Source organism: Lepus europaeus, chromosome 2, assembly GCF_033115175.1.
Source record: "Lepus europaeus isolate LE1 chromosome 2, mLepTim1.pri, whole genome shotgun sequence".
Classification (NCBI taxonomy): domain Eukaryota; kingdom Metazoa; phylum Chordata; class Mammalia; order Lagomorpha; family Leporidae; genus Lepus; species Lepus europaeus.
Window position 1 is genome coordinate 134,699,454 of NC_084828.1, and position 144,179 is coordinate 134,843,632.

Consider the following 144,179-nt stretch of genomic DNA (forward strand, 5'->3'; position numbering starts at 1 on the left):
CAAGCTTACACTTCACAGCAGGTGCTCCAAGGAGAGATGCAGCTGTGGAGAGGAGCAACCTCTGCTCAGGGACACTGTTCCACACTGCAAGGCTCGGCTGTGGTGAATCTGGGAGCCACACTGCATTATGGCGGTGCTGTGGTTCAGTTGTTATTCATGGGTGTCATTGTGCCCTGATTGCAAGCACTCAAGTGTTCAGAGGAAGAATCAAGGCTACCAAACGGAAAAAACAGTACACAGGAGCCCAATATCTTTAAGTGAGTAAATTATCTTTTCCTTGAGAAAGCAGAAAATGTTAATAGCTAAGTCTACCATGTCATTTCATAATAGAAGTAAATAAAGAAACAAAAGATTGTTTCTGTACCTTTGTGTGCAATGAAAGCTGTGTTTCTGTATCCTTAATGGATATGCGATATACTTGCTGTTGTAAATATATGGTTATGTCATAAGATGTGCAACTTGACTTGATGTTTGCCTTTACAAAAGAAACTTTGAATGACTGAGGATATTTCACTTGGAAAGTAATATTTGACATCTCACATTTACACTGTATTAATAGGGAGTAAGCTAATTATCTTTTCTTCCCACCTACCTTTTCTATTTTCCCGCATTGCAAATAGGCTGTTTTGCCATTGAGCCTAAATTTTGCCGACCAAAATTTCCTTAGTTCTATCAAGTGTTGGAAACCTCAGGTCAAAGGCACTAAAAGGCTTGGGAAACCATTTGGTATGGCCCTGCCAAGGCAAGGCATGCAAGACTTGAAATTCAATAAATCTGTAGAAGGCTGGTTTTTAAGTTGATAATTTTGTCTGGCCAATAGTTGATGTTATAAATATCCTTGGTTTTAAGAAAGTTTCCCTATCCCTAAAGCTAGATGATAAAATGTTGGTTTATACAATTAGATGATTTAGAAACAAGCAGGGTCTGTAAAAAAAAAAAAAAAGGCATTGTTGGAAACAACAGAACAGAGCAGGCTGGACTGAGCAGTGCTGCCTCAGTTTTACTGCACAGTTCCTCTGGCTTTTACCTAGGGAAAGTTAAAGTCTGCTTTCACTTTGGGTTACTTAAGGGCATGCTCATAAAGAGAACTGGATTTCTTATCCTGGAACAGCTCTTGTGCCAAATTACCCCATAGGTAAAGTGATAAGAAGCAATAAGCAGAAGTTACCTCTCTGCAGTCATGTTGGGTTGATGTGATTGCCAAAATAATCTCCTAAGTATCCTTTTCTCGAGCATCCCAGAATTGACAAATCGATTTAGAGAAGCAAATCTATCAGGTTCCCCAGGTGAGATGACATGGCAGAACAGAGCAATCTTATGATTTGTTGACAAAACTCTGGGCTTCATGTTCAGATGCCATCATTCACCAATTGTGAAAGACAAGTCTTTCAACATCCCTAATCCTCAAAACCCAACTACAGGAAAAAAAATTCCTCTACCATCAAATTTATAATGATTGTAAGGCAACCAATGGCATGCATATATGTGAGCATATTATAAACCCCAAAACAGCAGATTCTCAATATGAACATATTAATAAATGACTCAGTGTAAATAAGGCAAAATGACCACAATGGGCCCTGACAGAAAAATTAAGTAAAATGTGAATTGTACAACCTTTTGGAAAATCATTTTGGTACTAGCATTGTGGTGTTGCTGGTAGATACCACCCGTGGTACCGTCATCCCTTATGGGCGCCAGTTTGTGTCCCAGCTGCTCCACTTCAGATCCAGCTCCCTGTTATTGGTCTGGGAAAACAGTAGACTATGGCCCAAGTGCTTGGGTTCCTGCCACCCATGTGGAAGACTAAGCTGAAGCTGCAAACTCCTGGCTGTGGCCTGGTCCAACCATGACCTTTGTGGCCATCTAGGGAGTTAACCAGTATGGAAGGTCTCTCTGTGTCTTTGCTCCCTACCCCACTCTGATTTTCAAATAAGTAAGTAAACTTTAAAAAAGAAAGAAAATCACTTTGTGATTATCTGCTAATAATGAAGAATATTTTTCATGTTCTACTCCTATGAATATACCCAAAAGAAGTTATTGTCATTATTTATGAAAAGGCACATACAAGGTCCATAACACTATTATTTGTGATAGTATGAGACTGGAAAATATGTAGACATTCATCAACAGTAAAGTAAATAAATATCTGTTGATGTGTTTATCCACTGGGATTCAATACAGCAACAAGAATAAATGTACTACAACTACATATAAAAACATTAGTGAAATTTTTTTCCAAAAACAAAAATTTTTCATTATGGACACTTTCAGGTTTAGACTACAGTAGACAGACTAATACAAAGGATAGCCATGATCCACAAACATTAATTGGGACCAGCATTGTGGTACAGCAGATTAAGCCACCACCTATGACAATGACTTCTTGTTTCAGAGTGCCAGTTTGAGTCATGGCTTCTTAGCTTCTGATTCAGTTCTTGTTAATGTGCCTGGAAGGCAGGGGAGGATGGTCCAAATGCTTGGGCCCCTGACACCTACATGGGAGACCAGGATGGAGTTTCTAGTTCCTGGCTCCTGGTTTCATTATGGCTCAGTCCTGTATTAAGCATCAAATGGAAGATTCTCTCTCTCTCTCTCTCTCTCTCTCTCTCTCTCTGTCTGTCTCTGTTACTGTGGCTTTCAAATAAATAAATCTTTAAAAAAATAAATTAAGCAGCAATAAACATGGGAGTACATATAATTCTTTCATATGCTGATTTCATTTCCCTTGGGTTAATTCCCAGGAGTTGGATGGCCCAGTCATATGGTAGTTCTGTATTCAGATTTCAGAGGTATCTCCATACTGTCTTCCATAGTGGCTTTACCAGTTTGCATTCCCACCAACAGTACATTAGAGCACCTTTTCCCCTATGTTCTTGCCAGCATTTGTTTTTTGTTGATTTCTGTATGAAAACCATTCTAACCGGGGTGAGGTGAAATCTCATTGTGGTTTTGATTTGCATTTCCCTGATGGCTAGTGATCCTGAGCATTTTTTCATGTGTCTGTTGTCCATTTGGATTTCCTCTTTTAAAAAATGTCTGTTTAAGTCCTTTGCCATTTCTTAACTCGGTTTGTTGTTGTTCTTGTTAAGTTACTTGATCTCTTTGTATATTCTGGTTATTAATCCTTTATCAGTGGTATAGTTTGCAAATAATTTCCCATATTCTGTCAGTTGCCTCTACACTTTCCTGAATGTTTCTTTTGTAGTACAGAATCTTCTAATTTGATGTAATCCCATTTGTTAATTTTGGTTTGATTGCTTGTGTAACTGAGGTCTTTTTCAAGAACTATTTGCCTGTGCCAATATCTTGCAGGGTTTCCCCAATGTTCTCTAATAATTCGATGGTATCAGTTAATAGATTTAGGTCTTTAAACCATTTTGAGTGGATTTCTTTGTTTAAGGTGTAAGGTAATGTTCTTGCTTCATACTTCTGCATGTGGAAATCCACTTTCCCCAGCACCATTTGTTGAAGAGACTGTCCTTGCTCCACGGATTGTTTTTAGCTCCTTGGTCAAATATAAGTTGTTTATCAATGCTTGGATTGATTTCTGGCATTTTTATTCTCTTCCATTGGGCTACCCATCTGTTTTTGTACCAGTACTAGGCTGTTTTGATTATAATTGTCCTGTAGTATGTCTTGGAATCTGTTATTGTGATGCGTCTGGCTTTGTTTTTGTTATATAAGATTGCTTTAGCTATTCAAGGACTCCTGGGTTTCCATGTGAATTTTAGCATCATTTTTTCTATATCTGAAAAGAATGTCCTTAGTATTTTGATTGATATCACATTAAATCTGTAATTTGCTTTTGGAAGTATGGACATTTTCATGATACTGATTCTTACAATCCATGACCATTGAAGATTTTTCCATTTTTTGGCATCTTCTATTCCTTCCTTTAATGTTTTCTAATTCTTATTGTATAGATCTTTGACATCCTTAGTTAAATTTATTCCAAAGTATTTAATTTCTTTTTAGCTATTGTGAATGGGATTGATCTTAGAAGTTCTTTCTCAGCCATGGCATTGTCTGTGTATACAAAGGCTGTTGATTTTTGTGCATTGATTTTATAACCTGCTACTTTACCAAACTCTTCTATGAGATCCAATATCAACCCAAATGCCTGTCAACTGAAGATTGGATAAAGAAATTATGGGATCTGTATACCATGGAACACTACACAGCCATAAAAATGAAATCCAGTCATTAGCAACAAAATGAATAAATCTGGGAAACATCATACTTAGTGAAATAAGCCAATCCAAAAGGGACAAATACCATATGTTCTCCCTGACCTGTGATAACTACTAGAGCATTTAAAAGACAATCTGTAAGAGTGTGAAATTGACATTTTGAGAAGCAATGACTTGAACAGCTCTTGTCTTGACTGTTGAGGAATAGTTTTTTGTTTTGTTTTGTTTTGTTTTTTTTCATACTATTTGTTGAATTCCTAGCATGGAATTAAGCATATGTGTAAAAAGTCAATTGAAAATACATCTTAGTAAAAAATGACAGTGGGAATAAGAGATGGAGGTGGAAGAGAGGTGGGAGTATGGCTGGGAGGGTGGGAATGGTGGGAAGTATCACCATGTGCCTAGAGTTGTAATTATGAAGTGTATGATGTTTGTAACTGTAAAGCTGTGTAGTTCTGCATACATTTCTATGGACTTACTTCTAAGGGTACATTTTAAAAACTTGCTGTGGGACTCCAAATCCCCTTAAGTTGGGTGGTAAAAATACCATCTTAAGTGTTAAAGTGATCATATGGATAGGAGTAACTGGTAATAACAATAGGTAGAATTATAAAGGAGTGAATGCTCCAACATGGAAAGCAGTCCACACAACAGATGCCTAGAATGACACAGCTTTAAGTAGCATTCTGATTTCAGAATCAGCCCTTAAGGCATTCTGGTATGGCTGAAAATCCCATAAGAGCATTTCAGGCATGGAAAGCCAAGACATTGTGGCAAAAAAGTCCTACAAGAAAGACCTCAGTGGGTGAGACCCCAGTGGAAAGAAGTGGTCATCAAAGAAGGAGGTACTTTTCTCTGAAGGGAGGATAGAACTTTTACTTTCTTTTGGCCTTGTCTAAACACTGACAGAGTTTGTGTATTCAAAGGGCTTGTAGAGCCTAGGCAGCTGATGTAAAGAGCCTTGGGTTATCACTGACATCATACCTAAGACTTAATTGTTAAATTAATAACAGGAGTCACTGTACACTAACTTTCCATACAAGACATTTGCCCTCAAAGAGTTATATTATAATTATGTTTACAATCTCCCAAAAGATGTATCATTCTTTGGTGCTTCTTTAAAGTTAATTAAGTTTCTTAAAAAAAAAAATGCAGGGGGATGAAACTGACTTTGAGATGCAATGACTTTGAATAGCCCTTGTCTCGACTGTTGAGGGACAGATTGTTTATTAATTGGTAAACTGATAGATATGTTTGAGGTCTATTTGAGGCAAAAAGTAAAAGATTGCATCAGAAAACCCAATTTGAAAATTTCTGACAAAATTAGGAACATTCTAATGCAAATCTTCCAGTAAAGGAGCAGCCTTCAGCAACCTTACAGAAGAAAGCCAGAGCTTGAAGCAATCATTCAAGAAGTGCTGAATTACCAGGAATTCTTATGGTTTAAAAGATGTATTGTAGGGAACCCATTGGTACTGACCTCTCTGAGTCAAAAGGAGCTTCAGAAAGTTAGATTATGGGGCCAGTGCTGTGGCACAGCAGGTTAAAGCCCTGGCCTAAAGTACCGGCATCCCATATGGGCACAGGTTATAGCCCCAGCTGCTCCTCTTCCAATCCAGCTCTCTGCTTGGCCTGGGAAAGCAGTAGAAGATGGCCCAAGTCCTTGGGCCACTGCACCCATGTGAGAGACCCAGAAGAAGCTTCTGGCTCTTTGCTTGGATTGGCACAGCTCCAGCTGTTGTGGCCATCTGGAGAGTGAACCAGCAGATGGAAGACTTCTCTGCCTCTCTCTGTAACTTTGTCTTTCAAATAAATAAAATACATCTTAAAAAAAAAAGAAAGTTAGATTCTGAATGTGAACAGGTTAGGAATATATATATTCATTTACTTAATTGCAAATTTGCTTTCTACATATGCACAAGATTGAGAAATGGCAAAGTTCTTTGAATATCTCTGAAAGAACTTTTTTTTATAAATTATACCATTTGCCTTTTTTAAGATTTATTTTATTTATTTGAGAGTCAAAGTTACATGGAGAGAAAACGAGAGGCAAAGAGAGAGAGGTCTACCATCCGCTGGTTCACTCCCCAGTTGTCCACAATGGCTAGAGCTGCGCTGATCTGAAGCCAGGAAACTGGACCTTCTTCCAGGTATCCCACATAGGTGCAGGGGCCCAATGACTTGGGCCATCATTTACTGATTTCCCAGGCCATAGAAGAGAGCTGTATTGGAAGTGGAGCAGCTGGGACTTAAACTGGCACACGTATGGGTGTGGGAAGTTGGCACTGCAGAAAGCGGCTTTACCCACTATGCCACTGTGTCGGCCCCTGAAAGAGTTTTAAAAATTTTTCTTGTATGTGATGAGAGAGAGAGAGAGAGAGAGAGAGAGCGAGCTCCAATCTGCTGGTTCATTCCTCAAATGTCCTCAGTGGCCTGGTGGCTGCACCAGTGGCCCAATCCAGGAGCTCGGAATGCAATCCAGGTTGTCCATGTGCACAGCATGAACCCAATTACTTAACCATCATTGCTGCCACCCTGGGTCTGCATTTGCAATAAGCTGAATCAGGAGCTGGAAGTTGAACTCGGGCACTCAGATGTGAGATCCAGAAATTCTAATCAGCATTTTAATTGTTGAGCAGACACTTGTCCCTGAAGAGCTTTTTAATAAAACAAAAATTATAAAAGGTCTAAAACATTGTGCCATAGCTTAATTTGCATCACATTTTCTTTCCTAGTCTTACCACATAAAATACATGTTACCATTAACAGTGTTATGACTTCAATGAATTATGCTACCTATTTAAGATATGAATGAAATGATATGACCAGAGCATAAAGAGAGAATCAGACCTTCTTCAAGAGGTCAAAGGAAACTCCCCTGAGGAGTTTGGTTTTGTCTAAACTCTGAAAAAAGGGCAGATAGGGAAGATAGATATATAGATGTTGAGGAGATTTAAAGGATGGAGGGTGTCTCTCAGACACAAAGAAAAAGATATACAAGGACTGTGTGGCAAGGGTGTCCTTGCACCCAGCAAGGTGTGACTAAGAGGAAAGTGGTCACATCACAATCTCTTTTCAATGCATCTTCCAGATTTAGTTTCCTGTAAGTTGAAAGCAAATTTCCTTTAGACATCCTGAATATCTACCTAATCATTTAAATTCTCATCCTCTTTTGTGTCTTTCCTTTGCATGACATTTCATTTTTATTTTTCATGAATAAAGGAAAATCAGCATTCACTGGAGAGAAAGACACTTTGCACATGAAGTCTTCCCAGGCCAATTTAATCTTTGCTATTGGGTGTTTATTCAATATGATTTTGTAATGACAGCTTATATAAAATTGAACAAATACTATTTGATTATAAATATAATATAATTAACCCAACTACAAATAAGAAAACTGATTGAATCACTGTACAACATGAGTTAAATCATAATGAAATAATTTGAATTTAATTTGAATGTAATAACCCATTACATCTTCACATTTTTTTCCTCTTTTTTAATATAGTGAGCTAATTACCTTCTAAAAACCTTTATGTAATAACATTTATAAGAGCAAGAAAAATATCCTGCTCTATGAACTCCAAAACTACCCATAATGAAAATATACATCAAATAAATTCAAGAAAATGTGTATAAAGAATTATTTTAATGTGCTCCTCTGTAATATTATAGTGTTTTTTCTTTTTCTTTTCAAATTTTCCAGTCATTAACCTTCATTTTAATATTTTCTTCAAATACAAATAAATTTTTATGTATTTATATTATTTTTAAAATTTTATTTATTTTTTGTGTTTTGTTTCTTTTATCTTTTATTTATTTTCCATTTTCTGGCTATTTGAAAAGTAAATAGTCCACTTTAACTCTTGTAGCATTAACTTTTACAACATAAAAACACAGTTCATTCTCTATATTATAAAGTTCACTTACAGAAATATTTTTTTAAAGACTTACACAGAGATAGAAGGACAGGCAGAGAGAGAGAGAGAGAGAGAGAAAGGTCTTCCTCTCTCATCCTTCACTCCCAAGATGGCTGCAAAAGCAGGAGCTGAGCCAATCTGAAGTCAGGAGCCAGGAGCTTCTTCAGGGTCTCCCATGTGGGTGCAGGGACTCAAGGACTTGGGCCATCTTCCACTGTTTTCCCAGGCCATAGAAGAAAGCTGGGTCGGTATTGGAGCAGCTGGGACTAGAACTGGCACCCATATGTGATACCAGCACTACAAGTGGCGGCTTTACCCACTACACCAGAGCGCCGGCCCCTTGGCTATTTGAAAAGTGAATAGTCCGCTTTAATTCTTGTAGAGTTGACTTTCACAATATAAAAACATAGCTCATTTTCTATACTATAAAGTTTACTTGCAGAAAATTTTAGTAATACATATAGAAAAAGTAACAAAAGAAGTAAATATCCATTGATAATTTTGATGGCAACAAGAAGTTTAATCATAGGCTACTTGTTATATGCAATAAACATTTTATCATAGACAAGATGAATTTCAGGAAAGTTTTTGTCAGGCAATTGGTTGTGCTAAACAGTCTCAGTAATTAAATTCTACTTAAAATTTGTAGACATGATGATTTTTCTGCAAATTAGCAAGAACAGTTACAAATATGAATTTCAGTCATTTGATATAGTTTTAGTTTCATGAGCCCTTGTCATTTGTGTTGCTGCAATATTTCCTCTGTGCAGCAGAATTTCACATTATACCAGTGTTATTTTTAAAAAGTCCAACTACCTCCTCCTTGACTTTCTTTTTTTCCATCTTTCCAAGGTTTTCCCTCTTACTGATTAGTACTGGTGCTACCCCAAGAGTCCCTTGATTACTCCTGTTAAATTCATGTTGACGGATCTGTTTCTCTTCAAGAATGACTTTGAACGTTTGATTTGTTAAATGATAGCTTTCTGTTTTTTTTTTTTTTTTTTGGAGTCATGTCTTGTTATAATCCAAATTTTTCTATTCCTTATTTTGGTTCATCTAATGATTCAACTTTATGTTTTACGAATTTTTAATTTGGTAGCATAGTGGTATAATTTCTAAGTTGTTATATACGAAGTCTTCTTTTCATTAATTTCCCATGACAATGGAAAGCTAGCTATATGGAATTTTGAATCCTGTCTTTTTGTTTACTAATAATTCTATAGAAATGACAAATATTCTAGAAATTTGGTTTTGGAATAAAGATCTGAAGCTAATTTGTTGTGTGAGTATTAAGACAAGTTATTTTTCTACTATAGTGCATTAGCTTTATTTTTAATATATTAATTTCAAAACTTAGATGACAGGAAGGCTAAATTATGTTAACTCAAAAGCAGCCTATGCTGTATCATTTATTTATACCATTAATATTTCACAGTGAATTGAAATTTTCTGTATATTTGTCTTCTGGCCTCACAGGACTTTATCTCCTTGGCCACATTTACAGTGTCTTATTTTGTGCAGTGCTTGGTGCAACACAGCTCTCAATATTTATTGAGGGAATGAGTAAACAAGCAAGTATGATACTTTCCTTCAAATTCCAGAATTCAATTGCATTTTTCTACCTGAAGTTCAGTGCGAGTCAAGAGACAAACAAATGGAGAAATAATAATTAAGAGCTTATATATATATATATATGTAAATTTTGAGAAAAAATTAAAATATTGGCACAAACATTAAAGATACTGTTGCAGACAACACACTGAGCATCAGCTGTTATGACTGAATTCCTGTTGCCTTGTCTTTGTTGCACCTGTTGACTTTCATAGATGTTTACTTCGTTAGGGAATTATTTGCCAATTTTTATGGTATGATGATTTTCCACGGGCATTGCCTTTCCTAGGAGTACCTTGTGTTTTGGATATAAGAACATGCATGTTTTCAAGTTTGTCCCTGAGAAGAGGCAAAATTCATCCTCAGCACACTGTGGTTAAGAAATTCTAATTTAGCTGACTGCGTGTACATTTAGATTCCAAATTCTGACAGGCCATGGTTTCCCCAGTAGAGCTGTGCAAAGATAGAAACGTTGCATGCTACATCCTGGGAGACTGAACAGAGTGTCTCCATGTTACTGAGCTTCTGCTTTAAACCTTGTCTAGGCATAAAACTCATGCTTTAATCCTATGAAATTTAAATCTGTGTTGGAAAGCCTTCAAAGGCACACCTTGACCTTGGTTCTGGTCTACTACACTGACTTTGTCTTCCTGCTTCATTTCTAGCACATGGTGTGAGGATTTTTTTGTTTTTTTATTTTATTTAACTCAGCCATGCAATATTTAGTCGTTTTCATTTGCAGAGCATTCCTATGTATTTGAGAAGTTCACTTCTACACTCATACACACATGCATACATCACACACAGATACTTCATATGTATATGATTTATTTGAAAGGTGGGGGAGAGAGAGAGAGAGATTCTACCTACTGTTTCACTCCCCAAATACCTGCAAAAGCCAAGCAGGGCTGGGGCAGACTGAAGCCATGATACAGGAGGTCCATACAGGTCTTCCACATGAGTGACAGGAACCAAACTACTTGGACCATCTCTACTGCCTTCCCAGGTGCATTAGCAGGAAGCTGCTTAGAAGCAGAGTACCAAGGACTCAAGCAGGCATTTCAAAATGGGATGCAGGCTACTCAATCAGCAACTTTACCTTTTGTACCACACTACCTGCCTTTCAATGTGCCATATTAACAGGACATATATTCATTGTTGCTTTTCCAATGCCTTTTAAGTCTGTGGACCATAGTTGCTCCACAATCATTCATTGAATTAATTATTTAATGAATAAATAAAGGAGACATGCATGCCCTATGAAAGCCACAAGGCATATGTTCATTGACAGTGTGGAGAAGAGGCATGAAAGTGGCCTGTGACATGAGATCAGTGCCAGCACAATAGAAAGGAATCATGGGGAAATGACAGTATCGAAGGCAGACAATAGAACATAAAGGATTAATTTCCATGACTTGTGAAATCTGTCTGAGACTGACATATGCAGGGATGTAAAAAACAATTCACCATTGTAACTCTAGTTTTGAAATGTTGTTACTTCCCTGACTTTACATCAAAATTCTGTAACTCTTCACTAACTACACACTATATAATTTTTGCCAAAAACAAAAGAAGATGCTACTGAAAATAAATAGGGAAAATACCATCTAATGCAAATTTCTGGTGGCAGATTCCTCTCTGTGATACTCCAAGCTTGAAAAATTTGAATCATACTGCAGATGGATAATTTTTTTGGCAATAATGCCATTTTTCTCACAAACAAAAACTATGTGCTCACCGCTTTCCAGATGTACAACTCCCTCTGGTTAATTCTTACAAAAACAGCTTTCGTTGTTCAAAACAACAACAACAACAAAACAACAAAAACCAATTTGAACAAGTTTTTTTGTGTCTTTATTGTTTCATTTCATAAAAGACAGTTTATCTATCCAGAACATACATTGCATTCTCAGAGTACCTTGTGGCAACATAGCTTTTTTATTTTTTTTAATCTGCATTTGCTAAATTTAGTATGAACGGCAGGATAATCCTTGCTAGGAAAGTGGATTATAAAGATAAAAGAAAGAAGCATTAAGTTCTTTCCCCAACCAGTTCCAAATGTGCCTTTATGCCTATAATATCTCATAAACACCAGGGCAACTGCACCAGCTGCTCTTGACTCTCGGAGGGCGTGATATTTCCTCTCATTCTGGCACCAGCCATCACCCCAAAGGGAAGAAAATCTCACAAGCCAGAAGTAGACAGGCAGAGCTCTCACCGGTGCTGTGGATAAACATTAGGACCTGATAGCTCTCTGCTGACAGTGAGTTCCTATAAAAATAAAAAAGTTAAATATAAAAAGACACTAAATCCAGACATTAAAAACAGGCGTTGGATATTTTTTCATTATATTCTTCTGATATTTTATAAATGTGATATCTGTGACTCTTGGCAATGGTGTATTAATTGGGAATGAGAAAGAGAAAAGGGGGGATTTAACTCCCTAGATGGACTGATTAATACATGGCTTACTCACTTCCATTAGTAAGAGCACTTTATTTTGCGGCATTACATTTTTGTATAACTAAAAGCGCCGTTTTGGCTTGTGTTAAAACCAGAAACAGCATTCAAGTGCCATTCAAATATGAGGTGTACATCACACTTGATTTTATGATTTTATTTTATTCTGTCAAATGGTGAGATTAGAAATTTTCTTAGTTTTAAAACAAACACAGAGAAAAACTACATTCCCAGGAAAGGCTGAGAAGTGCTGCCCTGAGCATCGTTATCCCAACGCTCTTGAACACTGGCCACAAATTACTATGTTACTGTCTGACAGGGAAACACACACAAGAAAACAAAAACAACAAGGATATATTATTCCAGGATTGTTGGACTACTAGATGATGATTGCCCAAAGGGCCTCTCTATCTGTGGCAACTCCTTCTTCCTTCACACATACTCAATTCAACTCTTTGTTAAATTCTCATTATCAGCATGTACCTCTACCTCGTTTTGCAATGGGGAGATAGAACTGGCAAAGTGTTGATGAAGGGCAAGAAAATCGCAACCCATAGAGTCCTGTCCAGTATAAATCTGCTGGCTGGCACCTATTGACTTCTTTTTGTTTGTTTGAAAGACGGAGTTGGGGGAGGAAGGTGAGAGTAAGAGCAAGAGCGAGTGAGACAGAGATAGATCTTCTATGCCCTGGTTCATTCTCCAAATAGCAGCAATGGCCAGGGCTGGGCCAGATGGAAGCCAGGAGCCAAAACTCCATGTAGAGGACAGGGGCCCAACCCCCTGGTCCATCGTTTGCTCTCAGGTGCATCAGTGGGGAGCTGAATCAGAAGTGGAGCAGCCAGATTCCTGTATGGGATACCTGTGTCACAGGCAGCAGCTGAAACCTCTGTACCAGGCTCCTGGCCTCACCTATTGACCTCTTGAAAGTAGAAGAAATTTCAGAAAAATTTCAGATGAAACCCCAGATTCAAATCTTGTTACTGACACTTTGGAGACTGATGCTGGTTGTTTAATGTTTAAAAACACCTTTGTTTCTTCATCTGCCACTCCTTTGCAATAATAATCTATGTGAAAGCCTGAACTTGCTTACAGAAGTAAGATTATCTTATTTTTGGAAGGTTTCTATTTGGTATATACAGCTGTTGGCATAATTTCCTATGTGCCACACAGTGCCCTATCTGATTTAAGTATTTGATTCATTTAATCTCTAACCATCGTATGAAGTAGAAGTGATGAGCATCCTCATTTAACAGATGAGTACCTGAAACACTAAGAGTCTAACTCATCCATACTGTTATTCCCTCTGCTATACCAAAGTTCAATGGATCCCAGTGATGGAACCAGTGCCATACATATTAGATCAATAATTGGTTCACCTATAAAATTATGATGAGAGATGCCAGATACAAGTCTCCAAAATACAGTATAAGTCAATCTTCTAACATTAAAGGACAGTGTGGTCCTAATGGAAGCGATAAACTCTATCCACAGAGGGACAAAGGTTAAAGATAATGACTTGCTGCTGAGTAGCCTATAATTATGTGAGGTGGGTCCTTCAGTCATCACAACCTGTTTAGTATCATTATCATAGTCCATGTATGCAACAGCTAGGAAAAGATGACAAAGTGGAATTTGAGATATAATAAATTCTACAGTAGACAGTAACATGAAGAGAAGAAAATCCTACAAAAGTGAACTGAGCAAGAGAAGGCTGGGAATAGGAAGAAATAGATGTTAGTAAGTTTTTCTGATAACCTAGAAAGAGAAATCAAAGAATGCATTAAAATCACTTTACCCATGATATAGTGCTTTTTGACAGGCAGAGTGGACATTGAGAGAGAGAGAGACAGAGAGAAAGGTCTTCCTTTTGCCGTTGGTTCACCCTCCAATGGCCGCCGTGGCTGGCGCAATGTGGCCGGCGCACCGCACTGATCCGAAGCCAGGAGCTAGGTGCTTACTCCTGGTCTCCCATGCAGGTGCAGGGCCCAAGAACCTGGGTCATCCTCCACTGCACTCCCTGGCCACAGCAGAGAGCTGGCCTGTAAGGGGGGCAACCGGGACAGAATCTGGTGCCCTGACCAGGACTAGAACCTGGTGTGCCGGCGCCGCAAGGCGGAGGATTAGCCTATTGAGCTGCGGTGCTGGACACAATATAGTTTTTGATTAAAAGCCCAGTCCTTAACATCCTGCTATGATGCAATGACATCAAGAAGAATTTAATGAGGAAGACAGTACTTTGGGTGCATTCACAGGCTGTGTCATGGGGTCACTGTGAGGACCCTTAAGGTAATTTCTTTCTCTTTTTCTTACTACTTTTTTAGAGGATCTATAGTTGTTTCCCACTTTCCAGTTACCTTATCAGAAAACATTAGGTTCCCTCATATACCGCAGTTGGGAGAGAAACATATCATTTATTTATTTATTGTGTCCATAGATATTTGTTATGGTTTGTTGAGTAACAAATTACACTAAAACATAATGATTTAAAAATCAACATTTATTAGCTCATGGTTTATGTGGATCAGGAATCTGGGCACACTTAGCTGGGTAAGTCTGGCTTGGGGTTTCTCATGGGATTGCAATCAAAATGCCAGACAGGGCTTCAACCATTTTAAAGCTCAAATGGGGAAGGGTCCACTTCCAAACTCACTCACATAGCTGGCGGCAGGATTTAGTTCTTTGTGGGGTTTCTGGCTGACAACTTGTTTCCTCACTGGCTGTTAGCAGAAGGCGGCCCTCAGTTCATTCTTCTGTGGAGCTCTATCATGCAGCCTAAAAGTGACAGGAATGAGTTTGGACATGGCCAGGGCAGAGTGGGGTGGGGTGTTGCACGATGATGGGTGGGGGCACAGATGATGCTCTATGTTCGGACTTCCACAGGTGAGAAACAGAAGCAAGGTAGTTTAAGATATTGTTAAAGTAAAAGGAAAAACATGGAGAATGTGGTTGAACTTAAGTGTAGGTAGAAGTCTTGAGAGACTAAAAGGTCCAGGAACTGGGATTTACCTGTTTGGTGAATCTTTTAGGTGAATGTGATATGGGATAAGGAAAGTTGTGGATGATACAACCCCCCACCACACCTCACCCTATGTAATCCTATCCACCTATCTGTCATTCAAATGATCCCTTTCCCAAAGTATATCTCCTTTACCTGGGACCTGGGGGAGGTGCCATGCAACCACTCCCCTTCCAACCTCATAAAAAAGGCTGGCAACTGGGAGGAGCTCTCTCTTTCTCTGAAGATAAGGATGAGACTGGGTGCTGAGGCCTTGTCTCTCTACTTCCCTCCCATCGTTTTCACCTTCTGGCCCACTCTTCTCCTGAATTATGCCTGTGTGTGTGTGTGTGCTTTCTCACCTCTTAAATAAACTTCACCAGTTTGCGCATCATATATGTACCTCTACTCAGAATGTTTTTCTAGGTAGGAGGCAAGAACCTAAGATAGGAATCTAGAACTCCACCTCTCCCACAACAAATGTAGAAGTCGTAATTGCTGACAGGATTGAAGTAAACAGAAAGATTGTGAGAATTAAACAGAAGGTGTCATAGGTTCAATTCCACTGATACAATGGAATTAAAATAATTCTTTGAATACTGACAATAATTTCCACAAAACAAAGCTTCTACTAAAAAAAAAAGATAAGCAAACAAACTCAGAATTGTTTTTTCAGGTAAACTCAAATCTCATGATCTTAGAAAATAATAATAAAATAAATAAGTTCTTTCCTGCCACAAAAATCAAGACTCTTCCATAAACTGCAATAAAATTCGTAATATTCCCTTTCGCTTGGGTGTATCTTTAAAAAACCAAAGACATTATTGCTTTAACCCCAATTAAGCTATTTTTTTTTTCATGAAGCTTCCCAGAGTTTAATTGTAACATACTTCCTTCTCAGAAAATGTTGTACAATTAATGACTATGCATCCAGACAAATTTAGATTAGACATCTCCTGGTCATGTTTTAGATTTGCTTTGCTGTTCGCATTGCTGGGGCTGAATTCACTGTAGGGGGGCTGAGCAATTGAGGAAAACAGAGAGAAGAGGGCCAATACATCAGAGCTGTTTCCCCACTTCAAATGCCCGGATTCTGAGCTTTCCCACCGGCTCAAGGTCCTCTGAGGTGGAATGCTTAGCATCCAAACAACGTGCAAATGCATACTGTGAAACAATAAGCTTTCTCCTTACAGTAAACACCACTGGGCAGAAAAAAAGAGAGTTCTTCTATGTTGGCAAATGACTTTGGTACAAAGGATATGTGAAAGCAAAGGAATTTTTCCCCCCTGGCCTTCATCACTGCAAATATGTGCTGTCATGTAGAACAGATCTCAGGCCTACAGTGTAAGACCCTCTGAGAGACCTGCTATATGGAGGAAGTACAAAAGGGGAGAGGCATTGAAAGTCTTTTTTACATGGCCTATTTAAATACATATTAGTTTTTGGTTTTGTTTTGTTTTGTTTTAAAAAAATAGCCACCACCTTTTATTATTTTTTTTCTGTGTAGTTATTCCAAAGGAAATTTGAATGTGGAGTTGGCTTAGTTCGTTTATTCTACACACAAACAATACCAAATTTTGGATGTTTTCATATTTGACCCTCTTTTGTTCTCTTTGTAAAATATTTTCCCTGCTTCGTTAACGATTTATCTTTCTTTCGAAATTCTGACATGACTAATTTCAATGTCATGAAGCTACCCTCAGAACTTAATATGTGAATGAGTGATACAAGTCCTGTTGTGTTTTTCTTCATCATGGTCTGTGGACTCTCTTCCTTCTCCTCATCTTCATTATGGAAGCCTGTCTCCAGATCTAAGTCGATGCACAGCGGATCAAAGACAATCACTTTCTCATGGATGTCTCTAACCCCACTCTCCCATCATTAGTCTGTTTGGTAGCCAGCATTGTCACATGCTGTGTAGTTAAGTCACATTAGACTTTCTCTGCACCACATCCCAACTGAAATCCCATCTTCCAATTTCCCATTGGCTTCAAAATCTGCCATAATGGTGCCTTCACAGTCATGCCTATTGACTAAACAATTTTGTGTCTTTGCATGTTTATCTGTAAGCACACCCTTATCTGTTCCTCAATGACCCTGTCTGGAACATTTTTCCTAAATGATCTCTGAATTTAAAAATTAAAGATCCTCTAAGATGATTTCTCTGCTTCCAACTTTGCCCGAAATGTTTGGGCCTTGGTCTCATTATCTATACATTTAGTGGTTGTGCTGTATGGTAGGCAAGGAATTAGTGAGGACAAAGTAGCTTGGAGACTGCTAGCAGACTTTACCAGAGCCCTCACTGCCTAGCCGACATGGCTGCAGGCTGAGCATACCCACCTTCCCATGATGCACCTGAGTCTCACTTCCTTATCACACAAGATACTATGATGATTACAAGTATGCTGAGCTCCACATGGAGACACCATGATACAACTCACACTAAAGTCCTACCCAAACTCTGCCCCAATGAATATTCAATTAGAACACCCTTCCCTGCCAAATAAATAGGGTAACATGAACTTCTTTGATAGTAAATTCAGCAAGAGCAGCAACAGCAAGTGCCACTCTTTTCTCTTGTAGAAGGACTTCTGACATTCACTTCTGGTTGTAAAAGATCACTTTAATCTCCTTAAATAAATCCTGCTCTCCTTCAGCTTCCTTATTTATGTCTCTGCTTTGAATTCTCTTATGCCAAGACCAAAACTCAGGTAGAAACCCTGTTTTCCACAACAGCTGAAACAATTATTCTTGTTCATGAGTTTATGTCTTTTGTGGTCTTTTAAGATTTGTGCAAGTGCTATTTTCTAGGTGTCACTTTAATCTTATAAAATTCAATAAAACTTTTATTTGTTTAATTTGTTTAATCTCATAATTCATAAATTTAAATACAATTAATAAGTAAAAATATGTACTTTTCCAAAAACACATGTTTGAGGACTTCTCCTCATGCTCTGTGAGCTCAGCTTTTACTGACTTGTTGCTAAGGAAAAACTAATTTCAATTTCAAGTGAACACAAGTTAATGATTTTTGCTAGTAATAACTGATGAGTGATTGGCTGTTTTATTTTTAAAGACTCAACCGTAGGGTGCTGGCACTGTGGCACAGTAAGTTAATCCTCCACCTGCAGTGCCAGCATCCCATATAGGCACCAATTCTAGTTCCAGCTGCTTTTCTTCTGACACAGCTCTCTGTTATGGCCTGGGAAAGTAGAAGAAGATAACCCAAATGCTTGGGCCCCTGCACCATGGGGGAGATCTGGAAGAAGCTCCTGGCTCCTGGCTTCAGATCAGCCCAGCTTCGGCCATTGCTGCCATTTAAGGAATGAACCAGCAGATGGAAGAACTTTGTCTCTGTCTCTCCCTCTCACTGTCTGTAACTCGACCTGTCAAATAAATAAATGAAATCTTTAACAAAAAAAGAATTGACTGTAAAGTAAACATCTGATTAGACAGAATGTAGATAAGATTGATGGAATACAGACATGTGCAAAAGAAGAGAATCTATGCAATTACCTTTTCTTTTTCCATTCATCACTGCATGAAGGAGGGAAACCTAGTACAGAGGAGCTAAGAGAAACAGCTCATGTCTTTTGGCTGATAAGGAGATGTATAAAGCTTGAAATAGAATGAATAAATAATAATTGAAGAATATCCATTATTAGTTAAATTATTTAAATACTTTTTTTTTTTTTTTTTGACAGGCAGAGTGGACAGTGAGAGAGAGAGAGACAGGGAGAAAGGTCTTGCTTTTGCCGTTGGTTCACTCTCCAGTGGCCGTGCAGCCAGCGCAATGCGGTCGGCGCACCGCGCTGATTCGAAGCCAGGAGCCAGGTGCTTACTCCTGGTCTCCCATGTGGGTGCAGGGCCCAAGGATTTGGGCCATCCTCCACTGCCCTCCCGGGCCACAGCAGAGAGCTGGACTGGAAGAGGAGCAACTGGGACAGAATCTGGCACCCCAACTGGGACTAGAACCCAGGGTGCCGGTGCCACAGGCGGAGGATTAACCTAGTGAGCCGCGACGCCGGCCCATTATTTAAATACTTCTAATATATGTACATTATATAGAGACCTCTTTGGGAGCTGAACTGAATGTAATGTAATATTTTTACTTCACAATTATCTGAAAATAGTCAGTCTATAGGTTACTTAATGTCAATATAGAATTAAGGGCAGAAAATATTCAATACATATTGAAGTCTATGAATTAGGTCTGATTAAGCTAATGAAGATGAAAAAGTACTTAAAAATTTCAGTCTACATAGTAAAAAGAGAGAGTTTTTTTGCATAAAAATTATCTCAGGTATTTGTCTGGGCAGTTAAAATAATAGTTATGATGTCCATATCCCATAACTAAGGGCCTAGATTCAATTCCCATCTCTGGCTGCCAAGTTTAGCTTCCTGATAAAGCAGAACCTAGTAGGCAGCAGGTGATGACTCAAGTAATTGGACTTCTGCTACTCACGTGGAAGACTTAGATTGAAATTCCAATTCCTGGCTTTGGCCTGGCCCAGCCTTGCCCATTGAGGACATCTGAAGAGTGAGCCAGTAGATGGGAACTTTCTCTGTCTATATCTCTGTCTCTTGTATTATAAAATAAAGAATTATCTGCTTAACTTGTAATATTGCTTAAAATTGTTTAATTAGAATATTACTTTCTTCAGCTACATTTTTTCAACATTTTACTTTTCAGACAGTATTATGGTGACCATCCCAGAGAGCAAACATAAACTGATTTATTCAATCATGTTAATTAAATAAAAGTTAGTTGTTTGGCGAAATATAGTCTCAGAATTAAAAACTGAAGTGTGAAGAATGAAATAAAATACTATTATATCTTTATTTATCATTTATATTTACTATTAAAATTTATTTTATTAATATGTTACTAATGTGTATATCATCCTGCTAGCCATTCTGGCCATATTTGTGTGCTTGAGAGCTTACAAATCTGTAGATCCATGCTGTATGGACAAAATTATTCCCCTCACACCTCCCAGAAATTCATATGTTGAAGTCCTAACTCTCTTCACCTCTGAATGTGACTTTGTTTGGTGATAGGACCTTTAAAGATGTGATTAAGCCAAAATGAGGTCATGAAAGCGAGGCCTACTCCAAAGACTGGTGTCCTTACAAGAGGAAATTTGGGCACACAAAGGCACACCAGGGATGACAAGCACAGATAAAAGAACAAAAAGACCACATGAGGACACATGAACTATCTGCAAGCCAAGGGGAGAGGCCTCAGGATGAACACATTATCTTGAACTTGTGGTCTCCAGATATATGTGAAGATAAATTTCCATCCTGTAAGTCGCCCAGTCTGTGATATTTTGTGATGAGAGCCTTAGCAAACTAACACCCACTCATCAAGGCCAGAAACAACCTGCAGGAGTCACTTCTGAAATCTTTCTACTGATAACTTGTAGCCCAGGACTGTGCCAGCTCCAGGGATTCATTCCGTCAGAAGACAACTGCTCAGAGACCCATATGTTGGCTCATCAGTAACCAATTATGCTACGGAAAGACATGCTACCAGGGAAGGTACCACCACTTTGATTACCTCTGCTCTGCCTTTCTGGACTCCATTTTTGCTCTGCCAGGTTGATTCCTTAGGTTCTACACCGGGTCAGCAGGCAGCCAAACGTCAATAGGCTTCACAGCTGAGAATCATGTTGCTGAAGTTGAGGTCGTTGCAGTGATCTAGCTATCCACCAGCTGCCTTGTGTTCTCTGGGACCTGGATTGGGATGAGGTAATCCTGCACAGGCATGACCCTGACAGTGAGGCCACCTAAGAGTTTGGACTTAGCTACCTTACTCTCTTCAATTGAGTTCCAGGTTTGGTAGTACCACACAGTTCTCAAGCATTTCTCACCATTCCATCCAAGCATACATAGTTTGATTGCGGAAATAAGTGCTAAGTGCATGATCTATGCAAGTGCCTTAGAGTTGATGAGACAGTTCGTTCTGCTCAATGCAATACAAAGTTACATAGAGAATGAGGCGGTTACAGGACATATAGGATTTCACCACTGCCTGGAGGAGGAATCCTCAAAGCAAACAATGTAAAGGGATGGATGACAAATAGTCTAGTATCTGATTCAGAAACCTTAGAGAAAATGAGGTCTGTTAGTCTGGCTCTGTTACTTACCAGTTGTGTGGCAGGGAGCGAATTGGAGTCTCTGTGAAAACTCTATTGGGTTTAAAGACAATTAGAAATACCCTATGTAAAATGACTTGCTCTGTGCCAGGCAAAAGGCCTGGACTCACTAAATGGTTCTACACTTATTAACATTGTTTCTTGATTAATGCAAATCTAACCACCATCATCTCAGCAGGCCACATTTTAGCACTCATATGACAGACATCAGAAATCAGAATTGACCTTAGCAATGATTTAGTCCGGTCTCTTCATTTTTCAGAGAAAATTAATGCCCAGAGAAATTAAATGACTTGCCCCAGGTTACAGAGCCAGTTGGTGGCAGTGACAGCTTCAGTCACAGAACATGTGATTTCTTACTCAGATTCGGAATACTTTTCATTTCAGAGCACTTCATTAATAGCAGTACACATATCTTAATAAACATGTGTTTTTCAATGTGTACTAATTACATATGGGCAGGCAGTGAACTGAAATAGATGGAGTAATGATTAAATCCAAGTGCAGTAAATGTACACTTAGGACAACTCTGATGTACAAAGTAATTGAAGGTTTCTTATTATCTAACAAATCTAATCTTCCTCACAAGCCCTGACCCCACCAGATAGGGGTGGAGTTCACCGGTGGAGATTTCAACTGGCTAATGGATAGTATCTATGACATTGGCTTGATTTGTTTTTCTTTTCCTTTTTTTTCTAATATTTATTTTATTTATTGAAAGATAGGATTAAAATGAGAGAGGGAGAGTTACATCTTCTGTCTGCTGGTTCTCCTCAAATGGCCACGATAGCCAGGGCTGCGCCAAGCCAGAGCCAGGAGCCAGGAGTTTCAACCAAGGCTCCCACATGGGTGCAGTGGCCCAAAGACTTAGGCTATCTTCCTCTACTTTCCCAGGCACATCAGCAGGGAGCTGGATCATAGGTGGAGCAGCTGGGACTTGAGCAGGCGCCCACATGAGATGCCGGCATTGCAGGCAGCAGCTTAATGTGTTATGCTACCACACCAGCCCCTTGATTTGTTTTTTCCTAAGAAAGTGTTCAGTTTTACAGATTACCTCTCACAAATCCAAAAATGGCAAATGGAAAAATGGCCAGGTCAGGGCACATTCTTGCCCTTGCAGTACTGAGAGAGAGATATGGATTTCCTGCGTGACAATGGGCCCTCTGGATCCTCCCAGGTCTCCCTTGTAGGATGGATGGTCCATTTCTGGGATTCTTCCACTGTTGTCTGAGTTACAACATAAATTTATGAATTATTCTCTTGAATAATTGATGATTTGGTTGTCCTTTCCTTTTATTTTCAAAACCACCTTCCAGGGACCGGTGTTGTGGTACAGCAGGTTAAGCTTCCACCTGTGGAACCAGCATCCCATTTGAGCCCCAGCTGGAATCCTGGATGTCCAAGTTCTGATCCAGCCCCACGAATGCACGTGGGAAAGCAGCGGGTGATGGACCAAGTTCTGGTACCCCTACCACCCACTTGGGAGACCAGGATGGCATTCTTGGCTTCTGGCTTTGGCCTGGCCCTGGCCATTTGGGAGAGTGAACTGGTAAATAGATTTCTTTATCTCTGTCTCTCCCTATCTCTCTCTCACTCTTAGGAACTGCACCATGGCCCTCAAGTCAGTTGTCAGAGGAGCCCCAAGCAGTTCTCCCAGCTCTTGAGATCAGCTGCCTTCCACCTCTTCCACACGAGGCCTGCAAGTACTTCTGAGTGCCCCCAGCCTCCTCTACATGAGGACAACCCTGAACATTCTCTCAGGCCCTGTCTGCGCTTCACACTGCCGTATCGTCTCATATTGTTCTGTGCCATGACTGGCCCATGTAGCCACAGACACCACACTATGGAATTGTTTTCTGCAGAGCTCAAACTAGAACTGAGCCAAAATCTTGCACTTCCATTAACCCCACACCTGACTCTGGGATTTCAAAGAGCAGGTGAAAGTTATTTCCCTTGCCCTACTCTTTGCATTTTTCTTGACTTTGGAGTCTTTCTTCCTAGCCTTCACTGGCCCACCAGGATTTCTCTCCAGCTGAGCCAAATTCCTCTTCTGACATTGTTTCTCTCATCTTCTCTATACTTTTGGTGATATTAAATAGCTATAATTTGAACCAGGTAGGCTACGTTCTTGGTATTAATTATTAGGAATTTGGAAACCATGATTTATTTACACAAATAGCATATCAGTTTACTGTTCCACTAACATTTTCCTCACTGCAATGTTTACTTTTATGTAGACCAAAATCAGGCTATGGTAATTAAAAATTTGTTTAAAAATCTCTCAAGATATTCTTTTTTACTTAAATAAAATTCAAACTTCCTAGCACAGCTTACAGGGTCTGGTATCCCCTTCTCCTTCTTGCAACCTCATGCCAACCCCTGTCCTACATGTCCTTTGTGCCTCAATGCACACATCACATCAGGGAATCTGATTCTCCATCTAGGGTATTCTCAATTTCTCTTTCTGGATTTTTGCACACCTAGCTTCTTCTCCCTTCCTAGATCTCAGTTTAAAAGTTAGCTTCCCTTGGGGGCCAGCGCTGTGGTGTAGGGGGCAAAGCCACTGCCTGCAGTGCTGGCATCCATTGGGTGCCAGTTCAAGTCTTGTCTGCTCCATTTCCAATCCAGCTCTCTGCTATGGCCTGGGAAAGTAATAGACGATAACTCAAGTCCTTAAGCCCCTACACCTCTTGCTCCTGGCTTCAGATTGGCACAGTTCCAGCTGTTGAGGCCAACTGGGGAGTGAACCAGTAGATGGAAGACCTCTCTGTCTCTCTGCCTCTCTTTCTCTTTCTGTGTAACTCTGACTTTCAAAGAAATAAATAAATATTTTTTTTAAATGTTAGCTTCCCCAAGAAGAGTTTCCTAAGATTGTTATGAAAGAATTTTGAAAATAACCACAAATCCCTCCAGTCATTGTTTTCTCTAGCATAGCACTTTGGTAATTTTCTTCATAATACTGAAGAAATCTTAAGCTTTTGTTCATTAATAGGCTTGTTCATTCTGTTTCCCAGGAATATAGAAAACACATGGGACCACAGACTGTGCTTAGTGCATTCACAATTTTATGTCTAGAACTAAATTATGCTTGGAGCACTGTAGGTGCTCAATAAATAAGGAATGAGCGTGGCAGGGTTTGGAGTACTGGTTAAGTCCCTACTTGGGTCACTCACATCTGTCTATCAGTTGCTTTGTCATCCTAAATAGGAAGCTTCCATTGTATGGTCCAACCAGGCTTTTTCAATGTCTGCTGTCATGATCATGTTCTAGTCAGGCAGATAAATGATATGAGAAATGGAATTCTGCTCCTTCCTTTTAAAGGCACAGACAGGAAGTTACAAACACTTCTCTTCATCTATTCTATTCACCAAATTTTTATCACATGATAATGCTTGATTTCTATCCAAACTAAAATTTGAAGTGAGTATTTCTCTGTGTGGCTATGTGATTTGCTAAAAATTCTATTGTTTAAAAAAATAAGAATAGGTATGGGTTACAACTTAGCATCTCTGTCACATGTTAACAATATAATGAACAGTTTTTAAAGGACTCTGAAATGCTTCATCTTACTATGTAAAAGGATACTGTGGTATAGACAAAAAGACACCTTTTAATATTTATGAAATCTGATTTTTCAAAGAACAATATCCTATCTAATAGAGTTTAGGTTTAAAAGTTAGCTTACCATCTTTAAGCTTCATATTTTATCTCAATTTTTATTGCAATTAGGCTATTTTCATCTTTTGTGTATGCCACCACCATCACCCTCCAATTAGAGTGAATGTAACATAGTAGAATTGTAACTCTGCTTTCCTACTCCTCCTAATTAAATCAAATAATTTTTTTCTGAGTTTTTCCACCTGTTAAATACTGGTCACAGTGTAAGGAAAAGGGTAGCAGAACAGAGAGGAGGCAGGATATGAACTCACAGCCAGAATGAATTTATTCAAGAAAAATAAATTCTCAGGGGTGGGTGACAACTGCCAGCATGCACACAGACCAAACACATGGCAGAGGCCCAGTCCTCAGCATACTGGGCCTTTTATATTTTATGGTGGGCTAAGAGCCCTGAGGGAAATGTGGGGGACAGTAGTCAGGGGTGAATTTCTCCATACAGGTTTCTCAGGTTTCTCCTGGGCTTTCAAACCTGGAAAAAGAATGCAAGGAGTTAGCTGGTGAGAAATACAGAGCATGGGGCTATAGTTTCTTCTTGGAAGAAGGCAGGGTTAAGGGGTAAAATCTACTTTCAGGCAAGGAGCTAAAATGGCTGAGCTTATGTTCTTGTTTCATCACAGAAACCTATTACAAAGAACAAAATAAAGGTAATCAGAAATATAAAAGACTTTTATGAAAGTCTTGCTTAAATAATTACAGCCACCAATTATTAACTGCCCTATTATTGGAGAGGTATTCTTTTAGAGCCTTAAATATACTTGGTTTATTTTAGTGTTCACAACAACCATGTAGATTATTGAATAGTCTGTCGTTTTGAGTTGAAAAAATCAAGAGGCTCAAGAGGAGTTAAATGCTTTTTCACAATGCCATTTCCATTCTGTCCAGGCTTGGCTAGTTCATGTTCTTGAGTTTTTTTAGCTTTTACACTTTTGAATGAAATACTAGCGTGTCCTTCTAACTTGTTTTACTGCAGTGAGTAACTGTATGAAATTACATCAGATTCACATGAAAGGAAAATTAAATCAGGACTTTTTCTAGGAATGATGATATTAAAATCAAATACTTTGGTTCCTTCCACTGAAAGTCATCCTTGTCACACTACTTTTATCTTCATTTTGTAACTGACAACTGATATTGCTTAAAGTCCACTGCACTCATCTTTAACTTGAATTGTTATCCGTCTCAGTCCAACCCTTTGCAAAGTCAGCATTGAAACCCAAGGATAGCTTGGCATGCTCTTGGTTTGGATGAGTGAATGTTGGGGCCGATAAAGACATGAGGTTGAATTCTCATTTCTGTGGAGCACTATCTTGTAAGGCAGCCGATGTGCACTGACATGGAAATCCAGAGACATTTTCATCATGGCTAATGACAGTGTACCTAGCTGGTAGGTCATTACAGACCTTCAGCCTTCAGTACTTCACTCTTCATGAGATTAATGTGTATGCAGAACAATAAATATAAGGTCGATGACACCTTTAAAGTTATGCTTAAATATTACTCTGTGACCACTGATGAATGACGATTGCTGTTTCATGCCTGGCTAAACACGTGGTTTTTCACAAGCAATAGATTCATGAAGGAGAAATATTCACAGTGGGTGCTAGGAAGGTATACATATGGATTCCGTGGAGTATAACTAAAATGTATGTTCAATTCTTCAGGGAGTGATATTTAACAGAGTTCTGTGATTCCATCTTGAGTTTCCTAAGTGCTGAGCAGATAGATGGTGTAGGTTGTGTCTTTTTTTTTTACATCAACACCCACGATATATTTGAGCTTTGTATCTAAGGAACGTGACTACCAATTTTGGAGATTCTGTGAGATAATACACTTTAAAATTCCTTTTCTGTCTTAACTAACCACAGTCAATTCTGATAGTTGCAACTAAGAACCCTATAGAGATATAACTGTAAAACCTGGTTAAGAAGCTTGGAAGGAAAGGGCGATTCATTCACTGATGAGTCAATGATGAAGTATTTGTTTCCTATTTCCATTTATCCATCCTCTTTGCCTTTGTTGAATGAATAATCAACTCATTTACAAGACTTACAGAGCACCAATTGCATGCATATCATTTTATTAGGTTTGGTGGGAGGTGAGAAAAATAAATCAGCTGAACAGGAATCATACCCTTAAGGAACTGGTGAAAAGTTGATTCAACCATGCTAGAAACCCAAAAGTTGTAAGAGTTATAAGAGGTATAGTGCGGTGAAATTTCAGAGACGAGAGTCTGGGAATGGGGAAGATAGTCACCCTTTCTGAGAAGAGACAGCATAGCAGATGGGGACTTAAAGTAAGGAACGGTTCTGATGGGGCGATAAATATTTCTTGAATAGAGAAGGAAAGAAAGAAAATTTATGACATACATGAGAAATAGTCTAAATTAGTTTACTGCATCATTAATGGACTGAGAAAATAACAAAATGATAAAATTCAGATCACAAGAGCTTTCAGTTTAGTGGAGTGGGCGGCGCTCCTGGGGGCCGCCAATACCCTGCACCTGGTGGAGATGCCCAAGGAGCCCATTGAGGGCTACCAGTGAAACGAGGCGTTTCTGCACAAGATGCACCACGTGCTGCTGGAGGTGCAGGTGTTGGAGGGCACCCTGCAGCGCCCGGAGTCTGGGCGGCTGTTCCCCATCAGCGCAGGATCCCCAACGTGCTGCTGAGCGAGGAGGAGACCAAGACCTGACAGCCGCCCCCGCCCCCGCCCCGACCACGCGTGGTTTCGCCGCCGTCCTCCGGGGTAGGTCCGGTCCCCTCACCCAATGATACACTGCACACGCGGTGTTCTTGCGCTCGGTAGTATATATATATATATATATATATATATATATATATATATATATAATATTCTCATTAAAGCTTCAAAACCAAAAAAAAAAAAAAAAACACAACACCTTTGATTTGTGGATCAGAGGATTCTGAGAAAGGAGAACTTCCAGAAGGCTATTCTTGTATATATTCATCACTATTACTGAGATAAAATTCACATACCATATTATTTATCAATTTAAAATGTAAAACTCAAATGTTTTGCAAATTTTTTCAATCCACACTGTTTTGTACTTTTTAGACTATAGTTTTGCACTGCTTCTATTATAGTTTTCCTATGTACTTTACTATTTTGGTAATATTGTTAATGGAATTTTTTCTTAATTTTTTGGATTGTTCATTCAAAGTGTATAGAAATGTAATTCTTGTTATTACTCTTTTATCTTGAAACCTTGCTGAATTCATTTCCAAGTTAACAGCTCTTTAATGCTATCGTTAAAACTGTCTACATTATGTCATCTGTAAATAGACATTTTTCTTTCTTCTTAAGATGACTTTTTCTTTCATTTTCTTGCCTATTTGTATAAATTTCCAGTAAAATATTGAATAGGAGTGGTAAGATGGAATATCTTGGTCATGTCCTTCACCAGCGTGTTGTTAACACTTGGGCTTTTGTAGGTATTTATTAGGTTGAGAAAGTTTCCTTCTGTAACTAATTTGCTGTGTGGCTTTATTATGAGGGATACCAGAAAGGTTATTCTGATGTCAGTAAATAAAATGGATTGGAAATAGAAGACTTGGATGTCATGCATAAATCAAGACAACAATGTGATGACAGCCTAAATTTGAGCACAAAATAAACACAGCCATAGATGAGAGAGATATTGAAGAGGTGGAAATGATAAGTACTGGCAGATGAGTTGGCATGGTCAAAAAGTAGAAAAAGGCGTCTGAGTGCCTGAGAGCTTAAATTTTATAGAATACAAACTAGACCACATAACTCAGCAGTTAAGAGCATGAGTTAAAAATCTCAGTGTCACTCTCATAATTATGTAAACGATCAAGTAAAACAGTCCATTTATGGCCATATTTCCATAGCTATTAAATGCAGACAATAACTGCCTTGTAGATTTTCTGTGAATAGTAAATTCATTAGCACACAAAGTCCTTAAAACAATGTCTGGCTCTGAGATTTACCCACAATTATTTGTATTTCAAAAGCCCTACATTTTTAAAGCTTTTATTCAGTAAATATAAATTTCATAGATATAGCTTTTGGAATATAGCGATTCTTCCCCTTATACCCACCCTCCCACCCCCACTCCCATTGCCTCCTACTCCCTCTCTCATCCCATTTGTCCTTAAGATTCATTTTTAATTATCTTTATATACAGAAGATCAACTTGGCATATACTAAGTAAAGATTTCAACATCTTACACCCGCACAGACACACAAAGTATAAAGTACTATTTGAAGACTAGTTTTACTGTTAATTCTCATAGTACAACTCAGTAAGGACAGAGGTCCTACATGGGAGCAAGTGCACAGTGACTCCTGTTGTTGATTTAATAATTGACACTCTCATTTATGATGTCAGTGATCACCCGAGGCTCTTGTCATGAGCTGCCAAGGCTATGGAAGCCTCTTGAGTTCACAAACTCCGACCTTATTTAGACAGGGCCATAATCAAAGTGGTAGTTCTCTCCTCCCTTCAGAGAAAGGTACCTCCTTCTTTGATGGCCCCTTCTTTCCACTGGAATCTCACAAACATAGATCTTTCATGTAGGCCATTCTTTGCCACAATGTATTGGCTTTCCATGCCTGAAATGCTCTAATAGGCTTTTTAGCAAGATCTGAATGCCTTAAGGGCTGATTCTGAGGCCAGAGTGCTGTTTAGGGCTTTTGTAATTCTATGAGTCTGCTGTGTGGCCTGCTTCCCATGTTGGATCATTCTCTCTTTTTTAATTCTACCTATCATTATTAGCAGACACTTGGTCTTATTTATGTGATCCTTTGACACTTATTTCTATATTTATGATCAATTATGCACTTAAAATGATGATCACTTTAACTAGTACAATGGCATTGGTACCTGCCTTCTTAATAGGATTTGGAGTACCACAGCAAGTTTTTAGCCTCACCCGTGTGGGTAAGTCTAAAGGAATGTGTGTCAAACTATACATCTCCTCCCTCTCTTATTCCCACTGTTATCTTTAACAGGGATCAATTTTCAATTGGATTTGCACATTTAAGAATAATTCTGTGTTAAGTAAAGAGTTCCACCAAGGGTATTAAGCAGAAAAAGAAAATAGTAAAAAGATTAAAATAGTAAGCTGTTCCTTGATAGTCAGGACAAGGGCTGATCAAGTCATTGCTTTTAATAGTGTCAGTTTCACGTCTACAGGTTTTCTTTTAGGTGCTCAGTTAGTTGTCACAGATCAGGGAGCACATATGGTATTTGTCCCTTTGGTACTGGCTTATTTCACTCAGTATGATGTTCTCCAGATTCTTTCAGTTTGTTGCAAATGACTGGATTTCATTGTTTTTTACTGCTGTATAGTATTACATAGAGTACATATCCTATAATTTTTTTTTATCCAGTTTTCCATTGCCAGGCATTTAGGTTGATTCCATGTCTTAGCTGCAATAAACATGGAGGTGTAGATAGCTCTTTTATTTACTGATGTAATTCCCCGTGGGTAAATTTCAAGGAGTGGGATGGGTCGTAATATAGGGCTATATTCAGATTTCTGAGCTATCTCCAAACTATCTTCCATAGTGGCTTTACCAGTTTGCATTTCCACCAACAGTAGATTAGGGTACCTTTTCCCCCATATCCTTGCCAGCATTTGTTGTTTGTTGATTTCTGTATGAAAGCCACTCTAACCAGGGTGAGGTGAAACTTCATTGAGGTTTTGATTTGCATTTCCCTGGCAGCTAGTGATTCTAAACATTTTTTTCATGTGTTTGTTGGCCATTTAGATTTCCTCTTTTGAAAAATGTCTGATTAAGTCCTTGGCCTATCTTTTAAGTGGGTTGTTTGTTTTGTTTTTGTGGAGTTTCTTGACCTCTTTGTAGATTCTGGTTATTAATCCTTTATCAGTTGCATAGTTTGCAAATAATTTTTCCTATTCTGTCAGTTGCCTCTTCACTTTCCTGTTTCAGAAACTTCTCAATTTTTAATAATTAAAAAAATGTATATGGTTCTCTAATTTGTCCTTTCCAGCCAAAAAGTGACCACAGAAATCATTTTCTGTAAGCAATGAAGTGGGCAATGCATCAACTTTGTTGCTGTAAAACATTATGTATCAAAGATGAAGCATAGAACACATTTTTGGAAATATGTTCATTGTTTCAAGAAAACAGCTTTTCTTATTCAAAATCACAGTAGATAAGCAAACTGCACAAAAAAAAAAGGCTCTGAAATTTTTAGAAACAGATATCCAAGTAATAGCTGTAAAATTTGTCTTCATAGAGTCAAAATACATCTTTAATCAATATAATCAAATACAACCATAACTAAATTGTTTGACACTTGCTTTAGGCATGCACACACCTGCCAAACAAAAGGAATGATATGTCTTGTCTCTAGGAAACTACAGCAGTTAATCAGCTTCAGAATTATATGATTTTTGAATGTTTCATTCATCTATATCAAGAGTAGCATCTAATTACAGCATAGACTATTTTGATACCCTGGACTATTTCTTTTAATATGGCTACCTTTGGTTTTGTCTGAAATTTTGTGTTCTTATAACTGCTTAATAATGTAGGTAGCTAATTAATAAATATATTAAGATATTATTCTGAAATAATAGTTTGTGAAAGGGACTAAATAAAGTCCATAATAACAAAGAGAAAATTTACCAACTGTGAAATTGTATAAAGTTCAGTTCATTTGGCTATGATTTTAACTTAAAATTATATGCTTACATATTCACAAATCACTGACGTTACTAGTCTAAAAATCTCATATTTTTTGTGCGTTGACAAGAGTATAACTTGTTTTCACCTCAAACTAATAGCAATTTAAACATTAGCAATTTTTATCAATTGGTCAAACTCTTCTCTTCCTAGTTTTTGACAATTTCTTTTTTTTAAAGAAAACATTTATTTACGTATTTGAAATACAGAGTTACGCAGTGTGGGAGAGACAGAATGAAAGAGATCTTTCATCTATTGGTTCACTACCAATGACCACAGTAGTCAGAGCAGGGCTAAGTTAAAGCCTAGGAGTTTCATCTGGGTCTCCGGCATGGGTGCAGGGGCCCAAGTACTCGGACCAGCTTCCATCATTTTTTCAGCCACATTATCAGGAAGCTCAATTGAAACTGGAGCAGGCAGGACATGAACTAGCACCCACATGGGATGCTGGAGTCATAGTGATGGCTTAACCCACTATACTGCAACATCAGCCCTGAGATTATTTCTTAAAATTTGCCAGTTTTAATCCATATTGGAAAACTTACATAATGATTATGTGTTAACTTGATTTGCTTATTCACTGTACTATATCTATTGGTATTGGAAGTTAATTGAATACATGATACTGTATATGTACTCTTCTGTTTTAATTTCCTAATTATATTTAATGAAATCTTACAATTTTACAGTAAATTAGCACTACTTTTGAAAATAAAGGAACTAAGATTATTTTCACCTTTCTACAAGCAAAAAGGTAAAGGTTTCAAGTGCTTTAATGAAATACTAAATGTATTAGTTCTAGGTTCACTATATGAGGAGAGAGTAATTTCTTTGTTATGTCTCTATGTTACTTGACTTTCTTCTTGAGCCTCCTAAATCTCCAAAGGAAAATCATATACAGTAATTAAAGTAGTCTTAGATAAATGCATAATGGAAGTACATGATTGCAGTAACTCATTCTCTCTTCTTCTTATCCAAAATGGCACGTGATACATGAGCATCACTAGTGAAGAGAAGTTTTTGCTGTTGTGTTTTCTGATACTGTATGCCCCTGCAGCTTGTTTTCACCTGATTGGCCTCTCCAGTGAGTGCTCACTAGTTTCCAGTGGAAGGCATGCTCTGCTTCCCACCGGCTTTGTCACCCGAATCCTTAGTACCTTAGCTGTCGCTCCACATCACAGGGCCCGAGGCTTCTCTAATGCTTCACAACACTTCTCTGCCAAGCTGTTCGCTCCTCAGCCTCCTCAGTGCCCTGGCATCATACACTTCTCTGTTGGGCACCCTATCTCCAAAGAGCCTCTAAGAATCTCTGAGTCTGGACATAAGGCACAGGAACAAAGAGCAGTTTAAGATGGTTACAGAGACCAAGCTTACCTGCCATGAGCTGTTATCCAAGTTCATGCTGGGGCTGGGTTTGGGGATAAGAATTTAGGGAAGAGAAGCTAACACCAAAGGAAAATTCTCCAATCCTTAAAATGTAAATAAGGGGGTTTTCAAACAGTTCATGAAATGTTCACCTTATATTTTTAAAAATATTTATGTGAGAGGCAGCAAGACACCAATTGACAGATGGACAGAGCTCCCATGCACTGGTTCACTTCCTAAATGTCTACAATGGCTGGAACTGGGCCAGGCCAAAACTGGGAGCCAGGAACTCCATCTAGATCTCCTTACTGGGTGGCAAAGACCCAACTCAAATACTTTTGTAGCCACTGCTGCCTCTCCAGATGTACATTAGCAGGAAGCTGAGACTGGGAGCAGTGTCAAGACTCAAACCTGGCACTCAGTTACAGATCGTAAGCATCCCTACTGTATTATGAATTGCTAGACAAATTCTCTTCCTCCACAGTATCTTTTTTAAAGATTTATTTATTTATTTGAAATTCAGAGTTACAGAAAGGCAGAGGCAGAGAGAAAAAGAGGTCTTCTGTCTGCTGGTTCACTCTCCAATGGCCGCAACAGCCAGAGCTGCACCACTCTAAAGCCAGGAGCCAAGAACTTCTTCCAGGTCTCCCACACAGGTTTCGGGGTTCTCAAACACTTGGGTCATATTCTACTACTTTCTCAGGTCATAACAGAGAGCTGGATCGGAAGTGGGACAGCCGGGACTGGAACCAGTGCCCATTATGGGACAATGGCGCTGCAGGCAGAGCTTTTAACTGGCTATGCTATAGTGCCCCCCTATTATCTTTTAATTTCATTTTTCTAGAAACTGTTGTAAGTACCCTCTGACTGAACAAAAAGTGTCAACCTCTCTTCAATATACCTTCCTTCCTCTTAGCTAAAACTCAAAAGGAAAGAGCAGGATCCAAATGCCCATCCTCTTCCTCCTTTGTGTTACTTATTCTTCCTATTCTTATGATTATTTTAGTATAAAGAAGTTAAAATATTTTTATTTGTTCCACATAGTATTCTCCTACCTCTTTCAACCTTAATGTTAAAACTTAATTATAGGTGTACACATTTAATCTAATTGTTAAGATGTCACTTGGGATGACCATATTCCATGTGGAGTGCTTGGGTTCAATACCTGACTTTGGGATCTGATGCCAGCTTCCTGGTAATGCAGGCCCCAGGAGCCAGCAGTAATGGTTTTAATGCATTTGGTAACCCTGACGTGAGCCTTGGATTGAGTTCTTGGTACCTAAACTTGGCCTGGCCTAGTCCAGCCATTGTGGCCGTCTGGAGAATGAGCAGCAGAAGGGAGCTCTCTCTGTCTCTTTGCTTCTCAAAAATATAAAAACCAAAAAATAAAGAAAAACTTAATGGTGGAGTCTAAGAACAATACAGTGGCTTTTCAATAGGAGAGTAAGTTGGAAAGTGTTACAAAAATGTTATCTAATTATACATGTGCTAATAAAACAATTCTGAAAGGGACTGCATTGTTCTGTGGACCACAAAAGTAGTCTTGCAATTCTAGTTGCTACTAACAAACCTCTGCATCTCTAGTCTTTCTAGTCTTTTAACTATGTTAAAATTTTTTATTATCCTGTCTCTTAGAAAAAAATAGTGTATTTTGAGGCCATATTTGGATAATTAAACTTTCTTTTTAGATCAATAATTTTCCAGGTGATTTGGTATAATATTTTATGAAACTATCACAGTATGTACCTGTTTTACTTTATTTTTAATTTTTCAAAAATCATATCACATTACTTTGAGAATTTATCTTCTATTTAATATCAATAGGTAATATGACTCAAATTCATTAGTTCAATTACTACTTCTGAATTATTATTCTTAAAATTTAAGCTTAGATTTTACCTCTAATCACTCTTTTTTAGAATTTCTTTTCTTTTTTAAAAGATTTATTTGAAAGGCAGATTTACAGAGAGGCAGTGGCAGAGAGACAGAGAGGTCTTCCATCCACTGGTTCACTCCCCAGATGGCCACAATAGCAGGAGCTGGGCCTATTGAAAGCCAGGAGACAGGAGTCTCTTCCTGCTCTTCAATGAGGGTATAGGGGCCCATGCACTTGGGCCATCTTTACTGCTTTCCCAGGCCAAAACAGGGAGCTGGATCAGAAGACGAGCAGCCGGACTCAAAATGGTGCTCATAAGGAAGACAGCACCACCCCAGGCAGTGGCTTTACCCACTATGCTACAACTCCAGCCCCTAATCACTTATTTCTATACCTAATTGTATCCTTGAGATATCTACTTGGTTGCTTCAAAATAACATTAAACTCAGTGTGCTCATAACTGAAGTAAATGTTCTCTCCACTGCACTGGTCTGACTGATCTCTCTATCTCAGTGAAGGGTACTCTACACCTCTGGGTAAGGAAAACAGAAAGCTAGGAATTGTGGGGAAATTAGTTACATGAAGCAATTCAAAGATGGTGCCCAAAGGAAGTAAGGTGGGCGGAATCCAAAGTTGTTTTCCACCAAAACTAATTGGCTGTGCAACATCAGGGGAGGTAACAAAACTAGTAACAAGTGTATAGACATATGGCTAGTCCTATAGAAATCCCCCCGGAAAATGACCGTTTAAGTGATTGGTTGGTCCTTAGCCCTGCCCCAATGACTCTGCAGTTTTGTGCTATAAAAGACTCTGTTATGCGTGAAATAAATGAGTCCTTGCTAGACTTGGCTCCCTGCTTGTCTCCGGGATCGGGAGGCTGGGGAACGGGCGAGCGGCACACTTACCTTTCCTCGGACCCAGTCCATCCTTGTACGGGTGGACTAAGACCCAGCAAGGAATTATCCTTGATAGCTATTTTTTCCTCTCATATTTGGCATTTAGATCTACTCAGTAATTTTGATTCTTTCTCTTAAACATATCATACATTTGCATTGTCCTCACTGCTTTGATCTAAGTCACCATGAGCTTCTGCTGGGACTGGTGCAGTAGTCTATTAACTGTTCCTCCTGCCTCTTATCTACACTGTAACATAGCAGCTCAAGTATTCTTTAAAAACACTCCTCGGGTAGCTCTCCTAAGGGATGGTGATTCTTAGGTTTTATTTCTGTATAATTTTCAATTTCACAGGAATGTTACTCTTAATTTTGCTTGAGATTACAGGACACAAGAGATGATTTCCAGGGCTTTCCCAATCAGTTATAAATCAGAAGCTGTTACATTTACAAGGATATTAAAGTATTGATCTTATTGTAAAAATTGGGGGCAGTTTTTTTGTAAGCTCTGAAAAGTCAATGATCATGTCAGAGAGCACACATTTCTGTTTTATTAATTGCCACATATATCATGTGGATTTGAAACTTTCCAACACCTAAACCAACTTGGTAGTATTTTCATTTTTGTAAACACATGCTTATGTATATTAAAACAGAAAGATTGACCTGTACAGATTTTCCTAGCTTCCAAATTAGATTCAGATAAACCCTTTTTATTTTTCATAGAGTTACACACATCTTCATATTGAAAAAGGGTTATACATAACTCTTGTTTAAATGGGGATATGAAGTTTGCCTTCTTAGATAGTGTTTTTCCCATTAAAAAACAAACCAAAAAACAGATGCACCATTGTCTGTTTCACAGTCAGAGCCAATCTGAAATGGCTGCTGCTAGCTCAGGGAAGTCATAAAGGGATCAAATGACTTCTGGGCCAATGGAAAGCCCTACTGTCTAAGTGCTTTTCAGGCAATTTTGAAGAAGTAATTAGACTTACTGGAAGCTTGTGTGAATAATGCTGAAAGTACAATTATGAACTGCCCAGAAATAATGTTTTCAATATAAAAGGACTTGTCGACTGATTCTGATATGGTGTATGTAAAATTCAGGATCTTGATATTAGAATGGATAAAATGATAGTGACATCATGATGTATTAAGAACTGTGGTTCATTTCTGGTATTGTCATTAGATATAAATTCAGTTATTAGCAATTGAAATATAATTATGTACTCCTTTGATCTGTCTTAAACACTCAGCTTCTCTCACTCTAGGTGTTGACAAAAGACTGTAAATCTAGGGAGTTTACAGACAATAATTGAAATGCCTTCTAAGAACTGAAAATTGATAAACACATGGCAATGGCAAGCCATTGTAATACAATTAGGGGATGTTGTGTGGATGCCTCTGAAGTGCCTATAAATGAATGTGACTTCAGTATTGCTGCCAAATGAGTCCAACGTCCCACAAATGAACTGAAAACAAAATGCTCGGAATACCATGTCTGCAGTGTCACTTTAAGGTGACTGCCATGCTGTGTTACTGAAATGATTTGCTGGAAATAGGATGGCATATATATGCACAGAGATACCATATTTAAGCCTCATCTTATTCTAATGAGAAACGTGTTCACCATTCATGAGAGTGTGTATGTCCCCAGAATTAGTGCATGATATGACTGAAAAAGATTGAAAGGATGTTTTATTCAGAGTATGACCGGAAGCTGATTCTGACATTAAAAAGATTTTCTACAAAGTTGTGATAATAAAGAAAGCAAGAACAACGTGGAATGCACATTGATTTCTAACAATTATTCTCAAACAGGAAATAATTGTGCTATATTCAGTACTTGGATTTTTTTCTAGAGAGTTTTTGTTTTTCTAAGAGAAACCTTGGGAATATTTAACTTAATATCTGGAAGTTCCAAAGATTTGTTTTTTATTATCATTTTATAATAATTTATTTTACTAATGATTCTGTATGCTAGGTACTAATTTCTTTAATTATATTAATTATTTAATCCTGAAAACAATCCTATGATGTAAGTTAGAAATATTTACATATGAGGAAACTAAGACGGAGAAACAATGAATAAGAAGCCTACAGTCACAGCTTTAGTGATTGAAGGAGCTCAGTTTAAGGGACTTCAAAAAGATGTGGAAACATAACATTAAAAGTTTAGGGCTGGCGCCGCAGCTCAATAGGCTAATCCTCCGCCTTGCAGCACCGGCACACTGGGTTCTAGTCCCGGTCGGGGTGCCGGTGCTGTCCCGGTTGCCCCTCTTCCAGGCCAGCTCTCTGCTGTGGCCAGGGAGTGCAGTGGAGGATGGCCCAAGTGCTTGGGCCCTGCACCCCATGGGAGACCAGGAGAAGCACCTGGCTCCTGCCATCGGATCAGCGCAGTTCGTTGGCTGCAGTGCGCCAGCCGCAGCGGCCATTGGAGGGTGAACCAACAGCAAAGGAAGACCTTTCTCTCTGTCTCTCTCTTTCTCTCTCTCACTGTCCACTCTGCCTGTCAAAAAAAAAAAAAAAAAGTTTAACTTATTTTCATGCAAAAAAAAATTTGGAAGGTTTGCATAGGTTTTTCATAAAATAAAGTTTCCACAAATGTTTTGAGGACTCCTTGAATGCATTGCTTTCAAAAATTTTTTCATCAAAAAAGACCTATCTTTTCACTCAATTTTCCATGAATTTTTGAAGTACCCTTGTATATGTATATGGACATATGCATATATATTAATATGTCATCTATTCATATTTGTGCATATGAGTCACCACAGCTTTTTTTTAATGGTGTGATCCTCAGTTAGCATCCTCATACATTGTTGGCTTTAGCAAGTCTGGGCTAAAACATGGGCATCTGTATTTTTAACCATTTTATAGGTGATTTTGATGCTAACATTTTGATGGCCACCCTTTGAGAAAAGAAGACTTAGAAATACAGGTTATACTCATTGGATTACTGTTCCTCTTTCACTCTAAATTCATTGGCACTAATTTCTATAATGTTATAGCTACATGAGCATTTACTCTGCTTCTACAAAGAGGAAGTTCAGAGACAAAAAAAACCCATATGGCTCATTCTCTCATTTCCAATTATCACTGAGATCTGACTCTTTGTACTTTCAAATTTGGGGGGGGGGATATTATTTATTAATCTAGAGTAATTAGTTATTCAAATACTGTATAAATTTTTGGTTTACAGACAAAATAATTAACATCTTTACTTAGTTTGACTAAGAGGCATGCCCTTCTGCGTCTTTGTATTCTTTTGCAAAATATTTTTCTATAGTTTCAACCATGATGAAATAGGCTGAAAATCCCTTTTTGTTTTCTAAATGAATACTCCCAACTAGCACTACAATAGTTAATTGAGTATTTCCATTTTATAAAATATCTTTGAGTGTAATGATGGCAAGTACTTTGTTGAATATTCATTAACTATCCTTTCCTCCCAGGGCATATAAATCCTCTGAAATGCAATACATGTACACTTTAAACTTTGACATAAAATACTCATACTTCTGAGATAAAGGAGTTTTTCTTCTTTAAGCACTCTCTCAAATCATATATAATCAGGAACATTGGCAACATTGCTGCTATGAGAAGGACAGAGAGAACATCAAGAAATCCAAATGAATTCAAACCCATTAAATGTAATGGTGTGGTAAATCTCAGTATACCATCTGCTGTAGAACACTGATACACTATTGGAATTCCACATCTTATTTACATAAGAGATAAGAATGTGATAGTAGATTTATATGGTGAATAAATACCCAGGGACAAAACTAAGTTTTTTTTTTTTTTCTCACTATAATCACACCTGGGGATATCCCCATCTGTACAAAATTTAATCTATTTTTGGCTAACTATTCTACAGTAAAACTTAAAATATTACGTTATCCAAATGTTACCAGCAATTTTGTCAGTAAAAACTAAATCATCAATTCAAGAAACAAAGAGTACATATACAATGCTATGTAAAATGTGAAATTTACCCAAAACATTCTCTCTCTTCAATAGTGACGTATATATTTAAGGATTAGGATTGTAATACAAGAGTAGATGCCTAATATATCTGTACTTACATTTAACATATAACTTGGTAACAACTATTTTGGTTTGATGTCTGAAGCATATTTACTAAAAATAATTTAGGCGTTAGCGTGGTAATACAAATTACATGGTGTTTATTAAATTAATTAATCCCCCAAACTTTGAAGTCCATAATATTTTTGTGAGATCTAGAGAACTAAAACAAATTTTGAAAGGAATTTAAAATAAAAATTTTAAATAAAATAGTCTCTCTTTTTTTTTTTTTTTTTTTTTTTTTTTTTGACAGGCAGAGTGGATAGTGAGAGAGAGACAGAGAGAAAGGTCTTCCTTTTTGCCATTGGTTCACCCTCTAATGGCCGCTGTGGCCGGCGCATCTCGCTGATCCGAAGCCAGGAGCCAGGTGCTTCTCTTGGTCTCCCATGCGGGTGCAGGGCCCAAGCACTTGGGCCATCCTCCACTGCCTTCCTGGGCCATAGCAGAGAGCTGGCCTGGAAGAGGGGCAACCGGGACAGGACCGGCACCCCAACTGTGACTAGAACCCGGTGTGCCAGCGCTGCAAGGCGGAGGATTAGCCTGTTAAGCCACGGCGCTGGCCAAAAATAGTCTCTTTACCCAAATTCAAATTAGCCTACTTCTTTCTTTCTTTTCTTTCTTCCTTCCTTTCTTTCTTTCTTTCTTTCTTTCTTTCTTTCTTTCTTTCTTTCTTTCTTTCCTTTTCTTTTCTTTTCTTTTTCTTTTCTTTTTCTTTTCTTTTTTTGGCTTTTACTTAAAAATGTTTCTTAAAGATATCTGATTCACAGGGACCGGTGTTGCGGCATAGCAGAGAAAGCCCTTGCTAGTGATGACCAGCAAAACATATGAATGACAGCACATGTCTCGACTGCTCCACTTCCAATCCAGCTCCCTGTTAGTGACCTGGGAAGAGCAGCAGAAGGTGGCCCAAGTGTTTGATCCCCTGCCACCTACACAGGAGACCTGGAAGAAGCTGCTGGCTTCTGGCTTCAGCCTGGCTCATTCTTACCTGTTGTAGCCATCTGGGAAGTGAATCAGTAGATGGAAGATTCTTTCTCTCGGGGCCGGCACCGTGACTCACTTGGTTAATCCTCTGCCTGCGGCGCTAGCATCCCATATGAGCGCCGGGTTCTAGTCCTGGTTGCTCCTCTTCCAGTCCAGCTCTCTGCTGTGGCCCGGGAAGGCAGTGGAGGATGGCCCAAGTGCTTGGGCCCCTGTACCTGCATGGGAGACCAGGAGGAAGCACCTGGCTCCTGGCTTCGGATTGGCCCAGCGCACCGGCCGTAGCGGCCATTTGGGGGGGTGAGCCAATGGAAGGAAAACCTTTCCCTCTGTCTCTCTCTCTCACAGTCTAACTCTATCAAATAATAATAATAATAAAAAGTCACAAAGCCTGTAGATGTTTTCATGAAGCATATTCTACACATAATTATGAGACCACATTACTTATTTCTATATGTATCTGTTTCAGCAGCTGGAATTACTCAGCAAGATATTTTATGAGTGTGCTTTGATTTGCAGTTCTTTAAAAACTTTTTTTCATTTAAAGGAGATGAGGAGGAAATTGATATTTTTTATGATTGTATCTCAAAAATCATAAGGTATCCAATTACTTCTGGCACCTTTTCTGTGATTTTTTTTAAAGATGTATTTATTTTATTTGAAAGGCAGAGTTACAAAGAGGCAGAGGCAGAGAGAGAGAAAAGTTTTCCACCCGCTGGTTTACTCCCCAGATAGCCACAACAGCCAGAGCTGAACCGATCCAAAGCCAGGAACCAGGAGGTTCCTCTGGGTCTCCCACCCTTGGGTGCAGGAGCCCAAGGACTTGGGCCATCTTCTACTGCTTGACTAGGCTATGGCAAAGAGCTGGATTGGAAGTGGAGAAGCCAGGACACTTGAACCAGCGCCTGTATGGGATGCTGGCATGGCAGGCAGCTGCTTTACCTGCTACGCCACAGCAGCAGGCCTTTCTGTGACTTTTATCAGGAGCAATATTGAATAATCAGGTATTGAGCACTTTCATTCAGCAACCAGGGTTTAATTAAACACAGTTTTATTCTCTTCAGTTGATATTACAAAGCATACAGAAGTTGAAGAGTGCTGCTGTTAACAATGGCAGTCCAGCAATTGGAAAATTATGCAAAGAAAATTGAGAAAGTAGGAAACATGCCAGGCCTGGTGCCTTGGGGAAGGTGGAGAATATGAAAGTAAATACAGTACAGAGTATTTTGGTTATTGCCATTGGCACTCTTCTTGATTATGTAATCAGCTTTGTATATTGATATATTACATGTTTATTACTTATTATCAGATCATTGGAACAGGAAACAATTTTGTTCTTGAGAGAACGATGGTCCATTACACAAGTCCTGTCAGGAATGTACTTGCCTATGTAATCAACCATGGTGGTAAATTGAGCTAATTCCAACACAGGCTCATAAAACAATATTAACTGTGATTACCAATATTTAGAGCCAATTTAAAAATTATTTTCACATATTTCACATCACATAAAGGCCATTTCTTTTGCATAAAATTGTAATCTTGCTAACAGGGACAATCAACTATTTTGTAAGCAGAATCAGTTCTCAAATTTTAAAAGTTGTGAAGCCGTGTTCTTCTGATACCACATTTGCTAATTTTTAGGAATTAGTTTAATTTTATTATTTAAAAACTTCTATAAAAGCTTAATTATGGGTCACAAACATGTTTCTTATTCTTGCAATAAGTACTAGCTATCTATTGAATGCTGATATACTTCAGAAGAAACAATATTGTAAAGATAAAGAGATTAACTGTGCCTTCACTATGACCCCCAAATAAAATATGTTTAATGATAAATACATATGCAGTGACTTAAAAAGTGACCTCCCCCCCACACACACAGTCAGAAAGTATATCCAAACCTGTGAATGTGACATTATTTACAGCAAGAGCCATTGTACTTGAAAGCTTTTACTATGTTTCCAAAATGGGCCTGGCACCTAGAGGGTCCAGAAAACAGGAGAGAGGAGTTTAGCAAGGTGATGAAAGTAAGGTAAATGCTATTCTGGATTTGGAATGAGAATACAAGAGGCTAAGTCATTGAGAGGTTAATAGTGAGTAGCTGAATGTAGAAAAGAAATCAATTTCAGGAACAACAAATAAGTACTTAGTTTAAATCAAATAATTATAGGAGTTAGGTATAAAAAAAAATGGTGGATGTTGAGTAAGGAGGCTCAGATTCCTATTCCTCTTAGGACTTACAGACAGATAGACATAGGCATTCAGAAGATTCACTTCTGAGTTTTGTTTGTGCTTCTTCTGGTTTCAATGTCAAGTCCTTGGCAACAATGTCCCCTCATTCTAAAAAGGATATGATATGACCCAAATGCATATTGCAGAATTATTATCTCACCATAAATCATGTCTCCACTGTTCAATACAGAAGACAAGCCTTGTCTCCAAGACTAAACACACCAAAGAATTCAATGAACAGAAACTGGATAAAAATCACAGCTTTATCTGCTGACTAATTTGGTCAAACTGCCAACGAAGAAAATTTTTGTAGATTGTCCAAAAGCCGAAAGTACAAGTAAAGCAACGATTCTCAAAATTTAATTATTTGAATAAATTATTTCTTCTTAGCTGAAAAAATGCATTGCTACAATTTATACCTATGAGAGAGCCCAAGAAAATAATTCTCAGTTCCTCTCACTCAGAACATAATAAAACATCTACAAAATCCCAGGTGTTTTCATTGAACATTTTCACTTTGTCTAAGAAACAGAAAATGCAGGGGCCGGCATAGTGGCTCGCTTGGTTAATCCTCTGCCTGCGACACCAGCATCCCATATGGGCTCCAGGTTCTAGTCCCGGTTGCTCCTCTTCCAGTCCAGCTCTCTGCTGTGGCCCGGGAGGGCAGTGGAGGATGGCCCAAGTGCTTGGGCCCTGCACCCACATGGGAGACCAGGAGAAACACCTGGCTTCTGGCTTTGGATCGGCATAGTTCTGGTCATAGCAGCCATTTGGGGAGTGAACCAACGGAAGGAAAACCTTTCTCTCTGTCTCTCTCTCTCACTGTCTATAACTCTACCTGTCAAATAAATAAAAAGAAAGAAAGAGAAAATGCAAGTAAGTTGCTCATGGGCATTAAAGTGAGGCAGTTTCCATGTAACTGTTCAAATTTGATATCTGGTCTGGCTTTTTGTGATGACGTATCTGTAAACTGTCAAATGTTAGACTAGATGAGGTTGGACGACAGAAGAGCAGCCTGGGAGAGAAGGATGCTTTCTGTGTGCGTCGTCACCTTTCAGCACCATTCGTGAACTGTTGTCACACAGCATCACTGCTGCTTGTCTAGTACTCATCCCAGTCGCCCCATCTGGAAAGTGCAGTACAGTTCTGCAAATTAAAGGGCCAGTGTCATCAAGGTTTTAGTTTTCATTACTGCATGATAAAATCCTTGTTACTATTATTTCTACTGTTCTTGATTTCCACATCAAGCTAGAGAGCAATTAATCACTTTCTTTCAAAGACCACGGAAAAAATACTTTTTTTTTGTCATTGTATTAAATGAAACAGTTTTCTAATGAGAGAAGCGTGTACATAGTCCTTGAGAGTGTTATCTCATGTGACTTAAAGCTTTGGAAAATATTACCATTTCAGGTTTTGTATATTGTATTCTTTATGAAAATCTCGATCCTCCAAAAGTTTTAAACTCTGAAATTCTCATCTCATTAACAAATGTCATGCCTACAACGCACACATTTCTGATATCAAGCACATAGATTACAGTTTTACAAGGTGCATAGAATTTGTAACATAAAACTTAAGATTGACTAAATGTTAGCTATGAACTTTATATGTAAGTAGCTGATAAAATTTGTAGTCATTATCACGATAGCAATTCAAAAATAGTACATGGGCTCTTCTAATTATATTCTATATTATAATCCTAAGTAAGTAAAAAATTATTAATTCTATTTTGATAAGCTCTTTGCTAGTAGAAAATATAGTAAAACATTCCTCCAAAATGTAGCACCAAACTTTACATATACATGGGGCCAGCATTTTGGTGTAGCCTAAAGGGTAAAGCCACCACCTACAGCACTGGCATCTTCTATGAGCACTGGTTTATGTCCCAGCTGCTCCGCTTCTAGTCCAGCTCCTTGTTATTGCACCTGGGAAAGCAGCGGGAGATGGCCCAAGCCCGTGGGCCCCTGCACCCACATGGGAGACCCCAAAGAAGCTCCTGGCTCCTGGCATCAGGCTGGCCAAGCTCCAACCATTGCAACCATTTGGAGATTGAACCAACAGATGGAAGATTCTCTCTCCCTCTCTCTCTCCCTCTCCCTCTCCCTCTCTCTCTCTCTCCCTCTCCCTCTCCCTCTCTTTCTCTCTGTAACTTTACCTTTCAAATAAATAAATTAACCTTTAAAAAAGCTTGCATTTACAGCACACATGAAAAAGACCTGAAATGAATTAGCTTGGTTAGACAAAAATGAGAAAAAGAAAATTGACTTGCTATTTGGAAGAGTAAGAACTTTTTAGAAGTTTGAAGATATGGTAATACCAGAAATTATACATCTCTAACATATAAATCCAATAACAAGTTCTTGAGAGCCTGGATATTGGCATGTGATCCTACTTATTCTTAAAAAAACATTTTGTTGTGATGCAGTTAAATGTGCCAGAATGTTTGTAACAAAGTGTATTAACTCCCTAAACATACAGCCTGAAGACTCTTAGGAAAAGATAATAAAATTGTATAACATGCACAACAATACTGTGCTACTACTTATTATGTATTTAGAGTATATATTCTATGTAAATGGGAGATAAGCTAAGTTGTGCATGGCGATTTGTTGCTAGTGTTACTCTATCACAAAATATGCTTTTTTGTGGTATGTTGTGTATTAACATATAGACATTCAAAAGCTATTTTTCTGGTTCTCCATTATGGAAACCTCATGAAGTTCTGTTCATTGCAGATGTGAAGTCATCTTTACAGAAAGTGTTATCGACTCTGCTCTCCATTGAAATTGAGGATCCCTTGGAAAAGACTGAGGCACAACACGAAGGAAGATGACAGTCAAGTTCCAGGAAAGAGAGCCTAAAACAAATAGGCCTGGCACCAAGACGGTCCAGAGAATGGGAGAGGGAAATTAGTAAGGCAGGTAAAGCAAGGTAAGGTCTATTCTATATTCAGAATATTAAAACAAAGGCTAAATCTTTGTGAGGCTAACAGTAGACAACTATAAGTAAGAAACCAATTCCCAGAGCAAGGAATACAGGAAATAGGTAAACTTAGTTGTAGATACGGTGCAAGGAGGCTCAGATGGGATTCCTACACCTATGGATACTTAATGTCATCTCTGACATTAAGTTAAAAAAAATCCACAACTACCTTTTATTGCTTCTAAAGTGATAAGCTGCATAAATAGATAATATATATAATTTTGAATATCCTCACTTTTCTCACATAGGTTTTAGAGATGCACACAGGAGGCTAGGAGGAAGAAAATGGCTAGCCAGCCTTATATTCTCAACATCTTGTGGAAAGATAATGATGTATGATGTTTAAGTGACTCTCACTTTCAAAATAATACCTTACATTTTACTGTTTTAGATTATTTTACATCCATCTATCTTTTTTGAATAATATGCATTATAGAGTATGACCCAATTAACATTGGATACTACTACCATCCACATATTTATTATTAGGCATGTTTTCTACTAAATAAAATGTGTTACAGGCCATTCATTTAATTCTTCTTTGAGCTCTGGAGTGACAAAGTTCAAAGTATTGGGAATACATCTTTGAATTAAAATCGCTGTGTGACTATTACCTCTCACATTTTTTTCCTGTTTGCAAACAAATGCTGGTAATTCAAACAAAATCTCAGTACTCCTGAATTTTGTATAAATCATTTACATTTCAAGAGTGTCAAAATCAGTAGTAGATCAGACATTTCAGAGTTAGAAATATTGGCAGAAGCAGTTTAGAAAAAGGAACATGCAAGATTTAGGAATTACATAATATATTGGATCATGAGAAAAGATGATAAGAGGGAAAAAAATAATAAAGGAACCAGATCAAAAGGAAGTTTTTGCCGCAATGGTGTTGTTTGAAATTTCTCTACTTATTTTTTCCTCTACACCTTTAGGCAACATGACTGTTTTCTAGCCACACACATAAATTTCCTTCTAACTGAAGAGCCTTTCTTAAAAATGTATTTTAGTATTTTTCAAGTCTTGCCACCTAAATTATTTTTGCTAATATCTTTTTTCTATACATTTGTTTGATTTTTAAAATATTTTGTTATTGGTGGATTGATAAAAATTCTGGAAATTCCCTCAGAGATCATCTTCCACATTTTCAGCTGTCAATTGTCAGTGATGTGAAACTGATTTTAAAAAGGTGTTTTCTTCAAGTATGCATGATGTAGTTACTCTACATCACTATCAGAAGAAGGGCTGTCCCAGAGCATGTAAACTCAAGGCTTCTGAAGTAACCCAGCCAATCATGACCAATTCTGGCATTATGTAGCATGAAAATTACTACATAAGGAAATATGAAATCTTCTCTCCAAAAACATACAACATAAGTTTTCATAATGAGAAATATAACTAACCATTCCTTCTTGTTAATATATACCTTGCATTTTTCTTACAAGACTTAAGAAATAATCCATGTATTCACACAACATAGTATTTACAGAATGATTATTTAATAAACATTAATGATTGCCAATGCACTGTTGACTAGAGGAGTCTTCAAGTCAGTTCTACTTTTCCTTTAAAAAGTTACAGTCCTTGGTATTCTTGGAGCAACCAGATACCAAATTCATTTTGTCCCCTTGTGGTCTGGTGTGTTTTTGTTTTTGTTTTTCTCAATAAAATAAATTTTAAAAAATGTAGCTACCCATGTTTTTAGGATTAAGTAGCAATATTTCCAATAAAAATACTATGATTGATTATAGAGGGAGATAAAATACTATCCTTTCATAAACAGATTCCAATTGAAATTATTTTTTAAATCAATACAATTATCTTAAAGCTCATAGAAAAATGTGAAAAATTCAGACAATATTTATATAAGGATGCAAGAAAAAAACTTGTCCTAATAGATACTAAACTTTCTGATTAAGAAACCAATATAATCATGACATCATAGGGTTGATGTAGGAGCACACATATTTAGCAATGGGACAGAATAAAGTTCTGGAACAGTTTGAAATTTATAAAGGGACTTAATAAAATCCATTTGCTATTGATCTATCTAAAAATGTATGCTGAGAACCCTTTACACTGGCAAAAAAAAATGAGCTTGGACTACATATCATTATATACAGAAATAATTTCTTGATGAATTAAGGACATCTATGTAAAAGTACTGAAAGAATATAGAAAATTAAAATATGAAGATTTACTAGCTTACACAAAGAACCTGGATACTATAAAAGGAAAAATGTACATATTTATTGACAGAAATATAAAACCTTTTTTGACAAAATGTCACAACAAAAACAAAAACAACTGATAGATCAAAAATGATTGCAAGGGTATTAAATAGTTAATCTCTCTAATATACATAGTGTCTGACAAAAAGCTAAGATATGTAGATAGTTTAAAAAGTAGCAAGGAAAATAAACAAGTATTTCCCTGAAATATTTATGGATTAAAATATAAGGCAAAACTATTATTAGCTTTCAGAAAAATGAAATTAAAATAAATAATATACCCATTGATTTGGCAAAAAATAGCATTCACTGCTGGTTAAATTGAGAGCACTATTAGGTACATGGATTATTACAAGTGTTTTGGAAAGTTTATATTTCATTTCTTAAAACTTGAGAATCACTAAGACCAAATGATTTACCCAATGACACATACCAGGAAATATTACTGCCAAGAAAAAAAGTTATCTGTGACTTCAAATCCACTGTTTCTTGACTGTGTATATGTGTTGAATTTTTCATATTGGCATATTTGGATTGTTTATTTATTATTTTGAGCTAATTTATGACAATTGTATTCATTTAGGGATATCATCTGATTTCTCAATAATGCATACATTACATAATATTCAAATAATGCTAAACATGTCTTTCTCTTCAAGTACTTAAACTACTTATCATTTCTTTATGTTGAGTACATTCAAAGCCCTTTCTTCTTGCTTTTGAAAAAAAAAACAGTCACTCTACTGTGCAATAGAACACTAGAAATTTTTCTCATATCTAATAATAGCTTAGTACTTGTTAATTAATCTTTCCCCTTCCCCTCCCCTAATCTCTATAGCCTCTGATAGCTACCATTCTACTCTCAAATATATGAGATCAACATTTCTAGATTCCAGCTATGAGGGAGATCATGTGGTACTTGTCTTTCTGAGACTGTCTTATTTCATTTAAAGTAATTACTTCCAATTCCATCTATGTTGTTGGGGTTTCATAGTTTTTATGACTGAATAGTATTTCCTGTGTATATGTACTAAATGTCTTTATCCATTCATCAGTTGATGAACACTTTAGATTGTTTCTCTTTCATAGCTATTGCAAATATTGTTCCAATAAACATGGGAATGTAGATGTCTCCTTGGCACTGATTTTATATTTTTGCATATATACCTAGCAGGATTGCTGGATTGTACAGCAGTTCAATTTTAAATTTTTCAGAACACAGCCTGTATTCCTTATTCATGTTTCTTGATTTTCTGCATTTATTTATAGGCATTTGTAGAGTTTCTGGTTGATTCTTTCCTCTGATGGCTTTGATTTTTGAACTATGCCTCTGTGGCTTAGTGGAATGTCTGTACTTTCAGTGAATATCAAGAGATGTATTGTGGGTGTGGCCAGGGAGCTCTGGTCAGTGCTCCAGGATGGGATGAGTATCCAGGGTAACATCCCAATTGGGTGTGGTAAATCTCCTCTTGTTAACAGAAAGGGAGAATGATCACCACTCTTCCTCTTCTGGTGAGCAATGCCTGAGTGTTAGCCCCCAGTGGGTTCAACACTCATCCACACCACCATATGAACTGCACAAATAATCTGTGTAGTCCTCACCCTGAGCTCGGTTCCTGCTACTGTGACCTGCCTCAAGCAAACAAGGAGCTCCAACCATGTGGAGCCACACCCAGTGATTGCCCTGAGATGCAGCTACTCCCCAAACCCTCTCGTGAGTCCCCATAGTCTCAGGACAAAAGGCTTCCACAGTCACTGCATGCAGAGGTTTGGCCCTGCCCTGCCATCCTGTCCAGTCAACAGAGAAGAAGATGTTCCCTGAACCAGCTCTATCTAGGCAGCTTGAGCCCTGGAGCCTGTAGTATGTTGTGAGGCTGGTAGCACTTAACAGTCCTACATGGGTACCCAACCACCAGTCAATCATCCCAGCCAGGCTTAAGGTCAGTGGGGTCTGCAGATTTTTCTCTCTGCTAGAATCTCTAGATAACATCTGTACACAAGAGCCACTGGCCAAATGTTGCCCTCTCCCTTCCACTGCCACCAGTACTGCCGAGAAGATGATGTCCTGTCTCAGCCAGTTGCTATGTGTGTGCACAAAGGTTCCTGCAGTTGCCCCAAATGGCGCCTACCCTTTCTCAGCCAGGCAGATGGGGTGAGATAAATGTACCCCTTTTACTTCCACTGGGTCCACAGGTAAGTGCTAATAATTGCTAGACCCTAGAGCTCCAGTCCAGACTCATGCCATGCTCTGCCCTTAGTTATATCACCATGCGTTGCTGCAGTCTGTTCTCACCTCCATCCAAGCTGCTGCTTGCTCTGGCTCTTGTTTGCTGCAGTTGTGTGTTGTGTGTCTGTGTTTGTGATGCACGTCTCCACCTTGCAAGAAGACTTGTGGCGTTCTTCCTTTTGAGAATTTCCATTGTGGTTTTCTCTAATTCTCCCCTGAGAGTACACTTCCTACATTTTTTAAACTATTTATCCTGAGCCTAGTGCAGTGTGCCATTTCCTAATCCACCATCTTGGAATATGCTAACTTTTTAAAACATTTTAGAATAGAATTATGGTACATTTTTATAATGTTTCCTCCAAATCTATTTCATTTTTTTCATGGCATCTTTCATTATGTGACAGTTTTTAAAGTTTTATATAATCAACATCACTAAGTATCATTTCTATCCATTATGTTCTTCATGGTAGTCAGAAGGTCTATTTGAAGATCAGGAACATGGGGAGTATACTTGACCTCTTGATGAGGAATGTTGACATTCTGAGACAAAAATGTAGGGCCAAAATTATTGCTTCCAACATGTTCTTGAAAATATAATCTACCATAGGTTGTATCTCTGCAATTGTTTGTATGTAATCCATAGGAAGACAGATATACTTAGTGGTAGAAAGACACATACACATGCACACACACACACATGCAGAAGTAAATAGATAGATGAAATATGTATATACATATTCAGTAGAGAGTTATAGATATATAATATAATATAATAGATTATATTTATATTTCATTTTGTAATATTATTTATTTATATATTTTAATTTGAGAAGCAGAAAGATGAATAGACAAGCAGAGAGATAGATAGATACAGAGAGAGAAAGAGAGAGATTCCATCTGCTGGTTCACTCGTCAAATGCCCTCAACACCATGCTGAAGAATGCCCAGAACTCCAATGGGATTCCCCACATGAGTGGCAAGGATCCAAGTTATTTAGCCATCTTCTGCTGCCTCTCACTACGGCACATTAGCAGGAAGCTGAATGGAGAGCTAACACATTCTGAAATGGGAAGAAGGCATTCCAAGCAATGTCTTCAACACTACATCAAACACATGCCCCTACATGAACTTTTCAAATGCAGAAACACAATTAAATATAAAATGGCTTATCCAATTCTTCCAGCTAGAAAAATATTATGAATCAAGCATCATCTTCTAATGCAAATAATGAATTGGCAATACTACTGTTGGGTAATAATATTATCCATAGAAATGTATATTTCAACAATACTTACTAGCATAATAAAATATATACTAGCAGCATATATAATATATATACACTATATATAGTATATATTATATATAATATATATCATATATATTATATATACCTGCAGTATATATAATATAATATAACATAATTTTACCTCATTCCAAATAAAAAAGGTTTAAAGAATTAGAAAGCTAAAAATGTAAACCCAAAATTATGAGGAATTACTGCAAGATAGAAAATAGATGGAATTCAAAGTAGAAGTGGGAAATAGAATAACTAGACCTGAACAAACCAAGGAAAAGGATAAGGGACAGCACTGTGCTGCATAGTGGGTAATGCCACTGCTTGCTAAGCAGGCATCCAATGTGGGAGTCCTCTTCAGTCCTGGCTGCTCCACATTTTTTTAAAAGATTTTATTTATTTATTTGAGAGATAGAGTTATAGACAGAGACAGGGTCAGACTGAGAGAAAGTTCTTCCATCCACTGGTTCACTCCCCAAATGGCTTCAACTGTCAGAGCTGGGCCTATCCAAAGCCAGGAGCCAGGATCTTTTTGTGGGTCTCCCACATGGGTGCAGGGGCCCAAGCAGTTGGGCCATCTTCCACTGCTTTCCCAGGCCAGAGCAGAGAGCTAAATCAAAAGAGGAGCAGCCAGGACTCAAACTGGCCCCCATATGGGATTCTTAGCCCATTATGCCACGGAGCCAACCCTGGCCACTCCACTTCTGATCTAGCTCCATGCCAAATTGTCTGGGAAGATATCAGAAAACAGCCCAAGTACTTGGGCCCTTGCAACCTATATGAGAGACCAAGATGGAGTTTGGCTTATTGTTTCTGCCTCACCCAGCCCCAGCTGTTGTGGCCACTTGGGCATGAAGCAGCAGACAGAGGAACTCTGTGTCTGCCTCACTCTCTGTCATTTTGACTTTCAAATAAATAAATCTTTAATACATAAATTTAGTTCATTAGTTCACGTTTTCATAAAATTCTGTAAGAATATAATCTCAATATGAAGAAAAAGTTCTACCTCAAAATGCCATGTAAAACCTCAAGGAGACAGACAAAGACATAAGTGGTAGATTTAGAAGTCCCAATATCCACTGAATGAGCTTTCCGAATGGCAAAAACAGTGATGGAGAAGAAAAACTGCTTCAGAGACTATCACACTTATAGTCACCACAAAGGAACAATATACAATCTGAAAAATAGACTTAATGTTGTGAAATTTAAAATAAAGATATATAATTATAAAGCAATTATTCTATGGGGGGTGATGTTGTAGCTGTAGTTGGTAAAGCTGCAGCATGCAATGCCAGCATCTCATAAGGATGCTAGTTTGTGTACTGGCTCCTGCATTTCTGATCCAGTTCCCTGCCAATGGCCTGAGCAACGTAGTGTATTTGGGCCCCTGCCAAAGATGTGGGAGACCTGAAAGAAGCTCCTGGCTCCTGGCTTTGATATAGCCTAACTATGGCCATTGCGGCCATCTGGAGGTGAACCAATTAATGGAAGATCTCTCTCTCTCTCTCTCTCTCTCTCTCTCTCTCTCTCTGTCTCTCCATTCTCCCTGTAATTCTGCCTTCAAATAAATAAATAAATCCTTAAAAATATATTCTACGGATAAAAACAAGCAAATATGCATGAATACACTCACTTACAACTTAGGTTATCTACCAAGGAGCAAGAAACAAACTATCATCAGAATTTCCCTCAGCCAAATTTGAATTGAGAAACAATAAACCAATATCTTCAAAGTTCTGAAAGAAAATTATTTTGAACATAGGTCTCTTTCTGACAAATAAATAAAGGACCTTCAACGACCTTGCAGAAAATGTATACCATGAAAAAACCTATGTGTGTCTCAATTTTTTTCTTGGAAACAAAACATCTTTTCAGAGGTAAATGATATCCACAATGAAAATTATTAAATGGATATGAAAGAAATTATCAAGAAATGGAAAAATCTTTCTTGTTCATAGAATAAAATTGTTAAAATGCCCATACTATTTAAAGAAACCTACAGGTCCAATGCAATCCCTATCAAAATACCAATAACATTCTTAGGGAATTAGAAAACAACAAACCCAAAATTGATATGGAACCGCAAAAGATCCAGAACAGCCAAAGCAATCCTGATTCAAACAATTAAAAAATTAAAAAATAAGCAAAATTAAATTAAAAATTCAAAGAGTAAAAAATCAGGCCAGGGGCCTCACAAAACCTAATTTCAAAGTACATTATGAAGCTATAGTAACTAAAACATTGGAGTACCAGCATAAAATACAGCACATGGATTAACAGAATAGAATAAAAAAATCCACAACTTAGTATACATACATATAGCAAGCCGATTTTTTAAAAAGATTTATTTATTCATTTGAAAAACAGATTTACAGAAAGAGGGGAAAGAGAAAGAGAGAGAGATCTTCCTTTGGTTAATTCATTCTCCGAATGGCTGCAATGGCTGGAGCTGAGCCTATAAAAAGACAGTAGCCAGGACCGTCTTTTGCGTCTCCAGTGTGGATTCAGGGGCCGAAGGACTTGGGTCATCTTCTCCTGCTCTCCTAGGCCATAGCAGAGAGCTAGATTGGAAGTGGAGCAGCTGGAACTCAAACCAGAGCCCATATGGGAAGCCGGCACTGCAGGTGGAGGCTTTACCCTCTATGCCACAGGGTCGGTCCCAGCAAACCGATTTTGACAAAGGTGCCAAGAACATTCATGGGAGAAAGGATAGTCTTCACAGTAAATGGTGCTGACAAAACTGGAAATATGTATACAGAGGAATGAAATTAGTACCTTACTTCACACCATATACAAGAATCAACTCAAGATTGATTGAAGTCCTAAATGTAGACATGAAACTATGAAATAACTGGAAGAGAACACAGGGATAATTCTTCAAGTCATTAGTGTAGGCAATGACATTTTGGAGAAGACCAAAACACAGACAGCAAAGCAAGACTAGACAAATCAGATTGGATAAAAACCAGAAGCTTATGCACAGCAAAGGAAACAAACAAGAGAGTGAAGAGACATCGGACAGAACGGAAAAAATATTTGCAAATTACTTATCCAAAGAGGATAGATATCCAGAATATGCAGCAGCTCAAATAAACTTATCAACAATAGCAAAAACAATCGATTCAGCTGAGAAAATGATGAAGGAGGCCTGCTCCGCAGCTCACTTGGCTAATCCTCCACCTGTGGCGCTGGCACCCCAGGTTCTAGTCCCGGTTGAGGTGTCGGATTCTGTCTTGGTTGCTCCTCTTCCAGTCCAGCTCTCTGCTGTGGCCTAGGAAGGCAGTGGAGCCCGGAAAGGCAGTGGAGGATGGCCCAGGTCCTTGGGCCCTGCACCCACATGGGAGGAAGCACCTGGCTCCTGGCTTCAGATCAGCACAGCACACTGGCTGCAGCACCGGCCGTAGCGGCCACTTAGGGGGTGAACCAAAGGAAAAAGGAAAACCTTTCTCTCTGTCTCTCTCTCTCTCTCTCTTACTGTCTAACTCTGCTTGTCAAAAAAAAAAAAAATGATGAATGAACTGAGTAGACATTCCCCAAAAGAAGAAATACAAACGACTAACAAATAGATAAAAAAAAAACCTCAATGTCATCAACCATCAGTGAAATGCAAGTCAAAACCACAATGAGATATCTCCTCACCTTTGTCAGCATGGCTATTACTACAAACAAACAGAAAAACCAAAAATCAAAAAACAAATATAAAATATTAAAAAAGCAAAACAAAAAACAAGCCTGAAAGTAACAAATGCTGGCAAGAATGTGGAGAAAGGGGAACTCTTACACACTGTTGGTGGGAATTGGTACAGCCACTATGGAAAACCATATGAATATTTGTTTAAAAAATAGAAATAGGAGGCTAGCATTGTGGCATAACATGTTAGGCTGCTGCCTGCAACACTGTCATCCCATATTGGTACCGGTTCAAGTCCTGGCTGCTCCACTTCTGTTCCAGCTCCCTGTTAATGCACCTGAGAAAGCAGGAGAGGATGGCCCAAGTGCTTGGGACCCTGGACCCAGGTGGGAGACCCTGGGTCCAGATGAAGCTCCAGTTCCTGGCTTTGGCCTGACCCAGCCCTGACTGGGTGAACAAGTGAATGGAAGATCTCTCTCTCTCTCTCTCTCTTGCTCTCTCTCTAGCTGTCTTGCTCTCTACCCCCTCACTCTCACTCTCTTACTCTCTCTCCCTCTCCCTTTCTCTCTCTCCCAAAGCCAAAGATCTTTCCAAAGCCAGGATCACAGAACTGAGTCATATGTGTGGCGGGGAACAAACTACTTGAGACATCTCCTGCTGCCCCCAGGTGCACCTTAGCAGGAGGCTGGATTGGAAGCAGGAGAACCAGGTTGAATCAAGCATTCCAGTGTGTGATAGGGCATCCCAAGTGGCAACTTCATTGCTGCACTAAATGCCATCCTCAACAAATGTCTTTTAATTCCATTTTTCCATGAAATTTTTGAAGTCCTTTCTCTATAAAATGCTCTGTTCATTGATTCTTTCTTATTAAATTTAAATGTGCTTGAGGGTAAGGACCATGTTCAACTTCATCTTGAGACTATATCCTGAATCAGTTATAAACATTTTCCTGTCTTTGATGCATTTGCCCAGTTTGATCTAATTGCTTTGAATTCTCATATCCCTTCTTTCCTGACTGGCTGCTTTTCTTAAAAAAGAAAGTCTTCGGGAGTGCCCTTCTTGGATTCATACTTCTGCTACCCAACCTCTTCCAACTATGGAACCTATTGCTAGACTTGCCAGTTTGTTCACTTTACCCTGTCACTTAATTTACTGCTTTGCATTGTGATGGCAAGTCTCCCACTCATGCCTGCGAACGTTGTGAAGCATATATCTTGTATCTTCATTGCCTACTACATGTTATAAATTTAAAACACTCTTGTATCTCCTTAGCTAGCTGTGTTATTTGAAAACAGGAATACTGGCATTTTTCCTTTTGTTTTACCATTTCCCATGTAATAATTATTGCAAAATATATTATGTTTTCACTCTGCTATGTAACAATGGTGTATAAATTTTGTTGCTTCTCCTCAATACCAAAAAACTTGTGAGTTAGGTAATATTACATTATAAATTTTATAAAGAAGAAAAATGAAGATACAGAGAGAATAAACAAACTCTCGAAGGCCACACAGTTAGGCATTGTCAAGACCAATATTAAGCCCAGCAATTTCAACTCTAGAGTGTGAGCATTGAATACTATGTTTAAGTACCGGCTTAATAACCTTGAATGCAGCCAGCGCTGAGGCTCAATAGGCTAATCCTCCGCCTGTGGAGCCGGCACACCGGGTTCTAGTCCCGGTCAGAGCGCCGGATTCTGTCCCGGTTGTTCCTCTTCCAGTCCAGCTCTCTGCTATGGCCCAGGAGTGCAGCGGAGGATGGGCCAAGTGCTTGGTCCCTGCACCTGCATGGGTACCAGGAGGAAGTACCCAGCTCCCGGCTTCAGATCAGTGCAGTGAATCAATGGAAAAGGAAGACCTTTCTCTCTGTCTCTCTCTCTCTCTCTCTCTCTCTCACTGTCCACTCTGCCTGTCAAACAAACAAACAAACAAACAAACAAAAAAACCTTGAATAAATATGCATCAGATGAGTGTAACACACACTGTGAATTTGCAAGTGGACATGGCTGTTAACCTATCTTGCTTTGTGCATCCATTGCAATACTTAATAGAAAAAGCTATGTAACAATGAACTGAATAGAGCCACATATTTTCATCAATTTCCTATGACATTTATGGACTTGTAAACAGGTGTTTCCAATATTTTTAACCATTACATATTTTTGAAGATTCATTTATTTATTATTTGCAGTGAGAAAGGGAGAGAAAGAGAGAGGATACAGATCTTCCATTTGCTGGATCACTCCTCAGATGGCCACAACAACCAGGCCTGGGCCAGGCGGAAGTTAGGAGCCAGGAGCATCATCTGGGTCTCTCATGTGGGTGCAGGAGCCAAAGCACTTGGGGCATCCTCTGCTGCTTTCACAGGTGCATTAGCAGGGAGCTGGATTGGAAGTGGAACAACCAGGATTTGAATAGTACCCGTATGGGATGCTGGCACTGCTGTGCTGAAGCATAAGCCCCTTAACCATTATATTTAAGAAGCATTTCAGCCAGATCCGAATGCCTTAAAGGCTGATTCTGAGGCCAGAGTGTTGTTTAGGACATCTGCCATTCTATGAGTCTGCTGTGTATCCCATTTCCCATGTTGGATCTTTCTCTCCCTTTTTGATTCTATCAGTTAGTATTAGCAGACACTTGTCTTGTTTGTGTGATCCCTTTGATTCTTAGACCTATCCGAGCCATCGAATGTGAACTGAAATTGATCACTTGGACTAGTGAGATGGCATTGGTACATGCCACCTTGATGGGATTGTATTGGAATCCCCTGGCACATTTCTAACTCCATCATTTGGGGCAAGTCTGATTGTGCATGTCCCAAATTGTACATCTCCTCCCTCTCTTTTTCCACTCTGAAATTTAACAGGGATCACTTTTCAGTTAAAATTTAAACACCTAAGAATAATTGTGTGTTAATTCGGATCTGGCTGAAGAGCCCATGAGAGTATTGTAGGCATGGAAAGCCAAGATACCATGGAAAAGAAAAAAAGAAGAAGACCTAAATGAGAGATCTCTGTGAGTGAGATCCCAGTGGAAAGAACGGGGCCATCAAAGAAGGAGGTACCTTTCTCTGAAGGGAGGAGAGAACTTCCACTTTGACTGTGACCCTATCGGAATAAGATCAAAGTCAGCGAACTCTAAAGGCTTCCATAGCCCTGGCAACTCATGACTAGAGCCTAGGGAGATTACTGACGCCATGAACAGGAGTGTCAAATTGTTAAGTCAGCAACAGGAGTCACTGTGTACTTACATCCCATGTGGGAACTGTCTTTAATGTGTTGTCTAATGTGCAGTGATGCTATAACTAGTACTGAAACAGTATTTTTACACTTTGTGTTTCTGCGTGGGTACAAACTGATGAGATCTTTACTAATTATATACTGAATCGATCTTCTGTATATAAAGATAATTGGAAATGAAAAAAAAAAACCTGGTGTTAAATTGGAAATGGCCTAGAAAATTAATTAATTTTTAAAAAAAATATTATGTAGGATCTCTGTTTAATGTGCTATACACTCTTATTTAATGCTATAACTAGTACTCCAACAGTATCTTTTTTTCACTTTGTGTTGCTATATGGGGGCAAACTGTTGAAATCGTTACCTAATATATACTAAACTGATCTTTTGTATATAAAGAGAATTGAAAATGAATCATGATGTGATTGGAAGGGGAGAGGGAGCGGGAAAGGGGGGGTTGTGGGTGGGAGGGAAGTTTTGGGAGGGGGAAGCCATTGTAACCCATAAGCTGTACTTTGGAAATTTATATTCATTAAATAAAAGTTTAATTAAAAAAATATTTAAGAAGCATTTCTTCGCTGAGATACTATTTATCAAAACAAAACTGAGTATTGGCATCAATTTTAAAAAGTGGTATACAATAAAAATTGTTCTTTCTAAGTAGGGACTATTATAAATATTTTCTTAAATTTCAGGATAAAATCAGTTTATTTTTGCTGTATAGTCATAAATGACCATATCAAAATTAAGATTTGAGTTTTGATAAGTATGGTATCTCATTGGTTGAAATGGCTTTGTTTTTGACTCAAGATATGCATGTAAAATATTTAACTTAAAAGATTTCTAAATGATCACTTTTCTTTTAAATCTCTACATTTATAAATATATGAGATTTAAGTCAAATTTTGCATCAAAAATGTTTTAACTCATTAAATCATGATTTGCAAAAATCACAACCTATAACATGCACACACATATGCAAACATACACACGACATTACATTTATCCTTTTCTGCATGCTGAGGCATTTTATTCCAGCTTTGCTAACTCCCTGTGCATGGAAGTAATAATACTACATATCCCTAGGTTTATTTCACTTCCCTTTTTCTGTTCTCAAGCACTGTCATAAAAATAAATGAATATTGTTCCACTGTGCATGCTTTTTACACTCCTCATGATGAGAATGGATTCATGATAACCCATTTATTTTCTTTTCTTCTAACAATCTTTGCGGCAAGAATGAGATGCCTGAATTTTAATGCCTAATATGATGTTTGGAAGACTATAAACTTTTAATAGACTTTACCCATAAAGTGAGAGAAAAGATACATAGCGGAGAAGTCTATGGTTTGATCCCAGGAAATCCTGATTAATAGCCTTCAGATTCTATCAGACCACCCTGAATATTTCCTGAAAACAATTGGTTCATTTTATTGCCAACTAAATTGTAATTGAAATTACCAACTTCTACTCAAATGAAAAACTAAATGAAGGGACACAGGCCACATATTTCTTTATGTAAGATATCATCTAGGATATAGATTGTTTTGTTTGCTCTCGGTGCTATTTATTCCTGTTAATTTCATGCGATAAGCACAACAGGTTTAAGAAGACAAACGTTTCTTTCAGGCTTTCCCTTCCATGAATATTTCTCAAGTAATCCTAAGTTAATCTGTCAGAAATATTCCATATTGTCTTTATATTCTCAAGGGCAAAACATTGACTATGTTCAATGCAAATAAGTGTAAAATTTAATATTTTTGAAAGAAAAAAATCTCTTGTAGTAGCATCATTAGCCATGTTTAGTGTGTGATTTCAAGCTTTTATTCTTTGTTTACATTTTTAAATAAATTTTAAAAATCATGTTTACAGTTCTTTAAATGAATCAGCATTTAAAGTCCTGAATGTCACTTAAATGTAAATGTGATTGACACACAGACAAAAAGACTTGAGCATTGATAATGTAAAAAGGTTCACAACATACATATCTGTTTACTTCCCTTCACTGACTTAAAAAAAATAAAATGAAATTTCTTATTGCATAAAAGAAAAGCAAGACTACAGTGTTTTGGCATGAAAAAATACTATAAATGATTCTTCCACAATTGAATCTTTCTTTAAATGGAGGGCAGAAGAAAAGAAAAACAGTTAAAAAAATTAGTTGGTATTGCGACAATATATACAACCCCCTGAGCTTTGCCTTTTAAATCAGCATTCTGCTGTTAAATAATAAAAGAAAAATCCCATTATTTTCCTGGCTTCACTTTGCTTAAAGTGATTGATGTAGAATTTTACTGCCATCCAATGGCAACCGCCTAATATAGCTTGAGTAAATGTCTAAAGCTTTTTGATCAAATTGCAGTCTTGGGAATTTAACTTATGTAGTACACTCAGAACTTACATCAATACATCTCTGTTTGTTACACAGTGAGAAAGAAATATGACTACAGTTTCAATTTATTGTGCAATCTCCAAATTCAATTTAACAGTGAATTACTAATATTGCTGAACATAATTACCTAAATGAATAAATCAACCTAGGCTACTCACTAGAGAGAACATTAGAGCATAATATTAATTTTTACATGTACCTCATCATATTAGTTTAAAAGGTTTCTTTTTACAACTAACAATCTTTTCCTACCAGGCAAAATAGCCTTTATTAAAAGACTGTTCTCAGCTTTACTTCTGTTATTGGAAGTCATTTGAATCTTTTTACATGTTACTGTACATCATATAATTTCTGATTAACATTAAATTGCATTCTCTTTTAATTATAATCTCCATTTCTAAATGATTGAGTATTTAGATCATTTCTCAGAAAGGCAAAATAAAAATTATAACTGATTGATATGAATGAGTTTATGTGTAAAATATTCAAGCTTAGTTATTTAAAATTCCTGATTTGAAGTGGCAGGATTGATGAGTAATAAACCAACTTCAATTTTCATTAACATTAACTAAATATAATTTGAAATTATAGTAAATTATTACAAAATTATTGAATAAAATTTATGAAAATATATTTTATGATTCATTTATATATGAATGATTATTAAAATATAAAGGAGTACAGTGCAGTAATTACCTACTTTATACACAAGGATAATTCAGAGAAATATTTTGCTCATAATACGAAGAGTATTTCCAGTGTTATTTTCTTGAACTGAGTTAGAGAGAGAGAGAGGGAGAGAGAAGAGGGTGAATGTGTATGTGTGAGAAAGAGCCTCAGGCTTTAAATATGTTTTGGAACTCTAAAACATCTGAGACCAATAATTCAATGTAACATTTTTATTTTAACTTGTCTTGCATTCAAATATTTAATTCTAACTTTTGGTGAAAACTTCATAATATTATTGTTTCTCTAAAAGATTTCCAAATTAGGTCCAAAACATTTTTTAGACAAATCCAAACCAAACTTCATGCTGAGATTTTGTAAAGGGGCTTAAAACAATTCTAGGAATTCAGGATGGGAACAGATAAAAAGACAAGTAGTTTCCGATACTGGATGTAATCTGAAGACTGTGATGTTTACAGAGTAAAGAAAGAGGCAGCCAGTACCCCTGTGTTTATGTGCTGTTACTCACAGCATTATCATATCTGATTTGCAGAGGTGTCACAAAAAATCACAAGTCTACAGAAAACATCATGACTTTGACAGACACCGACTGTGAAATAGGACCTTCATTCCTAGAAGGACCACTCTAGCTCTAATAAATGATAGAAAGAACTATTCCTTTTATCTTACATTTTTAAAAATTTTTTCATTTGTCTGTAGTAAATTTGAATTGTTTTACCTATTCAATAACTCACTATATTTAAATCTTCTGCTTTTTGGTGTGATAGCTGGAAATCTCAATTTTCAATAATTTCCCTAAAAGGAATCCAAATTTCACTGTGCCTCAGTTCTATTATTGACAAGGTTAGAATCTGAAACTCAATGGCAATATTGAGAATAAAAATATTATTGCTTAGTGTGTTGATACACTTAAAAAATTTGACACAAATTTAAAATAATTTTTACTAAAAGTTCAATACTATTCATACTATATTTTTACACTATATATACATATATAAAATAATCATTTAGAAAGCTTTATATATAAATTTAAAAATCAGCTTCAATTTTTGAATTTTAAAACCATCAATTATATTTTCTTCATTTAATTGCTACTATGTTATGAATTCTCTAAGTAATAGGTGCTGTGTTTTGCTACCAATCACCCTAATAGGCACAAGCTAGCATTTTCTCCACCTGCACGTGTATTCAAGCAATTAAACCAAAGCATAAACAGCATCTGCAGTTTCACTACATAAAACTCATTTGTGAGTAAGAGTGTTTCTATTGATAGAATTTCTCAATTCCTCTCATTCTCTCATGTAATGTAACAAGCAAGTGAGACAAATTAATTTCTTTATTCTTTGTAATAGATGTAGAGTTTTGAGGAATAATGTGAGTTTTTCTTGTTTCAATGTTATATTTTTATTTTGTTAACAATATAAAAATAAAATAATAAAGGTAAAAATTATATTTTTTGTGTGTTAAAGTGGAAGCTTTCTCTTACAGGATGATTCTCCATTCAAAATTCTAGTTTTCTTAAGAGAACTTTGCTTCAAATGAATGTCATGAGACTCTGGACATTATGTGGGAATCTCAAGCTTTGTTTCCTTTCTGAAAAAAATGTTTAGAATTTGAGATTTCCTTTGAATCTAAGATATTAAGTGATACAATAACTTCAGCTCACATGTCAATTGTGTTTAATGTGATAAATGGAATGATATGAGAATTAGTATAGAAAAATATTAAATGAGCTAAAGGTATGTACTACTAAAGTTATTTACTATTGCATTTCAAATTAAACCTCAAATTTAACTTTAGAAAACACATATTTTAATATGAAGCTGACAATGTCATTCTATGGCTATTTTCTCAATTACTAGTTTTTAATGCCTGCAGCTATCAAGTATACTTGACGTGTGGTTCCTTTTCCAATATACAGGATGAAGTAGAAAAAAGTGCTAAATATGCCAAGGGACCAGAATGGATGAACTTCTAAGCTGTACATCTTTGATGATATAAACATTCCAAAACATATTTAGATATTTGCTCTTTTATATAATAAGCACCTTGCTGCCAAACCTATACTCTTGTATTGGCATTACATTTTTAAAAATTATTTGGAATAAAACATTATTGCATTAGTGCTGTGATTAGTTGGAACCTTCTGTTTGATTCCTTCCCTGAACCCCCTCCCCCCAAAAATATCTTACACCATGGGTAACACAATTCCTATGCCATGACACAGAAGTTCCCACAGCTTTCCAATTTTATCAGAAGCGGAGAAGCCCATTATGCTTCTGCAAGACAGCTTTGCTGAAGGCTTCTGCCAGCCATCTACTCAAATGATAGCTATTTTGAGTTAAGCATGCTAATATCAGATCCCTTCAAACCAAAGAATTTCAGAATCACAGAGCTTGGTCTTTCTTCCCCCAAAGACAGCATCAAAATCTGATCAAGATAAAAGTAAAACTTCAGATGAATCTATACTACATGATTAAAACCCTAAGTCCCTATGGTTTAAACCTTGAAGACATTTTAATTATCTATTTAACATCTTGCTATTTCTGGAATTCTGACTGAGACTGTTTCTGACATAGTATTTCATGGAATGTCCTTCTCTCATACTGAGCTGCTTTTATACTCCAGATGTAAACACAAAAGCTTGCCTTTCATCTTTTTAAACTCCTTCACATAAAAGGAAAGGTAAAAACCCTAAAGACCATTTTTCAGAGAGTCTACTATAGATAATATAGATTATAAAACTAATAACTTTCTCTTAAACATAGCAATTAATTATTTTCCTGAAATTTTTATGTACTTCACAACAGCATATTTAAAAATTATTTGATTTTCATGACAGAACTTCATTTCTTTGAGAGGAAAGAGATAGATGATAGATAGATAGATAGATAGATAGATAATAGATGATAGATATACAGATAGGTAGATGTTTCTTTCACACAAATTAAGTCCTTCCTCCAAATTTCTACTAATTTTCTCATCTAGCCAAAATAAACAGAGTCTATACAATAAAAACATTTCCCATAAAGTTCCAATGTAGTATTTGCTAAATAAATTTTCATTTGAAGCAGTTTGCTTTGGTTAAGTTTAACTCTTATTAATTCCATGAAAGCTTTGAAAGAAAATTTAAATTACCATCAATTAAGGGAATTAATATCATCTTTTCAGATACTCAAAAAATAATTTATAGATATTATACAAAGATAAAATAAAAGAAAATTTATTTTATTGCTATGGCCTGAGGCTTTTTCTTCAACTTTTTTTTTCATTTCTTTATAATCTTGCCAGAAGTTTTGGGTTTTAGTTTTATGTCTCTGTATTTCTCTCTACACTTCTCAAGAATTAATTATATAGTTCCATAACAATGAATTCATTTTAACTTAGAAAAAATGAATAGCATATTTTGATTTATATTTTATGTTGACTTTTGAACATTTAACTGTAACTTTTTTTGTGTTTGTTGAAGAAATGTGCAGCATTAGGCAATACATTTTAATATGCCTAATTTATAAGAGGATTTGGACAAAAGGAGATGCTTTTGTTTGGATTTATCGACCTTATGGCCCTGATGGTTACTCATAGGAGACAGATTTCATCTTGGAAGGGGGTATTTGCTAACTAGGATTGAAAGCGTCATGGTGGTGGCATGCTCCCAGATTACCACTTGAGATCCATTGCTGGCTGATCAACATAGCAGCTTTGATTGCAATTTTTACAAAGCCAGGTTCCTGCTGTCCTGGCTAGAAGGTTTGCTTCCTATTGCTTGTAGCAAGAGAGGAGGTGATTCTTGATTTTCCACTTACCTGTACACCTTAAAGCTTAATTGTGGCAAAAGGAGAGAAGAAACTTTCTTAAAGCTGAAGGTTGATGAACATGGAAAATAAGAAACAGCTCTTGCTGCTTCTTTTCCATACCTCATCTACTAACTGCTGGATTGAGCTTCTGAATTGTACAACCGAAGTAACAAAGTAATCAGGTTTCCAGCACTGGAAACAACTACAGGGTTTCACAGAAGAAAACAAGGCTGAAAGAGAAAATAGAGAGGTTCTGAGATGTTCCTCAAACCAGTTCTAAGTTCCTTTGCCTGACAGTCCAGACCTTTTGGCAACTGGTGGAAGTTCCATTTCCTCTTGGGGATACAACTAATGCCCCACTTTCTTCATCCTGTTCTCCATCTTCTCTTTAAATACTTTTACTTCTTTTGGCATGAATAAAATGACATGGAAGAGTATAAATATTAAGTAGATTGTAAAATTACATGTGTATCTGCAAAATAATGTAGAAAATAATGCAAGGCAAGATAAAAATTATTTGAATGTTAGATTATTAAGAGATTTGAATGACAGTTTAGGGGATTTTACATTTCAAAGAATTATTAAAAGTATGCTTGCATATGATACACTAGAGTATAACTTGGTTTTCAAAATGGACTCTGTGTTTAATGTTAGAGAAGATGATTTTTACATTTTTTGCATCAACATATTGATCCTCAAGTTCTAAATATTCAGTAAATGCTCAACAAACTGCTCTTGAACGGAATGAGGAATAAAGATAATTGCAATATTTAGAAAATTGGCAGTTTTCAATATATACAGATCTTAAATATTAGTACTAAAATATTAATAGGTTGTATTTTGTCAAACAATTCATTATTCATTGTCAATATGACCTTATTAGTCTCAGAAATGATACTTACTTAGCTCAATGATAAAATTAATAGATTATATTTTTGTTATTAAATATAAATTTTGGAAGGCATAAAGTTTCTCTTTATAAGGGATTTAGTTGCAATGGCATGCCCTACATGCAGTGTTCCTTTTATGACATTTTGAAGAGGAAATACAATAATATTTTCTAATTGAATGTTTTATAAATTAAATAAATAAGCACTTAGAAATACACCTGAATTTTTTCTTTCACTTTTATTTGAAAGGCAGAGAGGCAGACACACAGAGAGAAAGGTGGAGCAAGATCTTCTGTTTGCTGGTTCACTCCTCAAATGCCTGCCACAGCCGTGACTGGACCATGCCAAACCAGGAGCCTGGAACTCATCCTGATTTTCCCATGTGGGTGACAGGAACACAAGTATGCAGGCTTTCCCCTGCTGTCTGTGAGTGTATGCATTAGCAGGAAGCTGAACTGGAAGCAGAATATCCAGGACTCAAACAAGGCACTCATTTTGGGATGTGGGTGTCCTAAGTGGTGACCAAACCACCACAGAAGCATTTGCCCTGCATTCAAATTTTAAAACCAATTATTGCACATACTTCATTATCCAGAGCAAACACTGATGATGTCACAGGCATGATTTTCACTAAATCCAGGTTGCTACAGTGTTCCATGACATTGGATATGTGAAGTCATGTGCAACTAAATCTTGAGAAAACAATCACATTTTATGTATGTCAAAGATGGAAGATGACTCATTTAGAGATTATTTAATACATCAAATAATATGGCACTCTGTCTGTCCAGCAAAAATATAGGGCAGAGCAGATTATCTTGGACTGCTGAGAAGATAATGTTTTTGTCCAGATTGATTCAATCTTCAGGGTCATCAATTAGAACCAATCAGATTTTAGGGTCATTCATATGGAGCAGTTAGTACATCTTCTCTTGAGTGAGTGGTTCAGGCCACCTGAAAAAGTGTTTCATGAAACATGAAAGTATTCCAAGGGATCAGTGCATCTAGGACAAACATGTATGAGCCAAAAGTGAGACTGCTCTGTCGTAGCATTAATATTTTAATACTGGTTGGTGCATCTTGTATGGTATTCATGCATAGTGCTTGGTGGATAAATGTGCATTAAATTATGGCCAGGTATACACAATTCTCAAGACTTTCATGAATGTCCAGCTGGGTGTCATTATTTGTGATTTCAGTACCAGTTCATACTCACTGATAAAGTAGTTGTAAGAATATTTTGCGAAGTTGAAGTGAAGGAAAACATGTTATCACTAACAATGTATAACAAGGGTAATTGAAATACATGATCCATTCAACATCTCATGACTCTGCTAAAGTCACTTGAACAGTTTTAGCTTAAAAGTTTGTCATAGAGAATGTATACGTAGATCTACGTGTAGTTGCACATCATGAAAAATGATTACCATAACAACTGTAAATATAGCAACAGTTTACTTAGTGCTCACAAGAAATCAGGTGTTGAAAGTAGATATGTTTACAAAAGATAATAAATATGCAGAAAATTTTTCATTGAAGTATAAATCTTAATGTAACTTGCTTGTACTTAAAATTAATAGACTAGAATTTAATCAAATTTGTGATGAATGTTGATGGTGGAAAATCAGTCTTCTTACATGACCACAAAATTAATACCGTCTCCTGTCTCTAGACATCAACATTCCAAAGGTCACGGGGCTTGAGTACTGTGGCACAGTTTATTAATCCACCGCCTGCAGAGCCCACATCCCATAAGGGCATCAACTGAAATTTTGGCTGCTCCGTTTCCAATCCAGCTCCCCGCTAATGTGCCTGGGAAAGCAGCAGATGGTCCAAGTTTTTGGGACCTTGCCATCCACATAGGAGACCTGGAAGAAGCTCCTGGCTCCTGACTTCTGCCTGGCCCAGCCCAGGTCGTTGTGGCCATTTAGGCAATGAACCGACAGATGGATAATCTCTCTCTCTCTCTCTCCTCTCTCTCTGTAACTGCCTTTCAAATAAATAAATAAATCTTTAAAAACAATCCCAATGGTCAGGACAAAGTTTTTTTCTTTGGGAAGCTATCCACTTAAAAGGAAAGGTCAAGTCTGGCTTAATTTGGGAACTAGAACTACAGAGATGGAGCCTGTGTTTTATTAATGAAATTGTAGTTTATTTTGTTTACCTCCAGATGCAAAGCATTATCCCCTTTATTATGAAACAAAATGTAGATCCTTTTTCTTTAAATGGAACAGAGTTAGATTATTTCCTCACAGATATTCTGTTGAGTGCTTTATTTCACTTAATTCTAACAATAAGCCTATAATGTTCATAGGGTGCTGTTTACTCATCGAATTTACAATTACACTGGAGGTGAAGTTTAATTTGAATTAGTAGAACATTAGGCTTAGTAAATAATTTACTGAGCCCTCTTGAGAATGATCTGAAATGCCAGCACCCACTTGTACCATATGTATGGTCAATATTATTTTCTGTTAGAGACTCATGATGAGATTACAGAGAAATTAGAAACTAATTAAGCATATAGAACCAAAGTTTTCACTCCCTAGTCCATTATATACAGCCTATTACTCCTCCAGGAGCTTCTTAAACTTCACTTTAACAAGCTGAACACACATTATGAAGATGAATGTATCAACAGTTCTAATACATATTTGCATATGATTAACAATGCAAAAACAAAGCACTCTCAGAACTATACTTGGTAGGATGTAGTACTTTTCCTTCTGAGATATATTTGCTGTGCTTATTAATTGGTGAACGATAACTTTCAATGTATATTACCTTCGCTATTGAAAAATAGTGATGAGAAATATTCTGAATGAAAATAAAAAATAGTGTTCAGGAAGTCAATTTTATATTTTTAAAGGATACAATGTTTTCTTTTAAATGTCTTTAATAATAAATCAGCAAAAAGTAACATCAGATAAAATGCCTTTCTGAGCTAGAAACAGATAAAATAGAACTTTACTTTCTTCCCGAAAAGCTACAAACTCCTTCAATGTCAATAACCTATTTCCAGGTATGTATTCTACATTTTTTTTTTGACAGGCAGAGTGGACACTGAGAGAGAGAGAGAGAGAGAGAGAGAGAGAGAGAGAGAGAGAGACATAGCGAGAAAGGTCTTCCTTTGCTGTTGGTTCACCCTCCAATGGCCGCCGCAGCTGGCGCATCGCGCTGATCCGACGCCAGAAGCCAGGTGCTTCTCCTGGTCTCCCATGCGGGTGCAGGAGACCCAAGAACTTGGGCCATCCTCCACTGCACTCCCGGGCCACAGCAGAGAGCTGGACTGGAAGAGGGGCAACCGGGACAGAATCCGGTGCCCCAGCCAGGACTAGAACCTGGGGTGACGGTGTCGCAGGCGGAGGATTAGCCTAGTGAGCCGCGGCGCCAGCCCATTCTACATTTCTGATTTAGTCTTTCATAATGCATATCCCCCTTTTTCTCTCCTCACCCCACAACCATACACATGGGCTAATCCTACTGCCCTATTCTCTGATCTCCAAACCATAGTTCTCAATATGCTCAGTACTCTGTTAAGATGTGACACAGCCTTCTTCTCCACCCTACCAGCAATTTTTAATATCTTTTAAGATGCAGAAAAGTATTTTATTTTATTGAATTATTTATTTTTTGGTTTTATTTGAAAAAGAGAAAGATAGGCAGAGACATTCCATCTATTGGTTCACTCCCCAAATGCCTGCAAAAACCAAAGCTAGGTCAAGCCAAAGCCAATAGCCTGGAACTCAATCCAGATCTCCCGTTTGGGTATCAGGGCCCCAAGCACATGAGCCATCATCTTCTGTCACTCATAGTATGCATTAGCAGAAAGCTGAATCGGAAGCAAAGAAGCTGAGAATTCAGTCAGGCACTCTGATAAAGAGGTAAGCATCACATGCCGCAACTAAACTGCTGTGCCAGAGGCTCACCCTCAATTCCTGATTTTACCATAGCTAAAACTGTTAATGCATTTCCTTGTTTCTGCTCTCTCTCTCTCTCTCTCTCTCTCTCTCCTTCTCCCTCAACTGTGAACATATAGGTGGAATTACTGCTATCATCTTAGTAGACTTAAATAGCATTAAATACTAGTTAAGGTGAAGGCAACAGTAGATCTTTTCTACATATGCATTTGCCCACTTGAAGAGTTAAGGATCATCTGATTAAGTCACTGAAGCCAGCAACACTGATAAGAGTCACATAGGCTGAACAATACAGCATCAGTGACAAGGTCTTTCATTGTTGTCACTTCTGTTTCTTCCAGAAAATCAATGTTTTTTCATACTAGGATAGGTTTTATTTTCATGTCTATAGGTGGTAGTAGCTTAACCATAATAATGAGAGGGCTAAACGAATTTGAGTGGAAAATGGACACAATTTATATGAAAATATGGCATATCCAAACTAGTAAAGCTAATGGTTTAAGATTCCAACTGACAATGTGAATTTTGATTTTTATACAAAGAGAGACAATGTAAGCAAAATATATCTACTTTCATTGTAGTCATCTTCACTATTCTGGTTAACATTACTTATGTATTTATAGAGTTTGCCTAAAGTTTTCTGTACCAAATGTCTTGCTTGGAAAAGTTTATTTGTTATTGGACAAGTGAACAGCTATATAACCAGAAGCAATGAAAAAGTTTTCTGAAACTTTTCTGAATTCTTGAAGCTTTGAATTTATGAGCTTTCAGATTACAAGAGACATATATGTCACTCTTCTTCAGGATTAGTCTCACTTCAATTGACTACTCTCCTCCATTCCTCCAATCCTCTTCCAACTTCTTTTAGAGCCAAAGATAATCATACCTTGTCCATCAAGGTTTTTGACAAAAATCATGTCTTGCTTATTTCAACTGTAATGATATCTATGTATATTGCTAGTACTTGTGACATTATTATGGAGCAATGTAGTACTGCTTTCAAACAAATGATTTGAATATACAATTTTTGAACAAGCCTATATTGCCTATTTGTATCCAATATTATAAGTCAAACAAACTGAAAATCTGGAGAAGTTAATCAACATCAGTAGTGGGGATTACTCCTGGTTAAAGAGAAGGTAATTTGATATGTTGATCTTTTTTCTTATATAACAATTTATTTATTACCTAATTATGGGCATCTCACTTACCAAGAACACTTGTCAAAGGAACAATATATAATATTATACTGATGTCACATAATAAATTTTGACATTAGTTTATCTAACTCAAAAATTTCTTTCTACTTTAATTGAAGATACACTGTATTGCACTTTAAGGAAGGCTCCTTTCTTTTTAAAAATGTCATAGAAATTTAAAATAAATGTATTTATTTTAAATAAATAAATTTTATTTATTTGAAAGTTAATTCTATACTTACATCTTAGCTAAAAATTTAAGGTTTAAAATATATTTTCTAAGAAATGGATTATTACTATTCCAGTTGTAGTTTTGCAATATGTTTTAAGATGGTTAATTCCACAAGATTTGGAATATAGTACATAGTCATGTTTTCTCTCTCCATAGAGAGAGTTGTTTAAGGACTCATTTTTAGAAATATGCTTAGTGCCCTTTAAATGATATATGATACACAATCAAGAGGTTATTCTATAGCCCCTACCATTTTTGTTTAGATGCTTTGCATAGTTCATTGTAGCTAAGAATTAACTATGATCATGAATTCATGATTAATCATAGCCAAGAAGTAGTCAACACATTGTTGATTTAGAGAATTAAATATCCCAAAGGAGAAGAATTTATTTCCCAGATCCAAGATCAAGTAAGTTACCATGCAAATTATTTTTTAAAAATATTTATTTTTTAGATTCAAAAAGCAGAGAGAAAGAGGAGAGAAAAAGAGAGAGAAAAGGAAAGGTCTTCCTTCGGCTGGTTCACTCCCCAAATGGCCTCAACAGCTGGAGCTGGGCTTATCCAAAATCAGGAGCCTGGAGCTTCTTCTGGGCCTCCCACCCACGTGCAGAGGCCCAAGGACTTGGAACATCTTTTACCACTTTCCCAGGCCATGACAGGGAGCTGGATTGGAAGTAGAGTAGCCAGGATTTGAACGAGATCCATATGAGATGCTGGAACAGCAGATGGCAGCTTTACCCACTATGCCACATCGCTGGCCCCACCATGGAAAATTATTAACAAAGGCCCCATTCAGGAGGATTTTCAGACACTATAGTAGACTTAGCTGGATTACTAGTGCTATGTGGTACAAGGACACTGAATATGATTAGATGGCTACTGTTTTTCTGTGGGTGCAGGTTTGCTCTTGCTGCTTGTCACGAGAACAGTGCTCCACTCAGACGTGGATTGCAGTGAGGCACTGAGGTTCCAGAGGAAGTCCTAGCAGACCACATGGGTGGAATCTGGATTTGCCTGTAGTATTCTATGATCTTTCACCAGGTGACTATAAGACGATGAGACTGGATAGCTTATCTTCTGTTTGAAATTTACTATTTCAACAAAAACTATACACTAAGTATAGATGTTCTTCCTCCAAATGGATAAATCTACCATTCTCAACATGAAATGGCAAAGTCAAATAGGTTTTAAAATGTTTATTTACTCATTTGCTTTTTATTTATTTGAAGTGTAGAGAGAGACAGATAAAGGGAGACAGAGATAGATAGCTAGAGAGAAATCTCCCATGTTCTAATGCACCACTTAAATGCTTTGAGTAGTAGTTGAAGCTGGAGCACAAGGTAACCAAGACCCAAGTTCCCACATGAGTGGCACAGACACAAATGCTCATTAGCAGGTAGCTGGGAAGAAAACCGAGACTAGAACCCAGGCACTTCAGTAAGGAATTCAGACATTCCAAATGCTGCCTTAACTGCTGCACAGAATATTTATACATAATCCAAAAGTTCTTTAACATGCAGAGAAACATAATGTTACTCAAAATTAAAGCTAAATGATGAATGTTGAAATAACAAGACACATCTTCCAAAATTCTTTGCAATGTAGACATAAATGAAATTATCTCAGGATTCCATTTCATTCTGTGCTTCAAAAATAATTTCCCCATTAAAAAAGCGTAAAAGTAAATGAATCCATGAATTCCAAACACACTACAATGTTTTGGGAGACAAATTTCACATTTGTTATAGAAAGTGTTCCCTTTAGCACTTCTCATTGAAACTAATCAATGTCAAAGTATAGAACAACTTTTTAAAAAAATTCCTGAAAACCTTTCTAGTAGTGCCATTTATATATATGAGCCATTTTTTAACCGTCATGAATAATTCATTCACCTACCTTAATTTTAATTATCAACCCAACAAAGTTAAAAATCACACTGTACCTAAAAATATAAACACTATCACACTGAAGTTGAGAATGCATTATTCTTTATACATAATTGCTGTCATGCTGAGGTTGGGTTGCCACCTTTTCCTGTGAAACCACAAAGAAGTTCTGTATGCTATTGCTTCAACATATGCACATGCTAGTTTCTATTACCCTTGTTAAAAACAGATTTTTTCAGCAATCTTCCTTTTTCTAATACTTTTCTTCCTAGAAGATTTATTAGTTTTACTTTATAGAACCATTCAGCATGTATTGCTACAAAACAGATGACTTCTCCTCAAATAATTGAGTCAATCAGTAATTTATAGGGAGGATAGAAACAAAGGTTCTAAGAATCCAAAATTAGAAGCTTTTCTAGGAGACAATGCAATTGTAAGCCCTGCCTTAGTGCATCAGTAATGAAGGAGACCCATAAAAATGTGAGTGAAGTGTTGCATCCTTGATATGCCTCTAGCCAGAGTAAGGCTGTTTGAGATAGATACCAGTTTCATTATTCCTGTTACATATCTATGGATCAGTGCTACACAACTCTTCAAAATGGTGTGGAGCACCTGTCTATGAGAGAGAGAAAACATGACTGTATACTATATTCCAAATCTTGATGAATTAACAGTCTTAAAACACATTCAAAAACTACAATTGGGATAGTAATAATCCATTTCTTAGAAAATACATTTTAAATCTTAAATTTTTAGTTAAGATGTAAGTATAGAATTAACTTTTATATAAATAGTATCTTTGCTGATAGATTTTCAAAATATTTATAAATTGATACTTGGCTCTAGCTATGTAAGTATCTGTCAGATCTTGAAATGCAGAATATTTAACATAAGTTGGAAGGATCATTTCAACATTGTTCATAATGGGAAACATTTCAAAATCACATCAAAAACATTTTGTGTAGTTTTTTTTAACAAAGAAACAAGGTGACAGGCAAAAAAATGAACTATATTATTAAGTAAGGAAAGCAAATTTCAGAAAAATGTTATCATGGCACTATTTTTGTTACAATATGCATGAGCTCATTTAGTTTTCATAACAACCATATGCAGTAGGTACTATTTTTGTAGCACTTATTAGCAGGTGTGGTCATTAAGGTACAGAGTAGTTAGAAAGCAAAGCAAAACAAAACACAAAAAAAAACCCAAATCCGCCCAAAGATCTGGGATTTCACCCAGAGAATCTGGTATCAGAGGACAGTTTTCCCAATCTAGTCACGCCTTATTTTAGAAGGGAGGTGATTTTACTAAATTAATAAAGAGGAAAAAAAAAAGACATAGACACACATATATATGTATATATAAAGCATGTGTGTGTCTGTGTTTGTGTGTGTATGTATGTATGCATGTCAGAGTCTCCGAGAAGTTCATGGAAAATGCATATTACAAAAATATTATGTAAAGAATTAAATTTTTTTGCATGAAAACAAACTTCTTTTAATTTCATTTTCCTTGAAATTTTTGAATTATGCCCATACATGTGCCATAAGTGTGCAAAATATATTTCAATATTCAATTTATAGAAACTTACTTCAAATATTTCTCAAGTTGATTTATGATAAAATATGTTCCTGTTACTTAATATTGAATTCAAGTGAAATTCCTCAAACAATTTTGAGTCATATTTCTGGTGGTGTACTATAACTTCAAATGATAAAATAAATCCTTCTTCTAAAATCACAAAATGATGAGAAATGGCATGAATAAGAAGAAATCTCTGTTCATCAAAATTGACATTATGTTTTAAATTTTTTTTTAATTTTTCTTAAAAAATTAATAGACACATAAAATTGTGTATATTGTTTGGTGTTGTGTGATATTTCAATACATGTGTAATTTCACAATTCCCAATTAGGGTAAATACATTTATTTACTCAAACACTCAACATTTCCTTATATTGAAAACATTCAAAATCCTTTCTTCTAGCTTTTTGGAGACATCCAGTACATTCTCATTATCTATAGTTCCCTTACTGTAAGATAAAATACCAGAACTTCTTATCGCTTTCTAACTATAACTTAGTACACTTTAATCATATTTTTCCCATTCCTTCTTTCCTCTAAGACTCTTCCCAGACTCTAGTAAATTCTGTGAGATCAGTTTTGCAGACCCCAACTATGAATGAGATCATATGATTCTTTTCTTTCTGTGCTTTGTTCATTTCACTTAATACAAGGTCAGCAGTTACACCCACGTTGTCACATTTAACAAAGTTTCATCCTTTCTTATGGTTGAATAGTATTCCATTGTGTCCACATATTCTTTATTAATTCATCAGTTGATGGACACTTACACTGTTTCCATTTTTTGGCTCTTACAAATTGTTCTGCAATAAACGTGAAGAGTGGAGGTGTTTCTTCATTTCTTGCCTATTATTTGGATTGCTGGATCACATGCTTACCTTACTTTTAGTTTTTTGAAGAAGCTCAGTATGTTTTCCACAGTGGACATACTAATTTACATTTCCATTGGCATTGCAGAAAATAAAACTCCACGAACTTGGGGATCAGACTTCTCTGTTCCATTTATAAAAAATCTGGAAACTTTCAGGTGCTTCTTGGTTTGCATCTCTTTTCAATTCTGACATCCAATGAGATGCCAGTAGCTCTAAATGTACAAAGCTATCTACTAATTTACTATTAAATTCCATTGCAAATAAAAATATCACCAGTAAGATCAACAGCTGAATTTTGATGACAAAGAGCTATGTAAATGGTAAGATTATCTACTTTCCTACTATACATCTTATAGTTGTGTCTTAGAACTAGTCAGTGCATTTTTATCTTGTATCTGTACATTCTTATTTTGTTTACATATTAAAAGGTATCTTAAATACTGAAATTGCATAAATATTTCTATGTAGCATAATCAAATGATGTTTTTACCACTTTGTAAAGCACACCAAACAATGTTTAAACAAAACTTTCTTTTTTCCATGTTCACAAGACCATTCCAGGAAATGTCAAGACTTTATTATGTATTATTTTTCTTCCCTTATGGGTTTGTAAGAAAACCAATCCATGTTAAAATAGACTTGCTTCAAGCCATGACTGTGCCTGTTATTTGCAGCACATCCAGAGGTGTGCTGGAGGTACTAAATTAAGTCTCTGAGAGCTGAATTTTAAATATTTAAGAATTTCTCAAGCATATTAAACATTTGGTGACTTTAAATAGGAACCAGGCTGTAGGATGGAACTCTCTAAAGCCCATAAATCAGAGTCTTATCCCATGTCATAGAATGAGTTTACCAACATGCAACAGATATGATCACTTCTTGACAATGCTATTAACCTCATTGAAATGAAGGAATTTGTGGGTCGTACACAGATTGTCATCCACAAACCTTATCACTCTCATGCAAGTGGTTGAGTAAAATTATAAAAGATGATTTCGGGAAGGTTCCTGGAAAAGGAAATTAATTTTCACAAGATTCTCATTGCCAAGAGGTCACTTCTTGTGAAGAAATAGGAGACAGTTTTGCTGATTTAAAAATGACTTGTCATTTGTCTCCATTTTCCCCCTTGTGTTGTACCTGAGGTCCTATTAATCTGTGCACATATTCAAGACACTGCATTGTCTGTTTTTTCCTCATGTAACTTCCAAAGTCCTTTTTAAATTTTATTAGGCACAGTGGAGCCAGAACAAGGTACCTTGCTTCTCAGTTAAAGTTAACAGAGGCCATGAATGCTCTCATCGAAGATCTAGGGAGCAGATGGGCCAGTAAAGCAGGACCATGGTGACCAACCGTAAAAAAGTTCCTCCTGGGGTGTCTTAACAACAGTGGAAGCATTAGAGGCATTTCCTCTACAGCCATCTGGCTTTGATTTTTTAAAGTTATTTTTTCTGTCAACAGACACAGCCACAAAGTTAAGGAAGCAATAATTCTTCTTTAGGTACTGTAACTGTCGATGCAAAATCACTAATCTTTCTAAAGCCACTTGTAGAATACAAGGGCCTATCTCATAGAAATGTATTCTTTGGGTTAAAAGGCTATGTTATATAAAAGAGGGGTTATGTAAGACAATACTTTCATTTAAAGTCAGTGTACATGTTCCTCAGGAATTCTTTTAGGTTGAAGTGATATTGGTTTGTATTATTCCAATTGTTGCTGAAGATCCACCTCATCATATCCACCACACTCAAAAAATGCACCTCAAAATACGAAGCAAAGCAACGGTGCTCTTTTGGGAAAGCACTTATAAACCTATCCTCACCCCAAGATTTACTCTGATCATAATGGAAATAGCTTGAGTGGTACTCAGGCAAGATGTTGAGTTGTAACTTACTAACAATGATTTGCTCCATTGCTTCAGTTAGAGAAGGCTTCTCATCTACACTTTGAAGGGAAGCTTTCTGATAGGAAAGGGGTGGGAGCTGAAACAGTCCAATTGGAAAAGCATTTAGAAGAAAGTGAATTAGCAGAGTGGGTAGAGGAGGCGAATGAAGATATATGGGAGTGTTTGCAAGTTTGTGATGAATAACTGGTTTCAAATCATATGTTATGCATGATTCTAAAGACAGAGGATTGATGGTCCAACATCAAGCTTGGTGCCAGAGAAAAACAAAAAGAGATGCCAGCCGCAGGGGTCTATCCTAAGATATAGAGTTTCAGAAAGACGACTGGATTCTAGAAATAGTAAATCAAGATGTTGAGAGTGAACTATGGCCAATAAGACAATCTAGATGTCACTGAAGAAATAAAGCCATAAGTGGAAAAATGAATCATATTTAAGAAGCTGCAGGAACATGGTCAGGTTACACCACAGGGGGCAAGTTGAGTCTGGTTGGGTCAGTTGAAGTCAGAAGCTGCAAAAAATTTTGTAGAATACAGGGAGCCTTTCTATTTTGAGCCACCTACATAGATCAAGTGCAGATTTCCTGGTTTCATGGAGTGCTACAACAGTAGAGTTGATCTTGATGACATGATCTTGGTTATCTTAGCATTTTGTGGATCCGTGATACTTCCTTTCTGCTTTCTTTTTTTAAGATTTATTTATTTATTTGAAAGGCAGGGTTCGGGGGGGGGGTTCCATCTGCTGGTTCACTCCCCAAATGGTCATAATGGCCAAAGGTGGGCTGATCCAAAGCCAGCAAGCCAGGAGCTTCCTCCAGTTCTCCCATGTGGGTGCAGGGGCCCAAGGACTTGGGCCATTTTTTATTGTTTTCCCAGGCCATAGCTTCGGAAATGGAGCAACCGGGTGCCATAGGTAGTGGCTTAACCCACTTAGCCACAGTGCCAGCCCCCCTTTCTGCTTTTAAACTAGCAATCCAATGTACCATGTTTTGTGGTTACATGTTTTGTGTGTACATGTTTTGTGAATTAATGTGCTGGCTTAAAAGTGTCCTAACTGGATCAAAATGTCAGGCAGTCAAGGGAAAATTGTGATAAATTCACTCTAGTGTATTTTTTTTTTAATTTGAAATCTATATTTTGAAATAAAATCATATCCAGCACCCTACTGAATGGGGGTAGGTCTACCTGAGAACTAGGTGATAATTAACCTACTAAACCACTCTGCTTTGGAATTTTAAAGATCTTAACTAAAGCAATGACAGTAAAGTCTACCAATAGAATGAGCTAACACTTTGAGATGAAGCAGAGGTAACTCCCTGAAAATGCTGAGCTGCAGAAGCTGATACCATGTTACCTGTTTTCTCTGAGGAAATGACAGGGAGAAAGATAGGGGCATCATGAAAAAGAAAGCTACTGAATTGAGTTAAAGAGTGGATGTCTTAACATCGACTTAAGGAATTATGACATTATCATGAATTTCACAAAAATAAATAGGTAGCTTTGTTTTTAAAAGTAACTTGTTCTACTTTTTAATTACCACAGTCCCTACCCACAGACATTTTGTTACTTAATGGAAAAGAACACAAGGGTTACCCATTGATTTAGTGACAAAATAGCAAAAAAGAACTAACAAACCAGTATTCCTATATATGTACATATTGTGATTTAGAGTATTACTTCTGTGTAATGATTATATAAAATATTTCAATTTTTTTCTTCCCTTTGGGGAAAAAAAAACAGATGGAAGAAGAAAAGAGAAAATAAATAGAGTCATTTTCAAATGAAAACTGAACAGTATCATTGGGAAATCTGTAAGGCCTAAGCTTAAACAGACATAACTGAGATGCTAAGGAACATATTTTGATGCTGCATTTGCATAGTACTCATATTGGTTTTATATAGTTGAAATCCCATACACTGGATGCAGAACACTAAGTAACCACTGCTTGCCCTTTCACTAATCTTCAGCCTCAGACCATGATATAAGGCTGCCAGGGTGATAAAATTAGACAGTGGCTGTGAAGCAGACAATTCAGAGCAAAGGTGTGGTTATGCATACTTGTTGACATCAGGAAGAGTGAAGAGTGCAAAGTTATACTCAAGAAAACAGTATTCCCTGAGCTGTCTAAGGGACATTGCCTTCCTTGGACCATGCAATGTCAGATGGAGTTTTTGATGTCAGTGGGAGTGCGTTAAGAAAATGGACTCGTGCCTTGGCTCAAAAGGCTAATAATCCGCCTGCAGCACTGGCACCCTGGGTTCTAGTCCTGGTCGGGGCGACAGATTCTGTCCCGGTTGCCCCTCTTCCAGTCCAGCTCTCTGCTGTGGCCCGGGAGTGCAGTGGAGGATGGTCCATGTGCTTGAGCCCTGCACCTGCAAGGGAGACCAGGAGAAGCACCTGGCTCCCGGCTTCGGATTAGCGCGGTACACCAGCCGCAGCAGCCATTGTGGGGTGAACCAACGGCAAAGGAAGATTTTTCTCTCCCTCTCTCTCTCTCTCACTGTCCACTCTGCCTGTCAAAAAAGAACAGAAAAGAAAAGAAAAGAAAGAAAGAAAGAAAGAAAGAAAGAAAGAAAGAAAGAAAGAAAGAAAGAAAGAAAATGGAAAGGTTGGTTGCCTCATTCATCCAGTTCACACTGTATAGATTTGTTAAAATATTGCACTATACCACATAACATTACAAGTATTATATACTAATCAAAAGTTGTAAAAATTAAACATTCTCAAATCTTCTATGACTGCTGGGTAGTAGAGAATGCTGCATTGATTAAGAGATAGTGCAAAATGTCATGTTTGCAGGGACTAGCTATTGAATTTTAAGAAAATGAATAAATATTAGAAGTTAGGTAATTTTGCTTACATCTCTCTCTCTCTTTTTTTAGAGACTTATTTGAAAGACACAAGGTCAGAGAGAGACAGAGACAGAGACAGGTCTTCCATCTGCTGGCTCACTCCCCAAGTGGCCAGAATGGCTGGAGCTGAGCCAATCCAAAGCCAGGAGCCAAGAGCCTCTTCTGGATCTCCCTCATGGAAGCCTCTTCCAAGTCTCCCACTTGGGTGCAAGAGCCCAGGGACTTGGGCAATATTCCACTGCTTTTCCAGGCAAATTTGCAGGGAGCTGGATTGGAAATGGAGCAGCCAGGACTCAAAGCAGCAACCATATGGAATGCCAACACTGCAGGCTGAAACTTTAACCCACAGCATCACAATACTGACCCCTAGCTTACATCTCTTAAAATATTTGTGTGCTATGAACAACCAATGATGATAAACTGTAATATTGTTGAAATGAATAATTTTTAGAAAAATATCGTCTATCAAATTTAACTCCTTAGGAATTGGGAAAATCAAATATAGAATCATTAAAGAACTTAACATCTAAAACCATTAAATAATTAAAATTATTATCTAAAAATATTGGCAGAAAATTAAATTTAGCATAAAATACAATAATATCCTATTATAACATACTCATCTCCACACTAACTTAAGGACAAATTATTTTGGGATTAGTAAACTTTAGAATATCTAGTAATGTATTTTACTACATTAAATAAAGAAAAATTCTTGTTGCCATCTCAATCAATGCAAGAAAAAATCTTTGATAAAATTCCATAATCTTTGGTATTAAAAATCAAATCAGAAGCTGATGTTTAACCTATGGGTTCAGGTGTTTGTATCCTGAATGAAGTACCTGGGCTTGATTATCAGCTCTGGCACCTGATTCCAGCTTCCTGCTAGTGTAGACCAGCGAAGGCAACAGTGATAGTTCAAGTAATTGGATTCTTGTCACTCAAGTACAATGTCTGGATTGAGTTCTGGGTTCCAGGATTCACCTCTGGCCAATCCTGATCATTGAGGGTATTTGGGGAATGGAACAATGAGTGGGAGCATGCTTTCTTTCTCGCTCTCTCTCTCTCTCTCTCTCCCTCTCTCTCTCTCTCTCTCTTGATTTTATTTATTTGTTTGAAAGAGTTACACAGAGAGAGAAGGAGAGGCAGAGAGAGAGAGAGAGAGAGGTCTTCCATCTGTTGGTTCACTCTCCAGTTGGCCACAACAGCTTGAGCTATGCTGATCTGAAACCAGGAACAATGAGCTTCTTCTGGGTCTCTCACATGGGTGCAGGGGCTCAAGCACTTGGGCCATCTTCTACTGCTTTCCCAGGCCATGGCAGAGAGCTGGATCGGAAGTGAAGCATCTGGGACTGGAACTGGCATCCATATGGGATGCCGGCACTGCAGGTGGTGGCTTTACCCACTATGCCACAGCACCAACCCCAGAATGCTGTATCTCTATCTCTTAATTTCTCTCTCTCCCTCTCAAATAAATGTAAATAAATAAATCTTTTAAGGAAAAGCAGGAAAGGAAAAAATATTTTGCAGAAGATATGACAAATATATGGAAATATATGACAAATGATATTGAAATTATTAGGATGAATAAGAGTTCAGTGAAGTTAAGAAGATTAATGAGTACTAGCTTACACCATCAAAAATAACTGGAAAATATACATTTTAAAAAGATGCATTTATTTATTTATTTGACATGCAGAGTGACAGAGAGAAGAAGACAGAATTAGAGAGAGAAGAGTGTGAGAGAGCATTTCCATCCACCGGTTCATTCTCCAAATGCCTACCATGACAGGAGCTGGTAAAGGCAGAAACCAGGAAGCTGGAATCCCATCCAAGTCTCCAAAATGGATGGCAGGGACTCAAATATTTGGGGAGTCATTTGCTGCCTTCTGAGGCCCATTCACAGGAAAGAGAATTGGAAGTGGAGGAGCCGGGACTCAACTTGGCACACCAAAATGGGATGCAGGCATCCCACATGGTAGCTTAGTCCACTATACCAGAGATCATGCTGGAAAATACAAATTTCAATTGATAGTATTCATGAGAACAAATAAAATTACCAGGCCCATAGGAATAAATAGAGCAAAAATACACATAGCTTTCAAGGAAAATCATTAAACGTTGATAAAATATATATAAAAATTAAAATATAGAGGTATGTCATATAATGGCTAAGAAATCTTTGTATAATAAAAATCTCTCTCTCAACAAACCTATAATTCATTGCAATAGCTAACTGAATTGCAAAAGATATTTCATGAACATTGATAAACATTCCAAATGTGGAATTTGAAAGGGCTAAGGCTAAGGTAGCCAAATTTGAGGGAAGAGGAAAAAGAATGATGTTATTACAGAGGATGAGGGATAAGAGGAGGCCACTTTGTTCAGTGATAGAAGCTTCTATATACTATTTTTAAGTACTGTAGTATTGAAATGAGCTATTTGGGGCCAGTGTTGTGGCACAGCAGGTGAAGCTGCAACCTGCGAGATTGACATCCCATATGAGCAATGGTTCAAGTCCCAGAAGTTCTGCATCTAATCCAACTTCCTGCTAATGCTCCTGGGAAAGCAGCAGGAAATAGCTCCAGTGCTTGGACCCTGTACCTATGTGAGAGACCCAGATGGAGTTCCAGGCTCCAGGCTTTGGCCTGATCAAGCTCTGGCCATTGAGGCCATTTGGTGAGTGAAACAATGCATGGAAGCTCTCTCTCAGTCTCTCTCTCCCCCTAGCTCTGTAATTCAGCCTTTCAAAAAAGCATATCTTTGAAAAATAAAAAAGAATGAAGTATTGCAAATAGAGCCATAGAACAGAATAGACAACTGAGAAGTAAATACACACATAATGACAGAAGTGAGAGCCTAAATAGTAATGAAATATTGAAATATTAGATAATAACTTAAGGGGAAAATTGAAGGGATAATTTACTCATGAGATTTATTCTTAAGAAAACATAGAAATAAAACTGTACATCACAGTTTACACAAAAGTGAATTACAGATGATTTAAAAAGCATGATAAATTACAAAACTGTGAAATTGCCAAAGGAAACATTTAAGAACAATTGCTAAAATCAGGAAAGGGAGTTTTTTTTTTTTAATAAGGCTTAAAGGATCCTAAGAATATATAAAAATGTTTCTTAAAGCATGCATATTTGAAATTTGCTGGACAAAAGACACCGTGAAGAACCCAGCCAGATCACTCACTGACAAGAGATATCTTTAACCTGAAGAGTTAGTATAAAAATATATGAAAGGGGCCAGCATTGTGGTACAGCAGGTTAAGCTGCCATTTGCAATCCTGGCATCCCAAATCAGAGTTCTGACTACTCTGCCTCTGATCCTGCTTTCACCTAATGTCCCTGGGAAGGCAGCAGCAGATGGCCCAAATACTTGGTTCCCTACCACATGGGTGGAAGACCCTGGTGAAGTTCTAGGCTTCTGGTTTTGGCCTAGCCCAGACTTGGTAATTGCAGTCATTTAGAAAGTGAAGCAGCAGACAAAAGATTTCTCTCTTGCCCCACCCCTGCCTGCTACATTCCCCATCGCTTCACTCTGACTTTCAAATCAAGTTTTAAAAATAAACAAATAAAATCAATCAATAAGATAAATGCTAAAAACAGACAAGAGCAAAAAGTATGAAAAGGCAATTCACCAATGAGAAAATTTAAATGGACAATAAATACATGAAAAGTAAATTGAAACAGTAATGAAATGCCATACTTTATCCATAACATGGACTAAAATTTGAAGATCTGACAGAACCCTGTCTTGGCAAGCAGATGAGAAAAAAAGGGCTTCAGCAAGCTGTTGCTATGAATTGTTCCAAACTGATACAATCACTTCAGAGCAATTTGACTATGCCTGGTAAATTGGACACAGGCACACCAAATTACCAGCAAATTTTATTTCTTCATATACTATAAAGAAACACTGTTGCATATCTTTAAGAAAACACATGATACATGTTGTATTAGGGAAAAAAGGCAAAAACAGATTAACTATCTTTCAGTGAGGAGACTGTATGAAAGAATAACCATACTTCTGCATAATGGCATGTAATTCGTAGTTAAAATCATTGAAGTAGAACTGCAAGTATCAACATTTGCAATTTCAAGGCAAAACACTGGGTTTCAAAATCTGATTGCAAAGGAATAAATATGGTATGAGATATTTATGTATGCTTTACACCCAAAGCAATGTACATATTGTTTACTGCCAAATATTTACTCCATAAAAAATGTGCATTGCAGAAATACACACTATCTTCAGTATAGTATTACTTTTCAAGAAGAAAAAGAGAAGAAAGGATAGAGATGGAATAAGAGCTCTTACTGTTCCCATAATATTTTTTTCTATTTTTGAGAGAACTAAATCAATGTGGCCAAAGGATAGCAATCATTGCATTATAGTCAATAAACACATGTATCACACTTAGTGCATAGTAGACACTGATGTTCATGCTTTATGAATATTACTCGATTTAATTTCAATAATAAAGTCTATGAGATGACTATTATACTCTCCGTTTTATAGATGAGGAAGCAGAGTCAAAGAAGCACTGGGTAACATACCCAAGTTCACACAGAGGTAGGTTTGAAGCTGGGTGGTTTTTCTATGTGGTTTTCTGTGTAAATTTTTATTTCTTCAACAAGTACAGTCAACTCATTTTGTTGTTTTCTGTAAATAACCTATTTCCCTCCATTGTCTACAACTTGTTTAAAGATTAAAGCACAAAGTTAAATCTGATCATGTTACCCTAGAAATATGTCTGCCTTACTTAGAGATAAAAGGATCTTAAACCTAAATGCAGGGACCGGCACTGTGGCATAGTAGGCTAAGCCTCCACCTGTGGCGCCAGCATCCCATATGGCCACTGGTCTGTGTCTTGACTGTTCCTCTTCCAATCCAGCTCTCTGCTATGGCCTGGGAAAGCAATAGAAGATGGCCCTAGTCCTTGGGCCCCGGCACCTGTGTTAGAGACCCGGAGGAAATGCCTGGCTTCAGGCTTTGGATCGGATCAGCTCCAGCTGTTGCAGCCATTTGAGTAGTGAACCAATGGAAAGAAGAACTTTCTCTCTGTCTCTCCTTTCTCTGTCTGTAACACTACCTCTCAAATAAATAAATAAAATCTTAAAAAAAAAACTAAATGCAGTTTTAGAAATTGTTTTTCAGTAAAGTTATCTGAATTTCAAATGTCCTTCCTTACATGGCTTCTCATTTCTTCAACAGGTGCACTCATTTTATTGTGCTTCACTTTGTGCAGCCTCTACTATATGGCACTTGGAAGATACTGCATTTTTTTCAGGTTAAAGGTTTATGATAATAGTAATCCTGTGTCCAGCAAGTCTATTGGTACCATTTTTCCAACAGGAAATGCTCAATTCTGGGTCACTGTTTTGTCATTCTTACAGTATTTCAAACTTTCCATTATTATTATATTATGATGGTCTGTGATCAGTGATTTTTCTTTTATTTTATTTAAAGAATCCAAACTTTATGCATTTCATATGATCAGTGATCTTTGATGTTATTATTGTAATCACTTTGTGATGCCATGAACTACACCTATCTAAGATGGTGAACTTAATTGCTAAATGTTATGTGTGTTCTGACTGCTCTACTCACTGGCTTTTTCCCAATTTTTTCCCTACCTTTGAACCCCCCTATTCTCTGAAACACAAAATACTGAAATTATGTTAACTAATAATCCTACAATGGCTTTTAAGTGTTCAAGTAGAAGGAAAAGTCTCACATTTCTCATTGTAAAATCAAAAGTCACAAATGTTTAAGCTTAGAGGAGGGTATGTCAAAAGCTAAGACACACCAAAAGCAAATCTGTTTGTGCTAAACAATCAGTCAAGTTTGAATGCAAGAGAAAAGTTCTTGAAAGAGACTGAAAGTGCTACTCCAGGGGCTGGCATTGGTGTAGGGGGTAAAGCCACCACCTGCAACACTGGCATCCCATACGGTCACTGGATTGTGTCCCAGCTGCTCCACTTCTGATCCAGCTCTCTGCAATAATCTGGAAAAAGAAGCAGAAGGTGGCCCAAGTACTTGGGACCCTGTCATCCATGTGGGAGATCTGAGTGAAGCTCCTGGCTTCCTGGCTTCCTGGCTTCCTGTCTTTGTCCTGGCTCAGCCCTGGGTGTTTCAGTCACTTGGAGAGTGAATCAATGGATGGAAGATTCTCTCTCTCTCTCTCTCTTTACTTTCCCTCTCTACCTCTCTGTCTTTCTCTTTCTTTCTTTGTAACTCTGCCTTTGAAATGAATCTTTTAAAAATAATCAAAGTGCTACTCCAGTGAACACAGAAATGATAAGTAAAATAATCTTATTTCTTATATGGAGAAAGTTTTAGTTGTCTAGACAGAGAGTCATCATATTCTGTTAAACCAAAACCTAAGAGCAAGGTCCTAACTCTTCAATTCTGTGAAGGCTAAAAAAGTTATGAAACATGCAGAAGAAAAGTTTAAAGCCAGCAGAATTTGGTTCATGAGGTTTAAGGAAAAAGTACATCTCCAAAATACAAAATTTCCATAACTTTGAAGTGCAAGCTGAAGCAGCAAGTGCTACTGTAGCAACTTATCCAGAATATCCAGCTAACAGAGTTGATGTATGTGACTTTCCCAAACAATAGACTTTAAAGTAGACAGAGCAGCATTCTGTTGCAAGGAGATGTCATGAAGGACTTTCATAGCTTGAGAAAAGAAGTTAATGCCTGGCTTCAAAGCTTAGAAAGACTGATAACTCTCTTAGGGTTAATGCAAATGATGACTCAAGTGGAAACCAATCCTTATTCACCATTCTGAAAATCCTACAGTTCTTAAAGATGATACTAATTATATTCTTGTGCTCTACAAATGGAACTGCAAAGCCTAGATGACACATCTGCTTACAACATGTTTTAGAAAATATTTTAAGCTTGCTATTAAGATCTACTACTTAGAAAAGGGATTCGGTCAAAACATTGTTGTTCACTGACAGTGCATCTCTGGTCACACAAGATCTTGGATAGAGATTTACAATGAGATGAATGTTAATTTTATGCCTTATAACACAATGTTTATTCTTTTGTCCATGGGTCAAAAGGTAATTTTGACTTCAAGTTTTACTTTCACAAATACATTTTTTTTTACAGGCAGAGTTAGACAGTGAGAGAGCGAGAGAGAGACAGAGAGAAAGGTCTTCCTTTTTCTGTTGGTTCACCCCCCAAGTGGCTGCTAAGGCTGGTGCATTGCAGCTGGCGCACTGCGCCAATCCGAAGCCAGGAGTCAGGTGCTTCCTCCTGGTCTCCCATGCGGGTGCAGGGCCCAAGGACTTGGGCCATGCTCCACTGCCTTCCCAGGCCACAGCAGAGAGCTGGACTGGAATAGGAGCAACCGGGATGGAACCTGGCACCCCAACAGGGATTAGAACCCGGGGTGCCGGCGCTGCAGGCAGATTAGCCGAGTGAGCTGTGCCGCCAGCACAAATACATTTCTTAAGGATGTCACTACCACAAACTGATTTTGTTTTCTCATGGATCTGAGCAAAATAAGATAAAACCTTGGGGAAAGGATTCATTGTCTCTGATACTTACAATTCAAAGGAGAAAGTAAAAATCTGAACATTAACAGAGATTATCAATCAATTGGTTCCAGCCTGCATGGGTGACTTTGGGGAGTTCAAGACTTCAGTGAAAGAAGTACCTGCAGATGTGGTACAAATAATAAAAGTAGAATTGGAAGTGGAGAAGGAAGATGTGATTGAATTATTGCAATCTCACAGCAAAACTTTAACACCTGGGGAGTTGCTTCTTTCTTTGTTTTTATTTTATTAGAAAGTTAGAGTTACAGAGAGAGAAGAGACAGAGAGAGATTACCCATCCTCTGGTTCACTCCCCAGATTGCCTCAACGGCCAGGGTTACACCAGGCTGGAGCCAGAAGCAAGGAGCTTCTTCCAGGTCTCCCACTTGGGAGGCAAGGACCAAAACATTTGAGCCATAGTCTGCTGCATGCCATTAACAGGGAGCTGGGTTAGAAGTGGAGCAGCTGTGACACAATCTGGTGCCAATATGGAATGCCAGCATTGCAGGCAGCAGCTTTACCCACTTTGCCACTATGCCACAATGCTAATATCAAAGAGTTGCTTCTCATACATGAGCAGAGAAAGCACTTTCCTGAAATGAATCTGCTTTTGGTAAATATGCAACAAACATTGTTGAAATGATAACTAAGGATTTGGAATGTTAGATAAGCTTGATTGGTGAAATAGTTGCAGGGTTTGAGAAGACTGATTTTGAAAGTTCTAATGTGAATAAATACAAAGAGCATCACATAGTATAGAGAAATCATTCACAAAAGGAAGACTCGATAAAATTTTTGTCTCTCTTCTTTTTAACCATTCTACAGTGGTCAGTCATCTTAACCTTCAGCAGCCACCACACTGGTCAGTCATCAGTCATCAAGACCGAGTCAAAACCATCTATCAGGAAAAATATTGCAACTTGCAGAAGGCTCATATGCTTAATAGTATTTTAGTCAATAGCATACTTTTTAAAAAGATGTATTTATTTATTTGAAAGTCAGAGTTACACAGAGAGAAGTGAGGCAGAGAGAGGGAGAGAGAGAGGAAGAGAGAGAGAGAGAGGTCTTCCATTCGCTGATTCACTCCCCAATTGGCCGCAATGGCTGGGCTGCACTGATCTGAAGCTAGGAGCCAGGAGCTTCTTCCAGGTCTCCCACATGGATTCAGGGGCCCAAGGACTTGGGCCATCTTCTACTGCTTTCCCAGTCCATAACAGAGAGCTGGATAGGAAGTGGAATAGCTTGGTCTCAAACTGGCACCATATGGGATGCCAGTGCTTCAGACCAGGGCATTAACCCACTGTGCCACAATGTCGGCCCCAGTAGTATACTTTTTAAATTAAGGTATGTATGTTGTTTTTTGGACATAATGCTATTGGAGATTGCGGTGCAGTATAACTATAATTTTTAATGTACTGAAAAACTCCCAAAAAGTGCCTTACATTATTGCAATACTCATTTTATTATGATGATAGTTTTGACATATGCCTATATAAATATGCATATAAATATATATATACATGAATATATGTGTTATAATTTTCCATACTTCGGCATATGCCTGAAAAACATGGAGGAAAAATACTTAATTTTGGAAAGTAATAGTTGAAATGTGTATATCTTCAAAGCAAGATATTGCAGTTAAGTCTCAACATGTCAATAATCAAAATAAATATAAATGGAATAAATCAAATTATGAAAACTCAGCTAAATACTGTCTTCAAGAGAGAAGCTAGTTGGTTTGCACTGTATATACATATATATGTTGAAATATTGTACTGTATCCCATAAAATGAGCAAGTCTTACACACTAATCAATAAAGTATTATAGATATGTGAACCAGTCTGCTGTACATAGAAGTACTGGTAAAGAGAACAAAGTTGTTTTATGTTGACAGATTATTATTAAGAAGAATGGATTCAGTATGGAATGTTGCGTATAATATGGACTCATTTTGACTTAAACATAATCTGAATATAATACTGTATTTATAAGAAAGTAAACAAGCTTTGAGTAAGAACTACTTTGGAAGAGAGAATTTGACATCTGGGATCATATAATCTTGGTATAGTTTCTTCTACATTTCTCTATACATTTACAATTAAAATATATTAGTTAAAATGTAGAATATATCCAAGAAATTCTGCTCGATAATCTCTATTCTGAAAAACTCTCAAAGAGCTTTGGCACTCTTCCATAAGCAGTTCTTTACTTTGATTATAGAATTAGTGTATGCATTGGAATACTCTCCAGTTGGATGTATCCTTAGGAAAATGTGCTATCTTGTGCCTCTCATAAATAAAAAAAAAATGAGTTGATTTCTGAAATCATGTTTCTTTGAATCACACAAAGACCTTGATATGCAGGAAAAGGAAAACAGAAGTCTGGAAGAAAGAGAGGAGCCAAGGATAATAAGGGAACCTAAAGGAAATTCAAAAAGTTCATGGAAAACACTATTAAAAGGTACTGCAAATTTTCCATGAACTTTTTGAAGATCCTTAATATTTACCTATTCAACCATTTTTGCTCCAACAAAATTCCATGTTGAGAATTTACTTAATATTTTATTTGTTTGAAACTTTTCTGTAGTTTCTATTGCTGCAGTTAAACCTTTACCATGGGGGGCCTGCTGGCATTGTAGGCTAATGCCTGTGGTGCTGGTATGCTTTATGGACACTGATTCGAGTCCTAGCTGCTCCACTTCCAATCCAACTCCCTGCTAATGTGCTTGGGAAAGCAATGGAAGATGGCCCAAGTGCTTGGTCCCCTGCACCCACTTGGGAGACCTGGAAGAAGCTCCTGGCTTCGGATTGTCTCAGCTCCGGCCATTGCAGCCATTTGGGGAGTGAACCACTGGATAGAAGATCTCTCTCTCTCTCTCTCTCTCTCTCTCTCTGTGTGTGTGTGTGTGTGTGTCTCTCCCTCTCTCTGTCTGTAACTCGCCCCTCAAATAAATAAATGATTCTTAAAAAAAATCATCATGTTTCTAGCTGTAACATCTAGTCTGAGGGGAAAATAAGATTGAGATTCTCGGTAAAGTGAATAGAGAAGTCATCTAGATGAAAGCAATGCTATTAAGTTCTCAAATTTGAGAGCTTCATATTCATTTGCACATAATTTTCTTAAGGGCTGCATGATTTTAATTTTATTGTAGCCATCACCTTCAGACACTGATTATTTTGGAGCAGTAATTACAGAAACCTGAAAAATCAAGATCTAATGAGACTCTCTAAGTAAACCCCATTCCAGAAGTCCAACTCTAAAAAGCAAAAGTGTTTTAAATATAACAGCTCAAATTCTGCATTTCCGCTCCACTGAGAAATGTAATACTGCATTTATTGAAAACAGAAGGAGAATGTTATACATTTAACAACTGGGTTAGAGAAGTCACTCTTTGGTGAGTTAAAATGACATATAAATAAATAGAGGAGAAAAGCAAAGAAGTGATAGGAAATATATTTGTGGGTCTAATTTAGAATAATTATTTTATTTTTGCCTGTATAATATTGCCATTACATTCATTTAATTTTATACATTAACTTCCAACATATTAGTGCTTTCTTTTTTTTTTTTACATTTCAATGTCTGATAAGCTATATTTCTTCTCAAATTAGCTAGCTAATAATTAGCAATCTGAATATCTTACATGAAGTAAATTGTCTTTTTTATTAATTTAACATGAATTTGATATGTATTTTGTTGACTCTTCTACCAAATAGCTATGATCTCAGAATAGTTTAGATCTTAGAAGTGGATTCTCCTTGGTTTCCTTTGTAGGTGCAGGCATTCTCTTGGCTTGAAACACCCATTTTATGCTGACCATGAACAAATTCATGTCCCCAGGCCAAGTCTGCTCTGACCTCCAGCCTCAGCATACTCAACTGCCTACTTTCCCTCTCTCCAGATCAAAACCAGACTCTTTATTTTGCCCTCAGACATGGTTTTCCTGCAGTGTTCCACTGTCTCAGAAATTAGTAGCATCTCCTATTTCAAGTCGGAAACTCTTTTAGCTTCCTTTTCTTAATTTTTTTTTATTTAAGGAGAACAGATTTCATGTATTTCATATATACAGATTCAGAAACATAGTGATGTTTTCCACCCTACCCTTACTCCTGTCCATACTCCCACCTTTCTTCCTCCTTCCTCTTCTATTCCCATTTTTATTTTTTTGCAGATATATCTTCAGTTAACTTTATACTCTAAGATTAACCCTATACTAAGTAAAGATTTTAACAAATAGTCTGAAGCAAAAACAAAACAAAACAAACAAAAAAAACCTGTTACTCAACAGTCTAGACAAAGGCTGTAAAAATCTTCAGATCTCAAAGTGTTGATTTCACTTCTATAGATTACCCTTTAGGCATCAATTCAGAAATTTAGGATATTCATTTTTAGGCCATCTTTTTTCAGTGACTCTTTTTCTTTATTACTTAACTCCTTAGTACAAGCTGAAGAGTTACACAGGATTAATAAATAGTGACTGACTCCTAAGTGGCTCCTAAGTAACATATATAAATATATATACAATTATATAAATAACATTCAATTTTATGTATGTATTTGAAACTTATTTAAGTTGCTTTACAGAGCAACTGGAATCATGCAAAGTCAATATCAGCATCAGTACCATACTTTGCTAAAATTATTCTTTTCTTCATCAACAGGAAGGTTATTTCTTAAAAATACCCACGTGAAGTTAGACAGAATCACTGAGTTAAATGATGCCCTTATTTTAGAGAAAAGTACAGAGCAGATCTAATTCAATTGCCATTATTTCATTATATATTCTTTTAACTCAGTCTCTGTTAGTAGATAATTTTAACACACGAAATTTGAGAATCAAAACTTTTAGCTAACTTCTTTCCAGCCTGTGTGAGACTACAAAAGTGACTCTTTCCACAATATTGTGCAGTCTCCCTTTAAGGTCCTCCTGGAGAATTAATGAAGAATCAGGAAAGCCCTTTTCTTCGATGTCTGCCAGCTGAGCCAAGGACTAAATTTCCTATGGAGATGTTACCATGTGCAATTTCACCAAAGCTTTTACAACTTTAACTACAGTTATGCTTCAATGACCTACCTGTTCATGCAATTCCTTTACATCTGCTTTAACACACAAAAATTTAGAAGTTAATAAGAATAAAAACTCTTCTCATTACAGACTCTGACATCTCAAGCTGCTTTTTCATCTCCCATGAATATCTAAAATTCAAAATGTCAGTCTCTAAATTTTCAATGTAATTTCAGTTGCACTGGAACATTTACAGAGGTAGTTTTGCCACTGTACTGAAATGTTTTTGTTAAATATTGCTATTTTATGTGAGGAAGTAAGTATTAACCGACACAGAAGTATATAACCAGAAATTCTATGGTCCTAAAGAAAATGTACAGAAATAGATTACTTTTTTTGCTAAATTGCAAGGCAACAGATTTCTTACTCCTGTGATATACTGTAATACTTCTGCTGAATAGTTGGAGTAGCATTTACCAGGAATGAGAAAGAAAATGAAGGCAGTTCATTTGAGAATTGGGGAGAGGGGGTATAAAGAAGACAAGATACTTCTGAATGTAACTTTCTTTGCATTGTTTTTCCTACTGTCCCTCATGTATCAAAGTAGACGTTCCCAAACATTCGAGTTACTTGAGTTTGTTTTTTTTTTTGTTGTTGTTGTTGTTGTTTTTTTTTTAATAACAGATATATAGATTCTGTTTTCTGGAAATTCCAGTCTATTAATCTGAAATGCAACTGGGAATGCCTGGATATTAGACAAATATGATATATCAGTCCCTTATCTGTTGCTGTAACAAAATACTTGGAGCTGGTACTTTGTAAAGAAGTTTGTCTCACAGTTCTATAGGCTGAAATTCAAAACAGCATGATGTCAATCTGGTGAGGGCCCCATGGGAGATTGTATGGTGTAAGCACATGCTGCAAGAGAAGCCAGAAGAAAGATGGACTAGACAATTGTTGCTCTTCTATGACAAATTCTTTTGAGAACAGGGGTCCCTGAGGACAGCTTGATCCTCCTTGCGGGATGTACCCTCAACAATCTGCCACTAGGTTCTACCTCTTAAAGGCCTCTCTAACGTCACCACAGTGGGAACCAAGCTTCCAACATATGCACCTTTGGGGAACATGCTCAAACCACATGAAAACCATTGCATAAGCTAAGTGATCATTACCACAAAAAATATGAAATTTTTAGTAGTCCATCCAGGTATTAGATAATTAACATTTTAAAATAAATATGTTTTATGAAGGTATAAGATTTTGTTGAAATAAAAATTTCTCAAGATTTTTTCTTTATTGATTTGAAAGTCAGAATTAGAGAGAGAGAGAGGGAGAGTTAGAAAGAGAGGGATCTTCATCTGCTTGTTCACTCTCCAGAGGGCTGCAAGAGCCTGCACTGAGACAGACTGAAGCCAGGAGCCGGGAGGCATGAACTTCAGCCTCGAGTGTCACTTGGGTGGTGAGGGAGCAGACACTTGGGTCATCTTCTATAGGTTTGCCCAGGCCATTAGCAGGGAGCTGAGTCAGAAATGGGCACGAACTGGCACACATCTGAGATGCTGATGTTGCAGGCAACTTTACATGCTACACCACAATGCTGGACTCTGAAATATCAAATTAAATGAATCAGAAACTAAAATACTTGGTAATTTATAGCTTTAACTCTATCAATATCTTTAAGTATGCTTTGCTTAAGTTACAAAATGCTTTAATTCATTTGAAGTTAGCTTTATAGTCTTAAAATGACTTCTACATGGGTTTTGTGGAAATCTTCAGATCATAAGCTCCAAAAATTATCTTGGGATCTATGAAATTACAGATAAAACCTATTACACATACATGTGGATAAAATAATAATATCCAAAAATAACTTTTAAAAATAATCATGAGGAAATAATAGAAAATCTGAACTAATGGATAAAAAGATAGACTCAGATATATTTAAGAGAAGAAGAAACTCAAATGTTCAATAAAAAATAATGACACTTGACCTCATTAGTAATCAGGGAAACACAAATCAAAACCACATGAAGTTCCATCTTTCATTCATTAACTTGCCTACTCTTATAATAATACCAAGTGTTGACAGGGATGTAAGGAAGAAGAAATTTGTTGCACCAATCCACAGAACAATTTGATGATATTTAAGTAACTATATATATTTAAGTAACTATATATATTTAGTATATATATATTTATATATATATATATATATATATTTAAGTAACTATATATATTTAGAGTAACTATAAAATTTATTGCTAAAACCAAGGTTTTTTGGAAAAAAACTGAAATATATACAGTTATTTAATATTTAATATATATATTTAAAAATAATTTTCTTATATCTATAGGCCAATTAAGTAATTCACTTTATACTTTTTTTGAAAAATGAAATTCTACAGAAATTTAAACCATAATTGCATACATTAAAGTACAACAGAAAAACTTTTTAATAAAACTTTTTAATAAAAACTTTTTAATATTTATTTCTAAAGTATTAAAAATATGGTTCATCTAAAATTAAAATAATGGTTGCTATAGAGGTTGAGAAGGGTGAGGGGAATGAGGATACATGGAGGTTGAATAATGGATAGCAAGACACAGGCGGACAGAAATCATAGGTTCTAGAGTTCCACAGCACAATGGAGTGACTATAGTTCACAATAGTGTGTTATAAACTGTATCAAGAACTATGAGAAGAGCTTGTAGGTTCCAAACATGGAAAAAAGATATGGAAATGAACTGAACAATTGCCTGGTTTGATCATTTTAAGCTGTGCATGTGTAATGTATTATTCAACTGTACTTCTTAAAAAATGTAAGTATGACATGTTAATCAAACATTTAAAAAAATAAGAAAAAACATTAGAAATAGCCAACAATAATTATTCTAGAATATGTTTATATCAGTTAATCTGCTAAGCCATAATGAGCAATGGTTATTTTCTACTAAATGTCTTTCCTTAATTTTTTTATTGTTTAAGTAAAATTATCTGAAAACTTCTCCAAAATTGAATACCCTTATCAACTAAAATTATCTGAAAACTTCTCCAAAATTGAATACCCTTATCAACAATAGGAAAGTCATTATCAATGTTTAGATTTTTTACTGAATTAGAAAAAAAATTCATAATACTGTAAAAAGTTTCATTTCTAGTAGAATAAGCTTTCAAGCACATTATTTTGACCCCATATATAGGCTACAAAATGAAACCATTCTTAGAATAAATTTTTTGTGTGAAAGATTCAAATGGTGCTTTTCAACTATTTTTCCTCATTTATTCTATTGCTAACAGAAGCTAGCAACTGTTGCAATACATTTCATACATACTGAAAAATTTAGAATTAAAAATGGACATAATTTGCTTAAAATGTTTGTTCTAAATGAAAAATCATATTCCTCAGAAATGGTATGCTTACACACTTGGTCCAGACTCACATAGTATACTTGTCAAAATGAAGCCTTAAGACATGGTTTTCTTAGTAGTTAACTATGTTTTGACTTTGAAAGAACAAATAATTTATTTCCTTCAGACTTGTATCTTCTGGTTTGTGACCCCAACAACTGATAGAAATACTATCAAACATATTTTACTAGTTTTATGACTGCCAAAATCTTTCCTGACCAGGAGAGTCAGTACTTTTTAATTAAACATAAACTTTATTCTTTAAGTCATTGCTTTGATTATTTCAAAATAAATATTCATCATCAATCGTTCCAAAAAATAAATGGATATAGGTGCATTGGAGATGGTAGAATCACCATAGTAAGACCAAGGATCTCCTTACTATGTGCTCAGGCTCTATCCCTGTACAAAATTCACACACACAAACACACACACATAAAACATATTATTGCCTTTACTATCCCCAAATTCACCATATGGTGGCCTGCAGGTTTCCTGTGCACAGCACAAAAACCCATGTCAAATACCTCCGCCTTAGAGCAGGCATTTCACATGGCAGTTAAGATATATATGTCCCACACTGAAGTGCCTGGATTCAATTCCTGCTTCTGACTCTTAACTTCAGCTGCCTGTCAATTTTGTGTTGATATTTTTCAATAGTTTTATTAAAAAAAAACAAAAATGATTCCTTAATGAACAATTCTAAGTTTAATCTGTAATAAGCTTGTTACATAATCACTTTGCTTGAAAAAATTCCTACCATGATCCTACCTTCTGACTCAAAAAAACAAAAACTGAAATAAATATTTTTTTTAAAAAAGTCTTTAAAATACTAATATGGATATGAACAGAATATCATTGTTCTGGACTCATTGCCCATATAAAATTTTAGAAAAGGGTAGATATTAAATTTAACTTATGAATAGAGGACACAGTTTATGTATTATTCTTAATTTTTTAAGATTCATTGCTTTATTTCAAAAGGAGAGTTACAGAAGAGAGGGAGAGACAGGTACAGAGATCTTTCATCCTCTGGTTCACTCCCCAAATGACTACAATGAAGAAGCCTGGAGCCTGGAACTCCATCAAGGTCTCCTATGTGGGTGGCAGGATCCCAAGCAACCAGGTTATCTTCTACTGCTTTCCCAGGCTCAATCTCATTGAGCTGGATCAGAAGTGGAACATTCAAGATCTGAACTGGAGCTCATCTGGGATGCTGGTATCACAGGCAGTGGCCCCAGAAAGAGTTTACTTAACATACCTTAAAAGAAATAATAATTATCATCCTGAATTGGAATTGTTGCAGTGTTAAATGATTTAAACATGCTAACAAAATCTATATAATCTTTATGGAAACAAAGACTATCTATCTGACTATCTTTTTAAGTGTTGAAGAGGGCAGTAGACCTTCATGCAAATTACCTAGACTTCAGTGTGCTAATTAAGAGAACTGCAGCTTAGTCAATCAAATTATAATAGATGAATTATAGTTGATGTCAAAATTATACTTTATCAAATTAGCTTTGAATTCATGTATCAAGTTTTCTTCTATTTTGAGAAAAATCACTTTACTAGATATATGGAAAAAAGATTGTGCAGATTACTGTGATTTCAGTGGAACACGTTTCATCTTCAAAATCTGATAAAAGCTTTCCAATTCATAAAACACTGTAAGAGAAATCCGTGAATCAAGTTAGACACACATTTCAAAGAACTGATGAGCTTGCAAATCACTTATGCCTCACTCTCCAGTTACCAGGATAATGCTTAGCACTTCCACAGTGTTTTCTAGCTTCAAAGAGCCTACAAACTTCAACTAATTAATCCTTACACTACCCAGTGAGATAGTGATAGAAACCCCTGGAAGAGAGCATCTAACTATATAATTCACACTTGCTTATATAGAATTCAGTATCAATGCCATGGTATGTTTTCCTATCTTTCTATTTCAATAAATCTTCAGAGGGATGATATCCATATGTGAATATATGATGCATAGCCATCTATTGTTAATAAAATGATATACACTGCACTCAATCTGCAACTAAAAGCCAACAAAGAAAGATATATGTACAGGCAACAGATGAAAAACATCTGGTACAGTCTGCTGTGTTTTCTCTTCTCATTCATTTTACATCTTATTTTCAGGTTTTCCAGAGTGGTCTTGTGAGATTTGAATAGAGTAAAATTTTTCAATGCAGTATATATACTTTTCTAGTTCATTTTTATAATTTTTTTACTTTTTCTTAAATAAGCTTTTTTTAAAAATTAAAATTTAAATCATGCTGAATAGAAAAGTATACCATATGTGAAAGCTTCACTCAAATGGAAGAATATTTAACTACTGTATAAAGAATTCTCTCTACTAGGATTCCCTTCTCTCTGCAGGTAGTTGGCTACAGGGGTCTACCAAAACAAATCTATTCCTGCAGTAAAGGCCAACACTGGGTCACTCAGGAGAGAACACTTTCTGTCTGAAAAGAACTGTACATCTTTTCCATGAAACAGGGGAAATTTATACCCACTTTTTCTGTTTAAAGACAAATTCATTTAAATTAATCCCTTTTGTTACAAATAAAATATCATTACTTCCTAATTGCTTATCTTATAACTATCTAAATTTGCATACACATACAAAAGCAATAGTATAATTGAAAGACCATCCAATGTATACATGTGCTCTATTTTAAAAATTCTCTAGTGTACTATTTACATTAAGGTTATAGTCACCATGCAACAGATGACCTATTTTACCAAAGTCCCTAGGACATTATTGGAGAAAGTATCTACAATGCAAGAAATATGATTTCCTTCTGCATACTTCCTTTGTAACTAAATATACAGCTAAAATATCAACTCTGTTATTAAAGATTGATGTAACTAAATGTAACTTTTAAAAGTATTGTTTTTAATTCTTCCACAATGTAGTTAAATATCTGTCCTATGAGGGTACTTCAAAAAGTTCACCAAAAATGAAATTAAATATGTTTTATTTTGGTGCAAGACACATTTGAAATTCATGAGCAGTGTTTCATAATACACACTTTTCATGAAGCTTTTAAAGTACTCTCATGTATTTAGTTAATATCATCTGAGTATAGATAACTGAAGAGAAATGGAGAATACCATTCTCGTAGCAGAGACAATGCTCTCACCCCTTACCCAGCTTCCTGCTTGTATACAAAGAAGAAATTGATCTGTTGCTCATATTTTATTTTAGGGCAAGATTTTGCATCAATAGATCAGAACTTGAAAACATCTGCCTATTTAAAGCTACTGTTCTGGGGAAGACAAAATAAGATTTTGAAATTGAACTCTAGTGATTGGCCTTGGTATCTTTGAAATCTTGATCAAACAAATTTCAAAGTTTAAAGGGAGTTCTCTGCTACAGGAGCTGTTGACTCTTTAGTCAAACACTATTCTGGAAAATCCAACCTACTAGATCATTGGTAATAAGATCATAAAAACAAATCTGGAATCCAGACAGTCAGAGTAATGGAGCTCTAAGGAGAAGTACTCTGTAGAACAGTATTAGAGTTTGCCTAAATTATTACCATTTCCACATCATGGAGATTATGTCACATTATGTAGAATTTTTTTTTCTTGTGTTTGTGGGACTGCAATTTATTTATTTATTTTTTTTAAAGAATATTACACTTTTATTTAATGAATATAAATTTCCAAAGTACAGCTTATGGGTTACAATGGCTTCCCCCTCCCAAAACTTCCCTCCCACCCACAACCCTCCCCTTTCCCGCTCCCTCTCCCCTTCCAATCACATCATGATTCATTTTCAATTCTCTTTATATACAATTTTAACAATCATTTCCTATTTCAATGGAACTTATGAATGTAGAAATAGCTGTTCAAATTATTGTTGGTTCTTGGGGCTTATGCATTACTGAATACTGCAACATTTGTTTATGGAATTCAAACATCTCACAGCAGAAAAACAAGGAGATGGAAATTAAGGTATTTCGAGGTGGTTTAGCCTGGAGTGAATAGGGAATAGTTTCTTCTCTCTGAATCTCTAATTTGCGAAAAGGCAAACTACAAAATTATTACAAATAAGAACTAAACAAAGAACTGTCTCTAGTGTCCAATTTGTTGTGTTTTCTAGTTTGTAATGCTATCACTGACTTCATTAAAATGTATTATGTGTTAGATCTTTTTCTTGAGTACATCAAATTGGGGGACCCATGCACTATCTGCCCCAGAAACCTGTCTAAAGATAGAAATACAGGGCATGCAGCTGGGTGGGCAGTGGTCCAATGTCAGACTTCCTGGCTGAGGCGGGTGTAAGACTCTCAGGGGTTCCTAGGAGTATTTGAGGAAATGAAATCTATTAACCAATGCTCTTAAAAGAAAGTAACCGCAAGGACATCACAGACTACCATGTCCTGAGCAGAAAAACCAGCGTGCACATATGAATTCAGTCTGAGTTTTTTGGATAAATTCCCTACCATCACAAATCAAAGCTATATCAAAAACACGTTTGAAAATGATAAATTAAATGTATTAAATTTCCAATTGCTTTCCATCCTTGGTGGAAATGAAGACCTCATAATCTCTATGCCTTAAATTAAAGAATGATTTTAACTTCCAGAAAATTGACTTGGTTTTAATATTGTAAGATTAAACTAGGACTTCCTTAGAATTATCATTCTTCCTGCTGTCCAGAAAACCATTATAAATTAAAAAAAAAAAAAAGTTCCATGCAGCTCACAAGAGAATGTTTACATGAGGAGTTCTGCTCTTCAGAACAAGTTGCTTTAAACTAAGGATTTGGAAATGATGCCTTCAGATATAAATAGATGATCCATACCATCAAAAATTAAAACAAAACAATGGCAAGAATAATATTAACAAAAGATATTGCATTTTCAGAAACACCAGAATGAACAAATTGTGGACTGATAAAAAAATAATGTTAATACACGGATAGATAAGTATATAATGTCTTTGATTCTCCATTACCACAACCTTCTTCATCAATATTGTTTTACCTTAATTACTATTGTGAATTTTCACATTCTATTAATTAAAATGTTTAAGCCTTTCCTGTTTTAAAAATTTGAGTATAGTATTGTTCCAGTAAATAAAATTATACTCATCCAAGCACACAGTGCAGCTAAGTTTACCTTAATCTCTGTGCTTGTAGCTTATTTCTTTATGAAAACATGTACTTTTCTCTTCCTATTTATTCTCTAAGTACTAAATGAAAAGGATTTTAGTGATATTACATTTCTTTTAGAAAGATTCTCAAATCTAAATTCTTCCATTCTATTTTTAAATGTCATAAACAACCCAAATGTTGGAGCAGAGGTGATCCAAAAGTAATTGGAATTGTTTCAAACTTCATGTTCTCCTGAAGCTAAAAGTTTAAAAATAATAACTACAACCTCTCTGGATTATGACAGTGTAAATAAGAATGTAATGAAGATTTCTTGGTGTTGAGTATGATTGATAATTATATATAAAGTATTGAAAATATAAAGGTGGAAAAAGACAGTAAGTGAAGCAACCTTATCTGTTGGATTACTGAAATATACATAGTACCTTTTTCACTCAAATTACATATATCTTTAAAAAGGGAACAACTCCTCCTAATGTGCTTTTTTTTTTTTTTTGGTTCTTTCTCTGCAATTATGCTAACAAGTATCATGCTGAGAAAGGATTAGTCCTGATGGACAATCAAAGACAATGCTTCCTTCCTGGTAAAAAGGTGAGAAAAGATGTAGGCATCTGAGCTACAGTTATTAGGCATAGCGGCAGGAGGTCCATATGACCAGTTAGTGAGCAAGATCAGAGTTCACTAAAATAGAGAAACTGCCTAGTTGCTACTGCAGTTTCCTCAGTGCCATCTTATAAGCACCTCTGACTTGGAGGATGGAAACTACGCTGTGCATATTCCCCTGACATTTCAGCTTAGTGTTCATCTCGCAGCTTGGCAGCCATGACACCAGGCTAGGTAAAAACTCCCAGTGGGATGGAGCATTTGGTATAGCAGCAGGACTCAGGTACCTGCAAAATTTGAAGGAACAGTAAACGTTCCTTAAAAGAAGAATTGGGGAGAATCTACCCATTCAGTTCTGTATTCAAAAGGAAAGGGAGAGAGAAAGACAGCCACAGAAGACAAAATTTTAAAGGCAATATTAAGTTGTTTTTCAATTCAAACCCATTAATGTCTGGTATTGTAGCTGATATAACAAAATGATGAAAATCTAGAATAAAATAGCCTCATGTTTAATAATATTACTATTGATTATTAAGATATATCTTCATGTATTTTTATATTATATTTTTAATATTACCTTCGGAAAATATTTTCCTCAATATCAAAATCTAAAACCAAGAAAACAGGTTTTATTTTCTCTTTACTACAAATGGTTTGCATTGTATGTTAAAATTCAATGTCCACATTTTAAAAATATTCATGTAAGTAGCAAAATATTTGTGTGTTAGCTGGCCCCACATATATCGTATAGAGTACTGATATTAGCACGAGAAAACTACAGATCTCCAAATGAACTAATCTTATAATACTAAATAAACATGCCTGTGTCTAAGGAATATGGGTTAAGTTACATTCCAAAAGGACAACGTGGAACAAAAACATGGTATCTTGGAAATGGGTGTCTAATACAATCATTTTTAATGTACCTCCCAGAGATTGCTTAAAGGCAAAGGTGACCACAAGGCCAATGGTAGATGGTTACAAGCTGCCTTCCCCAACATCTGTGTAAATAGATTCAAAGAACCAAAGGCTGCAGTTTCAAAAATTAAACTACAAAAGGCAATATCTATAACTGTACACAAAATCGCCTTGTCTACCCCTTCTTCTTACCCCCTACCATTTCTGGTGCTATTAAAGAAACAGAATGCCTGAAGACCACCAAGGAGAAAAAGGGCAGAAGGAGGACATGGGAATAATTATTTTCAAGGGTGCCTTGAAATAGTAGTTGGTCCTCCTTTCTGTACTGTATAGAAGAATTATTTGTGCATGTAAATCAAGTTAATATGTTTGGATCACATTTGTTCATAAAAATTGGCAGCTTCCTTGACATTTTTTTATTTCTTATTATTTTCCTGTTGTGAGAAATTAATTAACAGGACAGGTGGAAAGGAAATGCTACACTGCTGGTGTTTGTGATCACTAAGACAAAAGTTGTGGTTACCCTCACTTCCCCTCAAAAAGTCTGCCAGCCCTTTGTATCTGTCTTTACCCAGCAGTCGAAAACTGGTTTCCTGCAATCAAACTTAAAGGAAAAGATATAGATTTTGATCAAAATAGAAAAATTGCATGTGGGTATGAGATAGGAGAGGTGGTTGAGGGAAGATGGTGATGGGGTTGTGTTTTAACTTTTAAAAACAGCCTTTATTGAACTCTGTGTGTCACATACACAACATACAATTAAATCCCTTCAAAATAAAGATGAAAAATTGAGACTCTGAGAGCTTCCTGACAACATATGACTGTGCAAAACCAAGTGTCTTACCCTAAAATCCTTTTTTCCTTACTACAAAGCCTCCTGTATTTCATCCAGAATTATTGACTGACAAGTGAGAAATCTGCTGACATCTGAGAAATTTAAAATTAAAGTCTAGAGAAAGTTAAAAATACAGTTCCCCTAAGTTACTGCATATTACTTTTTCTCTGATTAAAAGGGCCCTGGAATTTACCATACCGTACCTCTTTTATTCATTAACTTATCAGAGCCCAATGTATTCTCTCCTGTATATTTCCACAATGAATTGCACATTTATTTCCTCCATTCCATGGTCTTTAGTTTCTCTCTGTGTATTTTATGTATTATCTGTTTCTTTGAATCAGCTAAAATTATTTTTATTCTAGAGTCAACTAGGAAATGAGAAAAAATACATGGTATAATTAGTTATCTCACAGACCACATTTTCCCATTTTCTTTTTATTTTTAACTTATTGTTTTTAAATACATTTAATGAAAAGGTGAAATGGGAACATTTTCAAAGTAATCAGCTTCTTGTTCATGCTTATTTATTTAATTCACTTATTTGAGGGGGGAATGGAGAGAGAGACAGTGGGACAGAGCTCTCCCATTCACTAGTTCACTCTCCCAAATTTCTCAATGATGGGGACTGGGCTGATGTTGATTCTTGGAACCAGTTACACAATCCAGATCTCTCATGCAAGGGGCAGGAAATCAACTATTTAAGCCATCAGTGCTCTCTCCAGGGCTTTATATAAGCAGGGAGCTGGAGTCAGGAGCCGGAACCATAGTGCACAGGCACTCCAATATGAGATGTAGGATTCTTACCCTGGGTCATAATTGCTATGCCAAATGCATACCCTTAGCTTCTTTTTCAAATATGAAATGATGTCTGTAGGTCTTCATATAAGACATCATTTCCTGGATTCCTTTCAGGATTGTGCCCCTCTCTAGTTTCCCCACTCTTGCATTCAAACACTGACAAATACAAATGCTAGCTATGTACCAACTTTAGTTTTACATCCCTCCTGTGACGGTCCTATAAGACCACAATGCTCCTTCCTGCTTGTTTGAGATTGGAGTGAATATAGCTGATGGCTTGAGAGTATGACCTTTTAAAATGGCAGCTCCACAATGACATCAACTTAGAAACTGTGCCACTTCAAAACCTTCATGAACACTCTCAATATAAGCAATAGATCTATCACAGTATTTTTTATCCCATGTTAAAATTATAAATGATAGCAAACAGTATAAAAAGTGGAGCAGGGGAGTATATACTGCTAATGGCAAATGACCTGAACATTATAAAACACAAGGCAAAAGCTATTACAAGGCAGCAAGTCATATAAGCCACAGCCTAGAAAATGTCTGAAGAAACTCAGCCAAGAAGTCATCTGCAGAATCCCCAAGAGCCTTGAGACTAGGAAACAGCAGCCTTGCCTAACGGAACGAAGTCCTGGATCTCTATGAAACGTGCATTGAAAACTGAGCTTCCCTCCTTCTCCACTTCTGCAATCAGGTATCTTCCCCACCTTCTGCCAAAGGAAACAATAGAATGGTTCGCTTCTGTGATCAGATTTCAGTGTCTATTGTATCATTCTGAAGTATGAAAGAGAAAAGAGACAACAAGACGTTTAAAGAAAGCTTCCAACATGCCAGTGTGGAAACACAAGCAATACACAGGAAATATCTGTCCTCCTAGAGACTAGATGGAATCAGAATCAGAAATAAGTGATAAGCCGGCGCCGGGGCTCACTAGGCTAATCCTCCGCCTTGCGGCGCCGGCACACCGGGTTCTAGTCCCGGTCGGGGCTGTCCCAGTTGCCCCTCTTCCAGGCCAGCTCTCTGCTGTGGCCAGGGAGTGCAGTGGAGGATGGCCCAAGTCCTTGGGCCCTGCACCCCATGGGAGACCAGGAGAAGCACCTGGCTCTTGCCATCGGATCAGCGCGGTGCGCCGGCAGCAGCGCGCCTACCGCGGCGGCCATTGGAGGCTGAACCAACGGCAAAAGGAAGACCTTTCTCTCTGTCTCTCTCTCTCACTGTCCACTCTGCCTGTCAAAAAATAAAAAAAAAAAGAAATAAGTGATAAATATTTGCAGATCATTGCTACAGGAAGAGAAGTGGGAGAGGAGGGGCGCGATCTAGGAGATAATTACACTAACTTAAGTTCTTCAGTGATTTTATTTTTAAATTATGTATGTATGTATATATATATATATATATATATAACTTAATAAATACTTAAATACAGTTGTGCTATATGAAATTGCCTGTCTCATTGTGCTTTTATCAGTGTTTGGGGAGGCTGCATCTCTAACTGTCTGAATGGCTGCATCACAAGGTCAAAACACAAGGTCTAAATAATCAATGCAGTGAACTAGCAAACAAAAATATTTTGTTTTGTTTTATTTCTCTGTTTTGATGACTATGCTAGATGGTCTCTAGCATTAGTGATAATGATTGTGCTGTTTGTTTTTTAGCAATCCCAAAGCTAGCGAAATCAATCTGCATTGAATGAACACTGAAAATAAATTTGTTTTATATTACCATCCTCATCATTTAATTCCTAAAAATAGTGACTAGACTTATTTTAAAGTCATATCCCATTTGAAATGATAACCATGGCAAATATGCAGGAAGTTCAGCTTGATGTCATTCTCCGAGGTTTTCCTGCTGAGGTGTTTCATTGTTCTGGTTGTAAGCTTGATTTCTCTTGGAGTACCAGCTATTCTCCCTGCAGTATAGTACAGGTCCAGGGACTTTTCTTGGTGTTGATCTTATCCATTTGATGCCTTGGCAATAACTGTGGCCATGGTATTACATTTAACTCCTTAAGGTAAAACAATATTGGTGTCAGAACTTGTCTTTGAGTAAAATGCAACATCCTAAAGGACTTGGAGGAGTGACTGTGGAAGTTTATCAGTCACTTGTCTGAGAATGAATTCCTTATCCATATAGGGCTCTGGAAGCAATCCAGGACACCAGCACCTGGTGTGTGTGTGCGTGTGTGTGCGTGTGTGTGTGTGTGTGGAAAAAGAAAGAGAGAGAGGGAGAGAGACAGAATTAATTTTTTTCACTTTTATTTAATAAATATAAATTTCGAGAGTACAACTTTTGGATTATGGCGGCTTTTCCCCCCATAACCTCTCTTCCACCTGCAACCATCCCATCTCCCACTCCCTCTCCCATCCCATTCTTCACCAAGATTTATTTTCAATTATCTTTATATACAGAAGATCAACTTAGTGTATACTAAGTAAAGATTTTAACAGTTTGCACCCACACATATACACAAAGTATAAAGTAGTTTGAGTGCTAGTTTTACCGTTAGAATTAATTTTAAAACCATATCCCTTAGCCTGCCTTCTCCTGAATTTCCTGTAATTCTTCCCCCCCATCCAGCTTGCAGCCACGGTTCCAGATAAAGATATCCATTTTCTGCTTTTGTTTTAAAGATTTATTTAGTTATTTGAAAGTCAGAGTTACAGAGAGAGAGAGACCGATAGAGATAGAAAGCTATCTTCCATCTGCTGGTATACTCCCCAGATGGCCACAAGGACAAGAGCTGGGCCAGGCCAAAGCCAGGAGCCAAGATTTTCATCCAGCTCTTCCACATGGATGGCAGGAGCCCAAACACTTGGGCCATCTTCCACCACTTTCCCATGCACATTAGCAGGGAGTTGAATCAGAAGTAGAGCAGCTGCGATGTTATACAGCACTCATATGAGATGCTGGCCTTGGAACTGAAGGCCTTCCTCACTATTCTCAGGGTACCCGTTTTTCTTTCCAGTGGTTTCTCAAAGATACTATTTGATGTCAGTGATGGTTAACTGCTGGAATCCTTACTTGTCTGTCATAAATATAGCTTCTTCACAAATGATTTTGGAAGACAGATTCACTTGTCTTTGCTAATTTATTATCTTTTAATTGACCTTAAATCACAGGTCAAACTATTTAAAAACATATATCTTCATGGAAAGCCAAGACACTCTGGCAAAAAAAAAAAAAAATCTAAATGAAAGATCTCTGCGAGTGAGATCCCAGTGAAAAGAATGGGCCAGCAAAGAAGGAGGTTCCTTTCTCTGAAGGGAGGAGAGAAACCTGGAAACTCATGACAAGAGCCTAGGGTGACTACTAATGCCATAAACAAGAGTGTCAATTTGTTAAGTCAACAACAGGAGTCACTGTGCACTTACTCCCCATGTAGGATCTCTGTCCTTAATGTGTTGCACAATGTGAATTAATGCTGTAACTAGTACTCAAACAGTATGTTACACTTTGTGTTTCTGTGTGGGTGCAAACTGTTGAAAGCTTTACTTAATATATGCTAAATTGATCTTCTGTATATAAAGATAATTGAAAATGAATCTTGATGCGATTGGAATGGGAGAGGGAGCAGGAGATGGGAGGGCTGCAGGTGGGAGGGAAGTTATGGGGGAGGAAGCCATTGTAATCCATAAACTGTACTTTGGAAATTTATATTTATTAAATAAAAGTTTAAAAAATATATATCTTGCAGGGCTAGTGCTGTTGCATAGTAGGTTAAGCCTCTGCCTGCAGTGCCAGCATATAACATGGGCTCTGGTTTGAGTCCAGGCTGCTCCACTTCTGATCCAGCTCTCTGCTGATGATCTAGGAAAGCAGTAGAATATGGTCCAAGTACTTGGGCCCCTGCACCCTCATGGGAGACCAACAAGAAGCTCCTGTCTCCTGGCTTCAGATCAGCTGTTCTGGCTGTTGCAGACATTTGGGGAGTGAACCAGCGGATGAAGACCTTTCTCTCTGTCTCTCCCTGTTTCTGTCTGTTACTCTGCCTCTCAAATAAACAAAAAATGTTTTAAAAAGATATCTCTCAACCATTTTTCAAATATGTACAAATTTGTGAGTTCTTGATCTTTATCACAAAATAATAGCCATTTTAGGCAATGAGTGAATGGATGGAGGATTTTAGAAATTTTAGCATTCATAAAGAAAGGATTGACAAGAGGGAATGTGACATACTTTGTGGGAATATTTTCTCAGAAGGAGAAGCAAGAATTGGGGGCAACACTGGTAACCTGGGAGAATGCAAGACAATTCCACCAGATGGCCAGAGCCTCTGTATCACTCATTTTATTTCTGATAGGAGTATTTTCTCTCCTAATGATGTTATCACTTCAGGAAAAATTAGCATTAAAGGGAATGACCCTGGACCCCCATCCCCACTGTGAGCCACACTGTGAATTCGGAACTTTGAAATGCTGATTGCAAAGCTGTCTGAATATCAGCTTAATTTTAAACCAAGAGCAAATAACCTAAAGTTAACTTAAGAAGAAACATTGTTATTCTAACAAAATTGCCAATTCAATCTCAGTCCTCTACCTTCTAGAGAAATCTCATGTGTTTTATCATCTTGCTTATTATGAAAGTATTTCAGGTGATTTATGCAATATGTGTAACTTTTCAAATAAATTAACTGTGCAGAAATGTGTCTCATTTTCCTGTAGGTACTGTGACAAATGTTCCGAGCACTGCAAATGGACTGAATAAACATTTACCTTCACAAAGGAGTGTGTATTTTCTTTTCTGGGAGTATGATAAAAATATGAGATTATTAAATTAGTGGATAAATGTTGAAAACCAAACATTGACTCCTCTAAAGGTACTTAATGTTTAGGGAAATTGTGTTTAATGTAGCCCTATTATGTTACTATATCCTATGAAAATAGATGTTATCTGCAAAAAACTTCTCTTACGACTTTAAGATGACATCATTGACTCACATATTTTACCTTCAGAAATTTTAGGTTATGACTAAATAAAGTGTTGAAATTTCACAGGAATAGATTTTTTTTAACTAAAAATTTTAAATTTGTTTGAGAAGCATGCGCTGGTTTACTCCTCAAATGCTCACAACAGTCAGGACTGGGCCAAGCTGCAGCTGAGAGCCGGGAACTCAGTGCAGGTCTTCTGCGTAGCAGGGATCTGTGCGCTGAAGCCGTAACGTGCTGACTCCCAGGATGCACATTAGCAGGACCCTGGCATCAGGAGATGAGCAGGGACACAAGCCCAAGCACTCTGACATGAGAGGCAGGCATCCCAAGTGACATCTCATTGCTATACCAAATGTCTACCCCTGGAATAGAACTTTAGTGGTAAAATTTCTAAAGGTTGTAATGGCAATGCAAGGGAAGTTTTAGAATCAAACTTTTTAAATAGATGTTTGAGCATTTTAGGATATTAAAGTCATTTGTTCAGTAAGAGCATGTTGGTGTCAGCATGGGGAAAAAATAACAAAAGTCAATACATATAAGAGAGGATCTACTGCCCAACACCGCGGCTTGCTTGGCTAATCCTCCATCTGTGGCGCCAGCACCCCAGGTTCTAGTCCCGGTTAGGGCACTGGATTCTGTCCCGGTTGTTCCTCTTCCAGTCCAGCTCTCTGCTGTGGCCCGGGAAGGCAGTGGAGAACGGCCCAAGACCTTGGGCCCTGCACACGCATGGGAGACCAGGAAGTAGCACCTGGCTCCTGGCTTTGGATCTGCGCAATGCACCGGCCATAGTGGCCATTTAGGAGGTGAACCAACCAAAGGAAGACCTTTCTCTCTGTCTCTCTCTCTCTCATTGTCTAACTCTGCCTGTCAAAAGTAAATAAATAAATAAGTAAATAGAGAGGATTTACTGTTCCTGAGCTTTGTAAGCTCATGGTACCTGAAACATCTCCAAGTGTCAGCTTCTCATCATTTACTAAGAGTATTTATTGTAAGATCGTTCTCCAGGTGTCCTCCACTGATCCAGTTCTCTCCCCGTTCTTGCTCTATAGCAATTTTTCTCAAGAATATAGAATATTCTGCAAATGCAACATGCCGATATAAAGGGTGACCTAGCCCCAGTAGCCTGGGATCTATATCACACCCCCCATAAACACACAGCACACACAAAAACCTAGAACAGGATTCCCTTCAAAGCTTTAGCTCTTGTGCCAGTCAGACTTTTATCATTATAACAATTATCCAAGAAAAGTTATTTGTGAAGGAAAGAGGATCATTTGCACTCATGGTTTTGGAGGTTCACAATTCAAAATCAGGTAGGCCTCCTTGATGCAGCCATGTGGTGAGGGTGGTGCACAGCAGTGGTAGCTCATGTGCAGAGGAACAACAACATGGAGATCCAGGAAACACCCTCACTGGGCCTGACTCAGGCTGCTATAACCAAACTTCTCATGAGAACAACCATTCAAGGGCACTCCCCAATAACCTAATGACCTCCCGCTATCTTCATTCAACATTCAGTATGTTACAGGGTGTGTGTGTGAGAGTGTGTGTAGGTCACTGTGGCATACAGATCAAAGGCGAGCCAAGTGCAGAACTAATTCCAGCAGAAGTTCAGGGAAGAAGTTCCCATGTAGAGGTGTCCACTGTTGAAAGCCTGCTTATCCAGAAGCTAAGAAAGCTCACACTTTAAGTGAATATGGAAGAGTCAGTTATCCATAATAAACATAGTAGGTAGTATTAAACAAATTTTAAACTTCCAGTGTTTTTAAAAAAATAAAGTTAACATAGCTTGCCATTAGAAATGAAGGAAACGGAAGCAATGCTGGTGATTGTCAAGGAAGTGTTTAGGAGGCAAGATATCAACCTGAACCAGAAAAATATTAATTAAAAGAATGTTAAGTGAGCCTCTAATCTGTGTTAGATAACAGATGGCATGCTGTAAGGATATGAAATGAATAATAATAGAATATTTATGTAACATTCAAGTAAACAGAATGAAGAAAATATTAGTTATATTTACTATGAAGTTTCATTCTAGAAATTGTTGAAATCATCTAAATTAATTATGTATGAGTGTGGTGTACTTAGAAGACAAATGGCACCAATTTGTATAAAAATATCTCTTGAGGGCAACAGTCAACAAATATGTGAATACAAACTATTATTATTTAGTTATTTTGAGAATTGTAATAATATTAAAATCTATTTTCTAGATTTGTATACTTCTCAGTATCATTCCTAAAACTTCTGGTTCTTAGGGAAAACTAAACTATTATTATTGCTCTTCCCATAAATATTGCACCGAAATGGTTATTTTAAAAAATGAAAGAGAGCAGCTTTGAAGTAGAAAACTCACTGTGGTGCCTCTGGAGGTAGGGATGATTTTTAAAATTGTATGGGTTGGTTGCATGCACATATGAGTTACAGGGATTCATTGAGTGCAGCTGACAAGTCACCTCATTGCCATACGCTAGAGTAGAAAGTTTGAAGACTTTGGAGTGAAAACAAAGTGAATTCTGAACATTGGCATTGCCATCTACCAGACTCGTTAAACAAAACAACTTATTCTTCTCTCAAGGTAAAGTATCTCTCTCTCTTTGTTTAAGATTTTATGTATTTGAGGGGTAGAGTTACAGAGAGCGGGACACAGAGAGAAAGGTCTTCCATCCACTGGTTCACTCCTTAAATGACCACAATGGATAGCGCTCAGTGGATCCAAAGCTGGGGCCCATTTTCCGCTATTTTCCCCAGCCATAGCAGAGAGCTAGATGGGAAGTAGAGCAGCCATGACTAGAACTGGTGCCCATACTGGGTGCTGGTGCAACAGGCAGAGGTTTTCAGCCCACTATGCCACAGTGCAGGCCCCAAATATTTCTGTTAAATTGTAATTTGTCCCACACTTTTCAACTTCAAATCAGGACATAAGCCAAGTTATTTTCTTAGTACAAAAACTTTTCATTCAATTCTTTCAAAAGTGGTATCCATTACTCCTCTATTTTTGAATGACTCTCTTTTTCATGTCTGTATGGGCTCACTAACCCATCAGTCATTCTCAACCTCCTTCTCAGTTGCTGGCTCCACCAAGAAGGCTATAGAATCGAAATAATTACTTTGTCAGCCTCCACTATAATTGTACGGTTATATGACACACTTCAAGCATAAAAGATTTACATGAAGTTGGCTGAGGACCCTGGGAAAGATTTGTTTTCAAGATAAAAAGAAATACAATTGACCTATGGGCCCCTTATTTTATTCTTCCCTCTTTCACCACAGAAATAGTGTCTGGGATTGCATTTTTTTTTTCAAGTAGAGAACAGCAAATGAATCACTGAAATGTTATCAATATGTAGCAGAACATTGAGCCAAAGGAAGCAACTGTCTATGACTAGCTCATAGTGAGAAAAATTAATCCATGTTTATGTAATCTATGCTTGCTCCTCTGTTATGTGAAGACAAAAATATGTCTTACTGACAGCATGGTATTTTTGTTCCTGCTTCTCCAACTTTTTTGTTTGTTTGTTTGTTTCCTAATGTTATTTAATTGCAGTTTGTAATTTCTTTGTCAATATATTCAATGAAGTGACACAGTAGAATTATAGAAAATACACTGTAGTGGAAATCAAAGTCTTACATTTATAACTCCAAAGATAATTCCAAAATTCCGAGAAAGAAATAATTGTAGGAAATGGTGCCATTGGAATCCAGGTTTATGATAACACACACAAGATGGAAACATTGGGCCTGTCAGGATACGGAATCACTGTAGATTATCCCTCTCCACAGAGAGTGGGCAGACTCACTCTGACTTCTCTTGTCTTTTTGCTCTCTGTCTCCCCTGGAGTTATCCCTTGACTAAGCTCAACCTAGAAGTCATTTTCAGGAGCACCTATAAACTAAACCTAGCAGGTGAGCTGAGCAGTGCCCTTGTGGACACACAGGCCCAGGACCAGCTGTAGAGGAGCCTCAGACATGAATTTAATAGTGGGAGATTAATAAAAGAATGGTATCAGGAATCATTTATGGATGAAATTGTGAAAGAACTCAAAGAATAAAACAGAGTTCATGAGATAGAAAAAAAAATCCCAAGAATGTGGAGAAAACCAAGTAAAGTTATAAAGCCAAAGGTATTTATCTTCCTTTCCTAGAGTGCCCTTTTAACCCTTCAAGGATCTTCCTCTCAATTTCTGTAACTAACTTGCACATCTCTTGATTCAACAGTTATTAAGTCTTAGACTCTTCCAAGAAACGGGCACAAGCATCACTATTGCTCTACTTGTTTATATATCATGTTTCTTTTTTTCTGAATTTTTTTTCTTAAACTCTCTTAAAATTCTCATCCTTGAAGACCCAATCAACTGTAACCACCCTAAAAAGTTTCTGAAATTTCCTTAAATCCAGTTATGAACATCCTTCCTGTCCATTTAAGATACTGACATTGCATATACCATAACACCTTTTACAGTATACTGCAATTATTGATTTTACCTTTCCTTCTCCAATTGTGCAATTAATATTTTTACAGGAAAGACTATGAGGACAATTCAATTTGTAAATCTTATTTATATTTTGATTTAAGTGGACAGAGAGAGAGAGAGAGAGAGAAAGCTCCCATCTACTGATTCACTCCCCAAATGGACGCCACATATGGGATTGGGCCAGGCCAAAACCAAAAGCAGGGGAACTCCATCTGGGTCTCTAAAGTGTGTGAAAGGGGCCCAAGAATTTAGGCCATCTTCTGCTGCTTTCCAATGCTGAAATGGAGCAGCCACCACTCAAGCCTGCGCTCAAATGGGATGCCTGTGTTGCAGGCAGAAGCTTAACTTTCCATGCCACAAACTCTGAGGCCTCAAAGTGTAGATTTTATATTGAATTTGAAAGCAATAATTGTAGTGAAAACATAGTTGCTCCTATCTAGCCATCTACTTGAAAATCATCATTCTGTTTACTGAAATCTCAGCTGAAGTTGAGGCACCTCTGCTGTAAAAGCCAAGAACCTGGGTGTTTTGTTATGAAGGCTAATGTAGGCAGATATCAAGGATCCAACAGACTTGTTTTTGCACATCAAAATTTGTCTTTGTATAATGGCCATATACAATCATGTACCCCATTTCAAGGTTTCAGTCAACAATGGACTGCACATGCCAGGGCAGTCCCAAAAGATTATAATGGAGGTAAAACGTTCTTGTCTCCTAGTCACACTGTAGCCATAGAAATGTCATACCATGCTTTGTTACTCTCATGTTTGTGGTGATGCTGGTATAAACTAATCTGTAGAAAAGCCAATTGTATAAAAGTAAAACACATTATGTACTATATGTAGTACTTGATAATTTTAATAACTGACTGTTACCACTTTATGCGTTTACATTACTATGCCTTTTGTCATTGTTTTCAAGTTCACCCCTTCTACATTCAATACAGATCAAGGCACCCTGGTACCCAGGCAGCAGCTTCATACAGCTTGTTTTTACCACATCTCTTGACTTCCTCCAGAGACAACATCCAGTAATTGATCTATGCCACCCAGATTTGGGGAAACACTGATGTGTACAAAATGACAAAATCACTTAACAGCACCTTTCTCAGAATGTCCCTGTTCTTAAGGAATACACAGCTATATTTGAAGAATTATGATAGAAATACAGTGTGAGAAGCGATACTTGCTGCTTAATGTGCCCCATGTGCTATCTAGGTAACTCTAATCCTTTTGCACTTTACAGCAAATAATAAAGCATTGGGAAATAAACACAATTATTTAAGATTTTATTTAGTCAATTTATAGTAAAGAAACTTAAATTTATGTAACTATCCACAGTTAATTTGAGGATTCAAACTTGCCAATAACAAACAAAAAACACACAACTAAGAACTAATTCTTTGCTCATAAACATTGAAAGTTGTTGTTTGTTTTAAGTAGAAGAGGTACTAGGATGGCTAAAAATTATATTATAGACCATTTGAATTTCTGCCTAGAGTCACAAATATGTATTTGAATGCATGACTGGGAGGCCATATTGCTGGTGTAATTTAGATTCTGTAGCTTTGAAACATTTATCCTAGAGCTGTAATCTTGCAGCTGAGACATCCTGCATGGCATGAATATTTTTATAAAACATTCTGAAATACATATCTTAGTGATCAATTCAGCACTCACAAATTCCCAAACTTTGTTTTAATCAGGAGTTAATGATGTATGGCTCTTCTAGTAAGTAAATGGATGTTTGAATTGCTGTGAGTTATTTTAATAATTGCTCAGCTAACCATTTAAATTATCAAAGATCTTTACTTGTGCAATGTCACATAAATGCTGGAAATTAAAAATTAATCAACACGATTTACGTAACTAAAAGCTGCCATCTAATGGGATATTTTTCAATAAGACGACAGCAGTAATTATGCTGAAAAATATTCATTCCTGTAGTTTGAACGATTATAGCAATTTCTACCAGGGGATTTCGCAGTCAGATTCTAGTTCTGGGCAACAGTGATTAATATAATGGTTATTAATGAGAAGTCATTTGGATACTTCTAGCAGTGTTTAGGTGTCAATGCCTTGAAAGGATCGTGTTTAGCATATTAATAATAAAGATTGCCTCAAACTGGCTACTAACCAACCTTATTGATTTTTTTTCCTTATCTTCTATAATATGAAAGGTCATTTCAATTTATAGAAACAATGAAACTTCACAGCTGAGGCGGCACGCACATTTCTATGTGCTGGTGTCTTTTTTTTTTTTAAGATTTATTTATTTATTTGAAACTAGAGTTACACAGAGAGAGAAGGAGAGGCAAAGAGAGAGAGAGAGAGGTCTTCCATCCAATGGTTCACTCCCCAATTGGCTGCAATGGTCAGAGCTGCACTGATCCAAAGCCAGGAGCTAGGAGTCTCCTTCCAGTCTCCCACTTGGGTGTAGGGGCCCAAGGACTTGGGCCATCCTCCACTGCTTTCCCAGGCCATAGCAAAGAGCTGGATCGGAAGTGGAGCAGCCAGGACTCGAAATGGCGCCCATATGGGATGCTGGCACAGCAGGTGGTGGCTTTTCCTGCTATGCCACAGCACTGGTGTCTTTTTAACCATGAGCAAAGTTCATTAAATGTACAGAGGTAATATTTTCATAGGAAGAAAGTGGCAGAGTCAGAGGTTACAATCCTGGCAAAGTGACAATCTCATACGGATAGCATCCCTAATCCTGGGAGCTGAATAGTGGTGAGCATTACCTTTTTGGTAGTCAACAGGGAATAAGGAGAATGAAGGCATCAGCAGTTCCTATTATTGGATTAATTAAAATGCATATTTTTTAATTTTTTTTTATTTTTTATTTTTATTTTATTTTTGACAGGCAGAGTGGACAGTGAGAGAGAGAGAGACAGAGAGAAAGGTCTTCCTTTTTGCCGTTGGTTCACCCTCCAATGGCCGCCACGGTAGCGCGCTGCGGCCGGCGCACCGCGCTGTTCCGATGGCAGGAGCCAGGTGCTTATCCTGGTCTCCCATGGGGTGCAGTGCCCAAGGACTTGGGCCATCCTCCACTGCACTCCCTGGCCACAGCAGAGAGCTGGCCTGGAAGAGGGGCAACCAGGACAGGATCGGTGCCCCGACCGGGACTAGAACCCGGTGTGCCGTTGGGTTTACATCAAATTGAGTACTGATAAAAATATTCCCTTATCAGTGGCCAGCACTGTGCCATAGGAGGTTAAGCTGCTGCCTGTGATGCCAGCATCCCATCCAGGCACCAGTTTGAGTCCCAACTACCTCACTGCTCACCCAGCTCCCTGCTAATGCATCTGAGAAAGCAGTAGAAAATGATCTAATTCTAAGGACTCCTGCCACTGACATATGATATCCAGATGGAGTTCTAGGCTCCCGCTTTTGGCCTGGCCGAATCCAGGCCATTGCAACCAATTTTGAAGTGAAACAGTGGGTAGAGAATCTCTCTCTCTCTCTCTTTCTCCCACCCTCCCTCCCTCCCCCCCCCCCCCACTCTTGGGAACTCAGCATTTCAAGAAATTAAAAATAAATCTGTTTTAAAAATATTCCCTAAGTAGATTCTGTAAATGTAAAATTATGGATTAAACGATGCAATACATATGTTTTGAGTCACCCACAAATATATCCACACATTTGCAAACTCACAGTACACAAATACATGTATGTATTTAAGTGCATTCAAATCCACTGACCCAGAGTTAGGAAATAAGACACTATTCCCCCACTTTGCCATATCATTTTATAGAATTTTCTCATGCATAGGATTTCCCAACTAAATGAAATTTTCTCTTTGGAGACCCATAAATATAAGAAATAGTAAAACTATCACAATGTTTTTTTCAGGGAAAACGAGAGTATTTGTATAATAAGAGTTTTACTTTGTGTGGAGAAAGTTATACTACATATTGTTGTGAATGTTTAAATATGATTTCATCAAAATATAATTTAAATCATGAATATGTTTCTAATATTTTATTAGAATATTTACTCTTAAAATTATTTTGAGTAGAATAATAGAATGATAAAATATAATTTTTAAGAATTGTGTTGGAGCTGGCACTGTGGCATAGAGAGCAAAGCCAGCATTCTATACGGGTACTGGTTCATGTCCCGACCTCTCCACTTCTGATCCAGATCCCTGCTAATGTGCCTGGAAAATCAGTAGAAGATGGCCCAACTCTTTGGGACTCTGCACCCATGTGGGAGACCTGGAAGGAGCCCCAGTCTCCAAGCTTTGACCTGGCCCAGCCTTGGTCATTGTGGCCATTTGTGTTGTGAACCAGCAGATGGAAGATCTCACTCTCTCTCCCTGTCTCTGTATTTCTCTTTCTCTGTAACTCAGTCTGCCTTTCAAATGAATTAATAAATATTTTTAAAAAGAAAATTATCTTTAATTTGTTGATTATTTCAAAAGTAAGTAAAATATTAAAATTACTGTATGATAAAGTTATAAAAGAAGTCTTTATGATTTTCATAAAGTTAATAGCCTCAATGGAAATTTTTATTTTGAGATAGAAATTTCTGTGTATTATTTTATTGTGCTTTCATTTTTTAGGTTTCTTGCATGCTATAATTGATAGAAACACAATTTTTTAAATCTTGGATATTTGAAATTTCCATTTTTGCTTACTATTTCACTTAGATAGTTTCAAAAGATGTTAACTAGAAGTCCAATGCATTAAGTGTACTGAAAAAGGTCATTGTAAAAATTAAGACTGAGAGTATGAGAGGGAGTGAGAGAGAGGAAGAGTTGGAACATAGGTGGGAGAGAGGGTGGGGAAAGTGCCGCTATGTTCTTATAAAGGAAATATGTGAAACTTGTATAACTTAAATAAAATATATATTCAAAAACATGTCAATTTATTGCAAAGTTTTGATTTGCTTGAACTGGTTACTTTAACAATCTCTTCCTTAAGCCCCATGTTGCAGTTTAGAGCTGACATGGAGTTGAATGTGATCATTCTTTGATTTCACAGTGAGTGCTGAGTTTCCAATGTAGAGTGGAGGAACAGCTTTTAAAGCTTGCCTTCTTCCTATTCTTTATCTCTCTTTGGACTTGGATATCAGATTTCTATAATAATACATGCATCATTGTCTAACATAACGTTGGTGAGAAATATACACACAAATAGGATTCTTCATTTGCTCTATTCTTTTGGAATACATAAAACAGAAATAATTATACTATTAATATAACTCAGGAACTTATGATAAAGGTGCAATATGAAAATTAAAATGAATAAGCATGTACTAAATTGAAAAAGTGATCTATTAAAAATAAAAACAAATTAATTAATCCTAATGATGTTTGTAATTATATCTGGTAAGTTCAAGTTTCACTGATAATCCAACGTTCTCTATCATATGGAAACAGCACTGATCAGTGAGCTATATCTTGAGTAACAGTTATACAGCCATTTTAAGAGGAAGCACAGCATTCTAGAATTTGTCAGAAAACCTTTTGGGATTATTGTAATCTAGTTTTAGAAACAAATGAATTCAATGAAATTATTATGGCTGTAGTCACATAATTTCATTGTTCTTTGTTTAGTCTTAGCTGTTTTTCTTAAAATCTAAATGTTTCTCACAAAGCACATCTTAAAGGATAAGTATGAAAACCAGTTGCAAATTAAAATTTGAGCCATGGAAACATTTTTGAGGTTTCTTTTGTCCAAATTCTGCATGAACCATGTGAAAGACACATGCTAGCGATAATCGCCAGCATAATGACTAACATTTGTGTAACACTTGACTGTTTACACAGAGATATCAAAAATTTTCATTTGACCTTCAAAAGAATTTAAAGCCCTGTTTCATAAATGAGTAAGCTGTGACTCGGTAACAGAAATCAGAGCTGTTACATCTTGTGATGACATCAGCCGATGCTGCCGAGGTATATTTGTTTCCTCTTGAAGGAGATAAGGCAAAATTCATTAAAATCATGAGTCTTTTCTTATCATTTTCATTGTTTATTAATGTCTAATTTACCAAAATCATTGCCCTCATCTCTGGTTATGTGTATCCTGAATTTATCCAGTGTAGAAGTTACCAGGTTTTGGTAGTTCTCACTTGTCTGTCTGCCTGCTAGCCCTAAACCGTAAGCACAGGACCCTTGCCCTTTCTTCTGAGCATCCCAGAGTGCGTCCCATTTGGCATTTAGAAACTATCTGTGGAATGTTTGTTATATTTTCATCTCAGGGTAAATTCTAGGTCACTTGGTAAAAACTTTCTATGTATTAGTTGGTTTTGGAGAACTGTTTTTACTGTTAATTTTTTTAAAAAAAGCGTATTTTAAGGGTGTATTTATCCTGAAAAGAATTAAACTAAGATGGTATTCTTCAATATTCTTTAGTAGTGTTTTCATTGTGATTGCTTCTTTTTTATCTGCTAGCTGCATTTTCCATTAGATAATTTCAGTCCTTTTAAAGATAAAGATATCTATTCTAGTGTAGAATATATAGTACTTAGTTTTATAAATGTTAAATAATGTAATCTCACTGGTAAAATTCTCATAAAATCGCTTGTAATTTTTGAACACTCCCTATCCCAAATCACCTAAATACATATATATTTGAAAATAAAGATACATTTACTTTTCTCTGTTCACTTTCCTTTCTTGTTTTTCTTTTTGTTCTTTACATTTTCTTCATTCTTCTAGAAATCTGAAATACAGTGGAGAATGAACTTTGCTGTCATGGAGTTTACAATGTAATGATGATATCAAGTTTAAATCAACTTTTTTGAAAATGTTGCAAATGTGCAAACCTAAAGGACAAGAAATATTCAAGGTTTTGCAATAGTTACTGCTTTATGAGATTGTAGGCTTAATAAAATATATAATTTTAGCTGAATGATTCAATGATGGAGTGTTCATGAATTCAATATTTACAACAGAAGACCAGTTCAAATCAATAAGTAAAAAGTCTTGATATATTTTACCAAATGAAAATACATGTAACATGCAGTTATTTTACTTTATTTCAACTTAAATATACCCAACAATTTAGAACTTAGAAATTTCATAAGAGAGCCTCCATGTAAGTTGCTTAGAATAATTTTAACCAACTATTACTCATGTCTAAGTGTGTACTCTAAGATGAATCAGAAAGACACTGATTTAGAATTGCAAAGCATTCCACATGGCAATGCTGCAACTACAAACAGATTAATTGATCAGTTTTCCTCTTTATTAAAACCATATTTCAACTAATCATTCCAGTGCCTTGAGAGAAGGGAAAGTTATGTACAAATGGTCTCAGCCTGGGAAAGGCTATGACCTGAATGACAGTGGAACGTGCACAAGATTCCAGTGGAATGAAAACAGCAGTTGTTCCTCCGTCACGTGTTATTAGAAAGAGAACTGGGGATCAAATTGTGTGAATGACAAATGGGAGGTTCTTCGGTTGGGTTGGTTCTCTTATGAACATTATACATTGACCTTGGCAGTTTTGACAATTGCATCTATCATTTCCAGAAATCCATTCCAACATCCAGCCTGTTCTCCAATGTGATGAAATCAACAGGGTTTGTGACTGTAGGAATCACTGACTGCTTCCGTGCCACAGCATTGATTCACAGTTTTTTTACTTACTGTATGTAGCTTTTTCATTCTGCGGATTAGGTGTGGATCATAATTCACTATGGCACACCTGTAGATAGCATGTTAGGATGATTTAATTTTCCCTTACAGGCTTCAAAAAGATCAATATTAGACTTCTGTTTGATAAGCAAAATGAAATAAAACCTTTAAGTAGCACATTGCATACTTCTAATGTGCATTTTATTATTTCCACATTTCTTCAATAGAAACAGCTGGTTGAAGATGGGACTAGACCATGCCGTTTTAACTTTTATCTATGTTAACCTGTGGATAACCCAGGTACCACACTTCAGATTTAAAATAATTGTTCTGTCCCAATTTTTTTGTATGATTAGAATTAAATATAGACTGAAAAGCAGGTTCCCTCACCACCAAATACATTACACAAAACATTGTTTGCAGTCACAATATTTTTCCCATAAAGTATGTTTGCAGATAGCATAGTGCCTTGAAAAATTGGAGAGGCAGACAGAGACATATGTACAATCTTGAAAAACAACTTAAGATTTTCAACTTTACATGATGATGGATATTTAAATGGCTAAGAATCTAGTCTCAGAATTCAGACATAAACTTGAACTTTGCCTTCACAATTCATTTTAGCATTGTAAGGTACGCTCTCTGCCATGTTTTTCTCCTGCTAATGACTCAAACTATAATATTTATCTTTTACCAAAATAGATTATAATGTTACCAGAATTTTTAGCAATAAAGGATTTTGAACACCACCCCAAAGTACACATAAATCTATGAATTACATATTCTTTTATGTATATCTCAAAATATTTATAATAAAATGCTTTAAATTAAAAATAAATAGTACATTATTTTATTTCTTTAATAATTAACAAAGTAAAATTCTTTTTAAAAATGAAAAAATAATAGTCCCAGTTATCTATTTACTTAGATATGCCTCAGGATTAAAAAACATATTTTTTTTATATTTCTGGGTAAACAGATTTCAATGTTAGGCTCTAATCTGTTTTTATTCCTTAGAAATTTTTGATAGTAGTAGATGAAAATGATGTACATATCATTTAAAAAGAAAGACACTGGTTATGGTTCCTGTTTATCATATGGATATAAATTAGTATTTCAGAGACTTGATGATTTCAAATTATTTTCTCAGTTTTTATCATTGCCATTGTTAAAACAAACATTGTGGTTGAAAACTTGTCCAGGTGATAAAAGCACTGTGACTCTACCACTTGTTTTTTGGTCACTTGTACTTTTCTATTTGTGATATCTTTGAAAGAATCATTTTTGAGTGTCATTTTAGTCCCACTAAATAAAATTACCTATAAATTTCCTCATTAGGTCAGACACACAAAGTATAACACAGAAATCATATGAGGGCACTGAATGCATTTGAGTCTTCTCCTTGCCTGTCATCTTTCCCTGGCCAGCCCCTATCCCATTTCTTCACCTCACGTAAGAATTACTGTATGAGAGCGCTTCAAAAAGTTCATGGGAAAATGGAAGTGAAATAAGTTTGTTTTGGTACAAAAAATAAAATTATGCACTTTTTTTTAATAATACATGTTTTCTATGAACTTCTAGAATATTCCTTATATAGGTAATGAGGATGCAGAGAAAATTTCATGAAAAAAACTCTGAAATCTCAGAATTTGCTGACTTATATCAGCAAATCATATAACTACACGTTTATATTATTATTGCCTGTAATTATTACTTCACACCTGCATTAGATAGCACATAAAAAAGCTCCATTTGTATCCCAACTTTCTTTTTTTTTTTAAAGATTTATTTATCTATTTGAAAGTCAGAGTTACACAGAGAGAGAAGGAGAGGCAGAAAGAGAGAAGGAGGACTTCCATCTGCTGGTTCACTCCTCAACTGGCCGCACCAACCTGAGCTGCGCCGATCCAAAACTAGGACTCAGAAGCCTCCTCTGGTTCTCCCACAAGAGTGCAGGGGCCCAAGGACTTGGGCCATCTTCTACTGCTTTCCCAGGCCATAGCAGAGAGCTGGATTGGAAGTGGAGCAGCCTGAAATTGAACTGGTGCCTATTTGGGATGCCGGCACTGCAGGCAGTGGCTTTACCCACTACACTACAGTGCCAGCCCGGTCTACCCCAAATTTCTTAGAAGTCCTGTCATTTTCTTAAAATTTCTGAAATATAAGAGTATTATGTTCAAAAAGTCACTTTCGTTCAGTTTTTTTTTAATGTATCTTTCTAAGCTAGGTATTCCATTTATTCCTTTCTTCTTTTATATTTTTATTAATATAAAGAGAACAGATTTCATGTATTTCACAGAACAGTTCTAAGAAGTTAGTCATACTTCCTTCCCTCTCATAAGACTCCTTCAATCCCACTCTTTTTTTCCTTTCTTTTTTCTTTAATTTTTGCAAAAATAAGATTTCATTCCAGTGTATATCACAGGCTTAATAAACCTGTAACCATAATATTCAACAAGTAAAAAGTAGGAACACCACAGGAGTATAAGCAAGAGCTAAAAACAATACATCAGATGATATCTATTTCATTGCTGGACATTTTTTTGTATTCTATATTAACTGCTTCATATCAGTGTAAACTTCCAATATTTGTCTTTTGGAGACTGGCTTATTTCACTAAACATAATATTTTTCAGTTGCATCCATCTTGTCACAACAGATAAGATTTCATATCTTTATAGCTGAATAGTATTGCATAGTGCAATATATATATATGTATATATATATATATATATATATATATATATACCTTTTCATTATCCAGTCTTAGATATTGTGAATTGAACTGCAATAAATATGGGAGAACAGATAACTCTTTCATATGCGGATTTCATTTTATTTAGGTAAACTCCCAAGGCGAGATGGTTAGGAAATAAAGTAGATTTATTTTCAGATTTTGGAGGAATCTCTGTACTGTCTTCCACAATGGTTGTGTTAGTTTACATTTCCACCAACAGTGTATTAGGGTATCTTTTCCCCACATCCTTGCCATCATTTATTATTTTTGACTGTTGGATGATAGCCATTCTGGGGTGAGTTGAAGCTTTCTTGTGGTTTTTATTTGCATTTCCCTATGGATAGTTATCCTGAGTATTTTTTAATGTGTCAGTTTGCCATTTGAATCTAATCCTTTGAAAAATGCCTCTACTTTCATCAGTGATATTGTGCCAGTTTTCTTTCTTTTTTCTGGTTTTGGAATTAAGGTGATGCTGGCCTCATAGAAGGGGTTTGGGAGGATTCTGTCCCTTTAAATAATTTTGAATAGTTCAAGAAGAATTGGAATTAGTTCTTCTTTAAAAATCTGGTAGAATTCTGCACTGAAGCCATCTGGTCCAGGACATTTCTTTGCTTGGAGGAGCTTTATTACTGATTCAGTCTCCATTTTGGTTGGTGGTATTTAGGTTTTCAATGTCTTCATGACTCAGTTTTGATACATTGTATGTGTCCAGGAATCTATTCATTTTTTCTAGATTTTCCATGTTGTTGGCATACAGTTGTCTGTACTATTTCATGATGGTTCTTTTCATTTCTGTGATACCTATTGTTACATCCCCTTATTCATCTCTGATTTTATTGATTTAGAATTTCTCCCTCTTTTTTTTTTTTTTTTTTTTTTGGTTAGTTGGGCCAAATGCCAGGGCTGAGAAAGAAATTAGATCAGTCCTATTCACAATAGTAGCAAAAAAAATTTAAATTCTTTGGAATAAATTTAACCAAGAAGGTAAAAGATCTTTATGATGAAAATTACTAAACATTAAAGAAAAAAAAGAGACACAAAAAAATGAAAAAAATTTTCATGTTTAAAAAATTGGAGAAATTAATATCATTGAAATGCCCATACCACCCCAAGCAACTTACAGATTCAATGTAATTCCAATCCAAATACCAATTACAATCTTCACAGATCTAGAAAATAGCAAGGCTAAAATTCATATGGAAACACAAGAGACCCCAAATTGCTAAAGCAATATTAAACAACAACAACAACAAAAGCCAAACTATCACAATCCCAGATTTCAAACATACTACAGGGCAGTAATAATCAAAACTGCCTGGTAGCGGCACAGAAATAGAGTTGTAAATCAAAAGAACAGAATAGAATCCCCAGAAATGAATCCATGCATCTACAATCAACTAATGTTTGATCAAAGAGGTAAAATCAATTCCTGGAGAAAAAGTCTCTTCAAAAGTCATAGTGGGAAAACTGGATCTCTGCCTGCAGAAGTAGAAAGAAGACTCCTGGCCGGCGCTGTGGCTCACTAAGCTAATTCTCTGCCTGTGGCACCGGCACCCAGGGTTCCAATCCCACTTGGGGTGCTGGATGCTGTCCCGGTTGCTCCCCTTCCAGTCTAGCTCTCTGCTGTGGCCTGGGAAGGCAGTGGAGGATGGCCCAGGTCCTTGGGCTCTGCACCCACATGGGAGAGCAGGAGGAAGCACCTGGCTCCTGGCTTCAGATCGGCGCAGTGCGCTGGCCGCAATGCGCCAGCCATAGAGGCCACTTGGGGGGTGAACCAACGGAAAAAGGAAGACCTTTCTCTCTGTCTCTCTCTCTCACTGTCTCACTCTGCCTATCAAAAAAAAAAAGAAAGAAAGAAATGAAAACAAAAGAAAGAAGACTACTAAATTACATCTTATACAAAAACCAACTCAAAATGCATCAGGGATCTAAAGCTGTGACCTGAAACCATCAAATTACTGGAGGAGAACATAGGGGGAATTCTGCAAGACGTTGCCATAGGCAAAGACTTCATGGAAAAGATCTTAGAAGTACAGGCAATCAAAACCAAAATTTTCAATGTGATTTCATCAAGCTAAGATGCTTCTGACAGCAAAGGGAAAATTTAGCAAAATGAAGAGGCAAATGACATTAGGGGAAAATGTTTGCAAACTATGCAGCTGATAAAAGATTAATACCCAGCACTGTGGCACAGCGAGTTAAAGCCCTGGGCTGAAGCTCTGGTATCCCATATGGGTGCCAGTTCGAGTCCCGGCTGCTCTTCTTCCAATCCAGCTCTCTGCTATGGCCTGGGAAAGCAATAGAAGATGGCCTAAGTCCTTGGGCCCCTGCATCCATGTGGGAGACCCAGAAGAAACTCCTGGCTCCTGGCTTCGAATCGGCACAGCTCCGGCAGTTTTGGCCATCCAGGGAATAAATCAGCGGATGGAAGACCTTTCTCTCTGTCTCTTAACTTTCTTTGTAACTCTGCCTTTCAAATAAATCTTTTAAAAAATACTCAGAATCTGGCTGGTGCCACGGCTCAATAGGCTAATCCTCCACCCTGCGGCGCTGGCACACTGGGTTCTAGTCCCGGTCGGGGCGCCGGATTCTGTCCTGGTTGCCCTTCTTCTAGGCCAGCTCTCTGCTGTGGCCCGGGAGTGCAGTGGAGGATGGCCCAAGTGCTTGGGCCCTGCACCCCATGGGAGACCAGGAGAAGCACCTGGCTCCTGCCTTCGGATCAGCGCGGTGCGCCGGCTGCAGCAGCCATTGGAGGGTGAACCAATGGCAAAGGAAGGCCTTTCTCTCTGTCTCTCTCTTCACTGTCCACTCTGCCTGTCCAAAAAATAAAAAAAAAATCTGAGAAAGCTTAATCATCTCAACAGCAATAATATAAACAATACAGTTAAAAATGGGCAAAGAATTTGAACAGGGATTTTTCATAAGATGAAATCAAAATGGCCAACAAACACATGAAAAACTGCTCAGGATCACTAACCATCAGCGAAACACAAATAAAAATCACAATGAAATTTCGTCTCACCCCAGTTAGACTGGCTGTCATATAGATTTCAAAACCAATAAATACTGGAGAGGCCATGGTGAGAAAGTTCCCTAAATCCACTGTTTGTGGGAATGCAAGCTAGTACAGCCATTGTGGAAGACAATGTGGAGATTTCTCAGAAAACTGAGAATGCATCTACCATATGACTCAGCCATCCCATTGCTGAGAATTTACCTAAAGGAAATGAAATCAGCATATGAAAGTATAATCTGTACCTCCTTGCTTATTGCAGCTCAGTTCTCAATACCTAATATATGAAATCAACCCACATGCCCATTCAACCAATGGATTAAGAAAATGTGGTACATATACACTATGGAATATTACTCAGCCATAAAAAGGATGAAATCCTGTGTTGTGCAACAAAATGAATGCAACTTGAAACCATTATACTTACTGAAATAAGCCCATCCCAAAAATACAAATACCATATGCTTTCCCTGATATGTAGTGTCAAATAGAGAGCAAAAAAATTTAATGTATAATTATTTGCATTATAATATGCATAAAATTATTTCTGGGAATAAACTGTTAAGAGGAAATGACTCAAAGGCTAAATGAACTTAATTATTATCTTATGATCACACAGGAAATATTTAGATGTTACATTGTTATTGGTTGCATTGCATTGAATGACATTATGAATAACTAATTGACAGGTGAAATGGTCATTTATAAACTCAAATATTGCCTGTAATCCTTATCTTAATTCCCAGTAAACTAGGGCTTATATGTCTTTTACTTGTTAAACTTCTTATTTGGTAATGTTCTATGTCTTTTTACTGTAATATAATTGAAATATTTTATCAAACAACTAAAAAATGTCAGATATTAGAAAGAAGGAGAATGAGAGGGAAGGAGGCAGGGGAATACCATTAAATTCTACATATCATATTGAATCTGTTAAAATTAAAATTAAAATTAAAAAGAAACAAGGAAAAAAGTAAAATGCAAGTTATTTTCCTTTGCCACTTCTTAACTGGATTGCTTGTTGTGTTGTTGAGGTTCTTGAGCTCTTTACACATTCTGGATGTTAATACTTCATCATTTGAATAATATGCAAATACTTTATCCCATTCTGTCTCTTGCCTTTTCACTTTGCTGTGCAGAAGCTTCTTAGCTTGAAATAATCTGTCAATTTTTGTAGTTATTGATCTTTTTCTGGGATCTTTTCAATGAAGTATTTGCCTATTTCAGTGGCTTGCAGAGTTTCTCCAACGTTCTCATGTAATTTGATTGTATCAGGTCATGAATTTAGGTCTTTGATCCATTATGAGTAAGGCAGGGGTCAGAGACAGAAAGAAAGTATCTCTCATCTGCTGGCTCACTCCCCAAATGGTCGCAATGGTCAGGACTGGGCCAGGCCAAAGCCAGAAGTCCCATCCCCGTCTCCCAAGTGGGTGCAAGGACCCAAGAATTTTGACCATCTACTGCTACTTTCTCAGGCACTTAGCAGTTAACTGGGTCAGAAGTAGAGCAGCTGGGACTTGAACGAGGGCCCATATGGGATACTGGTACTGTAGACAGTAGCTTAGCCCACTACCCCACAGTACTACCTCTGTTTCATATTTTTACATGCATGGATCCAATTTTTCTAGCACCAATTTTGAAGACACTTTTTTTGCCAGGGATTGTTCATAGCTCGTTTGTCAAACATTGGTTGGTTGTAGGTGTGTGGACAATTTCTAGGGTTTCTTTTTCTGTTCCATTGGTCAACATCTGACTGTTTTTGTGCCACTTTGATTATAATTGCCTTATAGTATGCCTAGAAATCTAATACTGTGATGTTTCTTATTTATTTTTGGGGTTTAACATTGCTTCAGCTGTTCAGGGTATCCTTGTTTCTAAATAAATATTAACATCATTTTTTCTAGATCTGAGAAGAATATCCTTGGTATTTTGATTAGCATTATATTGTATCTGTAAATTGTTTTGAGTAGTATGGACATTTTGATGATATTAATTCTTTTATCCATAAACATGGAAGTCTTTTCTGTTTTTTTTTTCTTTTTGTACCTTATTTTATTTCTTTCTTTAGTGTTTTGTAATTTCCATTGTAGATATCTTTTGCATTCTTTGTGAAATTTATTCAAAGATATTTAAATTTTTTGTAAATATTGTGAATTAGAATGATCTTATTCATTTGTACAAATGATCAATTCATTTGTAGTCATGGCATGGTTTGTGTATACAAATGATATTGATCTTTTTGTGTTAATTGTATATCATGGAGTCTTCTGGTTCCCCTATATATAGAATCTTGTCATCTGCAAACAGGGATAATTTCCTTCCCCCTTTTCAATTTGTGTCCTTTGACTTGTTTCCTTGCCTAATGGCTCTACCTAAAACTTCTAGAACTATATCAAATAGAAATGGTGAAACGGGGTATCATTGTCTTTGTCCCATGTTATGGTGTTATGATTATATTGGAGTCTGTGACCTCTTTTAGACACATTAGCATTTGTTTTCAAGAGCCAGGCACCCTGGGATTGGGTGCATGTACATTTATTATAGTCGCATCTTCTGGTTGAATGGACCCTTAATTATTATATAATGCTCATCTTTGTCTCCTTTAAGAGTTCTTGTGTTAAAGTCTACTTTGTCTGATATTAGGATGACTATACCTGTACATTTTTCATATCTGTTAGCATGAGATATCTTTTTACATACTCTCACTTTTGGTCTGATGTATTTTTGATGGTGAAGTGTGTTTCTTGTAGTTAGCAAATAATTGGATTTTGTTTTTTAATCCATTTAGCCAGTCTGTATCTCTTAATTGGAGAATTTAGACCATTTACCTTCAAGGTTATTATTCACAAGTAATGACTTGGTCATGTCATTTTCCATAAATGTTCCTGTTGTTTGTTTTGCATTTTCTTTGTACTTATACTAGATTTTCTGCCTTCCCATTCATTTATAATGATAACTATCATTCTGTTTACATGTGTAGCACATCCTTAAGGATAATTTATAAGGCTGGGAGAGTGGTGACAAATTCTTTAAATTTCTATTTGTAATAGAAGGTCTTCATTTCACCTTCATTCATAAAATGAGAGCTTTGCTGGGTACACTATTCTGGATTGACAGTTTTTTTTTTCTTTTAGGACTCAGACTGTGTCTCTCCATTCTCTCCTAACCTGTGGAGCTTCTTACAAGAAATCAACTGTCAGTCTCATTTAGACCCTTTGAAGATAATCTGCCATTTCTCTGAGCCAGATTAAATTCTTTACTTTATGCTTTACTTTTGAAAGTTTGACTATAATATGTCATGGTGAAAATCTTTTCTTATTCTGTCTATTAGGAGTTTTATGTGTTTGCTGTATTTGGATGTCCCTGTCTTTCTCCAAATTAGGGAAGTTATTTTTCTTATTTCATTGATTAGGTCTTCTATTCTCTCCTTCCACACCTTTAGGAACTCCAAAATCACATTTGTTTGGTCATTTGACCGTATTCCAATACTGTGAAAACACACTGTTTTCAGTTTTTCTAATTTTTTCTTCTTTTTATGTATGACTGAGATATTTCCAAAGATTTGTCTTCTAGCTCAGATATTCTTTCTTCTGCCTCACCAAATATGTTGTTCCCTTTCTGTAGTATTTTTATTTGACATATTAAATTCTTCATTTCCAATATTTCAGCCAGCCTGATTTCTATTCAATACTTCTACCTCCCAGCAAAATTTTTCATCCATATTGTCTATGGATTTCTTTAACTCTGTGCTTTTTAGTAATTTTATGATCATTCTTTTGAATGCCTTTTCAGGCATTTCATCAATCTCTTTATCTTCACATTCTTATATTGAAGTGCTGTTGTGTTCCTTTTGAGGAGTCATATTGTCTTCCTCGTTCATGTTTCTTGTACTTTTACATTTATTTTTAGTCATTCATGGAAACATTCAAAGGCAATGGAGACCACAGATTTATCCCTGCAATAAAGTACTCCAGGCTTTGCAGACCTCAGCAGCCTCTGTAAGCCTTATTCAGATGGCATTTCCTCACTGCATGTTGCCCTTGTAGGGGAAAGAAATAAATTTTCTCTACCTTCACAGGGTTTGGTGGAAACTCTGCCCCACACTAGCACTGCAGCCCAAACTGAAAGAAAGAATGGTCCTCAAGATTCTCCTTCAGGCAGTATCACGAGTGACAGGCTGCAGCAGACTCCTCTCACCTCACTCAAGGAAGATCTTGTCTCCTCCAGCCTGCATCTGCAGGAGTTGCCATTGGTGTCCCCAGTCACTGCAACATGTCTGTACTATCCACACTGCTCCACGGCATCTCTGTTCTTTCTGGAGAATTTCTACTGCAAAGTTCTCTCCAACTCTGCCCTGTGAATGTAATCCCTCTGCTTTTCTTCTGTTGTCTTCCTGTGGTTAAAATCTTCACATATTTTTCCTATTCAACCATCTTGGATTCTCTCCATTTATTGCTTTTCAGCATAGAATACAGTACCTCCACATAATTTTCATACAACATCATTTTATAATAACAATATTTGGGACAATAACAAGAAAAGGAAATGAATTATTATATGAGTGGATGTTTCAATGTTTGCAGCTACCAATTTTTAATTATAGAAAGATCCTATCATCAAACCATTCTGCTTGCTTCCAATTATTTCCAGGACACATTAAGAAGAAAATGGCTCATGTTTTCAGTGTTTATTGCTTAGAATATTTTATATCAGAAACAACAGCATCACTTCTTGTAATCTTGTCGCTAAGGACCCCAGCAAACAAAATCAGAAGGTACTTAAAATGAAGTGGTTTCAGGAACATTAGCCAGGCATTCAACTACCAGGTAAAACCAAAATAATGGCAAATGTACCAAAATACTTTTAATGAAAAGAAGGTTCTTTTTCAGATCCCAGTGTGAGACTATTACCATGTGCCTATTAATTCATTGTATGCCATGATGTAGCACTCTTTTCACACAGTAGTGAAGAATGTAATGGAGAAAGGTGAATGTGAAATATAGTCATACTCTAAATCTTTTGCTAATCTTGATTATTTATGTCTAATATGAATAAAATAATTTTAATTACCCTCACTTTCTCTTTAATGTTTATTATGTGAGTTACTATGCTGAGCCCCATATTTTATATTTGATTCCTACAAAACTATGTAGAATAGACATTATTATTCCCTTGTTAACATTTTTTAAAGTTACTCAAAATGCAGAATCACAGAGAGAGAGAGAGAGAGATCTTCCACCAATGGATTCACTCCCCAAATGACTGCAACAACCAGGGTTAGGAGAGGCCAAAGCCAGGACCCAGAAACTGCACCCAAATCTGCCCATAAGAATGGCAGGAGACAAGTACTGAGGACATAATGTATGCCTCCTAAAGTGTATCAAAAAGGAGCTGAATGCAAAGGTGACATAGTACTAGATGCATATTACTCCAATATGGATGCCAGTGTCCCAAATGGCTGCTTTACTTGTTGTGCCACAACACGTTCCCCAGTGTAAAAGTTTTTGAAACTACAAATACAAATGCATACAAATCATTTGTCTATGGACTAGGTTAAGCATCTACTTGATTTCAGATTTGCCACTGCAGAATATACTACACTGATTTTTGCCTCTGTTGCCCTTTTCCTTTAGCTTCAGAAGTGTTTGGAGATTTTATCAGACTTGATATGAATAAAATTGCATGTATGTTGGTATCTCAGAATCAACCCTTGGGACATTTGGATCTGGCTAAAAGGTCCATGAGAGTCTCACAAGCATGGTATCTCAATATATTTTTAAAAATTCCATGTATGTCTCATAATACTAGATTTTTGTTTAGCAATTCTAAAATAGCAGTTGAATCAGCATTCAGAGAAAGTGTTTTTGTATGCCATCATTTGGCTCTTAAACAACCAGACTAGATTAAAATGTGTAATTATATCTTGTTGCATTTATTCCTCTATTTCCAGTGCTTTATTGTGTTAAAATGAACATAGTCTGAAATTTATCATAACTATTTTAAGTATGCGAATAGTTTTTTCACAAAATGCATTTTCATGAATTTTTTAAGAACCCACAAACACATGGATTTCAAAATTGTTTCACAAACATGAGCTTATAGGTGTATGTTCTTTTACCTTTTTGAAGTATCCTCATATATATAACATTCTGATTATTTATTCATCCATTAGTGGACACTTGAGTTACCTTTTGATACACAAATATTTCTCCAAAATATCCTTTCAAATATTTTGGATATATACACAGAAATAGAATTGCTGAATCATATGGTAATGCTACTATTAATTTTATGAGAAACTGACCTAGCATGTTTTCCACCATTTCTGGACTATTTTACAGTTTCCACTAGCAGTGCATAAGGGTTGCAGTGAAGTTTCTCCAAATATTTGCCAACTTCTGTTATTTTATGCTTTTTTTAATAGTAGGGTTTTAAGATTTATTTATTTATTTGAAAGATGGAGTTACAGAAGCATAGATATATATAGAGAGAGGTCTTCCATCTGCTGGTTCATTACCAAACAGCTGCAATGGCCAGAGCTAAGCCAATCTGAAGCCAGGAGCCTGGAGCTTCTTCAGGTCTCCCACATGAGTGCAGGGCCCCAAGGACTTAGGCCATCCTCTGTTGCTTTCACAGGCCATAGTATAGGGTTGGATCAGAAGTAGAGCAGCCAGAACTTGAACCTGCTCCCCTAAGGGATGCTGGCACTGCAAGCAGCAGTTTTACTTGCTATGCCACAGTGCCCACCACTATAGTAGTTGTCTTAATGAGTGTGAAATAGTATCTCACTGAAAGTTTTATTTATTTTTCCTCATGATTAGTAATTTTAAGCATCTTTTCATGTGTTTTTTGCCACTTGTTCATATTTTTGGGAGTAATTTCTAATGTCCTTTGCTGTATTACCATAAGATTGCTATTGTTCTTGCTCCTGTTGTCTTTTTATTTCTACCTACGTTCTATATATTGATCCTTTATGAGATAATACTTGAGATCATATAAGATTTGCAAGCATCTCATATTCTGTGGATTTTTAATTCTATTTATATTATCTTTTCAGCATAAGTTTTCAAAAATTTTATCAAGTTCAGATTGTTCATATTTTTTTTTCATTGTCTGCTTTAGGTATCATATGTAAGAAGTCATTGTCAAATCCATTATGAAGTATGGACCTATTCTCCTTTAAGAGTTTTATAGTTTTATGTCTTTGATTAATTTTAAATTAGTTTTTGTAAATGGTGTAACGTAATGTCCAACTTCATTCTTTTGCAAGTGGGAAAATAGATTTTTCTCAGCACTATTTATTGAAAATATCACCATTTTTCTCTGAATAGTCTTGGCAATTTCATCAAAAATCACAAGATGATTTATTTTTGGACTTTCTACTCGATTCTTATCAGTCTATATGTTTGTCTTTATATCTGAATCACATGGCTTTTATTATTGTAGCATTTACAGTTTCAAAATCAAAGAGTATGACTATTCCAAATTTATCCTTGTTTTTCAGTAGTATTTTTAGATTATCAAGATTCCTTGAGATGGCATATAAATTTTAGAATGAATTTTTCTGAAAAGAATTATGGAGATCTGGCTAGGATAACATTTGATTACTACCTTTAATAGTTAATCACTCTGTACAGTATCAGCATTTTAACAATACTAAATCTTCCAACCTGTGAACATGAAATGGATTTGCAATTAATTGTGTTTTCTTTAATAATATCTTATAGTTTCAATTGTACAAGTCTTTCACCTTCATAGTTAAATTAATTCTTAAGTATTTATTGTTTTTGATGCTACTATAAACAGACATTATTTTTTATATTTTCCTTTAGATTGTTCTATAGGGAAATTCAGCTGATTTTTATGTGTTGACTTTGTGTCCTGCTACACTGGTGAATTTGTTTATTAGTCTCATCCAATTTTATTGTAGAAAACGTTTCTGCTTATATGATCATGTCATCTGGGACACAGATGATTATAAGTCTTCCTTTCTAATTTAGATGACTTTTATTTCCTTTCCTTGACTAATTCTGACTAGAACATCCAGTACCATGTTGGATAGAAGTAGTGAGAGTGTTCACCCTTGCCTTGTTGGTGATTTTAGAGAAAACACTCTTAGTATTTCACTATTAAATATGCTATTTATCATGACTTTTTAAATATATGGGTTTTTTTTTTTTGCTGAGGTATAGGTATTTGTTTACAGGAATGTTTTATTGATGTTATATTGCACTAGGCATTAATTTACAACTAGATTATATTTTTAAAATACTGCGTTTTTTATTTGTGAACATGTATAGGCTTTTTATTTATTCAAGTTTTCTTTTTTAAGGAATTTATTTATTAATAAATTAAATTCTCAGTGTTACAATAATTCTGTGATAATTACTACAACAAATTCTCATCCATTCTCATGTTAATGTAATATTAATACAAAAAGAACAAATTCTATGTAGTTAATTGATACAAGTCTAAGAGTATAATGACAATTTCCTCCTTCCCTGCCTCCTTCCTCCATCCCTTATTCCTCCTTCCCTCCCTCCCTCCATTTCTTCCTTCCTTCCTTCTTTCCTTCCTTTCTTCCTTCCTTCCTTTCTTTCTTTCTTTCTCTTTCTTTCTCTTTCTTTCTTTCTCTCTTTCTTTCTTTCTTTTCTTTCTTTCTTTCTCTCTTTCTCTCTTTCTTTCTTTCTTCCTTCCTTCCTTCCTCCCTCCCTCCCTCCCTTCCTTCCTTTTCTTTATTTTAATTTTTAAGATAACATTTTAAATTTACATTATACCCAAAGACTTACTGCAACTAAATAAAGATTCAACAAGTAAAAAGTAAAAAAAAAAAAGAACATAGCTCAATGGGAATATAGGAAAGTGTTATAAACAATAATCAAATTTAAAAGATGACCATTTCATTCATTTACAGTAATTTTTTTTTCTTTGACAGGCAGATTTCGATAGTGAGAGAGAGAGAGACAGAAAGAAAGGTCTTCCTTTTTTCCATTGGTTCACCACCGAAATGGCCGCTATGGCTGACGTGCTGTGCTGATCTGAAGCCAGGAGCCAGGTGCTTCCTCCTGGTCTCCCATGCGGATGCAGGGCCCAAGCACTTGGGCCATCCTCCACTGCCTTCCCGGGCCACAGCAGAGAGCTGGACTGGAAGAGTAGCAACCAGGACAGAATCTGGCGCCCCAACCGGAACTAGAACCTGGGGTGCTGGCGCCGCAGGTGGAGGATTAGCCTAGTGAGCCATGGTGCTTTCTAAAGTAATCGCAGATCATTAAATTTATAGTAGTGTATCGTCCTTAACCATTAGTTTGACATAGATACAAAACAAAATTTTTCAGAACTATATTTGCAGCACTATTGATGTACACAAGCATTTCTTTCTCTTTTTTGTTTTTTGATTTTTTAAAAAAAGATTTCAGCTCCCATATATGAGGAAGAACAAGTAGTACTTGTCCTTCTGTGTCTGGCTCATTTCACTCAGCATGATGTCCTCCAGTAGCATCCATGTTGATGCAAACGGTAGAATTTCATTCTTTTGTATAGCTGAATGATAAACCATTGTATCTATGTGTGTACATATTTTCTTTATTCATCTGATCATGCACACCATGGTTGACTCCAAATTTTGGCTACTGTGAACAGTTTTGCTGTAAACATAGTGGTGCAAGAATCTCTTTGATACAATATGTTCACATCTTTTGAGTATATGCTCATTAGTGGAATTGCTGGATCATGTGGGAGTTCTAGTGTCACATTTTTAAAAATCTCCATACAGTTTCCCATAGTGGGTACAATAATTTAATATTCCCATCAATAGTGTTTAAGAGTTACCCTTTCTCTACATCCTCTACAGCATTTGTTACATTCTGTCCTTTGGATACTAGCCATTCTGAGAATGGTGAAGTGATATCTCATTGTGATTTTGGCAAGGAGTTCCATGATGACTAGAGATGTTGAGCATGTTTTCAAAATTTGATGGCCATTTTATGTCTTTTTTTTAAGAGTTATTTATTTATTTGAAAGAGTTACAGAGAGGGAGAGGCAGAGAGAGAGAGAAAGAGAGAGAGAGAGATTTGAACTGGTAACCACATGGGTTGCCAGAGCCAAAGGCAGAGGCTTAGCCTACTATGCCACAGTGCTGGCCCTGGCCATTTGTATTTCTTTTGAGAATGTCCATAGAGATCATTTGCCCATTTCTTAACTGGATTGGTTGTGCTTTGTTGTTGCTGTTACTGTTGAGTTTTTTGAGTTGCTGATATATGTGGATATTAATTCTTTGTTTGCTAGGAATCCTAAATTCATATGGAACACAAAAATCAAGTTATATTTTATATATTTCCAAAAACCTCTTAGATTTTGTACAAAGGCTTTGACCATTTCTTGTGAAATTTATTCATAGAAGAGCTCCAAAATATTTTAAGTTAAATAACAAAGGATCAAATATTGAGATTCATATTCATCTGTAGTCAGAGTCAAAGCTGAAATTAAGTCTAAGAATCAACTTCTGGAATATAAAAATTCACCTGAAAATTCAATAGATTATTATCATAAAAATTATAATATTTATTAAACTTTTACTTTTATCATTGAAAATTTACTAACAAAATTATTAAAAGAACATGATCTGAAAATCAATAGAGATTAATTCAGAACACTATGGTATAAGATCAAGATATTAAGGGATTACTTCATTTTTTTAACAATTTTTAAAAATTATTTTGCATAATTTATTATGTATTTGTGTCAAACAGTTTTTTCTTAATGTTCTTATCAGTTATATTTTAGGCTTTCTTCCTCAGTAACTTTTTGTATTAGAATCGTGTTTTGCCTTTAATTTAGTCTTACAAAATACAAAGAATTTCCCAAGCAAAGCTAATGATAATAAAGAAGTCATGTCTTGCAGCTGCCGACGTAGTGCAGTGGGTTAGTCCTCCACCTACAGCGCTAGCGTCCCATATGGGTGCCGGTTCTAGTCCCAGCTGCTCCTCTTCCAATCCAGCTCTCTGTTATGGCCTGGGAAAGCAGTGGAGGATGGCACAAGTCCTTGGGCCCCTGCACTCGCATGGGAGACTAGGAAGAAGCACCTGGCTCCTGGCGCAGCTCCAGCTGTTGCGGCCATTTGGGGAGTGAAACAAAGGAAAGAAGACCTTTCTCTCTGTCTCTCCTTCTCACTGTCTGTAATTCTACCTCTCAAATAAATAAATAAAATAAAAATATGTTTAAAAAAAGAAGTCATGTCTTATGAGTAATCAGATAACTTAGTGCTATGAATGTGAGACACCAAGGAATGCTGTTGAAACCAGAGTTATGATGAACATGTAATTTGCAATGCCTTTGAGCGTGCTTAAAAACATTAATTTTATTCAAAAAAGAAGCCTCATGTTTCCAAGTCTTATCTAATTAATATTAACATTCACTTTATTTTCATATTTATTTAAATATTTGTCAATTATTAATTTTCTTCATAATGCTTCATACTTGCAATTGTGAAATTTAGCAGCATTTTACTCTTGTAAGAATAGACACAGTAATCATTTAAGTAACTGAATTTCAACATGTCAAATAACTAAAAGTTACATTTATGATGCTTACTCCTCTTTGAAGGTGAATAATTAGTTATTAACAATAAATCTTTATAGTAATCCTGTTTATATAAATGCTTACAATGATTAAAGATAATGCTGAATCATGCTATCAATAACATAACAATCACATGAATAGTCACATGAGCCAGAAATAACATTGAAGAGACTTTTCGCTAACTGAAATTTCCAAAGCTTGAAGTCAAAGCAATAGTAAAGTATTTCTAAATACCAAGGCCATAAGCAAACTTCAATGAATTTCAAAAACCTCAGTTCATCTGCAGTATTTGCTAAAATGTTTATTTTACTGGTTACATACTTTTAATCATACTGATTTCTTTGAATCCTACCAAAAATTTTCTAATTTCAAAACTAGTATTAAAATAAAGAAAATATTCCCTTTGTACCAAACATTGCTATTGATTAATAGATTTCTAATAGTTCATCCATCTTTAAACTCCTAGAATAAAATCTACTTGGTCATATAATTTTAATATTATTCTAGTTTGATTTGACATAGTTTAATGCAGTTCCATATTACAAATTAATGATACCAAAGTATACATGGTTATTTTTCTATATGTTACTTGTTATAGAATGGACTATATAATACCATTTCTTTCCCAAATCATGGAAAAAATCACAAAGAATAATTTATTCTGTTCTGAATATGTATATGTATGATTTAATGATTATCTTAGATACATTGGATTTGAATTTTAGCTATTGGTGAATGTGAAATGTAAGTATGTGAGACAGTGGTGGAATGCTTTTCAAAAAGAGGCATAGAGGCAAAAGCTAATATTAATAATCATCTTCAAAAATAACAGTAAAATACCCAAATGACAGGCAGCAATTTCAGTAAAATTTAGCTTTAAAAATAATAACATTTAGATGCTATTGCCCATGGGCATAGATTCAAATGCTTAGACCAGCTAACCCACTGAATGATTACTGCCCTCTTTGGCACATTTAGCTATAAACTTATAAGTGACAAAGAAACCACATAAAGTAGCACTGTGTGTCAATCCTACAAGCCTGAAGGGATCTGTAAACATTTAAAATACACAAAGAAAAGGAGAGAAGGAAAGAAGGAAGGAAGGATGGGATGGAGGGCGGTAGGGTGGGAGGGAGGAAGGGAAGGAGGGAGAAGGAGTGAAGAACGGGAAAGAAGGAAGGACGGCAGGGAGGGAGGGAGGCACAATCATATTTCAAATATAACTGAATCATTCATCCATGTTTCATAATGTGAAAAATACTCAAGGTACTATGAAAAAAAGTGTAATATCTAGTTAACATTCTCTAGAAGTTTAGGAGTTGAGAAACTAGGACACCAAAGCAGAAAAATGTCAAGCAACAAGTGAAAAAAACACAGTCAGTACAATTGTTAGTATTGTGGGCTTACAGTGTCTTGAGAGAGACCTTTAAGCTGAGGTGAACCAAAAAGTATTTTTCTGGGGCCAGTGTCATGGCATCGCCGGTGAAGCTGCTGCTGTGACACCAACATCCCATGTGGGAGCCAGTTCATGTGCCAGCTGCTATGAGACCATTCACAGTGATTTCATCAAAGTCATCCTATAGTTTGGAAAATATTCTCGACTTATGGTTTAGTTAACAAAAACATTTTATAAACTATATATACAATCTAATAATATTTTTAAAATGTATGTGTAAGCATATATATATACATATACATATACACAGATAGATATGCAGGGACATCAAAAAGTTGATAGAAATGGAAATAAGATTTTTATTTTGTAGCAAAAAAAAAATTGAAATCCATGTGCAGTTTTTCCCAATATATATTTCCATGAACTTTGTGGGTATCCTTTGCATGTCTGAAAGAGAAACTAAAAACTGCATCACTTTTACCTAATACACATTTTCTGCAAAGTTTTTAGTGTTTCTTCCTACTTATAAATGGTATTGTCAGGGAATTGCTTGTATAACATGATAAAAGTGAGAAGTATAAGATGTAACTCCCAACTGATCTTCCAATCATTATTCTCAGAAAGTTTATGCATGCCTACCACATCTCAATTTTGAGTCTAAGGTTTTAATTGAATCACTTTCTCCAAATCCCTCCGTGACCTTGAAATTTCACTGTACTTCATTCTGCTATCACCTCATGTTTCTGAATCATTTTGCAATTAGGCTAATGAAAGTCTACCTTTAATATTTCAATGTTAATTGATTTATAGACTCATTCATAAACATATTCATAATTTTTATTAGGAACTTCATGCACAGAAGCAAGATAAGCCAAAAATTGCCCCTTCATCAAGGACACAGCACAGCAAAAGATTTTAAACATATGTTAACTGCATGGCTAATAAAGTAGGCTTTTAATTGCCTATTTGTCTTTAGTGTTCGTATGATCACAAAAAGATTATCTTATAAGCAGAGATCAGAATTTTAAGAAAATAAAACTCAAATAAGAGGCAGAGAAAAAGACCCAGGAGATGGAAAAATCATGACACATTGAAATCAACTGATCTGCCATGAATTGAATTGCAAAAACTGGAATGGCAAATAACAATCCATTTGCTATGTTTATAGTCTAATTTTTAGATTAGGTGCCTTTATCATATACACTGTTATTATTTCTGCTATTAATATACAACATGATTTTTAAAAATTTTTTATTCCTTCCTCACTAACCTGCGCATGCTGAGAGGGGAGTAATGGGTGTGTAATGATGATGACTAAATTTTCAGGCACCCAACCACTCAAAGGTGCCCTATCTTGCATTGTTTCTTGTGGCATTTTTTAGTGAAATTTCTTCATAATGGCCACTTGCTTTCCACTTTTTTTAGTCTTCTTTGTGCAAACATTTTTAGTGAAGAAACACTAACCCGGGAGAGAAAGATTCCCAAACATAGCCGGTAAAAGACTGTTGTCCATTCTAACTTCTTGCATACTGGTTCTCTATGTATAACAGTCGGGTCTGTGAGGTGCCACATTTAGAACCATTGCTGCTTCTCCTCTATGGAGAGAGTCTGAATGGAGCTGTGACTGGAAACTCAAGAGCAACAAGCCTTGCTCAATCCTCCCCATTTCTCTTCCCCCATAAAGCAGTTTGGATCTTGATTTTAATGCATTTGCTTTTATCCATGCTTTAATATTTTAAAGGTTACCCTGTAAAATCTCTTTTGTAACTTCTGACAAAAATGCTTTGTTGCATAGAAACATTTTTAAAATTATGAGATCAAAAGCACAATTTTGAAAAATCATGGATTGGATTTTTGTTATTTATTTTCTATTAAGTAGTAAAGTTACTAAGGGGTTTATTTATTAAAGATTTAATTTATGAAGGATTTTTTGAAAACAATTTTGAAGTGAGGATATAATCCCTATTCAGAAGTGCTACTAATTCTAGCATTAAATCTTATTTTTCTGACTTCAAATTATATTTTGATAATGCTTTAAAATGGGATTTTCTTTTTAAAATTGTTTTATCATATATCAATCAGTGATTTCTATGATATATGTATATATATATTTTTTTTCTTCCCATATAACATTCTCAAATAAACCCACATGTATAGTTATTGGAGTTTGAAGATCAATGAACAATAATTTGATGTTGCTTTCAATTACCTAAAAGGATTTTATAATATAAATCAGAGCAACTCAAACAAAGAACTAAAGAGCATGACTGAGTGAACTGCTTTCATTGTTCTTGACTTTTGTTTTCCATCTTACTTTGTGTAGTGGAAGGTTATCTCAAAAACACGGCAAACAGCGAATACCTGCATTTTTGTTACATCATGTTAATTGTGTACTTGATATTGGGTAGTCCTTATAAACATACTGTATCAAAAAAAATTCGCCAAACTATACATGGGGTGCAGAACAGAATGTGGGGAAAAATTTTAAAAAAGAGTATATGCCATGTAGATTTTTCACTGGGATCACACACTCACTTGTAGCAAACTGAAGACAAGGATGCTCAACCATTTCTTTTCCAACAATTTCCTGCTTTGGTTTCAGAAAAGCAGCTGAGTGAAATGGAGACTTGATGTTCATTTGGCATTCATCAGTCCTGTGAGGAGACAGCACCCTCTACTTTCTCCTGCTTAAATAACACCCCTAGTCTGAAAGAAAGGCGATGGCTTGTGCTATGTGGATATTTTGCTCAGAAAATCAGAGGAAGGGATTTGTCTACAAGGTTCATTAACTCTTGGCCTCTGTTGCCAGTAACCCATGTTAAGGAGGCCACCATTGTGACACCCTCAAAAGAACTCCCTGAAGGTGGCAAAGTCTAGAAGGAGATACCTGCTCTGAAGTTTCCTACCTTCCCTGAACTGACTCTGCAGAGCCACCCCAGGAGCGGGGAATGCAGCTTTGAAAAATAACACCTTTGTTATTCCAAGTGTTAGAGATGAAGCTGAGTTTTCAGATGGCCTCAAGGTTTGTGCATCCTTCACCAAACACAGATGGAAACTGGACTCTTTGAACTGCTTTGAAAATCTGCTACTAAGTATTGCTGTGGGTCTGTGAAGCAGCCATTGCTAACTTCTGACTGCCTGCAATTTTTATGGCTGTGTGATGACAAGGGATAAAATAGCTTCATTTTAGAAGTAAATGGTTCATATGCCAGG